Source organism: Halichoerus grypus, chromosome 13 (genome assembly GCF_964656455.1).
Source record: "Halichoerus grypus chromosome 13, mHalGry1.hap1.1, whole genome shotgun sequence".
Taxonomy (NCBI): Eukaryota; Metazoa; Chordata; class Mammalia; order Carnivora; family Phocidae; genus Halichoerus; species Halichoerus grypus.
In genome coordinates this window covers 39,506,555-39,650,733 of record NC_135724.1, presented here as the reverse complement: position 1 = coordinate 39,650,733, position 144,179 = coordinate 39,506,555, and the positions used below count along the sequence as shown (strand labels likewise).

Here is a 144,179-nt window from a genome sequence, read left to right as displayed (position 1 = left end):
CTATCTTTAAAAGAAAAACAGGGACACCTGGGGGGCTCAGTCGGTCAGGCATCCAACTCTTGCTTTCGGCTCAGGTCATGATCTCAGGGTGGTGAGATAGAGCCCTCTGTCAGACTCTGCACTGAGCGAGGAGTTGGCTTGTCCCTATCCCTCCCCTTCTGTTCCCCCATCCGCCCCCACTCAAGCATGCACTCTCCCTCTCTCTCAAAAAAATAAAATCTTTAAAGATAGGGATGGCTATCTTTCCTTCACCTCTATATCCCATTCATTTGCCAGTCCCTTTGGGTCGTTCTCATAAATGTATCCCAAATCTCATAAATGTATCCCAAACCCAGATAACTTCCTGGTTTGAGCCATTACCATCCTCACTTGGGCTAACTCAGTCTCCTCCAATTGGTTTCTCTGCGTCCATTCTTATTTTGTTCTTAGCTTTTTGAAACCACAAAACAGTCATAGGAAATGAAATCATGGTTTTGAAATAAAATCCAAACTCTTGGTCCTGGCCTATGAGATTGAATATGATCAGGCCCTTCTCCTATCTTAAGGGATCCCGTTCTACCCTGCTGGTCCCCTGTGCTCTGTCTCCACATGGCTTCTTTCTGTTCTTTGTTCCTTGCTCACTCACTGGTCCCAGTGCTTGGCAAGCCTTTTCCTACATCTTTGAATGGCTGACTCCTTTTCATTATTCATGAGTACTCAAATGTTGCCTTATCCAAAAGTCTTCTCTGACCTTCTTATCCTCCCCACTCCCATCCTCAGTCCCTGTTTTACCTTCTTCATGGCTCTTATCATCTGAAATGATCTTGTTCATTTATTTATCTGTTGGTTACTTACATCTTCTCATTAAAAGTAAAGTCTGGGGGAAACTGGGTAAAGTTTATGGGATTGTTATGTATTACATGTATTATTGCATGATGTATAGTGTGGATCATATATTACTATGTGTTATGTATAAATGATAAGCATGTGAATCTGTAATTATCTCAAAATAAATGTTTTTGATTTTGTTTATTTAAAGTAAGCTCTGTGAGAACTGGGATTTTTGTCTCCTTGTCAGGAACTGTGTTCCCATCACTGGCATGCAGTTGGCACTAAAGAAATCTTATTAAATGTGTGACTTATTTTTTTTAAAGATTTTATTTATTTATTTATTTATTTATTTATTTATTTATTTGAGAGAGAGAGCGCACAAGCAGAGGGAGAGGGGCAGAGGGAGAAGGAGAAGCCGGCTCCCCGCTGAGCAAGGCGCCTGATGCCCGGCTCGATTCCAGGACCCGGAGAGCATGCCCAAGCAGAAGGCAGACCTTTAACCGACTGAGCCACCCAGGCGCCCCACATGTGTAACTTACAAAACGATATATTTGGTCATGTCTAAAAGAGAATGGGGCAGGGAGTAGGATCAACAGCAGGGGACCCTGAGCCCAGCAAATCCGGGTCTCCAGAACCCTTTCCACCGCCCCATGCTACCTCTCCATTGATGGAGTATTGACTCGATGACTGAAGTCTTGGTTAGCGCTGTCTTAGGACACGCTCAGTCATAGATCGTCTTTGTTGCCTATTATGATTACAACAGTGCAGGGCAGACAGGACCATCACCTTACAAATGGGTTCTGGTTCGCTTAAAGCACGACCAGACCCACACTCTCCCGAACTTGCAAGAATGGGTAAGGACGCTGCCTGCGAGAGCCCGGAAGGCTCACAGCCGGCCCAGGTCCTCGGCTCCGCAGTTGAGGTTTCAGGTTTCAATCCTCCCAGGAGCCCGGGCTGTCGCAGCGCGCACCGTGCGGCGGCCGCCTCCGCCCGCACGTCTCCACGCGAAAGCCAACTCCAGGCGCGGCCGCGCACTCGTTTGCCCTAGACGGAGGTTGGGCGCCGCGGCTGCGCCTGCTGCTAGGCTGCTCAAGCTGGGCGCGCGGGGAGGCGGCGAGCACAGCTGGGCCGGGACTTCCTTCCTCCCTCTACCGCAGGACAACAAAACAACCCGGCAGCAGGCGCTGAGCCCTTGGCAGCTGTCTGGGCGAGAGGCGCAGCGATGGGCTCCGTGCTGAGCAGCGATAGCGGCAAATCCGCCCCCGCCTCGGCCGCCCCGCGGGCCCTGGAGCGCAAGGGGGACCCCGAGCTGCCCGTCACGTCCTTCGACTGCTCCGTGTGCCTCGAGGTGTTGCACCAGCCCGTCCGGACCCGCTGTGGCCACGTGTAAGTGCCAGGGAAGCTCGGCTTGCGCGCCCACTTCTGGGGAGGGCGAGGTTGGGGGAGGCGAGGGCAGGGGGGGTTTCAGAAGCCAGCGCCTGAATGGAGCTACTGCAGGGAGACACCCGGACCCGTCGAGTCCAGGCCACGGGAAAATTGACCGGTCGGAAGGTGACACAGGATTTCAGGAGGCGAAAACAGCAACAAGCGGGCCCTGCAGCGCCCCCCGCACCACCCCGCCATGCCCGTCGCCGCTTGCTCCCGAAGCCCAGGTGTACAGCCCAGGGATGGGGTTCCCAGGGATGGGGTTCCCAGGCGCGCGACCCGCCAGGAGCCAGGGCGCCCCAGCGGGGGAGGGTGCTCTTGGCTGGACAGCCAGCACCCGTTTGGGCACAAGGCAGTGGGCTCCTGCAGAGCAGTTATCCCGCTGAGCTCTGTTAATCCGAAGGTGCTTCCCTCACCGCCCCCCACCCCGCACCCCAGGTCGGTTTTGTTTTGCCGGCTGTCTGCACGTGTTCCAGAACGCCCACTGAGGCTAGCCTCTTGAGCAAACAAAGATCTGTGCAAACTGGCCTTCCACCCCCACCTCCCTTTCCTAATACAAACACTCAGGCCCCTCAAAGATCAACGCAAATTGGAACGTCCAAGTGACTCTGTGGTCGTAGGAGTTTAAGTACCCGCCAGGGTGGGGCTGGGAATTGAACGTTAGCACCGAGCCGTTGAGTGTAGCCCTTTAAAATCCGACCACGAAGTGACAGGAGGTTGCAGACTACCTGTCTTACGCAGCGCTTCCCTAAATCGATGGAAAGTATACATAAAAATGAGTAGTTTCTAAAAAGACTTTAAAAACAAAATCCCTATATAAAATTGGCACGTCCTTAATTTGTGCTTGAGTAACTAGTAATGGGAGTTGGATCTGTGGATTCGTGTTCTCTGTTTACGTAGAAGTTTTCTTTCCGTGGCTGCATGGGTGTGCGACCCAGTGTGTGCGTGTTGGGGTGGGCGGGGGGGGGGGGGGAGTTGCATAGAGAGGAAGCCCACTTAATGTCTTCTTTGGCTGACCGTTTAACTATAGTTTGATGAAGCACCAGGGCAATACCGCAATGGCTGGTAAGTGCTTTTGGCTTACCAGGGAAAAAAGACCGTATTATAAATGCAAGGGCACAAAATGTTTTTCAGAGGACTTAGGTGGTCCTTGACACCTAGAGACTAGTAACCGAGAAGCACCACTGAAAGGCAGGGTATGATCCAGGAAGAAAAATGCAGCCCACACAAGTGTTTAAATAGAGAGTGCCCTGGGCATTATTTTGTGGCTGTATTTCCAAGGCCTGTTGTTTCAGCTTTGTACTTTAAACTCCAGCCTAATTGACCTCCTGACTGATTACTGATGTTGTTTCCCAGCTGTCCAGATGTAGCTCATTGACATAAATCCCAAGGCCAAGATGGAAGCCAAGATACATATTGATTAGTTCAGTGCAGTAAAAACCTCCTGATAACTACGGGTAAATTTAGTCTGCATGAGCATTAAAACTTTAAAGTTGCACCAAAGATGCACAGTGAGCATCAAGTCTTGAAGGTTCCTTTTGTAGAACTGAATTGAGTGACTTTGATATTGGAGATTGTTATCTGATTAGGGATTGTTTTCCCTGGTTTAGATGTTGAAGGCTATAACTTACTGTTTGCAGTGTTTTTGCCTCTGCTAAAGGATGATATAAATGTGTAAAAAGTTAAATCTTTTGTTTAATCTTTTTCTTTGTTAGAGTTTGAATAGGAAACGAGCAACTGGAAAAATAGTCATGAAGTAGCACAACAAGGGCTGGATGAACGGCCTTCCCTCACTTTACTGTTCTTTGTTTTGACAAATCTGTGTCCATTGTTCTGGCTGTGGGCAGAATTTCCATATTCCTCCTTTTGGCAGATTTACTTGGGCCCCTTCCACTTTATAAAATGTTAACTGGAGTTCCTTCTGCAGTGGAGATGGTGAGTGCTGTTAACACCATTTAGACTTCCTAAATGAATTCTTCTCTTCCATTGACCTTAAATTGGAAAATGAAGAAATGCAAATGAAATCTCTCTATGTTACCCCATATTGAAGCTAATTTCCAAACTTGCTGAACTCATTTATTGATGCTGATTTCTGTTTATAAACCTATTTTGAGTCAATCAAGTTATTAATAATGGCAAAAATACATTGAATGAATATGTATGTAACACTCTATAAATTATAGAAACAGTGGGCTTGAGAGAGCAGGATTTGAAATTCAGCCCTGCCACTGACCTGTGCTGTGTGACCACCATGTTGCTTAATCTCTTTGACTGTTTCTTCATTTGTAAAATAGGGTGAAAAATGGAATTTTTATGAGTATTTAGAAAATGTAAAAGTAGCCCATCATAAAGCCTCAATACATAATTTCTATTTCCTTTAAAGTCATTCCACAAATGAAAAACCCAGGAATGGGTATTATTTCTTATCTATATTTCTTTTGGAATAAAACTGGGCCGCAAAAGATAGATCTATGACATTTCTAGCCTTCCTTTTAGCTTGGTTCTTTTTCCTTTGGTGGCCTTTAATTAAGAAGTTCTATTTTAATGTGCTGTCATTTCAAATTGACTTTATTCATATCTCTGTATCAGTTGTTAAAAAAGATTTTGGGGAAAAGGCTTCCTACCTCTGCCTTATCTTCTGTTATCAGTGGGGGGGGGGGGAGGGAGTAGGTAAGTTGACACCGTATAAATGAAACTGAAAGGGAATCTGATTTACATTTAAAATAAGTATTTATAAAGAAATGTGTTGACCAGTTAGGTATGATAAATAAAGGGGGAGAAAGGAGTGGAAGGCAACTCCCTAACAGGTGACAGAGATAAAGGGGGGCAGAGTTCAGCCCCCGAGGTAATGAACTCGTGATGGGGCTTGTCAAGTGTATAGTAGTCTGATAGGGAGATACCCAAATGGAAACATCCCCAAGGTACTGGGACCATTAATGGATTTGGGGAAAGGTCAGAGCTGGAGCTAAGGGAGTTATCTAAAAGCATCAAGAGGTTGAGAATGGGTCTAACAAAGCTAATAGGTACAGACTGGAGCATACTTGAGGGTACGAAGAGCCACATCTTCATTGAACTGAGTTGATGAAAATGAACTGAGTTGATTAAATTGCTCTAAAGTCACAGAATTTGCCTAATTTTGAAAATGAAACTGTGGAGGATCATTCTAATGGGCTTTCAGGTAAGCGGATTAAAGCTTGCCCTTTGTGGTCAAGTTACAACCTGCATCCAATTGGTGGTTCTCTAAGTAGAGTCCAAGAGTGTCCTAAAGAGTTTTCAACTGACCCAGAAATATACATCAGTGCTTTCATTCTTTTTTTAAAATATAGTATGTTTTATTTTTTATTAAAAAAATTTTATCAAGGTATAATTGACATATAATATATTAGTTTCAGGTGTTCAACATAATGATTCTATCTTTGTATATATTGGAAAATGAACACCACAGAAAGTCTAGTTAACATCTGTCTACATACATAATTACACATTTTTTCTTGTGTGTTGAGAACTTTTTAAGATCTATTGTCTTAGCAATCTTCAAAATATACAGCCCAGTATTATTAACTATAGCCACCATGCTGTACATTAGAGCCCCATGACTGATTGATTTATAAGTGGAAGTTTTTGTACCTTTAGGCCCCCTTTCACCCATTTTGCTGCCCCTTTTGTTCTTACAGAAGGGGTGCAATCCCAAAGACTTCTTTTTTCTACATAAGATTAAAGCCATTTGTCTTATTTATTATTACAGATATTTATTACCTACTTGTATATTATCTGTTAGGGCGGGTTCTCTCGAGAAACAACCAATAGTGTATGTATATGTGTGTGTGTGTGTGTGTGTATGTGTGCATGTGTGAGAAAGACTGATTTTAAGGAATTGCTTTACATTATTGAGGATAATAATCTCTTTACTTAAAGTCAGCCAATTATAGATGTTACACCATCTACAAAAGACCAGCACAGCAACACCTAGATAAGTGTTTGATTAAATAACTGAGTCCCATAGCCTACCCAAGTTGACATACAAGACTAACCATCACATCTACCAACTGAGTTTTTAAGGGTTATTAAAATCTGGTTATCAAAAACACAAATTAGATCAATATCAGGCTTTCCTGTAGGCCCTTTAGGATTATACTAAGAAGTCTGGCTGTTAGGTAACCATGCACACACCTACGTGTTGCCTAAGCAGACAGTAGGAATCCGCACAATGTTCTTTAAAATAAAATCATTGTTGGGGCGCCTGGGTGGCTCAGTTGGTTAAGCGACTGCCTTCGGCTCGGGTCATGATCCTGGAGTCCCGGGATCGAGTCCCACATCGGGCCCCCTGCTTGGTGGGGAGTCTGCTTCTCCCTCTGACTCTCCTCCCTCTCATGCTCTCTCTCTCTCAAGTAAATAAATAAAATCTTAAAAAAAAATTTTTAAAAATAAAATAAAATCATTGTTCATTTACTTCATCCTTATCGTTTTGGTTGGTTATAGGTTGTTTGGTTAGATCTGCTCTCGCATGGAGTGCTGTCATTTATCGATGCAGCAAATATGCCCTGTTCTGTGCCGAGCACGTAGACACGTATGCTTATGGAGTTTGCATTCTCATGTGGCAGGTGGCCGATAAGCAAGATTCGAGCATGGAGTATGTCGCTTGTTATATAGTGACGGGTGTTAAGGATAAAAAAAAATAAGCAAGGGAGGGATAGGAAGTATGTGGGGGAGTTGCAATTTGAAGATATTTAGAGCAGTGCTTCTCAAATTGTCGGCTGTGAAGAACCAGTGAGGTTTTGTTCGTTTTGTCGTGTTTTTAGCCCATTGCTGACCGATACTTTTATAAAATAAAAAATGTATTATGGAAAAAATGAAATTTAAAAATACGAAAGATATAGAAAATACAAGCCCTCATTTTTAAAATTATTAATTACATTCAACAGACATGAAGGTATTCTGGAAGATTTCTATACAAGAGAGTTGACCGCTGGATTTAGTAATGTGGAGGCTCTTGGTGACCTTGCGAAGAGCAGTTTTAGTGGGATGGTGGGTCCCCCTGCCCAACTGGAGTGGATTCGTGAGTGATCACAGGAGCCAAGGACAGGGAGCATAGAAGGCCCTTTCACGGAGTTGGGAAGCAAAGTGAAGGAGAGAAATTGGGGCAATAGCTGGAAGGAGAGGAGGGATTAAGAGAGGTGTTTTTTTTTTTTTTTAAAGATTTTATTTATTTATTGACAGAGAGAGAGCACAAGTAGGCAGAGAGGCAGGCAGAGGGAGAGGGAGAAGCAGGCTCTCCGCTGAGCAGGGAGCCCGATGCGGGGCTCGATCCCAGGACCCCGGGATCATGACCTGAGCCTAGGGCAGCTGCTTAACCCACTGAGCCACCCAGGCATCTGAGAGCGTTTTCTTTAAAAAAAATTTTTTTTCTTTTAAGAGAAGAAAAATGGAATATTCTGTATGGTTATGGAAATGAGCCAATAGCGAGGGGGAAACTGATGCACAGAAGAGAGAATTTCAGGAGCAATGGCCTTGAGTAGGAGAGAGGAGCTGGGACTTAAAGCGGGGCATTGGGAGCCAGGAGGAGGCTTGGCCTTAGCAGGAGAATGGACGGCTCATCCATTTCAAGGGATGTAGGGCATTAAATGGGCAAAGATGCAGGGAGTTGAATTGAAGAGGTGGAATATTGTGGAAATTCCCATCTGATTTTCAGTTATCATTGACATATTACTTGACCTGTGACTTGACTTTAAGATGAAACTTTGAAGTTTAAATATGAACATCCAGGCCCCTGATGGCTAAAACCAATGTATATAGAATTCTTCCTCCTCCCAATGTGCTTGGGTAAGCGTCACTTAAAATGGGATGGCTAGGGGCACCTGGGTGGCTCAGTCATTAAGTGTCTGCCTTCAGCTCAGGTCATGATCCCGGGGTCCTGGGATCGAGCCCCACATCGGGCTCCCTGCTCAGAGGGAAGCCTTCTTCTCCCTCTCCCACTCCCCCTGCTTGTGTTCCCTCTCTCGCTGCGTCTCTCTGTCAAATAAATAAATAAAATCTTCAAAAAAAAAGAAAAAGGGATGGTTAGAGTCTTTTGTACCATCAAGGTCCAAAAAGTCTGGAGAGCCTTTGCTCTAGGAAAGGAATGCTACTTTTTACATTGCCAGTCCTTCAAGGTCTGGCGCTTAGTAGGTGTTCAGTATTCGTTGAATTAATGGATGATTCTAAAATGCCATGCAGTTGGAATACTTGAGTGAATGCCTCTCAAGCAGGGACGGCCACTCTAGAGTGCCAGCCAATGGATGCTATGTGGTTGAGTAATAGAGAGGAGTCCCGTGATAGTTTCCGAACTCCTTTCTTTTTATGGGGTTACTCATCTGTCCCTGGATTCCTGAGAATTTCAGAAGGATGTAATTAAGCTGGCCTGAAATTTGCCTCCTCTGGTGGTTGGACTGCTCTGTGTTTACTTAGTAACATTAGTATTGTCGCAGGCAAATTAAATAGTAGTGATCTATTAAATTATGTATTCTCTAACAAACAGAACCTAAATAATGTAGCAGATGGAGTTTTATGCCCAGATTTTCCTTAGACCTTGGCTACCGGCCCCATGGACTGGTAACATTACAGAATCTTGGGCCCCATCTCCCACCTACTAAATCAGAATCTGCATTTTAATAGGATGTTCAGGTGATTTATATTCACTTTAAAGTTTGAAGCACAGCTCTAGCTAACCCTGTTTCATTGACAGTAAAATACAGCAAGTTGAGGACCGCATTTGAAGGTTCTAGAGAGGCACCCCGCTAAGATTTTAAGTTAAAGGAAATAAAATTGTCTTGAGGAGGTTACATTTTAAATCAACACGTAATGCGGTGTAGAGATATGCAGAGTCAGGTTTTGGAGGCTGAATGATTCCCAGGATGAACTTTGATGGAACCTAACTGAATACAGAAATAACATCAAAGGAAATCTCAGGGGCAGTGGGCGGCTGGAGGGCTTTGCTCTAGGAATAGCTGCACTCAGGCCGAACCGTGTAGGTGAAGAGGGAGAGTGTGTGTGTGTGTGTGTGTGTGTGTGTGTGTGTGTGTGTTTATTGCCTTACATTGGAATGTTTTGGCCTGAGACTCTTATCACTTGGCATAACAATAACAACTTCCCTTACTCTGTTTACATTTTCAAGCTCACCAAGCCCCTCAAGATTTTCATTCAGCTTCGTATTGGCCTCCCCACAGTGAGGCAGCCTAGTGTTGAGAACATAAATAAAATGTTAGATCGGCCTCATGTTGCCAGGGGCTCTTGCAGAGTCCTATTTGGGGACCATGTCTGAATACTTCCTTTGCCTGTCTAGCCCTGGACCCCATGGAATCCCTAATGCATCCCTTCCCTCCTTAAATTTATGATACTCAGGGTTCGGTTTTAGCTCTTAAGATTGAGTACCTAATTTTACCCAGTGTCTTCAGCAAGACTTTCCTCATTTTTCTACAGTGCTTTGCTGACCTCTTCATTATAAAGGGTTTTTATTGATAATCACTTAATTTAGGGAAACAGGGGTTAATAAAGTTATCAGAGGGAGCAGGGTATTTAAGTTTCCATCTGGTTTCAAAGTTTTTAGAGTCATTATCCAGTTCCTAACTCATGTCTTCAGGAGCTGCAAACTACAAGTGATGTAAATGAATGTGGAGGGTGAGTCCTCCACAGGATGAGGATGGGTGTGCCAGCCCATGTGACCACATGGGAATTGAGTCCAGAGTTGGAGGAGACTAGCTTTTAAAAGAAGCCAGAAATTTGGGTTTAGTTGTAAAATCTGATTTTTAAAAACAAAAATTTTTTAGGTGGGGAGGGGCAGAGGGAGAGAGAGAATCTTAGGCAGGCTCCACGCCCAGCGGAGAGCCTGACTGAGCCACGCGGGCACCCCGCAAAATCTGATGTTAAAGCAATGGCAACTCACTCAGAATTTTTGAAAACATTGAACTGGTCTAAAAAAAATGTAATTGACTTCTATCTTCAGCTTCTGTCTTTCACCTAATTTCTCCTCATTGTGATTATGTCTTTTATGATTCATCATTCTCAACTACCTTTTGAAGGTGGAGAGGGGGGCAGACAAATAGGAATCCTTTATCTCCTTAGGTTTGTGTTCGTTTCTATCCCTTGGGTTCTTTCAGAAGGACCTAACACTCTTCCTTATTAATGCAAATGTTGGGCCCTGCCAAGAAAATTCTCCTTTGATCCGTTCCTCATAACTGATTGACTTATTTCAATTTACTGAGTAACTACTGTGTGCCTGGGGTGGTGTGGGAGGTAGGCCTGCAAGATTGTGAATGGTTCTGAGCGGTATGTATTTCTGTGATCTACTTCGTACTTGTCGCTTCTGGCCTGTTGTCACTGGGGCATTTTTGTTTTGTTGTGTTGTTTTTTAGCTTTATTGAGGTGATATAGTACAATTCACACAAAATGTACAAGTTGACAAATTTTGGTAATTATGTAACTACCTCCACAAACAAGATCTAGAACAGTTAATTCCATTGCCCTAAAAAGTTCCTTCAAGTCCTTTGTAGACAATCCCCTCCCCAAACCCCTGGCTCCAACAGCCCCATCTGCTTTCTGTCACTAAGTTTTGGAATCATGCAATAAGTAGTCTCTTGTGTTTGACTTCTCTCACTTAGGATAATATATTTGTTGTCACTTGGTATGTTGTAAGTCCCTTTGCCTCACTTCCAAAATAAATCCTAAATCTGTCCACTTACACTGGCTGCTGTTACTTTGTTGGCCTAGGCCATCATCCTCTCTTGAACTGGCTCTTACGATGGCTTAAACCTGAGCTCCTCACTGCTTCGGCTCTTGTACCTCCGTCATCTGTTCTTTACACAAGAACCAGAGTGATCTATGTAATTTAAATCAAATTATGTCACCCTCCTATCTAAAACCCTCCAGTGCCTTCCCATCACCCTTAGTTATGGCTTTATGCTCTGTCTCCTGCCCACTTTACGCCCCCTCCCACGTCTCCACGTGCTCTCCCTGGGGCCCCCTGCCTCTCAAGCATGCTGGCTTTCTATACCTCAGCAGGATGGTCCCTATCTTTTGTACCCTTTTTTTTTTTCAGTTTGGAAAACCGTTCCCAGATCTTCTTTAGCGGGGTGCCTTCAAATGTCATCTCAGGGACCATCCATCTAAATGCTCCCCTTGTCCCATTCACTCTATTTTCATTGTCAGCTGTTTTCTTCTTCTCAAAGCATTTATCATTTTTTAAAAAAAGATTTTATTTATTTATTCGACAGAGAGAGACACAGCGAGAGAGGGAACACAAGCAGGGGGAGTGGGAGAGGGAGAAGCAGGCTTCCCGCTGAGCAGAGAGCCCGATGCGGGGCTCGATCCCAGGACCCTGGGATCATGACCTGAGCCGAAGGCAGACGCTTAACGACTGAGCCACCCAGGCGCCCCAGCATTTATCATTTGTCAGTCTATTTGTTTACCTGCTTATTGCCTCCCTCCCCATTCTAGAACTCTGAGAGCAGGGACCTTAGGCACTGCCACAATTTCATCCCTGGCATGAGCAGCTGGCAAAAGTCAGCTATTGCTAAAAATTTCACCAGTGCATGAATGCTTACATGGGTAGGTCTAGGGAGGTTTGTGCAGTTTTATACATTCTCTCATCGTCTTCTCTATAACCATGGATTAACTGTTGTTGCTAGAAGCTACACATATCCAGTTTTAGACGGTTTGTATTTTCTCTCTTCAGCCTTTTGTTACATTCTAGATTGTTCTGTGCTCTTTACGTTTGTTTAAATAATCATAAATGCAGTGTAATCTTTTCCTCACACTGAATTTGGATGCCCTTAAAAATATATTTTTAAAAATGTTTTTCTGGGGCGCCTGGGTGGTTCAGTTGGTTAAGCATCTGCCTTCGGCTCAGGTCATGATCCCAGGGTCCTGCGATCAAGCCCACATTGGGCTCCCTGCTTGGCGGGGAGCCTGCTTCTCTCTCTCCCTCTGCCTGCCACTCCCCCTGCTTGTGCTCTGTTACTCTCTCTGTCAAATAAATAAATAAAATCTTAAAAAAATAAAATAAAAATAAAAAAGATAAAAAAAATAAAAATGTTTTTCTCTTCATGTTCCATTAAAAATTTCAGGCCTCTCATCCTCCAAACATTTCCCTTCCTAATTTTACAACTCAGTTTTTCTCAAGAGTAAAGAAAATTTAAGTCCTAGTAAGGTGGTTAATTTTTTCTAGCATTTTTTTCCCTAACGTTTTATTATGAGAAATTTTAAACATAGAGCTAAGTTGAAAGAAATGTAAAATGAGCACCTATATATTCACTACCTAGATTCTACAATTATTAATTTTGCCATATTGCTTTTAGTTCTCATTTTATCACATACCTACCCATCATCAGTCTATCTTCTTTTTGGATACATTTCAGAGTAGGTTACAATGATCAGCACACTCTATTTCCTTCTTATATCAAGATGCATAATATTGGGGTGCCTGGATGGCTCAGTTGGTTAAGCGTCTGCCTTTGGCTCAGGTCATGATCCCGGGGTCCTGGGATCGAGCCCTGCATAGGGCTCCCTGCTCTGCAGGAAGCCTGCTTCTCCCTCTTCCTCTGTCCCCTGGCTTGTGTTCTTTCACTTGCTCTCTATCTCAAATAAATGAATAAAATCTTTTTAAAAAAAGATGCATATTATTAACCAGATTTATGTTTTTTTATTTTTTTTATTTTATTTTATTTTATTTTTTTTAAAGATTTTATTTATTTATTTGACAGAGTGAGAGATAGTGAGAGCAGGAACACAAGCAGGGGGAGTGGGAGAGGGAGAAGCAGGCTTCCAGAGGAGCAGGGAGCCCGATGTGGGACTCGATCCCAGGACCCTGGGATCATGACCCGAGCCGAAGGCAGGCGCTTAACGACTGAGCCACCCAGGCGCCCCAGATTTATGTTTTTTTAAGGTAAATTACACATGTAGTGAAATGAATACATCCTTAGTATAACCCCTATTGAGATATAGAATATTTTCATTACCTCCAGAGAGTTTCCTCATGTCCCTTCCCAGCCAATCCCTGTCCATATATCCCCACGGGCAACCATTGTGCTTTTTTTCTCTCCCGTAGATGAGTTTTGCCTGTTCAAGAACTTCATATAAGTGGAATTAACAGGCTGTGCTCTCTCGTGTCTGGCTTCTTTCACGCAGTATGTCTTTGAGGTTCATCCATGTTGCTGCATATGTTAGTAATTTGTTATTTTTTATTGCTGTGTGGTATTCCATTGTAGGAATATGCCCCAGTTTGCTTATTCATTTTCTTATTGATGGACACCAGGGTTATTTCCAGTTTGGGGCTGTTACAAATACATTCCTTATTAATATTCTTGTACAAATAGATAAATGTTTTCATTTCTCTTTATTTAATGAATACATGGGCTTGGTATTGCAGGACCAAAAGATGCCTATATGTTTTGTTTTATAAAAATCTACCAGACCATTTATCCCAATGATTGTAGGTGATTAACTTTTTTAAAGAATCATTTATTGTGTAGGTAATATGGTCATAGGGTTCAAACTGGAAATTTGACAATGACAACACCCACCTCTTCCTTCCCGTTCCCATTTCTCCAAAACACTAGGTAAATGTTCTTTTTTATTTATATCACATACCCACCTCTTCTTTCTAGTTCCCATTTCTCCAAAAGGTAGGTAAAGGTTCTTTTTTTAAATCTTTTTAGATGTTTTTATACATCTATAAACCTATAAATAGCTCATACTATATAGATAGTTCTAACTTTGCTTTCTTTTCATTTGTTTTATTTAAATTCAAGTTAGTTACATATAGTGTATTATTAATTTTGGGGTAGACTTTAGTGATTCATCAGTTGCATATAATACCCAGTGCTCATCCCAACAAGTGCCCTCCTTAATGTCCATCACCCAGTTACCCCATTCCCCACCCACCTCTCCTCCAGCAACCCTGTTTCCTATAGTTAAGAGTCGCTTATGGTTTGTCTCCCTCTCTGTTTTTATCCTATTTTTTTTCCTTCCCTTCCCCTATGTTCATCAGTTTTGTTTCTTAAATTCCACATATGAGTGAAATAATATGGTATTTGTCTTTCTCTGACTGACTTACTTTGCTTACCATAATACACTCTAGTTCTATCCACGTCGTTGCAAATGGCAAGATTTCATTTTTGATGGCTGCATAATATTCCTCTGTGTGTGTGTGTGTGTGTGTGTGTGTGTGTGTGTGTGTGTGTACACCACATCTTCTTTATCCATTCATCTGTCGATGGACATCTGGACTCTTTCCACGGTTTGGCTATTGTGGACATTGCTGCTATAAATATTGGGGTGCAGGTGCCCCTTTGAATCACTATTTTTGTATCCTTTGGGTAAATACCTAGTAGTGCAATTGCTGGCTCATAGGGTAGCTCTATTTTTAACTTTTTGAGGAACCTCCATACTGTTTTCCAGAGTGGCTGCACCAGTTTGCATTCCCAACTACACTTTGCTTTCTAAGAGGTTTTATTTTTGAGTTATCTTGTTTTTGTGCCTTGTTATATGGCATATATGTATATGTATATATATATATCATACACACACACACACACACACACACACACACACACACACACATTACCTAAACCTGAATAGCCCTGTATGGATTCTAATTAGACAATTCATTTAATGTTTGATCACTTACGTACTTTTTATGCTAATGTACTAGAGTAAGGATGTTAAATTCTCCAGTTCACAAGACTTGAATTTGATAATTATACCTTTAAGGGGAGACTTTTAATCTCAGATTTTTTGGACTAAGCCATTCTGCAATCTTATTTCTGCACCCCAAAAAGCGAGGCTTAAGCTGCAGTAGCATCCATTCCTCTCCTTATTGGTAACACTTTAAAAAATCATGGTTTTTATATACTCATAACCCGCAAGTTCGGTCTGTCCCAAAACACCTTAGTCTTGATGTGTTTCCTCCATTTAATAATCACTTTTGTTAAAATGGGTACAGCTAATTGATCTATGGGATTTGCAACTAATATTCTCATTGAATGCAACAATGTCTGTCTCATGCTCATTTGAGAGTTTCATGCCACATGTAACATCATTGTGCAAACATAAGGGAGTTACAGTGAGGGACTTGATTTTTTTTAAACGCCTTAAGTGTGCTACTTTTCATGTATATCTACTAGGCATTTCCATTGTTGTAGTTATCAGTCGTAAGGGCAAAAGCACTACAAAATGACAGTAGAAATGTACTCTGTGCAAAGTTGACTGGTTTATACAGGTACATCCATAGTTTTAGTTTTGCTGCTTCTGTTTGTCACTGGGAGGAATTGAGGTGACTTAAAAAGGACTACAGATCTTTCTTGACTCACAGTGGGGTTATGTCCCAATAAATCCATCCTAAAAAGTAAGTCAAAATGCATTTAGTACACCTAACCTACCAAACATCATAGCTTAGTTAGTCTGCCTTAAATATGCTCAGAACACTTACGTTAGCTCACAGTTAGGCAAAATCATCTAACACAAAGCCTATTTCGTAATAAAAGTGTTGAATATTTTGTGTCATTTATTGAATACTGTACTGAAAGTGGACAACAGAATGGTTGTCTGGGTACAGAATGATCGTAAATGTATCAGTTGTTTATCTGCGTGGCTGACTGGGAGCTGCCCAGCGCGGCAAGAAGAGGATTTCCTGCCTACCGGGAAAAGCTCAAAATTCAGAATTTGAAGTACAGTTTCTCCTGAATGAGTATCGCTTTTACATCACTGTAAAGTCAAAAAATCGTAAGTGGAACCACTGGGGTAATTGGGGACCTTACACGCATACTTTTGAGCTCCTTCCAAAACTGTTTGAGGTTCAAAGTACTACTGTCTTCAGGCTGTGTAAATTCGGCAAGCTGTTACATGTCTCTGAACCTCTGCTTGCCTCCAGTCAAGGAAGGAGAGAGCAGAGCAGCATGTTAGGATTACTCTGAGAGCTAAACAAGAGCATGTCGATCAGTGCCCACCACAGGGCTCAACACCAATATTCGTCTTCCGTTTGTATTGGTATAAAACTCAAGTAAGTTGTGAAGAAAGGGGAAGACTTTTGTTGACCAAGAAAGCAAAGTATCATCTGCTTGCTCCTAAATCATGTAAACGAATAATTCATGTCAGAACCCTAAATGTTGTATGAAGATTACAGCTTGAACATTTGGACCACTTGTAATAAATACCCTTCAAGACTACACTCTGAGAACCACTTCTTAGGGACTCAAAGAAATGCAAGGGCAGATTGGGTCTTGGAACTTGCAGGTAATCTACTTGAGGCACAGAGAAATGAAATACAGCATAGGACTCAGATCTTGTCTTCAGCAGGGGATTGTGGGCACCTTGACTGAGGTCCCACCAGATTGTATCTCATGTAAGAGATGTAGTTCCTCCAGAGTGAAATCAGCGTGCTATTTGCAAGAGGAAGTGGATGCTGGACCGGCATAAACATCAAGCAGATGCCTCAAGAACAATGCAGATGTCAGCATCCTCTGTGTGTGTATAAGAATTTTGTAACAGATGCAGAAGAGAGTTCTTTTAAGCATCAGTCATGGCTAATATGATTGAGAGTTCAGTTTGGGAAATTTCAGTGAACTATATACCTATGATATGTGAACTTTTCTACATGTATATATATTTAATTTTTTAAAAAAGATTTTATTTATTTATTTGAGACAGACAGAGAAAGAGAGCAAGGGGTGGGAAGGGACAGAGGGAGAGGGAAAAGCAGACTCCCTGCTGAGCACGGAGCTCGATGTGGGACTCGATCCCAGGACCCTGAGATCATGACCTGAGCCGAAGGCAGATGCTTAACCGACTAAGCCACCCAGGCACCCCAGTATATTTAAATTTTAAAAAGCTTAACTTTTGCCATAAATTAATATTCCCAAATAGATAGTATATGGTGAGCACTTTAAGAGCTATCAGGCCACGCTAATGTGTATAACTTATCTAAATGTCATTTTTACTTTTGTGTGCACTTAGCTTTCAACAGCTCCTATAAATAGGTCCATATTTTCTGTGAATTCTATTGGTTATGTTAAGATTTTATTATGATCATCTTTAAATAAGCCAGAGAATAAATTTCTTGACCTGGAGGACATTCCTAATAGTGCTCATTTTGATTAGATAATTTTCTATACCTGGGGATGACATTAAAATTATTTTGTAAGGCTGATCACATGCATGGTATTTTGCCTCCTGGATTTCTTGCTATATTCTTATCTCACATACAAAATCCCACAGAGCAAAGACCTATTCCCGCGCCCCTCCCCCCCCCCCACATTTGGGGTAAAATAGGATTAGAGAAAAGAAAGAACACATTAGCTATCCTTTGGGTTCTAGTTTTAACTCGGCTTATAGGAATACTCTTTTCACCACTTTGTGCCCTTCTGTTCAAATGCACGCAGTGCGTGTAGTGAGAACGTGTGACTCCAAAGCAGTCTTACTGGGAAGGTAAGAAGCTCTCTGCCCAGTAGAGGATGCAAATGCACTTCTAACTTGGCAGTACAGCTAGCTCCTAGTGGACAAGGTGTCATTAAGATACACTTTACACAGAGGAACACACAGCGCTGGCTCCCTTATACCTTAAAAGGAAAATAACGTATTCTTGGTTTGTTTGGGGCAGATTCTGCCGTTCCTGTATTGCTACCAGTCTAAAGAACAATAAATGGACCTGTCCTTATTGCCGGGCCTATCTTCCTTCAGAAGGAGTTCCAGCCACCGATGTAGCCAAAAGAATGAAATCCGAGTACCAGAACTGCACCGAGTGTGACACCCCGGTATGTGGCCCTCTCTCTGTGCTCACGGTTACTGGCTTAGACCACCGAGAAAATTGTCACGCGGCCAATCATTTCACCTGTGCCTCTGACTTCATCCTACTGGGTCTTTCTGAAGTTTACTGTCCCCGCCTCTCCCCTGCCTTTTCTCCAATTTCCTATGTGTAGGCTCTGGTGAACTTGGCACCCGACTCCTACCATCTCATTTTTCAAACAAATGCTTTCACCGACCACCTCCCTCTCCTCCCTTCCCATCACTCCCGTGACCACCCCCTCCTGTTATGTGGCCTCCATTCCCTCTACTCTTGCAGCCCACCCATGAATAGCTTTATTTTTAAATCCAGTGGCATAATTCCTCCTGTATTCCGGACTTTGCAGTCTTTCTCCCTGGTGCTCCTGTGTCCCTTGTTGCAGGTCTCCTCCTTTGATGCTTTACTAGCCTGGTTAGATCGTGTGAAGTCTGGCAGGCCGTGCAAAAGAGTCTAGATTTTATCCTAAACGCAATAGTGAGTCATGGAAAGAGTGTACTCTTTTGATCGGGTCTATATATCTATTTTTAAAGATTTTATTTATTTATTTGAGAGAGCGCACAAGCTGGGGGGGGAGGGGCTGAGGGAGAGGGAGAAGCAGACTTCCTTGCTGAGCAGGGAGCACGATGTGGGGCTCGATCCCAGGACCCTGGGATCATGACCTGAGCCAAAGGCAGACGCTTAACCATCTAAGCCACCCAGGCGCCCCAGATCGGGTTTATATTTTTAAGATAACTGCTCTCTCATGTGAGTGGAGAATGGCTTGGAGGGCGCAAGAGCAGGATTGGTGGAGCCAATTCAGTGCCTATTGGGATGGGTCAGGTAAGGAAGCTGGATTAGGGTGAGAGCATTAGACAGGGAATAAGAGTTTGTTTCAAGGGGCACTTAGGAGAGCGAATTGAAGGAAATTGGTACCAGACTGGATGTGGGGCTGAATGAGAGTATAAAGTGTCAAAAATACCTCCTGGGTTTCTGATGTGTGTAGGTGTAGGTGAGGGTGCTACTACGGGGAGCAGATTTGGAGAAGAATCCACAAAGTTTTAAATATGTTAACGTTTGAACTGCTAAGGGGAAGATACTATTATACAGAGTCTAGAGTAATCAAAGGAGAGATTATGTGTTAAGGGTCTGAATTTCTTTAGAGAACCTTTCTTGATTGTTAATCTACATTATAGCCTGTTATGCTTTCTGAGTACCCTGCGCTTTCTCTTTGTACTGTTTATCACCATTTGGAATTATGCTTTTGTGATTTTTAAATGTACATCAGTTATCCCCACCAGAGTTAAGTTCTGTGAGGTTAAGGACTATGTCTGTTTTATTGGCGACTGTGTGTGTACCCAGCACTTTGAAGTGACTGGAACAGAGTTAGTGCTTAATATATTTTTTGAATATTTAAGACTCAATAACCTACTCATGGCTGTCTGACTACAAAATTTATACATGGTCTTTGGAGTCAGACTTCCTGGGGTCACATGGGCATTCTCTCACTCATTATTTGTGATGTGGGGATGTTATTATCTAAGTTTTTGCTCATGTTTTTGTAAAATGAGGAAAAAGATAGCATTCATGTCACAGAATGGTGAATAGCTGTAAGGGAAAATGATAAAATATATATGGCTTCTGGCACTGTCTGGAACATGGCAAATGCTCAGAATAATAGCTTTTTACATTCGTAATAATAGATTATTACTTATTTTTACTTTGATATTTTTTGTCATCATATAAAATTCAACATGCACAAAGTCAAACTCACCCTAGTATTCTGTCATCCAGTTTTTTTTTTTAATCCCACCTCTGGTGTCTGTCAGAAACGAGAACATTCTCTCAATTATCCTGGCTAGAAATCCCCTTCCTTTTTTCACCCTGATCATTCACAAATATTTTGATCTTTCCTTTGAGATATTTCTTATATCTGTCTCTTCCTTTTTATGTTCTTCTTCTTGCCAGGAATATTGCCATTCCTTCTAGAATCATTTTAAGACTCTCCTTATTCTTCAGAGTCCCAGCCAGATCTCCATTCCACGAGGCCTGGCCTTAGTATTGCAGTTTCATATCTACTTGTCCAGGTGTGGTTTTTTCCCCCTCTATTAGATGATAAACAGCTTTAGAGCAAGCACAGTGGCTTATGTTTCTTCTGCCATCTCTCACAATGTCTTACATAATTTTGTGTCTAGACACTCCATGAATTTATCAATTCATTTGTCAGTATACGGTCCCCACATTTCTAATTTGTATCAAGAATGCTTATCTTTGGGGCACCTGGGTGGCTCAGTCATTAAGCGTCTTCCTTCAGCTCAGGTCGTGATCCCAGGGTCCCAGGATCGAGCCCCGCATCGGGCTCCCTGCTCTGCGGGAAGCCTGTTTCTCCCTCTCCCACTCCCCCTGCTCGTGTTCCCTCTCTCGCTGTGTCTCTCTCTGTCAAATAAACAAATAAAATCTTTAGAAAAAAGAAAAAGAATGCTTATCTTTGTTGTTCAAGGAATACAAAGAGGAAGAAAGAAGCTTTTTTTTTTTTATTTTAAAGATTTTATTTATTTATTTGACAGAGAGAGACACAGCGAGAGCAGGAACACAAGCACGGGGAGTGGGAGAGGGAGAAGCAGGCTTCCCACCGAGCAGGGAGCCCGATGCGGGGCTCGATCCCGGGACCCTGGGATCATGACCTGAGCCGAAGGCAGACGCTTAACGACTGAGCCACTCAGGCGCCCCAAGAAAGAAGCTTTTAAGAAAAGTAATAAAGAGATGTGAGAGAATTGATGTGCAAAGTTGGATATGAAAGCTTGGGAAAACAGTGTGTTTTAAGACAGCTACCTCGATGGGTCCTAGGTGGATATTGGTAAAACGGATTTGTTTTCACTTTTCCACTTGCTTTTATTTTTGTCCTTTGTTAAGCAATCGTAACAGTTTCCTTGACGGGGTAGATTTCATGTTTGAGGTTTAACTTCCGTAGCTCCAGCAAAACGAAGCAAGGTCGACCACCTTACCACAGCTATACAAAGCTTCCTTTGGTGCAAGATCTTATCAGAGTTTCTAATGAAACATTTAGTAGCATGTGTGTTGTGGAGCCACAGATCCCTCCTGGTTAGGGTCTCTGAATGTATATCTGGAGGAACAAGGGCTCTTTATTCTGCCTTGGTAAAAATGGACTGTAAGAGCTGTCTTTTATGTTTGCTCTTAATCAGGCCATTAAGTATACTGTGTATTGTGGATTCACTTAATACTGTTGGATATATTATAAAACCGTAGTATTTATATCTTTCCCTGAGGCACAGGCTTTCCTTTTACTTACTATCCATCTTTAAAATTAAAATCCATCTATTGGTTCTTTTTATCTCTCTTGTTTTCCTTTCCCTCTGTCTCTTCTTACGTTTTTTTCCCCCCCTCCATCTTGCTTGCACTCTTTCCTCTCCCCTTTATCTGTCTCACTTCTTACCATCACCAGGTTAGGTAATGGTGTCCAAAAAAAGTAAATTTGAGTTAATATGTCTTTCCACTTTATTTGTTGTTGTTAAAGATTTTATTTCTTTATTTGAAGAGAGCACAAGCAGAGGGGAGGGGCAGAGAGAGAGGGAGAAGCAGGCTCCCCACTGAGCAGGGAGCCCAACGTGGGACTCGATCTCAGCACCCTGGGATCATGACCTGAGCCGAAGGCAGACGCCCACTGACTGAGCCACCCAGGCACCCCGTCTTTCCACGTTAAAAAAACATATGCTTTCCAGGCGTGCCTGGGTGGCTCAGTCGGTTAAGCATCTGACTCGTGATTTTGGCTCAGGTCATGATCTCAGGGTCCTAGGATCGAGCCCTGCATCAGGCGCTGCGCTCAGCATGGAGTCAGCTTGAGGATTCTCTCTCCCTCTCCCTTTGCCCCTACCCTTGCTCACTCGCGTGTGTGTGCTCACTCTCTCAAATAAATAAGTAAATAAATATTTAAAAAATAAAAGTAAAATAAAAAATATATGCTTTCTAGAAGAACAAACTCAAGAACTCAACATTTGGGTCTTCTAAGTATTAGAGACATTTGTAAAGTGTTATTTTTGATAATGCCTTAACTTTGTTGTACTCTTGTCATGAATACATCCTATTAATCAGCTGACCCATTGCTATGACCTTATTTGCAATAATGAAAGTAATAAAGCTGGATCACATAAGACTTCATTGAGCCCCTTTTCAACAGGGACTTTATTTTGAATTTGCTTTTATATAGGTTTGCCTCAGCGAAATGAGGGCACACATAAGATCTTGTGAGAAGTATATAGATAAGTATGGACCACTGCAGGAACTTGGGGAGACGGCAACCAGGTTTGTTTCGACACAATGTAATTGAATGTTAAACTTGATATGCCTGTAAAGAAGTTAATAGGCTGGAAAGGTTAACCTTCTTATTGTGAAAATATGTACGGAGCTGTGTTCAGGCTCTGAATCATAACCCCTATTATTGGTAGTCATTTGTTAATGGCAATAATTATGAAAGAATTTTGCTTTCTCTACTTGAAAAACGTTGCATAAGGGGAACCGAGTATTGGAGAGATTGGGAGAACTTGCCCAGACAAGTTTGTATTAAGGAAGATCGAAAAATAGAATGTGGAACTGTTGAAGTTCCACAAGGCTCTGCTTTCTGACTAATGGCTTGAAGTAGGTCCTGGTTCAGAGCCTCTTCTTTTTCACCGTTCCACTGCCACTGCTCAGTGCCCTAGCTCATTTCCTCTGGTTTTGCTGGTTTGGCTTTAGAAGGTAGGAAGTGACATCTCAGTATATAGTCTGACAAGGAAGAACAGGCCTGGGCCAGACATCCTAAACCCGATACATTTTTGGTGGGTAATGTTTTATGGGGCTGGAGGAAGGGTGGAGGTGGTAGTAGGGGCAATGGAGAATATTGACCATTATTTGTTGTTCCTTAAAAAAAAAAAAAAAAAGAAATGAAATGAATCTGGGCATGACCTATCCTGTAATTACAAAGTTTGGAGTCTCTCTCTCCCAATAAAATAAGGAAATGATTTGTGTTTCCCTGCATAGGCTAATGGCTTGGAAACCATTAGTGGTATTCCGTAAGAGTGTGATATTTTTTCTCTATCCTGAAGGAAAATGTTAGTCTTACTTATTTTAAGAAAATACACTCAAAGCTTAAATTTCCTAACCTGAAAGTCTAAATGATTGCCCTGCTTCCTTTTGTTTTACTAGATATTGCTTTGCAAATGTATCCATTACTGTAGGATTAGTTTTATACCGTGATGTTATAAATTTTAAATGAGGATTTAGCTCAAAGCAGAGAATGAATTCTGTTAGATTGGCTGCAAGGACCAATAAGAAGGAAGGATAATAAATGGGTTAAGAAAAGGTATGGGTTTGACTGCAAGGTTGATAGGCTTTATGAAAATTTAAAAATATATGCGAGCTAATTTAAATTAAATAATTAGAATTAAATAATAAAGAATTAAAATAACAGAAAATGAGGAGGGTTGTTGATTAATCAGTCTTACAGGATAGATTGATACTTGCATTTAAGATAGAAATCTTTGCTTTATAAAAGAACTTATTACTACACAATTGAAATTTTAAAAATTCTTATACAGGGAGCTTATCTGGAGTACAAGTGTCAGGGAACAGGAAGTTGTATCTATGATAGAAAGTGAGCAAAAAATTCCAAGCCTCCATATTGTCCCTATGAGTTTAAGGGCAGCACTGTCCAGTAGAAGACATTGGTAATTTTATATTTTCTCGTAGCCACACTAAAAAAGTAAAAAGAGACAGTGAAATTAATTTTTAGTATATTTTATTTAACCAAAGCTAGCTTAAATATTATTATTTGAACATGTAATCGATATCAACATTATTGAGATATTTCACTTTTTTAAAAATATTAAGCCTTTGAAACCCAGTGTGCATTTTGTACTTCCAGCATAACTCAATTTCGATAGCCACGTTCCAAGCGCCAGTAGACACGTATGGCTCCTAGCTCGGGTAGTGGACAGCACAACCTAAGGGACGAATACTCCTTAGATATACCGGTAGTTACATATGCTGGTGGAGCTGGAGAACAAGTAACACCCAGTTATGGGACCTGAATTAGGAAAGCGGGGAAGAAAAAGAAACAGGACAAAGTAACCCAGGGACAGCTGGGTGATGTGATCCCCCAGTTTCTCAGTTAATGGGTGCTCAGATTGCACTTCTTTTCCAAAGAGAAGAAAGTGCTTCGTGTTCATTATATATAACTGTTTCTCTGCCGTGTCCCTATGAGGATACTTTCTTTTCTCCGCCGTATCCCTATGAGGATACTTACTTTCTCATCTGACCATTATCAGGATGGAAAAATAATGTCAAATCAGGAAGAACGAGGGCTGGGAACTAGACCCGCCTACATTCTATTTTTTAACCTCTAGTTAAATGCCAACAACTTTAGTAACTTTTGTATTCTATGCAATTTCCAGGTGTGTGTGTCCATTTTGTCAGAGGGAATTGGATGAAGACAGCTTGCTGGATCACTGCATTACTCATCACAGATCAGAAAGGAGATCTGTGGTAAGCAATTTCGTTACTATTTCTGCAGTGTCTGCATTTAATATACACTAGAAATCCATTTAATCGGCTTCTATTTATAGATATATTATAAAGGATAGTTTATGTCAAGGTTGTGATAATTCCGTGACTATTAACAATATGTGAAAGTGTTGAATTGAAAGCAGTAAGAATTACTAATGTGCAATCATTCTTTCATTTATGAACTTAGACATTCTCTCTTACACATAATTATGGGCATAATCAACTAAGAAGATCAAAAACACATAGCTAAGGTCCAACTCTAGCATACTAACTGTGGTCACATCCTAAGTGAAAAACATTTTTTAATAATGCAAATAGGGTTATCATGACAATTTACTAGAAATGAAAAGTAGAAAGTTATTCATCTTTTTCAGTCTATTGTTTATTTCATAGTCTGAGTATTTATCCATATGCTTGCACATTAAATATACATATTGCTCATCATTTCCTAGGTTCATTGTGATGCTTCCTTTTTTTTTCTTTTCAGCCTGGCATTTTAGTTCTACTTTGCCGTGTGGCTTTGATAATTTTCATTTTTGTATAGTTGTGAGGGAAAGCAGGGTGGTGCTGGGTACATCCTCATTTACTTAGCCATTTTACTATTTTTTGTACACTTGTTACCAATTTTAGGATTTGAATTCATATCGTACATTTGAACTTTTCCTTCTATTGGATTTTTTCCTAAGAGGAAATTCCTTAGATTTATCTTCTGAGACCAAGAAAGTGCAAACTTTTTAATAGCTCTTGAAATATACTTCTAAATGCATTCCAAAAAGGTTGACTCAATTTATATTTGTGTCTGCAATTTAGGAGTAAACCACTTTCACCTTAACCTGGCTAATATTGGGTGCATTTATTTTAAAATTAAAGTAAGAGGCTTAGGGGCGCCTGGGTGTCTCAGTCGTTAAGCGTCTGCCTTCGGCTCAGGTCATGGTCCCAGGGTCCTGGGATCGAGCCCCACATCGGGCTCCTCGCTCAGCGGGAAGCCTGCTTCTCTCTCTCCCACTCCCCCTGATTGTGTTCCCTCTCTCGCTGTGTCTCTATCAAATAAATAAATAAAATCTTTAAAAAAAAAAAAATAAAGTAAGAGGCTTAGCAGATATAAAATGATACCTCAAAGATTATTCTGAATTTTATTTTAGTTTTATGGTATAAATATGTATATGTATATATTTTTATATATGTATGTATATGTGTGTATATATTTATATACACAAACATATATGTGTATGTGTGTCGTTTACATAGGAGTTTTGGTGTGTTTTTTTGTTTTGTTTTGTTTTGTTTAAAGATTTTATTTATTCATTTGAGACACAGAGATAGAGAGAGAGCATAGGCAGGGGGAGAGGGAGAAGCAGGCTCCTCACTGAGCCAGGAGCCCGATGCGGGGCTTGATCCCAGGACCCTGGGATCATGACCTGAGCTGAAGGCAGACACTTAACCGACGGAGCCACCCAGGTGCCCCAGGAGTTTTGGTTTTTTAAATTTGAGTTTTAAGCGTTTTTTTTTTTTCCTATAAAATCCTCTTGGAAAGTGATGAGATTGAAACATAGTTATATTGGATAGATAGATATAGATGGATAGATATTTACAAACAAGGATAGTTCTCACAACAATCATAGAAGATAGGTGTGATTACTTCCATTTTACAAATAATAAATTGAGGCTGAGAGAGGTTACCTAAGTCTTGTAAGGTCACCAGCTGTTAAGTAGCTGAGCCACAATTCGAACACAATAGTCCAGCTCCAGAGCATGGTGAACCCCTGTGCTCTACTAGCAAGTTCACAAGAGAAGCTGCACAGTAGAGTCAAAGTATTTGTTATTGATCCTAATGGTTTAGGGGTTTTGGTTCTTGGAATGGCTTGATATGTGTTGGGAGAGCGGGGGAGATTATCATGGGCTTTTACTGCTCTAGTTGTTCCTTTTTATGTTAGGTCTCTGGGGAGCTAGAGGAAGTTAGAAGGAAGAGTGAGGATGGCATAATAATAGCGACCATTTACCCAGTTCTAAGTGCTTCTTTGCCTCCTAGCAACCGTCAGAAGGTATTATCCACACAACCTGAGCCCTAACCACTAGTACCCAGTGCTTCTCTGGCTGGAGGAACACCAGGTGCTTTGGAGCATGGTCTTGGGCTGCATCATAGCAGCACTCTGGGGCAGGTCATGTACCGGTCCGTCCATTGGTACTGTGTACCTGCTCCAGCAGAAATCCAGTCCCCATGCTGCTCAGTTTGGCCATCAGATTGAAGGTGGCTCGTGGAAGCTAGGTCTTCCTTGATTTAGAGGTAATAGAAGGAACTGAAGCAAGTGGATCTAAGGGCAGAAATAAACCAGGAATGGTGGGATCAGATTGCCCATAGAATTAATAGTCAAAAACCTAGGCTTTGGAGGAGATAAACTTTGGTACCAATCCCAGCAAATCCCACCAATGTCTTTGCCTCTGTTTCATCATTTGTAAAATGGGGATGATAATGATAATGATCCTATTTTCACAGGGTAGCGGTAAATGAGTCAGGTGATAATGGTGGGCTACTACCACTTTTGCAACTACATAAAACCAAGGCTATTGGAGATTTTGAGGAAGCCATGTACTCTCGCAGTTGGGGAACCCAAGCCAGAAGGGTGGGGGAGTGAAGTGGTGAATTTCCAAAGACCAGGATGCTATCGTGGCCTTGAGGCAGGAGCAGGTTGTTCACAAAATCCGTGGTTCTGTAAGCCATGAGGGCTGTCTAGAGGTGCTCTCTAGAACAGAAGACCTTCAGTTTTCCTGTTAATGTTTCATGCTTGAGTAGAAACTCGAGCCATGTGTCACTCTGAAGGATCTAGAACCACTAGAATTCAGGATACACGCTTTGGTTATGAAACGGCAGGAAGTAGATACTGTGGCATATTTGGGGTTCACATGCTTAGGAATCCCCAATGGGGGCATGCTGGTGAAAATACCCCAGGTGAAGTCCTAAGTCCAAGGCTGATTCTGGGTTCGTGTGGAAATTAGCAAGGAATTATTGCTTTGAGGGGCTGGGTTGTTGGGTTTGCTTACAGATAAGATCAGTGACCTCATCTGACTTAATGTGGTGTAAGAAGTTTCATGGCAGTTAGAGATTTGAGCAAATGATTCTGCCTTCAGATAAAATTAGATAATTTAGAAATCGAACCACGAGCCACTAATCTTTTCTTTCTGAGTTGCTCAAGACTGGGGTAGTAGATTAAGAACATCAAGAAATTGTGACTTTTCTTACATGCAGCTTTAAGAACCGACAGCTCCTTTTTGTCACGTAGTAATTATATTCTGCCATGTTGTATTTTTTAAAAAATATTTATTTATTTTAGAGAGAGAGAGCACTCGTGGGAGCAGGGGGGAGGGGCAGGCAGAGGGAGAGGGAGGAGAGAGAGTCAGACTCCTCCCTGAGCTCCGAGCCTACACAACACATGGGGCTTGATCCCAAGATCCCGAGATCATGACCTGAGCCGAAATTGGGAGTTGGAGGCTTAACCAACTGAGCCACCCAGGCGCCCCTGCCATGTTTTATTTTTTGAAAATTTGCCTCTGTGGAATATTAAACTCAAAGGAGGCCAGTGACATAAGCAGCATGCTTCAGATTGAATTGAGAGACCACTTTTGAGAGAAATTTGGTATTTTGTTTTGGAAAGGGAAGATGTTTCAGCAAGAGCCACACTTTCTGGCTATTCTCTCTGCCCAGAGTGCTTTCTTTCAGTGGTTGGCTCATATTTATCCTTTAGAACTCTGCTTAAATCTTTCTTCCTCAAGGAATCCCTCCCTGACATCCAAATTACTTCCAGCTCTTGCTTTCCTCCCCTCTTTTTTTCTCCTTTATCACAATTTGTAATTGTGTGTTCGTTTCAGGTCTGTCTCTCCCTGTAAGGTATCAGGCTCACGAAGTCATGGAACTTCTTTGTTCAACACTGCCTGCCCATCTCTTGGCAGAGAACCTAGCGCATAGGAGGATATAGTGATTATGAAAAATAAGATATTAAAGGAAAACATAATTCCATTCACCCAGATTCAAAGGTTCCAGTAGTCTCTTATTTTCTGCCTTGCTCCCGAGATTCATTCCTTAAGGGAAGGGACAGGACTTTTATTGGTTTGGAACATAAACTGTGGTGACTAGAGCCTGAGCCACCTGCCCCACGGTGGTTTATTTCTGTCGGTATTTAGAATATCTGTGACTCGACTGGGCAGTGGGAGTGTATGTGCATAAATGTTTTGGAAGGAAGAAAAAAATCTTTATTAAATTTGCTTTCAGACTCTTGCTAAATTAGATGTGCAATCTGGTACCTTAATTTTGGTTACATATTTGCCTGTAATTATTTTCAGTGCATGTCTCTTTTCTCTTTTTTTGGATTCAGGAATTTTAAATTTCTTTCCCAAATGGCACTTGCCATCAGATAGTTGCTGTGGAGGTTAATCTAAACCACAGATAGAACTGGGTGTCCCTTGTAATAGATGTTCTGAAGGATTGAAGTTGGTGGTAACTTCTGATATGGTGGCTGTTTTCACCCGTGGAGTTCACCATCAGATAAAGTCCATACTGAGATGAGGTCAGCATCTTTTGAATACACACTGTGCATTGATTGATTCCTAATATGAGTATCATGGCCTGGGAGCATTGAGTGGAGGTGCATAATAAAGGATGAGCTGATGTTAGCAAATTGGCAACGTTAGTGAGAGTATAGGTGAACACTTAGGTACTTGGCGATGATTAGTCAGCCTCCCACCATTTCTTTCTCCTCCTATTCTTACCCTCTCCTCCCTCAGGTCAGATCCCTCACTTTAGGACACAAAATAAACCCTTAGAGTCGTACAGATGTTCACCTGTTGTTTTCCAGTGTCCTTCTGGAGGAAATCTCTTGAGTTACACAACAATATGTACAGCAGAAGACCGAAGTCTCCACTAGCTCCTATCAACATCAGACTAAAAACAAAAACTACTTTGCTTAAAGTTCCAGGTTTTCTGTATCTTTCTCCTTCACTAGATCTGGAATCTCCCTCATAGTTGGGTCAGGGCTTAGCATCTCTGTACCTCTGACTCTTGACATGGGGCCTACAGAAACCATAGTAGATGCTCAAATATCTATTGAGCAGAACTGGTGGTCCCAACTTATCCTTCCAAACTCATCTCCTACCACTTCCCTCAACATGCCCTACCTTCGGCTTCCTAGAGCTTTTCCCATTCCCTAAGCAGGCCTGTCCTTTGTGCATTGATTTCTCTGCCTGTGATGCTCCTCACTCTGGCACTGCTGGCTCCTTCTTCAAGACTCATTTCAGTTACCGGCAGCTTGGCTGAAGCCTCTCCTGATTTGCTGGGCAAAATTAACGATTCCCTTTTTAGGTCTTGAACTGCCTTTTTGAGTATAACACTTGACTATATGTTGTAACATCTTGGGTATAGCACTTGCTTTGCAGTATTGAAAGTACCTGCTTACGTGATAACAATAGCAACCATTTATCATTTGTGCCAAGGACTGAGCTAATATAATGACTGAGCTTCATAATGTTAAATGACACCTTTTAAATATACAAACAGCTCTGCAAATCAGCTAATTCTCATTTTGCAGGATAAGATTAATTACTTGCCAAGGCTAAGTCAGTGAGAGGCAGAGATGAAACTGGAAACTGTTTTCCAGGTACTGGGCACGCAGGAGCGAATAGGAGACATGGAGTTTCTTCCTCATGGAGCTCCAACTATTCACGAACAAGGATCAAATAGTAGTAAATAGGTGGTGTTTATCAAATGCCTAGTATGTACCTGGCACATGGAGGACATTCTCTCTAAACATCATAGCTACTCTACAAGTTAGGTGGTGGTATTTCCACTTGACCGAAGAGGGAAGTTCATGTGCTGAAGGTCAGTCACACAGCTCGGCAGAGCTGGTGCTGGGATTTGAAGGCTCCCCGACTTCACAGGCCATGCAACACGACTGTATCTTCACTGCTTTCCATATTCCAGGTGCCCAGCACATAGTAGAGGTACCGTAAAGAGTACTGAGTGAACAAATTTCTATAACTAGTGTCCCTTCTTTCACATCACAAAAAAATTAATGTTGCTTTTTTGTTCAGGTCTTTCTTGTCTCAGCTGTGTTCTCATTACTACACAGGTGTCTATCTTGGGATAGCCAGTGTTGCCGAGTAACCAAGAGAGCTAGAGCATCGGAAAATCGTAAATGACTATAAAGCGATAATAACTGAAATGATGTAATTTTATTAAAAATAAGACATATTAATGGACTAGAGCAAAATTCAGAAGTTAAACTATGTATAGATATTGAGCATACTGAAACTGAGACCCCCCCCTAAAACAATAAGAACTACATAAAGACCTCATTTAAATTTAAAGCAAGATGTTACCATCCAAACAGATAAATTAAGCACTGTTATAATATGAAAAGAATATCGAATTGTCTATTAGGAGGCCTAGATCCCAGTTCTGATACTTACAGTGGTATAAATTTAAGCTAATTTTTTTTCCTTTCTGAAATTGAGTTCATGAAAGAAATAGGACAATAATTAATTTACTAGGTTGTTGTGAGGGTCAAGTAAGAATACTACCTAATTTAATGCCTGACATATACCTGGCCCTCAGTAATGATTCTGCATCTCATATTTTAAAAAATGAAAACGTGAAGAAATAGAATTTTAAAAAACCCTAGGATAAATTGTAATAAAGCAGTAAAAAAAAAAAATGTAATAAAGTAGTGTATTTTTTTTAAAAGATTTTATTTGAGAGAGAGAGCACACATGCATTGGGGGTAGGGGCAAAGGGAGAGGGAGAGGGAGAAGCAGACTCCCCACCAAGCAAGGAGCCCGACATGGGGCTCGATCCCAGGACCCTGAGATCATGACCTGAGCCGAAGGCAGACGGTTAACCAACTGAGCCACCCAGGTGCCCTCTTTCTTTATCATATACTACTTTAGGGGTATATGTTACACACAAACCCAAAAAACTGAGTTCGTGCAAAAACTGGTAAAATCTAAGTAAAGCTTGTAGTCTAGTTAATTGCCAATTTCCTGGTTTCGATAATGTACTGCAGTTTATAAGGTATTACCACTGGGGAAGCTGGATGATGGAGTCATGGGACCTCTTGCATTATTTTTGTAATTTCTCATGAGTTTACAAATACTTGAAAATGAAAAAGGTTATTTTTTAAAGCCATTAAGTATTTCAAGAGGGAGGCAACTAATTAAATAAATTATGCTACATCTACTAACTGCAATATTGTTTAAATAATAGGTTGATAAATATGAAATAAATAGCTATACTGTTAAGTACAGGAAATGCATATGAAGAAATAAATGCAATTTTATTTGGTTAATATTTATGCAGTTTTTAAATATTATGCTGAGGAATGGCCAATAGATTCATAAAGTTAAAATTCACTTGTTGAATGGTTATTTAATTTTTTAATTTTGACACTGATTATTTTAAATTCTTTCTTGAACTCCTGATTTTCTTTATTTCCAGTTCTGTCCACTTTGCCGTTTACTACCTAATGAGAATCCAGGAAGCTTTAGTGGCAGTTTAATAAGACATTTGCAAGTCAGTCACACTTTGTTTTATGATGATTTCATAGTAAGTATATTTTTTTACTTTTACATTATGTTTCTATGTGGCGTGTGTTAAGCTTACCTTTTTAAATATAAGTGAATAAAATTATAGCAGAAAAAAATGTGTATGGACCTGAAGTTAAGTATCAGCATTAAGTAGGAAATTATAAAAATATAATGTTTATAAACCTGACTATTGATATTATCTGCCTTAGACAAAATTATTTTCTTTGTGATCTAGATAGTCATTGTATAAGGTACTAGATTTCACTTTCGAATTATTTTAATTTCTACTCTAGTCCCCTCCCTATATATAGTTTTAATTTTTATGAAGCTTAAAACTTATGTAGCTGAAATGAGATGAAATCACATCAGTAATGAAATGGCCCAGAGTTTGTTCTGCATCCCATTGCTATTACAGCACATTGAATGGCTAATAACAGTTACGTAGTAAGACACACAGGCCTCATGTTTTATTTAAACTCCACGAGACACAAAACTCATGTCTATTGCACGTTTTTAAACTGAAAAAATTGTATTATGAAAAATTATAAACATATACAAAAGCAGACAAAACACTACCACGGACCCCCATATTATCAGTAACTACCCATCAATAACTACCAACTAATGGCCAATCTCATTATATTAAGCATTTTTTCTTTCCATTTTATTGAGAAATAATTGACATGTAGCACTGTGTAAGTTTAAGGTATACAGTATAATGACTTGACTTATATAGTGTGACATGATCACCACAATAATTTTAGTTAACATCCATCGTCTCCTATAGATACCAAAAAAAATTTTTTTTGTGATGAGAACTTTTAGGATTTACTCTCTTATCAGCTTTCAAATATACCATACAGTAGTGTTAACTGTAGTCTTCATGTTGTACATTATATCCCCAGTATTTAATTAACTTATAAGGGGAAGTTTGTACCTTTTGACCCCCTTCCTCCCATTCCCCCTCCCACAACCCAATAATTTTTTTTTTGTGGGGGGGGGATGGAAGAAAAGTTAGATGTAGTATGAATAGTTCTAACTTATGACTGTATTTCCCATGATCAGGAATGAGAATAGCAAGCGAAAAGTTAATGTAGCCTTTGTTCTGCTTTGCTCCATGTGTTGCCATGTGAGGGTAATGTGTTATCTCCTGAGTCCCTTTGAGCAAAGGGGTATTGCCTATTATGGAAGGAAAATCCCTCATAGCCATGTTGTGAAGTAGTATATTTTATTGTTACCGCTATCTAAATACATGAAATATTAAGGGCTAAATTTAACTTTGCATATAGTTTTCACATGATTTTTGACTGCTGTCTTTTTGCAATTTCGAGATAGAAATTAATAATTGTTGAAGATCGTCCCTTGAAAATGTTCTCCCTGCTTTCTGATCTGCCCACTATGGTTATCCAGATTCAACACAAGGAGCTTGGGTTCTGACCTGGGTTTGAGTAACAGCTCTGTCTCAGTCACAGCTCTGTTAAATACCACTGAGCCTGTCTGTTCATGTGTTAAGTGAGGAGATTAAAAGCACTTCGTGCCCAAAGCTCTTGTTGAGGATTAAATGCAATAGTGTGTGTAAAGTGATTTGCACAGTTTGGGCAAGGATGTTAGGCCATCTGGAGATGGGGAGAGGATAAATGGAGGTACTAGGACCACTTGAAGAGTTGAGCGGGCTCCAACACTCAAATAATGTCTTTTCTGGCCCTCTAAAGCACACAGGGCCTCAACAGAGGCTGGTTCTGGTCTCTTTGTTCTCAATTTTTTACAACACATAGGGCTTCCTCTTCACCTTAGCTCCATAAGATGTTCTAAAAACCAGGTTGGTTTCATATCTGTCCTGGCTATTCATGTTCAGTCCATTCTTCTCAAGATTTTCCAAAGTATGATCCAGGGCTGGTCAGGAGGAAGCAAGACTGATGAGAGTACTTTCAGCCCACTCAAAACTGTATGCTTGGATGTGGACGTGAGGTAGAAGCCATATTATTTGTTTTGACTTTGGTTTCCCAAGCTGCGAAGTATTATACTGTGCACTTTAAGTATATTATCTCATTTTATTCCTACAGGAACTTGTGTGAAGTGAGTGTTGTGTTATTATCCTCACTTAGCTATGAAACATCTGAAGCTCAAAGGTTAATTGCCAAAGAAAAAGCCAGGATTCGGTCCAGATCTTGTGCTCTTCTGGGCTTTATGGCTTTCCTTTGGATTTTGTTGATTTGCCTTTATGCTTTTATGTTTTAGAATGGATTTCCAAGAGAGACTTTACTTTTTTTTTTTCGATTTATTGCAGAAGAGGAGATGGATTGCAGAGAATAGGGCTCTTAATAGTTTTTGTTTTATTTACAGAATGTGCTGACTTAAAGTTTTGAAAGCCATTTTGACCATAGGGAGGCAGGGAGAAAGAGAGTTTTGTGTTCAATATATTTTTCAGAAATAGATACTCAGTAGTAGTGCTGAGATTGGTGATTTCTAGGGGAATGTCTAGACTTTAATCCATATTACATGTTTATTTGGAACATAGCACCCTCACCACAATTTATAAGGTTGACTAAAATTACTAATTTAAATTCCAAATCAAGACTATTTTACTATGACAATAACTAGTTAATTGTTAGGCAGTAAAATTAAATTGAAAATGCACAGGCCCCAAAACAGAAGTCCTGGGGTTTATGGACAGTTTTTGTGGAAACTTAGGTCACTAAATTCAGGGCTCTACTTTCCTGCAAAATGGGGCACTGCTTTGACCCGTTTCCTCCAGTTGCTGAAAACTATCATCTCTGATTGTATGTTTCTAATTATTTTTCTTTATTGTAGGATTTTAATATAATTGAGGAAGCTCTTATCCGAAGGGTCTTAGACCGGTCACTTCTGGAATATGTGAATCACTCAAACACCACATAATTTAATTAAGAGGAAATGGAAGGAGACCATAGAATTGCACCATTTGTTAAGATGCTGCTTGAACAATTGGAGGGGAATTGTAAATGTTCGATGGGCAAAAATGTACAACACTGTTATACGTTTGTCCATGTTTATTGTTATATTGCGTTTTAAAAGTGGTTTCATTTTGATGGCTTAAATCTGTTTTACATTCTTGAGTTTTTTAGACACTTAACAACAAAAAATAGTCTCCATCAGCCATTAATATATGGAAGAGAACATCAGGCAGGATATGTGGGTGAAGGATCTTTATTTGCAAATTGGATGATACTCTGTGTAATGCTACATATTAATAACTACTATCATGGTTGAGCAAGATAACTAATCTTTGTTCTATCTAAAAAGATGGAGAGTGAAACCAAGTGTGGACATTCAAGGAAATATGAAATCTGTTGTAGTGCTCATCTAATCTCTAATAGAATAATATGAGTAGCCTGGTATTGGAGTAGGAGAGGAAAATTTTGGAAGTCAACAAAGTCCACTTAACCAAATTGTAAAACATAATACTGTAACAAAATAAATTTTGTGTTAGGAATGTATACTTAATTCTTTGACTTTTTATAACTATGCACAATAAGAATTTAATATTATATTTTTCAAATATTTGTAGCTTATTATTTAGAAATATTTCTATAATATAGGCAATTTTCTTAAGAACCTTCAGCTGATATTTATAGTAGAAGTGTTCACATCCATAATTTTTAGTGGAAAACCCTAAGGGCTTTGCTTTTTTTTACTTTTTTCCTTTAGAAAAAATACAAAATATAAATACTGAAAACCAAACAAAATGTAGCTTTTTACATCATTATAAGGAAACACTGTTTTAGAACTCCGCCAGCCATTCTGGTTGTCCTCTGTGTGTCTAGTCACAGTTACCAACCATCTTCCCAAATTCCACAGAGGTAACTAACCACTACAGTGATACCCATTATAATCACTTCCTTGCATTTCTTTATTATTACCCAAGTGTGTATCTGTACACACTGTATTTTAATCTTATCCATTTAAAATTGTTTTATTGGCTACATCTTTTAAATCTATAGGTTCTCCCTTCTTTCTTTTCCTTAGAATTTACTAAAGAACTTGGTCTCGTGGCCTATAGAGTTTCCCACAATCCGTATTTTGCTGATTGTGTACTCATGGTGCAATTCAGCACATTCCTCTTTCCTCTGGATATTGACACATGGATCCAGATGTTTGAATAGGCTCAGGTTCAGTCCTTTTTGGCAAGACTATAGGTCATGGTGTGTTCTTTCATCAGAGGGCACACAATATCTGGTTCTCTGTATTTGTGATGTCAGCTGAAATTGATAATACTAGATCCACTGACTTATTGTGAGGTAGAGGATATTCTAATTCTATCATTTCTCTTTCATTTATTAACTGGAACATTTTTATAAAGAGATGTTTCCCCACATATACTATTTGGTTAACCACTGGTCAAGTTTGTACAGGAAAGGGAAGGTGAATATTTGTATTTTCCTTTCATGTACTAATTTTCAAGATAATAAACTCGTTTCCTATTACCTTCCAGAGATCACTTCCTTTTTTCGGTATTATGAACTCATGCGTTCAAACATATTTGATAGGCTTCAATCCATTTAAAATGTTACCTTATTGAAGTTTAAATTGTCCCACCTTTGGCCTTTGGGAGCCTCACCAAATTGCCTCTGAGTCATTTTGACATTACACTAGCTGTCTTTATTAGCTTCCTTGCTATCTCAGAAGACAAAGATATTCCAGGCCCAACTTGTGTGTTTCCTGCCCCAGACCTGGAATGAGCCATTTCTCTAAGAAGCCTGGCTACTTTTAGTGAGAAATGGTATTTCAAAACCATAATCAAGGCTCTAAGGATGCTCATTGCTATTACATTGGCCATTGTTTCTAGGAGAGAGCTAGAAATCTCTATTTTTTTAATAAGATAAAACACTTTGTGAGTTTATTGTGAAACTTCCAAATCAAATTGAGTACTACAGAGTTTTGACTTAATCCTTTCTATTACAACTATATTTCCATTTTCTATACTGAGAATCCTGGTTTTCAAGGACACAAGGCATGATAGAGTTAGAATATCCCACAATTATTCATTTCCTTTATTTACCGTACACATGCAGCAGCCTCAGAATAACAATGCTAATATGACTACCACCGATACGATTACTGAAACAATTAAATTTTTTTCATTTGCTCTTCCCATTCTCTCTCTATTTTTAAAAGTCATACTATATCAGGATTTCCAGAAAATACTGGTATAACATACTATACTCTCTCCCTTCTATCCCCCATTTAGTCTGAGTTCTTCAAATAACTATATATTCAGTGTTTGCAGCAAGTCGTTATCTGATGGCTCTGTTTCTCATATCTGTCTCTTTAATGACGAATCCAGGATGTAGAATGACGTCTCCAGTGTAAGCAAGCAAAGGAAGCTATGAAGACTAGTGATAACAACTGAGGATAAAATATTTGGTTGTAGTTAGCTTTTTAATTGTCATCATTTATGAACTTTGTTCCTTACACATAAATGTAGTCATAATCACGGTGTCACCAATTCTTTATAATACATTGTCCATTCATTCTTTAAAGACTTGCTTACTATTCTGCCATCCACTGTGAGATTAGAAAAACGCAAAACCAGACGAAATCTTGAGGGCCTTCTTCCCTCCCTTTTAGATACTGGTTTCAAGCTTGCTTTTCACAGCTGCAGACAAGTAAGAACAGATTTTTAGTTTCACAAGCTCTTGTCCTGCAATTTGGATGGGTCATCCAATAAAGCAAAACCCGCTGGACAACAAGTCCAAAAAGAGAGGGATTTTTCAGAGATAATCAGACTGAAAATCTAGTCCCTAAAAAGTAAAACAATATATTTGTGAGCATGAGTACAGAAAGTAAATCTTCGTTAGTTCAGAACCACACAAAAGGCATCTTTAAATCTGTAAAACTTGAAAAAACTTCAAAACTTGAAAACCTGGATTTTAAGTAAAGCTTTAAAAAGTCATCTACCACTATTAACCTCAGTGCAGCAATACTGCAACCTGTCCCTGGATTCCTCTTGGGATAATTTTGCCACCTACAGGACAAATGACTTGCTGGCCACCTGAATTATTTTGCCTTCTGAATTATTTTGAGTTCTAAAAGGGTGAAGTGCAAATATTCATTGTTTCACTGTGCCTTTAACCTTTTATAAAAAGGAATTTATAATTCATTGTTTTAAAAAGTGAAAACCATAAACAAAACCATCATACTGTACACCTTAAACCTTATATACTCATCTATATCAATTATTTCTCAATAAAGCAGGGGACGGAGGGTCAGGATGAAAACCAGAATTTGAAGCTGTTGACTACTAACAAAAAAGTTTCACTCACTTTCTTTATAGCGCCTCAAGATGCCTTTTTTTTCAAGGCCTTATAAAGGGAAAAACTGATTCACTTGTTTTTCTTTAAAAGCTAAAGTCTTCTAAGCCAACAAAAACCTACGGAGATTTTCCTTCATGTACTTTTTCACCCAAGTTTCTAAAATGTAGGTTGAAGATTGGATAGTGAAATCTATGATAAACAGAGCTTCAGATCAGATTTCCTAAGAGATCCTGTCTCCAGTGATGTTGCTTCATTTCTTTTCCTGGTGCTAGGTGTCTTTCATTTTGAAGTGAGCTTCCTCCAGCTATTGAAAGTTTACGGTATCATCATTTGTACCTTTGAACACTGAAGTTATTTTGAAAAAGTCACTAAGAGATTCGTTCTTTTATTATTCAATTGCAACAACAAATCTGTATAATGATCAGAATTTAAAATGTACAATTCTTTTTTCTGTAAATATGTATTATTGTTAGAAATAAAGAATGGCAGGTCCATTGCTCTCATTAAAATATCCACCGTGTCTGTTCTTAAATATGGATCTTGATAATTTTTTACAAGCTTAATTAGCTTTTTAAATTGTCATCATTTGGCAATAGCTATCACAAACATATACCTTCATTTTAGGCCAGTAGTTCTCAAATGGGGGTGATTTTGCAATGTCTAGATACATTTTTGGTTGTCATGACTGGGGTGTGCTATTGGCAGGGATGTGGGTAGAGTCCAGGGATGCTGCTCAACATCTACAATGCATTGGACAACTCTCCACAGCAAAGAATTACCCTGCCCAAAATGTCAATAGTGCTGCGGTTTAGAAACCCGGATTTAGGCCAAGGTAATGCTGAGCTGAGCATCATGGAGTTAGTACTGGTTCTGTTTCCAAGGGGCTTCATTGAAATTTAAAAGGTAAGATGTAAATGGACTCTATAAATCCTACTCCTTACTAAATACATATGAAATTTTGGGTAGCGATAGCTATCATATGTACCCCAGATCAGAATACGTTCAAACATCTGAAAGCTTTTTGGATTTTTCACAAGAAGAGGTACAGGCCAGAACACAGATGTTATTGACATGAGCCCTGATGGCTGTTTACTGAAAGTAAGATAGAGGCAACCCAGAATGGGTTGAGAAGACTATCTTTACTGAAGAGAAGACAGAATACTACAGAGGGACACCTACGTCTGAGATCCTTGAAGTTAAGAAATATTTAAATTTCTACCTTATTACTGGAAAATCATCTGGTTTTTTAATCGTGGTTTCAGAGAAGGCCACACATGGGTCTTGATTAAGTCCAATCATTGCCGCAAAGCAGCCATGTGAGAGCCCAGTGAAGGTGAGAGATTGATCAAGATAGATTAGGTCATGCTGCGATTACAAACAATCCCAAACCCCAGCGTTCACCCAAAGTCTACTGTGGATCTTGGCTATTCTCCAGACAGCTGTTCTCCAGCCTCAGAATCCCAGATTGTTTTGATCTCATGGCATTTGTATATTTACCACATGCTTACCCAGTCACCTCTTAGCACAGTGGGCTGGAGAGTTGGTTATATAGGTCATTTCCACTAACATTTCATTTGCCAAGGCAAGTCATGGCCAGATTTAATTTCAAGGCTTTGGGGGAAATGCAATCATAGGTAGAAGAGGACTGGATATTGGGATATAATAGTAATGCCAATCATGGAAGTAGAAAGCCAGGAAGAACTGGCAGAGACCAGGAGGTCCACAGGGAAAAGGTATTAAAAACACCTGTGGAGGGGCGCCTGGATGGCTCAGTTGGTAGAGCATGATCTCAGGGTCATGAGTTTGAGCCAGGAGAGACAAAAAGCCAAAAAAGACTAGCTTTTTAGAAACATAAACTCATATTCATTTTGCCGTTGTAATTTTTTGCTTAATTTTACTAGAAGTTTAGGATCATTTTACCAAATGAAAGATCTTTTGGTTTCTCAAACATAAAACAATAACTTTGCCTTTTGAGTCACTTACTCCTTTTCATTAAAAGAAATGGCCAAGTGTGTTCTCAGTCCCTTACACATGTATTTTCTCAGTAACTTACTGTGTACTTCATTAGAACCACTTGGGTTACTTGTTACTACGTTTTTCTGGGCCCTCCCCAGATGTACAGAATTAGAATGTCTGAAATTCTGATGAATTCATCAAGTTATCAAAATATATTCAAATCTATCCATTTCTCACCATCTCTGTGATTACAGTTTTAATCAAAACCATCCTCATTGTTTGCTTGGATTCCTGCAGCAGACAGGCCTCCCTGTCTCCACTTACGACATTATGTTCCATTATCCATATAGCAGTCAGAGGGATCTTCAAAAGCATAAATCTGATTATGCCCCTTTCCCTCCTCGCTGCTTAAAATGCTCCCAAGGCTTCCCCTTGTTACTAGAATAAAATCCAAATGCCTTCCCATTCTCTTCAAAAGACTTTCATGATCTGGCCCCTGCCTACCTCTCCAATTTCATATCACCCCACTCTTTCCCTTGATTCTTACATTTCGGCCACACTGGTCTCTAGATTTACTAAACACACCAAGGTTGTGGTGGTCCCTGTACCTTGGTACTTTCTGTTCCTTCTGTTTGAAAGCTCTTCCCCCATAGTTTGTCCTCTAAGTCATTCAACTCTCAAATCATGTCATCTTCTCATAATCTTTCCTCATAATTCGAGCCAAAGACTCTTCCCCATTTTGTTATTAGTCTATTGTAGTTTCTTCTTCTTCTTCTTTTTTTTTTTTAAAGATTTTATTTATTTATTTGACAGAGAGAGACACAGCGAGAGAGGGAACACAAGCAGGGGGAGTGAGAGAGGGAGAAGCAGGCTTCCCGCCGAGCAGGGAGCCTGATACGGGCTCAATCCCAGGACCCTGGGATCATGACCTGAGCCGAAGGCAGACACTTAACAACTGAGCCACCCAGGCGCCCCTATTGTAGTTTCTTCTTAACTGTTATTAGAATTTACAATTAGCCTACATGTTTATTTTCATTTTTATTGAGTGTCTCTCCTCTCTAGAATATAAATTCTTTGAATGCTGGTATACACCACTAAGCTACCCAACATCTTAATGTACATCTTAAAACAACATCTAAAACAATGGCACATGGTAGCTACTTAGTGAATATTTCTGCTATCTTATCAATCATTATAGTTATTGACGATATAAAGATAGGTAAAAACATGTTTTTATTACATAAAGATCATAAGAATGATAAAAAAATTATTAAAACCCTAGTATTCTGCTGAAAGTCTTTATGTAACAAAGCAGAAGTATAAGTTAATTAGTAAGAATACCTCAATAGGTGAGTGTCTTTTAGTTCAGGCTGTTATAACAAAAAACCATAGACTGGGTCACTTACACAACAGACATTTATTTCTCACAGGTTCTGGAGGCTGGGAAGTTCAAGATCAAGGTATCAGAAGGTTCAGTTCTTGATAAGGTCCCGACTCCTGCCCTGTCGATGGCCACCTTTACATAGCAGAGACGAGCAAGCTACGTTCTCTCCCTCCCTCCTTCTCTCCTTCTCTTTTATTTATTTGAGAGAAAGAGCATGAGCTGGGGGTGGGGTGGGATGGCTAGAGGAAGAAGGAGAAGCAGACTCCCTGCTGAGCTCCACAGGCTTCCATCCCAGGACCCTGAGATTATGACGTGAGCCAAAGGCAGACTGAGCCACCCAGGTGCCCCTCCTTCTATTTTTTATTTATTTATTTATTTATTTATTTATCTATCTATCTATCATCTATCTATCTATTTATTTTTATGAGTATTAATCCCATCATGGGGAGATCCACCCTTCTGAAGTCATCTAAACCTATTTTCTTCTCAAAGTAGTTAACTCCAAACACTATCACAGTGGGAGTTAGGACTTTAACATGAATTCTGGGAGATAACATTCAGCTATAACAATAAATATGCAATGAATGTAAATATAACAATGAAGAAACATTGGAAAGTACACATATATAAAACATGCAAATATTACCAGTTATCAGAGATATTAACTTGAACACTTATAATGAAACCATTTTTCACTCTTAATACAATGTCTGGCATAGTGTGATCTCTCAAATATTTTTTGAATCAGTCTGTCAGCAAAATTTCTCAATTGATAGTTCTTCGCCCAAGAAAGATGTGGTGGAGCTGGTGCTCTGTGGTGGTGGTGGTGGTGAGATTTATACATTCCAAAGCAATTTGGTAGTGCTCTCTTACCTCTTGACACAATAATTCTACTTCTAGAAATATTTCCTGGCACTCTAATCCAAAATGGAACCTATATGCAGGATCATATTTATTGCATTGCCATTCACACTAACAAAAAAAGAGAGGGCATAAATTAGAGTCCAGTATTTTTTTAAAGACCTCTTTTTTTGTTATTATTATTATTATTATTTTAAGTAATCTCCATGTCCAACGTGAGGCTCGAACTCACAGCCCAAAGATCAAGAGTCACATGCTCCACTGACTGAGCCAGCCAGGCACCCCAAGTCCAATAGTTTTTAAAATGTGGCCTTTTGATTGACACTGTCACTAAATATGTTAATACATCATTCAGCTTACTGTCAGGTCAGCCTGGGAAGAATTTTATATCTAAATTATCACATTTAGGGGCGCCTGGGTGGCTCAGTTGTTAAGCGTCTGCCCTCGGCTCAGGTCATGATCCCAGAGGTCCTGGGATCGAGCCCCGCACAGGGCTCCCTGCTCCGCGGGAAGCCTGCTTCTCCCTCTCCCATTCCCCCTGCTTTTGTTCCCTCTCTCGCTGTCTCTCTCTCTGTCAAATAAATAAAATCTTTAAAAAAAAAAAAATTATCACATTTAAACTCTGTCAACTATGGTTAGTTTTAATTTAGCTCCCAGAGAGTTAAGTTATTTCCAAGCTCTCTAAGAAATATTTTATTGTTCTAGTCCTCCTACCCCCAACACATGTTTCATGCCAAATGCTCATGAGACTAGAATTTCCTTGAGGGCAGGGGATGGCATTTCTTTTTACCCTCACAGAGCCTCACTATAAACTCAATCAATACATGTGTCTTAGTATCCTAGGGCTGTCATAATAAAATACTTTATACTGGGTGGCTTAAACAACAGAAATGTATTTTGTCAGAGTTCTGGAGGCTGGAAGGTCCAACATCAAGTTGCATCAGGGTTTGGTTTCTAGTGAGAGCTCCCTTCCTGGCTTGCAGATGGCCACCTTCTTGCTGTGCCCTCACATGGCAGAGACAGAGCACGAACACTCTTATAAGGGCACTAATCCCATCATGAGGGATCTGATATATGATATATATATATATATATATGTAATTTAATATACCTTTAAGTGTATTTCACTTTGTCCCTTTGATATTTTTAATAATGTATGCAAAAAGGTCAAAATCTGGGGTGCCTGGTGGCTCAGATATTTAAGCGTCTGCCTTCGACTCAGGTCATGATCCCCAGGTCCTGGGATCGAGCCCCGCACTGGGCTCCCTGCTCAGCAGAGAGTCTGCTTCTCCCTCTCCCTCTGACTTTCTCCCTCTGACCCTCCCCTCTGCTTGTACTCTCACACTCTCGCTCTCTCTCCCTCTCTCTCTCAAATGAATAAAAAAATCTTTTTAAAAAAAGTCAAAATCTTATAAGTAAACTCATACTGTCCTTTGACAGTATTTCAAAAGCGTCTTCTCCAAATATTGTCTTGAGGCATGCTAGCTTGAAAACTAACTTAAAGAGAGAAATAATAACTTTCTAATTAAAAAATTGTAATCATCTAGTCCAACTCTTAGAAATAGAAAATAGAATGGTGGGGCACCTGGGTAGCTCAGTCGGTTAAGTGTCTGTCTTCAGCTCACGTCATGATCCCAAGGTCCTGGGAGCGAGTCCCACATCTGGCTCCTTGCTCAGCGGGGAGCCTGCTTCTCCCTCTGCCTGCCGCTCCCCCTGCTTGTGTTCTCTCTTTCTCTCCGTCAAATAAATAAATAAACTCTTTCAAAAAATTTTTTAAAAATAAAGAAAAAAGAAAATAGAATGGTGGTTGTTAGGGGCAAGAGGGAGGGGGAGTTGTTGGTCAATGGATATAGAGCTTCAGTTTTTATTTTTTAATTAACATATAATGTATTATTTGTTTCAGGGGTACAGGTCTGTGATTCATCTGTCTTACACAATTCATAGCATAGAGCTTCAGTTTTAAAAGATAAAAAAGTTCTAGAGAACCATTGCATAACAAGATGTATATGGTTAACACTAGTAAACTATGCATTTAAAAACGGTTAAAATGGTAAATTTTATATGTTTTTTTTTACCACAACAAACAAACAAACAAATAAACAAAATTGGTGTGTGGGTAAACCAAATACCATGGTGTATATATAATCCTGTGCCACCCAGTTTGGAAAATTATAATTGTCAGTGAAATTTAGGAAAGAAGTATCATCTCACTGGTAAAGTTCTTGAGATTTCAAAAATAAAGTATTTAAATATAGAGACTGAACAACTCTCCTCCCTGTTGCTATTTTTTCCACCCACTGGTCTCTCTCCAGACTTGGGATAAAGGTTAAGACACACAGTAGATATTTATTGTTTTGAGTCACCAATCTGGGTTCGTATCACTTAATTATAGGATTTTTGAAGGAACTCTTAAGACAAGAAGGCAGTTTTTGTTCTTATTGTTGGTGCTGTTGTTATTGTTGTTTTTCACACTACTATCTTAAGCTCAAATAATTTAGCATTTGGGGACCACTATGAGGGAAGTATGCCTGAGGCTAAAGTGAATCCAAGAAAAGCAGAGCCAAGAGGAAGTGAAAAACTAAATCCTGATGATATCTTTTGAGCGTCTGGCTTCAAACACACATCATCTTGGCTTTACCATCTTGGCTTTACCACTGGAATTATGTGAACTAGAGAATTCTATTTATTGCTTAAGCCATTTTAATACTTGGATTTCTATCACTTACAGTGCAAAGAAACTTGACTAATATGGATTCCTCGCAATACTTTTTCTGCATTCTTAAAATGCATTTCCCCCATTACCTAGTTCAAGTTGGATTCTGTAATATACAACCTCAGAGTCCCAAGTAATATAGACATCAATACCAGAAGTGGGATCATTGTTTTAGATCGTCAGAGAAAATGCAGAACTAGCTGAGCCGTGGCTCAGTGGGGGGTTGGGGCAGTACAGACTCCTGCATTGTAGGGTGAGAAAATAAGATTTTGTATGTAGATATAAAGCAATTGCCAACACTATATCCTTAAGTTTCTTGCTTAAGGCATATGGCTATGAAGGGTAAAGCTTTAGAAAACTTAGTAGCAAAAGGTCAATGGGTCAGTCTGCTAGTTATCAGTCTATTAATTCAAAGTTCCAAATTTATTCTTTTTGCTTGCTGTGTGAAAATAGATTTGGGCCCTTAAATGATTTTCCTTTGCCAGCTGGCATAATAATAGGTCTTTCCAACAGAGGGCACTAGAGAGAAATTGCAGGAAGAAAAGGGTTTTGTTTCCCAGTTCTGGTTTGCTTGCTTCCCATAGCACACAGGGCCAACCCCAGCTTCTGCAGTGCGCAATGGCCAGCAGCACCCACAGACTGCATCTTCCTCCAAAGTCCCCCTGGATGGTTTTGTAAGGGGGATGGAATGTCTCCATGAGACATGTCTCTGTGAACAGCTTTCCCTTGCATCCTAGAGGATACATTTCCAGCAAGTTCTACCAGCATGATACCACAGAGACTTCTCTGCCATCTGGTGAACCACAGCTGAGTCCTCTCCAGCAAGGTCTGGATGTCCATCCTACTGGTGGTGGGGCCCTTCTCTGGGTACTCTATTTCAACTCTCTTTTAATTTTTTTTTTTTTTTTAATATGGAATGCTTCATGAATTTGTGTGTCATCCTTGTGCAGGGGCCATGCTAATCTTCTCTGTATGGTTCTAATTTTAGGACATGTACTGCTAAAGCAAGGATTCAAGCCTATAGTCTTCACTGTCCTCTTTACTTCTTATACCAATCCCCTATTAGAGTGAAAAAAATTTTATATTAAAGTTTCTCTCGTCAAATTACTGTGTGATCTCTCTCCTCATTGTACCCAGACTGATAAATCAGATTATGCTGATTTTTCCTGAGGACCTTCAATAAGGTACAACAAAAAATTTGCATGCACCCATCAAGATTTTCCTGAATGTGAGCAGAAAAAAAGGGGAGTTGGGAACTAATAATGTTGAGGTCCAAATCAAGACAGACCGAAGTGCAGAGAGGTCGAGTTCTCTGACTCGCTTCACCTTCTCCGCATAAGACTGAAATGCTGACTGAGGAAGTGGGAGATCCTGTCAACTACAACGGGGAGGGATTAATGGAGAATGGGGGGTACCCTGATACATGGGGCCACACCCCAGTGCCTCATACTGGGTCCCCTCCTGACAAACAGTATGACACTGCCATTGCAAACTACACTGGCCTGGAATTCAGTTTGGGGGCAGGGTGCTATTCTAGAAGAGAAAGAAGAGTTCTTTGCCATTCTAGACAGTTTCTTCACCCACACTGTCCTGAATAAAGTTTGTCAAACAAAGTGCACTGTGTATGTGTGGAGCCCAGAGTTGCTGCTAATGGACAGAAAATCTATGAGTATAGCCCAGCCTTGGCTCTTCCACTGAGCCGCCATGCTGACCTGATAAAGTTTTTGGTGTTTAATTTTAGTAAGTTGCCGTAAAATGAAACTGATAGGTGACTATGGTTTTATTCTAACCGTAGCACCAGCAAAAACCACACTATGTAACAGGCCTGTGATGCACTAAACTCAATGGCACAGAATGTCCTAATTCCTTAGATGGCCTCAGGCCATTTTTGCACCCCATACTGTTAACAAGTCAATTGCAAATGAAATACACCCTTCTCTTTCTCCAAACAGGTTGTCTATTCTCATGTCCTTTTAGGTGTACCCTTGGTGATAGGAATGATTCCAGCAGGCAATATCAGAGAGCCACATTAGTTGACAATAGAATTCTCACCACTGTCAAGTCAACCAAATGATACCAACAAGTGGTTCTCTGCTTTGCTTCATTAACTCCGTCCAGCAGCAAATATCCTGTGATTTCTTCCCCTCTCTCCATGTTCTAAATGGAAGTTTTCATAGTAGCTGTAGTTACTCTGCATTGTGGTACGTAAGAGGTGGTGGATAGGGATTACATTTATGAAATAGTCTAAGGCTGTAGGATCATGAGATATTACAACTGGATCAGATTAAGACTCAACTAAAGAAATAAATAAATTACTTGGAGACACTGGACTGGAAAAATAGTGGTCTCATGACATCGCCTCTAGGAACATAGCTGGAAGCTACTTTGGATTGTGTCCTTCTGAAGAAGTAGTATATGTGTATGTATTAAGGAGGAATGGCTGGAATAATTGAACTTTATGTATAGAAAGAAAGGTGTATATTTCTGCTGGAGGGTTCTTCTATTTCTCTAAGAATTAGGCTTTGTTTGCTTTTTAAAACTGGTGTCAGGCTTTTGCCTCCACTGTTATGCTGGAACTAATCTTGTTATAGTTGCCTTTATCCAAGCTACGAGCCCAGAGGATGTCGATAAATGTGTGAAGTAAAGGAGGTGGGGGGGGGGGAAGGAAAAAGAAAAAAGGCCGGGGTGGGAGTGGGGGGGAGAAAAGAAAGAGAGAGGTTTTAACCTTAAATTTACATATTTCTCTCAAAGATGAAAAAAACCCAGCAACATCAAAGAAAAGTTGAAATGTGAGTTAATTTGTTGGACTCTATTGCCATTTCTGGTCTAATCTATGGCTCTGCTTCCTAGGACAGCATAGTTTAGTCCATGAAACAATTTTAGCTGCATTCAAAATATGTTTCATTTTTGGTTTGGCTTCTCTACCGACTGGCTTTCTCCACTTGGGCAAAGGAATGGGGTGCTGTCCATCATGTTAATATACCTTCTAATGTAAGGCACTAATAGAGACTGACTAGAAGAGAGGGATCTCAATTTTACCAATTTAACAAATTTAAATTTAACAAATTTATTCAATTTACTCAATTTAACCAAAATGTAAAATAATTACCCTGGAGAGAGTATAACTGGCACAGGTTGGTACTATATCCCCTCCATTGTAATCAACTATAGCATGGAAGCTGGATTCTACAGGATAAATAGGGCCACTAGGGCTGCGAATAGGAATATTAGTACCAATGACAGCTGTCCGTAGTATGTAAAATACTGCTGATAGGAAATTCAGTGTTATGAAATAGCATGAAAAATGCATATTCATAATGACATTTATGAAAGAGTTGAAATATAACTGTCCCAAACTGGGGTGGACTAAAAAAGGGTCAATTCCCTTATTTTTCCATACTTGATATTATTAATCTCACTTTGGAGTTTCTGTTTGTGTTAATTTGCAGAGTTACTAGGAGAGGATTTAAACTCACAATGACAAGTAACTCGGTCCCGTCCCCTCTCTCTGGGGAAGACGAACCACTTCCGCAGTGTTTCATCCTCCTTTGCCTTCCTATCTTCTCCTACAGTGTTGATTCTGTTCGGAAAATCCATCGGGGGCCCATCAGGAAAGAGAGCTCTCAGTAAGTAGTTCAAAAGAGGATGTTTAATATGGAAAACAATTACAAAGATCTCAGGAGGATGGAAAGACCATGTGTGAGAGCAAGGCAAACACAGAAGCCACTGAGAAAAGGCAGGGACTGCCCAGCAGGCTCCGGGACCCGAGAGGGAAGGGTGGTCTTCCAGAAGTTGAAAACCTGGAAGAAATGAAGCCACAGCCAGAAACAGAGAGAGAGGGAGAAATGCCTTGGCTGCTTCCTTCTAGTGTCTCACCAGTGTCTGCCATTGGCTGAGTACAGACAGAAGTCAGTTGGCAATGGAAAACGGGAAACCGTCTGTAAGGGTCAGCTTCAGCAATACACCTACCAGAGCACGTGACAGGTAGGGAAACAGATCTGATGGTCAACCAGCAAATGTTTGGCTCAGATTCTTTGAGCTACAAGTAACAAAAGAGCCAACTGAGAACGGTTTCAAGTAGAAAGGCTTAACAGGAGGTAGGACAGGTTCAAGGTTAACTAGATGATTAGTATGGCTCAACTACACTAAGGACCTGCCTTCCTTCCATCTTTCTGCTCCGCCATGGTCAGCATATTGGCTTATTCTTTGGTGTGTTCTTTTCACAGTTTCATGATGGTTGCAGAGTCCCAGGCAGCACACCTGGACAAGGAAATATTCAGATCTAGCATGGAAGTGTTTATTCCTATTTTTTGTTTTTTAAATCAGCGAAGAAAGGCACTTGCTGAAGCCCCTCAGAAGAATTCCCCTCATACATCCTTGGTCATAACTGAATCACATGCCCAGGCTTAAACTACTGACAAGAAGAAATGACCCATTCAAGTTGGTTCATCTCCATCATGGTATTTCCCCTTGAGCTGGGGATGTCCTCCTGAAGGACACAGCCAGGAAAAAAAGAGAAGATACCTGAACAAAAATCATGATTTGTGAGAGTGGGGGATGGGAACAGGGTTTATAAGTGTTTGTTGATGGGAACATTGTGCCCTGTATGGTTTCCCTTTCATATTTTTATTCACTTGACCTCCCTCCTACTCAGCCTGAGGCATCCCTCTGCCTGTGTGTGTGTTGGGGTGAGGTGGGGAAAAGAAGAAATTAGGATTAACTCATCAGGAATGTAAAGAATGTTGCTCATTTTTTTTTTTTTTTAAAGAACATTTCCAAAACAGACTTAAACAACTAAATTGTATGCCTTCAGCAAATAGGTTATTTATGTACATGGTCAGGACTAATGTTAAAAATATTTAACAACTGGAACCAAATGGGCACTGGCCACTCAGGCAGACTACTGCCCAATCAGAATGGGCAAGCTGAAAAGGACTAGCAGAGCTGCACTGGTGCAAACCAGCTGAATGTTGACACTGCACATGGTACCAATTAAAAAAGATCCCAAAGGGTAGACAGGGAAACGCGAGCCTCCCTCCCATTCCATCCCCCAGCTTCCCAGTTCGCTTCTTCAAAGGCAAGCAACTACTTTTACCAGCAAAACAGACTTTTGACGTTCTGTAGTAAGACAAAGCCAGGCTTTGTGAAGAAAGAAATTAATTTTCTAAATTCATTTATCTCCTCTTTTAGTATGTTAATTACCTGGCCACGCGGACTTGGCTGAAGAGTTTTGCATAGTGTGGGGGGGGCGGCAATCAGCAGTAAGCAGCAAGGTAGAAAGGTCCATTCTTTCCAGTCCAAGGGTTTGTGGTTGGAAAAGAAAGGTGGAATAGGGGAAAGGTGTATTAGATAGGTTGAGGGGAGTGGTGAGGGTTGGGGAGCTGAGAGCACACTGCCTTATTGGTTGTGCAGAACCAAGCTAGGGGTCACCACTTTATGCAAATTCAGTGACACGGGATGTTTAGAAGGAATGACTCTCCCTCCCAGAGTAAGAGAGGAGAGGGCCCCAAGGGATGCCATGGACAGTAGCTGTGTTGAGAGCAGAGCAAGAGGGGCCTTCCATGTTGAGGATCAAGAAACTGAAAGAGCAGTAGAGATTCAGAGGGTTCTACAGTGTTGGTGAGGCTGAATCAACCAGGAAATGCCACAGGGCCTTGACCCAGCTGAGACAGGCAGGAGTAGTCTTTACCAGCAAGTACCAGCAGCAGAATGCCCAGCACACATTGCATCTCAGAGACGAGTCAAAATCAGCCTCCCTGCAGAACAGTCCAGCAAGAATTCAAAGAAGACCTTACAGATGTCAGGACTGAGATTCTCCAACAGTGTCTCAAGTTCATGTCAGCTACCCATTGTCCTCCCTCTTATCATTCCAGATGCCATTTTGAGGGGGGCAGACTGAGAGAGATGGAATATTAAAAGCTTAAGTGTTTTAACCAAAATATAAAATAATTAAATTATTGCAACAGAATAAATTTATCAAGTTGGTGTAATATGTAGTTTTCCCCCTATTATCCAAAGGCTGAGGATATTTTATTTACACAGTTGAAGGTATTTTGAGTAAATCTGTGACATTGCCATAAAAATATCACATAATTTTTCATATGAAATGCTGCCAAGACAGCAGATTGTGTCTTTTGGCCATTATGGTTTATTTGTCTAAGCTTAACACTCAGAGGGTAACCACATTTTCCTTATACCCACATTTTTGATGGGTTTCCACATACTAATAACTGTATGCTTACATGTACCCCCAAAATGACTTCTTAGAATATATGAGGAAGTAACGCAAACATGTTTGGATTAGGGCATGAGTAAAGCTGCCAGAGAAAGAGTGAAGCAAATAAAATTAAAGTCACAAAATTAATGTTCTGGTTAAGGATTGCCACTGTGTAAAGGGAAACACTCTATTCAACAGAAAATACACTTTACTTCCTAAAGTGGTCAAAATGAGTGAGATATGATTAGAAATCTACCATCAAAAAGGTGAAGTTTGAAATCCAAGAACCATTTTATAAATAAATTTGAAAAGTACCTGGACTACTGCTTTTTGGTGTGCCTCCTGTCAAGTGCTCTTTCTCCTCCCAGGAAAACCGGAGCTAAAATTAGCTTTCCTGCTCTGCCTCCACTAGTCTTTCTAGGAAGGAAAGGGAACAAAAGTACAAAATGTTGTAGTTTGGTAAACAAAATTAGCTGTTCATTGGACAAACAATTCAGTGAGTATTTTTCTAGGAATTGTCATTTTAAGATGCACTTTAAGACCCATTTCCTTCATCAGGTTTTCTCTAAACCCATACCAATCTAGTCATCCCACTTCCCATCCTCATTATAGTCACTGTTTATGAAAAACAATACTTTGGCAAATACCATTTTTTTGTCTTTTTATATTGTTAGACACCCAAGAATGTAAACTAGTTGAGAGCGAAGTTCATGACACCAGCATAACATCTAACAGTTCCCAAGACAACGTAGACAATGAATGACAGATTTGAACTAACTATTCAGTGGCTTCTGTTTATGATTCACTGACACTGCGGTGGAGAGCTTCAACGAAGCCTGGTAATGAAATCTTTTTTCTTGTCTGAAGCGAATTGAGGATGCTTTATGATGTTCCAGATTTTCCTTAGCTCCTTTCATGTGGTTGTGACCCCATCTTACAGATTTATCAATTGTGTGGATATATCTGGGAACCAAGGACCCATTTAAAAAAATATAAACATTTAAATTAGTGAATAACGTTGGTGAAATGCTTAGATCCATGCTTCTACCTCACTTTTCTTCAAAGCTATCAAAAGCCAAACGTGTTGGTGGTAGAAGACTGCATCTGCGACTGTAACTCGTCAGACTGTGTTAAGGGCGAAAGTTCAAACCCTCTCAAGGGAGCTTATTTTTAATTTTTCCTCTCCAAAGGATCAAAATCCCATAACGGAAATTACTTGCTTCGTAACACATCTTGACATACATTCTGTCAAGGGCAAATAGTAAGGACCATACCTTTAACATTAGACAACGATATTTTTTGAGGAAAAATTCCTGAAAAACCCAATATATTTGATTGAAGCGGTGAGAAATGGAGTCCCGCCGGACGGAGACTGAGGGGGATGGGTACAGGTGGGCACCCAGCCGTTGATGTCACAACCTGCTGCGGGAGACACGCGCCGGTTGCTATGCAGGCCGCCCTCCCCACCCCGCCCTCTCCTCACTCTCTGTCCCCCTGTTCGTCGCCCTCTTGTGTTCGGTGACCCCCCGGGCTGCCTGCAGGCACCGCAATGCCACGGGAGAGCTGCTGAAGGGGGCGGTGGGATCCCGGTGCACCGTGAGCCTCGGGCCCGGCCCCCTTTCGGGCCGATGAACACTGAGCACTCCGCTCACCATTCCCCTCCCGGCCTCCGCTACGAAGGCGGCAGCGGCCGGACAAGAAGCCCGGGGACAGCGCAGGGCCACTTCTCCACCAACCGCGCCTGGAAAGCAGCTCTCTCAGCGGCGCGGCTCCGGGACTCCTAAGTGAGCCGCTACGCAAGCGGAGTGGAGGGGCGGGGCGGGGCGGTGTGGGGCGGGGCAGGGAGCCGCCAAACTGGGTGGGTAGAGGCCGGCAGCGGGACGGCTGTGCGGCCGGGGGTGGGGGTGGGGGTGGGGGCAAAGGAGTCGGAGGCGGAGAAGACGGCCGGGGGCGGAACCGCGGCCGCCTCGTGGAGCCAGGTAAGGGAGCGGCCTCGCGCGGGAGGCCGCCGGCTGGGGACGGCTGGGCGGTCGCCTTCCTTCCCGGGCGGAGGGGCGGCCTCCCGCCTGCTCCGAGCCGGCGTGGAAGTGAAGGTGAAGCCACTGGCTGCTCTCTCCACCGCCGCTTCCCGCCTGGCACTGCCTTCCCGGCCTGCCCCAGCGGGAGGAGCAGCCCCAGGGGGCCGGCCCTAGCCCGGCGCGTGCGGCCCTAGCGACTCCGCGTTCGGCCCCGCCCCGCCCCGCCCCGCCCCCTTCCTGGCGCGAGCGGCTTCCTGACGCGATTCCCCTCCCCCTCCGGGTTCGCGAAGGGAGTCGGGCCCCGGGCTGCCACCGCCAGCTTGGCCGCTGTCGCCGCCACCGCTGCCGCCATCTCCTTGATTCCCCCCATCCCCCGCCATGGCCGAAGAGCTCTCCGCGGCCACGTCCTACACCGAAGATGATTTCTACTGCCCTGTCTGTCAGGAGGTGCTCAAAACGCCCGTGAGGACCGCGGCCTGTCAGCACGTGTGAGTAGACGCCTCCTCCCCCGCGCGGAGCCGGGTGGTCGTTTAGGCCCCGCATCCAGCCCCGGACCCTCAGCTGCGGCCTGGCGGGAGCAGAGCCCACCGCGACCTGCCCGAGCGCCCCTCGGCGCGGAGGGCGCGTTCCGGCCCGCCCTCCTCCCGAGCTCGGGGCCAGCTTCCTGGGCCGGCCCCTCTGCCCGAGCCCCCCGGCCCCCCGGCCCCCGGGTATCCCTCCCTTGCTTTCGCGCCCCCGGGGCAGTGGCCGGGCTCGTCCCGGTCGTGTCTTCAGGCCCGGGAGGAATTGCAGGGAACGTGGAGCCTTTTTGTTTCCTAGCAACCTGAGTGAAGGCTGGGGTGTCGAGTGTCAAAACCGGCCGAAGGTGCGGGCACCAGCCTGCTCCCCGCAACTACCTCCTCTCTCTGACCTGCCCTGCTTTAAAGTTTTCCCTTCTTTGAGAACCCTGGGCCCATTCTTTCCAGGTCCAAGGAGTCTTACCTAACTTACCTTTCAACCCTGCTTCACAAATCACCCTTGAATCTCTTTCCTTTAAAATTCGGTACATGTTGGAATGATCTAGAATGGGTTTTCTTCTCTCATGTTAGAACTGACAGGATTTCCGGGTATTGAAGTGATAGTTTCCCTTTGTTTTACCCTTCTTATTTCTTGGTTACTACGAAGGTGGGGATAGGAAAGGAAGATTGCTGTTTCATGGAATGAACTGAAGATAAGGCAGTAACTCCAGGGGTGAGGGAGAACACAAAGGGATTAGGTGAGGTGGCATGGTGCTGTTTGATTTGGCATATTTATAGGAAGAACTTCGATAATTTTACAGACGGCTAGAGTGTCAGTAGGGGTTGGCAGGAGCCCTTCTTGTAAAGATACATAGCACATCTGACAAACCTGGCTGCTGATCAGAGTCCTTGGGGAACTTTTTAAGTAAACATCCCAATACCCAGGCTCCATTCCAGATTTACAAAAGAATTTCTGGCAGGTGAAGCTTGGAAATCTTTATTTGAAAAAATACACTCAGATTTGAAAGTTTTGTGTGCTTGCAAATAGCTGAAAAGAGTAGAACAAGTTTATAAATATATTTCTTCGACTTTTTTTTTTTGGAGAGATAGGTTCTGTAATTTTGTAAAGAATGGATTGAATTTGGGGTTCTTCAGATATTTTATTATTGTTTGATACTCATTTTTCTCACTCTTATCCTCAATCTTTTTTTTTTTTAAGATTTTATTTATTTATTTGAGAGAGAGAGAATGAGAGACAGCATGAGAGGGAGGAGAGTCAGAGGGAGAAGCAGACTTCCCGCCGAGCAGGGAGCCTGATGTGGGACTCGATCCCTGGACTCCAGGATCATGACCTGAGCCAAAGGCAGTCGCTTAACCAACTGAGCCACCCAGGCGCCCCTCTTATCCTCAATCTTGACTGCACTATTTACCTTACTCCTATTCTGCAGTTGTTGTGTGAGCTAGGAGTATGTGACTTCATTATAGGAGTTGTGCCAGTTATGTTTTGCTATGTTATGGGAGGTGAATGACAGTCTGAAATTGCTTTGTTATTTGATTCAACAAATGCAAGTTATTAAGAGAAGTATTTTGAGATGTTCAGTGCACAGTATATAACTTTTTGGCCTTTAATCTGTCAGTATTCATTATTGTAACTTGATGCCTTTCCTGTGCTTGTGCTGGCAGTGGGTGGACAAAAAGGAGGGTAGGAGGTCAGAGTGAGAGGAAGTAGGTGTTTCTGGACAGAATCGTTTCAGTTACTCTTTGGGTCATTGACCTCATAGAACTCATTGTAATCTTCAGCTCTCCTTAAAATTCCATGCAGTTTGCTCTAGTTTACTTCCCTTGTGGGACATTTTAAATCAGACTAATGTGGCTTGACATCAACGGTATGGAAAAGAGAGTGGACATGATTGTTGAGGACCTTTTTCTAATCATCTCTTTGGACTTGGATGTGGTTAGACTAGATATGGAAATGTAGAGTAGATTTTGTTGATACTGCTTTATCACCCTCCTCCATCCCCTCCTTTATCAACCCATCTCCGACCCCCCTCCCCCGCCAAACACACATAGTCGCTCTGAGGTTCAATGAATTAAAGAAGGCAGAGGGGAGAAAAGTTTTATTTGGAAGGGATGGTAATGGTAGAACAGTGTCTTGATTGACTGGAAGGAGTTTGGTGGGGAAATACAATTATTTAAAGTAATAAAATTTACTATGTCATTTGCTCTTCCTTTTTCACAGAGGACCAACCTGTGCCTTTAAAAATATTTATGTTTAGCTACAAAAGCAGTTTTTGATTCACAGATAGTAAGAAATGAGGTGATAAGGGCTTTGGGTCACTATGGATCTGTTAGAAAATGAAAATTTTTCATTGCCATTTCAACGACAGCAGAGGATTTGCCCACTGACTATTCTAATGATAAGGAACAAGTTCATTATCATTAGAATAAGTTCACCATTTTATAAATTTCTGTATAATCCCCATTTATTCCTTCAAACAGCAATTGTTGAATGTTTTCTGTATGTTAGGTACAAAGCATACGAAGTGCTGTTTCCCTGGGGACTGTTAATAGTCTAATGGAGAAGACCTAAGCATGAATGTGACTGATAATGGAAGTGATTTAGGAGGAAAATTTTTTGTGAGCATTGAGAGCAGCTGTCTAAATCAGCCTATGACTAAAGGGGAGATTTCCTGGATGTAGTAATACTTTAGGTCAGAATTGGTTATTCAGGGTTTGTTGGGGAATACCCTGATTGGGTTTACAGCATATGCAGACACAAGGAGGGGTTACAGAGGATGACTGTTTCCAGGCTGAAGCCGAAGGATGAGTGTAGTAGAGATAGAGTTTAGAGTATTGGCAGGAACTTTCCGTGTAAGCCAATTTGAGCTTTTTCCTGAAAGCCATAGAGACCTATTCAATAATTTTTGGCAGAGGAGCAGCATGATCACGTTTCAATTTTAGAAAGTTTACTTTAGTAGCAGGACCCAGCTTGGTGTAGTGGTGAGACTAGTGAAGAGATGATTCATTGCTGTGTCAAAGAGAGAATGGTTAGAACCTGAATTAAGGTAATGATAGTGGGAATGGAGAGGAGAGATTCCTGACATTTTGAGGAAATCAATGTAAGATTTGATGATGCCCAGTAGATAAGTGTATGTATGTGGATCTGGAATACATGGAACTAAAGCTGTGAATATGGATGTAGCCACTGAGGGAGGTCTGTAAGTTGCAAGATAGCAGAGGGCCTAGATAGGACAAGTGCTGGAGAATGCATATTTAAATCTGGAGTGGAGAAAAGTGCAGTCTCAGAAGGAATGGACAGGATAGGAAGAAATCTAGCATAGAGTGTGATGGTATGGAAACTGAGAAGAATTTTAAGGAAGGAGTGTTAGTTACCTTAGAATGATCAGATGTAGTATTTTAAAAAGCAAGTAAAGATGAATTAAGAATATTAAAGTTGAGGGGTGCCTGGATGGCTCAGTGGGTTAAGCGTCTGCCTTCAGCTCTGGTCATGATTCCAGGGTCCTGGGATTGAGCCCCATGTCTGGCTCCCTGCTCAGCGGGGAGCCTGCTTCTCCCTCACCCTTTGCCCCTCTCCCCTGCTCATGTTCTCTCTCTCTTTCTATTAAGTAAATAAAATCTTCTAAAAAAAGGAATATTAAAGTGGAGCAGGTATTCAAAGTAAGGTTTCAGAAGAAGGTACAAACTGGCATAGTCGTAAGGTATTTCTTTCGGTGTTTTCATTGGTAATCTTCAAAGGCTCTTTGAACCAAACCTCTCCTCTTTCCTGTTTTGAGTGGTTAAGGGAATAACTTTTGTACATGGTTAAAAGTAAGCTCCATCACAATGAAAATTACATGTAATAAGTTGATGCCTTGCCAAACTCTTAAAGATGGAATCTTTTTTTTTTTTTTTAAGAATTTATTTACTTGAGAGAGAGTGAGAGAGTGAAGAGAGCAAGGGGCAGGAGGAAGGGCAGAGGGAGAGGGACAAGCAGGCTTCCCGCTGGGCAGGGAGCTCAATTCTAAGACCCTGGGATCATGACCTCAGCTGAAGGCAGATGCTTAAACAGCTAAGCCACCCACGTGCCCCTTAAGGATGGAATCTAATCTGTTTTGGGGCATCTCTGTAAGGAGGCATCTTTAAAAATGAGCTAATATAAATCAGCTTTCACTTCTTATTAGGCATGTGCTTGTATGATTATCGACTTGCTTTGGGTTGTCCAGTTCTTACATTTTCAGTTTATATTTCTTATCATTTTATTTTATTTATTTTAAAGATTTTATTTATTTGAGAGAGAGAGAGAGAGCATGCGCACTCGCGTGAACTAGGGAGTGTGGGGGTGGGGAGGGGCAGAGGCAGAGGGAGAGGGAGAAGCAGGCTCCCTGCTGAGCAGGGACCCTGGTTGGGGGGCTTGGTCCCAGCCAGGACCCTGGGATCATGACCTGAGCCAAAGGCAACTGAGCCACCAGGCACCCCACATTTCTTACCTTTTTAACAACTTTATTGATACCTTGTTGTTTGAGCAGTCGTGCTCTAAATAAATAATTTTAAAATTTCTTCCTTCCTACAGACTTGTTATATTCTTAAAGCCAGACATATAGGTTCTTGCTGATTTAATAAATGCTGCTCCAGGGCGCCTGGGTGGCTCAGTTGGTTAAGCGACTGCCTTCGGCTCAGGTCATGATCCTGGAGTCCCAGGATCGAGTCCCGCATCGGGCTCCCTGCTCAGCAGGGAGTCTGCTTCGCCCTCTGACCCTCCCCCCTCTCATGTGCTCTCTCTCTCTCTCTCATTCTCTCTCTCAAATAAATAAATAAAATCTTTAAAAAAAAAATAAATAAATAAATGCTGCTCCAGACTGTCTTTTTTCTTAAGGGTTTTAAGACTTTATCCAGATTCTCTTGACACATATTTATAAAATGACATAATTAGAAAACAATTATGCTATTTACTTACATAACAGAAGGATGACTTAGTTTTAAGTCTAACTTAAAATCTCTGATTTTTTTTTCTCTTAAGTTTGTTGTTTTGGGGAATGATTTTGACTATAGACTAGAAAGGTAAAAGGTGCTAGATTTTTAGGTGAGAAGTGTATATATATATACATGTATATGTAGGCGTGTGTGACACACATGGAATATTATTCAGCCATAAAAAAGGATGAGGTCTTGCCATTTGTGACAACATGGATGGACCTAGAGGTATTATGCTAAGTGAAATAAGTCAGACAGCGAAAGACAAATACCATATGACTTCATTTACATGTGGAATCTAAAAAACGAAACAAATGAACATATAAACAGAAATAGACCCATAAATACAGAGAACAAATTCATGGTTGCCATTGGGGGATGGCCTATATAAGTGTAGGGGGGATTAAGAGGTACAACTTTTAGTTACAAAATAAGTCCTGGGGATGAAAAGTACAACATAGGGAATATAGTCAATAATATTGTAATAATATTGTGTGGGGACAGATGGTGACTACATTTATTGTGGTAGGCATTGAGTAATGAATCTAATCACTATGTTGTACACCTAAAACTAATATAACATTTTATGTCAACTATTCTTTAGTAGTATAAGAAACCAAAAAACCCATTTTCAAGAATACCAAAAACTTACTTTGATAATTGCAACTTTCTTTCTTTCCAAAATTAAAATAGTTTTATTTTTCTATTTATAAAAGTGACATAATGCAGGGTGCAAAAAGATGTAAGGAATGAAGTGAAACAGTCACAGCACCCTAATTCTTTCTAAAGGTTGGCTGGCTGATTGATGGATTTGACTGATTTATGTGTCTTTATCTTTCTGTCATCTATCTATTAATATTTGATTGACTAGGTGGGATGATATTACATGTGCTGTAAGAGAGAACCCCAAGCAGGCTCCGTGCTTAGTGTGAGCCCAGTGGGGCTCAGTCTCACAACCCTGAGATCATGACCTGAGCGGAAATCAGGAGTTGGACACTTAACTGACTGAGCCACCTAGGCTCCTATAACCTTTTTCTTTTGATAGTCTCTTTGGGACATTTGTCCTTATAAATTTTAACTATTAAAAAAATGCTGGATTTTTAATTAATACTAAAATCAGGAGCATTTTGGATGGGAAAGTTTTTCTCTTCCAATGTCTGTTGATCAGCCTTTTGTTAGGAGAATGGGTAAGAACAGAAATTCATCTGGCATCTGCTAGTTTAAAATTGAAGGAAACTCGGGGCGCCTGGGTGGCTCAGTGTTAAGCGTCTGCCTTCAGCTCAGGTCATGATCCCAGGGTCCTGGGATCGAGCCCCGCATCGGGCTCCCTGCTTGGCGGGAAGCCTGCTTCTCCCTCTCCCACTCCCCCTGCTTGTGCTCTCTCTCTCGCTGTGTCTCTCTCTGTCAAATAAATAAATAAAATCTTAAAAAAAAAAATAAAATTGAAGGAAACTTAAAAATAACCTTTTAAGTTGTTTCTGGGTAATGTACTATCCGAAAGATGCAAGCTCCTTTGATACATCAAAATAGTTTTAGTAATTTTGATTTGCATCTTTTTCCCTCCCCTTCTACTTTGTTTTGAAATAGATTCTATTTAGCAAATTCAAGTAGTCTAGCCAAAGGGAGATGAGAAATACGCAAGTTTTATATCTGGGGAAATTTGGTGCTTGGTGGTACAGAGGAAGGAATTGTAGAATTGGAGATAAAAGACCTGAATAATTTTCCTTTGCACTTTTCACATTTTATAATCATAACATTTATGGAATCAGATGATTTGACTAATGTCCTTCTCACTGCAAGCTCTATAAAGGCAGCAACCTACGTCTCTTTTTTACCTACTGGAGTCTACTATACACGTTTAGTATTGAGTAAAGGAACGAATGAGTTTGTCTTGGGAGGCCATAGCTTATTAGCTGTATTACTTTCTCAAGTCATTTAACTTCTTTTCAGCCTGTTTTCTTGTCCAAAAGATGGGTAGAAACAACATACTTCACAGGATTGTTGCAAGGACCAAATTAGGTAATGTTGGTGAATAATAATCATCTTGTTTTGTTTTACAGTTTTCAAAAGCTATACAAGTGTAAAATTACTATAAGTTTGATAACTATAGCATCTAACACAAAAAGCTAGATTATAATCATAAATGGAAAGGAATCTATTTCAAGTTTTTTGGTCCAGATATTTAATACCAAAGGAATTATTATGAATGGAGAATATTGTAATTCACAACTTTAAAGGTACAACAGGAAATAATGTCTCCCATAATCACTGTTACCTTACATATCCTTCCAGAGATGTATATATAAACAAGGTTATAAATATTTTTTGTTTTTCTCAGAAAGAACAGCATTCTATAAGCATTCTTTTGTACCATGCTATTTTCATGTTATTTTGGAGATCATTCTGTATCAGTACAGATATACATATTTTGGTTGTAGTTTTCTTCATTTATTCAACCAACATTGAGTGGCCATTATGAGCTAGTAGTATTGTAGATGCTAGGGCTGTTAATATTCAACAAACCAGATAAAAATCCCTGACTTTATGGAACATATTTAGTGTTCTAGTATTACATTGATGTATCTTTTTTTTTGAAGATTTTATTTATTTATTTGTCGAGAGAGGGAGAGAGGGTATAAGCAAGGGGAGCGGCAGGTAAAGGGAGAAGCAGGCTCCCTGCTGAGCAAGAAGCCCAATGTGGGACTTGATCCCAGGACCCTGGGATCATGACCTGAGCCGAAGGCAGACACGCTTAACCGACTGAGCCACACAGGTGTCCCAATGTATCGTGTTTTTTTTTTTTTAATATTTTATTTATTTATTTGTCAGAGAGAGAGAACACGAGAAGGGAGGGGCACAGGGAGAAGCAGGCTCCGCACTGAGCAAAGAGCCTGATGTGGGACTTGATCCCAGGACCCTGGGATCATGGCCTGAGCCGAAGGCACATGCTTAACCGACTGAGCCACCCAGGTATCCCTGTTTGATGTGTCATTATTTATTTATCCAATTTCATATTGATGAACATTTAGGTTGTTTCTAATCTTTTGCTGTTACAAATAATGCTGCAGTGATTAAACTTGTATAAATACCATTTCACATGTGAGAGTTTTTCCTGTAAGATAAATTCTCACAAGTGAAATTGCTGGGTCAAAGGGTAAATACAAGGGAATTTGTCAGCTCTGTCACACAAGGATGATTGCAGCTCTAGGGGAGTGTTTAGTACATGGGAGTTGCCTATGGTTTTGATTTGAAAACTGGATTCTGTCATTGAGTTAAGTGATTTAACAGTTTTGGGATTAAGGTAAGTTGACATTCATTGCTTTAACAAATATTAATGAATGCCTCCTAAGTGCTCAGCTGGCTTATAGTGCTGGGCATACAGTGGTGTGAACAGATAGATATGATACCTGCCTTTGAAGCTGTCGTTGGTAAGATGTATTTTAATTCAAATAAACACTTGGATAAACTTGTAATTACAAACTCACAGGTTCTGGGAGGAAGAGAGAGAGAGAGAGAGAATAAGAAGGAGACCAGATCTAGGGTGGTTGATGGGTGGATGGGGAGGTAATCAAAGACCCTTTCTGAGATCTAAGTGATGTGTAGGTGTTAATTTGTGGAGGGCTATGTTTGTGTGTAGAATATTCTGGGGAGAGGGAACATTCTAGGCAAAGACCCTGAAGTAGAGGGAACACACAGGGCCTTGTATTTTAATGAAGAAATATCTTTTAGCCTTCAGCCTCTTACAGGTTTCTAAACTTTTCTTTTTTTAAGCCTTAGTTTCCTCAATGTAAAAAAAAAAAAAAAGACCACTTAAAATATTTACAGTTTATTTTTAAAGAACTCAAGATAATGAATATAAAGTATCTGGAACTCTGCCTATCACATTTTAAGTACTCAATAAATAGTTACTGTTATTTGTATAAATGTTAGAATCTTTGCCACAAAATTGGGGTAACTTGCAAAATGCCATTAGTACTATAAAAGTATATCTGTATTCCAACATCTTTGCCAACTTTTTTTTTTTTTTTTTAGCATTTTATGCTAATTTAATAAGGTTTAAAATGGGGGCGCTTGGGTAGCTCAGTCGGTTAAGCGTCTGCCTTCAGCTCAGGTCATGAACTCAGGCTCCTGGGATTGAACCGCTTGTGGGGCTCCCTGCTCAGTGGGGAATCAGCTTTTCCCTCTCCCTTTGCCCCTTCCCCCCGCTCCTGGGAGCTCTCTCTCCCAAATAAATAAAATCTTAAAAAAAAAAAGTTCAAAATGGTGTCTATTTTTTTAAAAGATTTTATTGAGAGAGAGGGAGAGGGCATGCACAAGCAGGGGGAAGAGGGAGGGGGAGAAGCAGACTCCCCGCTGAGCAGGGAGCCTGATGGGGGACTCTATCCCAGGACCCTGGGATCATGACCTGAGCTGATGGCAGATACTTAACCGAATGAGCTACCCAGGCGCCCCTCAAAATGGTTTCTAGAGGTCACTTTAAAATCTAGTTTTTTAGTTGCTAGCAAGGCTGTATGCATTTTTCCATATTAAATTTATATTTTTACTATTAACAGAGTGCTCTAAGTATATTGTGATCATTTCTATGGCTATATTTTAGTGATTATTGTATATTTATTAAACTTTAAATTGTTTTTCTATTTAGTGCTTTCCTTTTGTGTATTATTACATCTTATACATTCAGATTTAAGATATTTGATTCTCTTTATCTAAGGTTATGATGATATTCAATTTTATTTGTTGAATCTCTTAAAAATTTTTTCCAACTTTTGGACCCACTTGGAATCTACTGAAATATTTAGTGTGTGCTTTTGAATCTTAATTTGCCATTCTTATTCATTTCACTTCAGTATTTCTTCAAGGGCATTCTTTTTCCATTGTTTTAAAAACCTTTTTAGTATATTTGAATTCTTTTTTAAACTTTTTGTTTATTAAGCTTTTATTTAAATTCCAGTTAGGCAACAAACAGTGTAATATTAGTTTCAGGTGTACGCTATAGTGATTCAACACTTCCATACAACATCCGTTGCTCATCACAAGTGCACGCCTTAATACTCATCACCTGTTTAACCCATCCCTCCTCTAACCTCCCCTTTAGTAACCATTAGTTGTTCTCTATAGTTAAGAGTCTACTTCTTGGTTTTCCCCTCTCTCTTCTTTTCCCCATGCTCATTTGTTTCTTAAATTCCACATATGAGTGAAATCATGTGGTATTTGTTTTTAGTATATAAAGGCTAATGGTGTTGAACATCTTTTTGTGTGCTTATTTATCATCTGTAGAGTCTTAATGTAAAATCTTGTCTCTTCATGTCTTTTGCCTGTGGTTTAATTAGATTGCCTTTTTATTTTTTTTAAGATTTTATTTATTTATATATATATATATATAGAGAGAGAGAGCATGTGCACAAGCAGGGGGAGCAGCAGGCAGAGGGAGAAGCAGACTCCCCACTGAGCAGGGAGCCGGACGTGGGACTGGATCCCAGGACCCAAGCCGAAGGCAGATGCTTAACCGACTGAGCCACCTAGGCGTCCCATAGATTGCTTTAAAAAAAAAAAAAAAAGATTTATTTATTTATTTATTTATTTATTTGAGAGAACGAGTGAGAGTGAGTGGGAGGAGGGGCAAAAGGAGAGGGAGAGAGATAATCTCTAGCAGACTCACTGCTGAGCATGGAACCCATCGCATGGGGGTTGATCTCAGGACCTGGAGATCACAACCTGAGCCAAAATCAAGAGTGGGAAGCTCAACCACCTGAGCCACTCAGGCACCCCTAGGTTGTTTGCTTTTTCACTGTTGAGCTTTGAGACTTCTTTATGTATTCTAGATACTATACTTTTGTTAGATAAGTGATTTACAAATGTTTCCTTCCAGTCTATAGTTTGTCTTTTTATCTTTTTAGTAGAGTCTTTTGCTTAGCAAATGTTCTTAATTTTTATGAAGTCCACTTTATCAATTTTTTCTATTTAGGATGTGCTTCTAACATTAAATCTAACTCTGTGTGGCTCTGGTTTGTGAATATTTTCTATTTTTTTCCTAAAAGTTTTGTAGTTTAATGTTTTACATTTAACTCTGTGTGTTAGTTTCCTAGGGCTGCTGTAACAAATTACCACATCCTTGGTGGCTTCTAAAACAGAAATTTCTTTTCTTTTTCTTTTTTTTTTAAGTTTTTATTTATTTATTTATTTGCCAGAGAGGGAGAGTACAAGCAGGGGGATTGGCAGGCAGAGGGAGAAGCAGGCTCCCCGCTGAGTGAGGAACCTGATGTGGGACTTGATCGCAGGTCCCTGGGATCATGACCTGAGCCGAAGGCAGCAGCTTAACCGACTGAGCCACCCAGGCGTCCCCAGAAATTTATTTTCTCATAGTTCTGGAGGGTAGAAGTCTGAAACTAATTTCATTGAGCCCAAGTCAGGGTGTGGCAAAGGTGTCCTGAGGTTCTGGAGGCCACACCATTCTAATCTCTCCTTTCATCTGAACATGGCCTTCTCCCGTATGTCTGTGTCAAACCTCCCTTTGCCTCTCTTACAAAGACACTTGTGATGGCATTTAGGACCCATCTGGATAATCCCAGCTAGTTTCCCCATCCCCAAATCCTTAACTTTAATCAGAGCTGTTGTAATATAAGGTAATATTCACTTGTTCTGGGCATTAGAAAGTGAATATATCTTTGTATGGCAATTTCCCAGTTTACTACAGTCTGACCTGTTGCAAGTTAATTTTTGTATAAGGTGGCCGACTTAGATTGAGGTTCATTTTTGTGCCTCTGGACGTCCAATTGCTCTCGCATCATTTATTGAAGTCTATCTTTTCTTCCATTAAATCACTTTTTGCACATTTGTTAATCGTTTTTGCTTTAAATTTTTCTTTTAAATTTTAAGCAAATTCTGTGCCATACATGAGGCTTGAACTCACAACCCGAGTTCGAGTCATGGGCTCTACCGATTGCTCCAGCAGGCACCCCAATCATTTTTGCTTTTTAAGATATATTTTTGCCAGTCTTTAAGACATTTCAGTATCTATTTAATAAAGTCCTATTTTGCCTTTATTTATTACGTGTATTTCCACTAGAAATTTTTGTTTCTTCATTTATTGTCTACATTTTGAATACAAAGTCCAAAGCTCATTTTAAACCTGATTACTTTTTTTAGTTTTTTATATGAATATTTTTCATTTTTTGACGCTATCAATAGTCTTTAGTAATGTAATTATTATTTGGAGAGTTTGTATTGTACAGTTGTTATGTGTTGTAATTTTGGGGGCTATTTGAGTATTTTCTAACAAAACAGTTTTGTCTTCTAAAGTGATTTTTATTTCTTGCTTTTCTATATTTTATGCCTTTAAGTCTTGTTTTTATAGCCATTGCCAATATTTTTGAAAGTGGTAAATAGAAATTACTGTATCTGTTTCTACTTTTTAGTAAAAATTCATTCAACATTTAAGCATGTTTTGTACTTTATAAAAAGAGAATCATATAGTTGTGCTCTTTTAAATCTGGCTTCTTTAGCTCAACATTATATTCATCCATATTTATTCTCACTATAGTATCTTATAGTTTTCATTTTATGAATATGCTACAATTTATTCATTCTTCTGTTGATGGACATTTGTATAATTTTCAGCTTTTGGCTATTACCGTAGTGTGGCTGTGAACTTTTTAGAAATTTCTTCTGATCATATATGCAGTTCTATTGGGTATAAACTTTAGAATGGAATTACTGGGTTATAGTGGATACTGTCAGTTTTCCAAATGGTTGTATCAGTTTGCATTCTAATAGATCAAATGGGAGTTTAGGTTGGCTCACATCCTCCTCAACACTTTGTATTTTCCACCTTTTTCATTTTAGTCATTCTGGTTGGTATGTGGTGTTACCACATTTTTACTATTTTAGTTACTAAATCAATGAGTGGGCTTTGAAATTTTGCTTTATTTTATCCCCTCTCTGTAAATACAGTGTTCATTTGTGCATCTTGGTTGTTCAAGATCTTTTAATATTCTATGTTTATGTTTTATTTATAATTAATTGTTAAATTAGCCAGCATATTGACTGATTTGCCTTCTAATAGTGTTCTACTTCATTTCTTTCAAGTATCATTTTTATGCATGATTATGTCTTTGTAATGAATTTTGCTGGTATGAACTTTTGTTGACAGTTTTGATTCCTTATTTAAAGAAAAAAGTTTAGCTTAATAATTTGGTGACAGTTTTACCTTCATCTTTTTATTATTTCTCTTTGATAGCTTATTAGACTTGGCTTCTCTAATGTTACTTAGTCTTTTTCTTTGGCTCTTCCTCTCAACACTCCTTTAAATGTTTATACTTCTCTAGATTGTTTCTTTAGTACTCTTTGCACTTCAACTGCTCTCCATATTTTTCTCCCTAATTTCCAGATCTGTATTTCCAGTTGTTTACTGGATATCATGCATTGAGATTTTTGTAGGTACTTTGAACTTGCACCCATCTTTCCTCTGTCAAACCAACTCTTCCAATATTTCTTAACTTGGTTAATCCAGTTGCCTTTTACTCAGTGTTCTAGGTTAGAAATTCTTATCTTTCTTATCCTCCCACAAGTAATTTGTCATAACATTCTGTTGATTTTGTTAACATAAGAAGCTCCCTATATACACAGTCAGGAACTGAGAACTGTGTCTCTGAAATAGAGATCCTCTGTTTCTCCTACCCCTGCCCTAGTGCAGACCCTTTCATGGTCTAGACTATTGCCCCAGTTGGTCTTGCCTTTTTTTTTTTTTCTGACTCATCTTCTTTTTTTTCTCTTTTACAGTCCCTTTGATTACAGAATGCAAACACTGACTAAAACAAAGAATTTAAGTTAAAAATTTATTATTCAAAATTTACGAAATATATAGACAATTAAATTTCAGTTTTTAACAATTGAACTTACAAATGATGGTTTTGTAACTTTGTAGTTTTTATACTTTCTGAAATTATTAAAGCTCTAAGTGGCACTCAGACTTTTGGGATGCCCTCCCTTTAAGGATTTTGATAATACTGACAAATTGTTACCCAGAAGTGTAGAGTACTCATTTCTTTATATCTTTTCTAATACTGGTTATTATTTTTAAGGCTAGTTTTTAGTTTGACAGCTGAAAGATGGTATCTCAGCCGTGTTTACTTTGCATTTTCTTGATGAATTTTTTTTTTTACTAGGATGAATATTTTTAATATTTTAATTTGTGGTCTTAATTGGTAATCATATCAAATGTATGTTAGTGAAATTAGCTACTATTTATGGTGCACTTTGTAACTGTCAAAAATACTGTGATAAGCATTTTACTGTATTACCCATTTTAATCCTTTGAACAGTTGTTGCAACTGTAGGTACTTTATGGATGAGGAAACTGATTGTAGAGGGGAAAAGTGTCTTGTTCAGTGCTAGTTAGGAAACTCATTTTCTGGGATCTGTTATTACACTATTTGCTCTCAACTTTTGTTAGAGGAAGAAGATTGAATATTTGCATTTATAGGGGATTGGATTAAATTTATATGTACTCTGGACCCCAGATGCAGATGGCTATGATTTATCTAGTTTTGTTTTTTTTTTAAAGAAAAATGATCAAGTTTAGTATTTGATAGCGTTAGGAGAGAAGAAATAGATTTTAGTGAGTTTGGTTCTAATTAGAATGTTTAGAGATAAGTTTAGAGCTGGAAGGGTCCTTAAATATTTCTCAAATTCTGTTCCGTTGCACACTGTTGTGGGAAATTTTCATATTTCCGCACAACATAAGTTTGGGTAATACTTAACGTTTTTCTTAGCAGAGAAACTTTGTTTATCCTAGAACTTCCCAAATCAGTTTGTGCACAATTTTGTGGAAATAGGTGGTGGTCCTATTCATAGATTGTGGAATATCTCAAAGTACATCAGTTTGAGACAAAAGCTGATGTGGTCTATTCTTTCATTTTATAAGGGGAGGAAATGGAGATCCAGTGTCGCTCGATGTGTTGCCTAAGATCACACTGCTACTAAATGACACAGGATAAGCCAGTCATTCCTCTGTACCACGCTTCCTCTGATAATGTTATGTAGTGTTAATACTTATTTTTCATATATTATGTTAAAAAGTTTAAAGCATAATTGAGTGTAGTTTCCTTTATATTCCCATTTAGTCCAATTATTAGCCTTAGACTTGGAGAAATACATGTATAGTTTTTAAAATTCTGCAAGTTATGTACATATGAATAGCTTAACTCATTTAGCCTGAATATAAATCTATAACCACTTGAGTGTGTTTAATCATAGAAATGAAAAGAGTCTTTTTTCTGTAGTTAACATGTCGCAAATGTTTGGTTTAGTTTCTGTAGAAAATGTTTCCTGACTGCAATGAGAGAAAGCGGAATACATTGTCCCCTCTGTCGTGGAAATGTGACTAGAAGAGAGAGAGCATGTCCTGAACGGGCCTTAGACCTTGAAAATATCATGAGGAAGTTTTCTGGTAGCTGCAGATGCTGTGCAAAACAGGTAGAGTAAATGTGACATAGCTTGTCTTTGAAAATGAAGGTTCTACTCTACTTTGAAAATCAAATTCCTGTTTGAGTTTTCTTGGTAGGTGCTGGTTTGAAGTGAAAGAAGTTACTTAAATCGGGTAGAAAGGCCAAAAAATCTGATTATAGATCTTAATAGATCATAATCTTATTGAGAACAGAGACTGAAAGATACAATCTGTGAATTTGTCATAATTTTTATCATGGCATTTTTCTTAAAATAATTGCTCATTGATTACCTACTAAATGAACTAAATGAATAAACTGGCATTTAACTCACTTAAACCCCATTCTGGTACAAATTGTGATAGTAGCAGCATCCTTATTGCAATTTTGTACATAGAAATGGGCCAAATGGGTTTATAGTCAAGGAACTCTCTAGCTGCCCACTTTACTTGTGTATTTATGTGTTTAAGAAATCACAGAATATTTTGCAGAAAACTAAGTTTTAAGGAACAGGTGAGAAAATCAGGTGTTGGCAAATAACTGGCATTAATTCTCCAGTCTGGATTTTATTTCTATTCATTTGAAGAGGGAGTGAAATAGTGAGGGGTGGTTAGGCTTTGAGTATATCCATGTGTTCATGGATTTATTGCAGCCACTTTTTCAAACAGCTAATAAAGTCAGTGAGCAAAACCAGTTCTATTTCATGCATTCACACAAGTCAGATCTGCTTTTCCATCTCTTTGAGGGAGTTGTTAACTGACAGGGCAATGAAGTGAAGCTGGAAAATACACTTGAGAGATTCAGGCTCTACTCCTCAGTGTGAAACTGAAAAATGTTCCAGGTGTTAACCTGGGAACCTAATTTTTTTTAAAGCACTTTCTAACTCTGCCAGGTTGCAATAAAGAATAAAGAAATGCCCAATACCATAAGGCAAACTTATTACTGCTTTTGATTTACTTTTTTTGGTCTGTTTTTAGTAGCATAGTTTCAAGTGTAAAATTATTTGTTAGTATTTTTTGCAGTGAGTTCACATCTGCATCTAATGGATAGAAACTTATTTCTTATTTTCAGCTTCTACTTAAGAAATCATTTACTTAAAAAAAAAATCTTGTTTAAATGGAATATTTAGTTGGTTATATTTATCTTGCTTTTCTCCTATTGACAATATCTCAGATCTTATGACTTCTATTTGAAATTGAAAGTCACATTACATTTTGATCAATAATTTACAGATTAAATTCTATCGCATGAGACATCATTACAAATCTTGTAAGAAGTATCAAGATGAATATGGTGTTTCCTCTATCATTCCAAACTTTCAGATCTCTCAAGATTCAGTAGGGAACAGGTAAGCCATATTTATTCTTTTTTTTTTTTTTTTTTAAGATTTTATTTATTTATTTGACAGAGAGACACACAGCGAGAAAGGGAACACAAGCAGGGGGAGTGGGAGAGGGAGAAGCAGGCTTCCCGCGGAGCAGGGAACCCGATGCGGGGCTCGGTCCCAGGACCCTGGGATCATGACCTGAGCAGAAGGCAGATGCTTAATGACTGAGCCACCCAGGCGCCCCAGCAATATTTATTCTTTTTTTTTTTTTTTTTTTTAAAGATTTTATTTATTTATTTGAGACAGAGAGAATGAGAGAGAGAGAGAGCGCACATGAGAGGGGGGAGGGTCAGAGGGAGAAGCAGGCTCCCTGCCGAGCAGGGAGCCCGATGCGGGACTCGATCCAGGGACTCCAGGATCATGACCTGAGCCGAAGGCAGTCGCTTAACCAACTGAGCCACCCAGGCGCCCCAGCAATATTTATTCTTAAAAAGAGAATTTTTATATTTGAAATGGAATTGTTTGGGGAACTATATGATAAGGTGTTTTTTGTTTTGGGGTATGTATGTGTGTTTAAAGTATTTTGCCAAGTAACAGATCTATAACATTTGTCTTCAAGCTTGTTTAACTCCTGTAAGATTTCATCTGGGAGAGCATCTTTATGATATACTTAAGTTTATGTTATTTAAAAATAATTCTAAAAAAAAAATCTACATTTCTTTGAATAAAAAACAGAGTTGAAGGCTGTTTTCTTTTGCAACTGAAATTACTTGAAAACTAAAAATCCCTTTCAACTAAAATCTTTTTTTGTTTTGCTATCTGAGAAATAGAGTTGTTCAAAATTTTAATTCTCATAATAAAATGTCATGTAAAAGTGAGATGTAGTATATTAAATTCTTAGTTCTATTTTAGTCCCCCCCTTTTTTAAACTAGATTTTGGTTTGCTTTATCTTATTGTCTCCGATGTATATATATTAAATATTTTTATGAAATGTACTTTACACAGAGTAATGACCAAAATGTACATGTATGATTTTTAAAATAGAGATAAAACAAATATCCAGTTACCCACTATAATCCAGATTAAGAAATAGAACATTCTTTAGGGTCTTAGAATCTTCTTGTGAGCCCATATCCTTTTGAACCACATACTCCCAGAGGTAACCATTCTCCTCTTTTTAGGTTATTCATTCCCTTGCTTTTCTTTGTAATTTTACCACCTATGCATGTATCCCTAGATGACAAGTGCTTAGTTTTTAAACACTCAGTAATAGCAAGTACACACATAGTTGTGTAAGGAAAGGCAGGATTGGCAATAGTGTAGAAAGGCTCCCAGGAGACTGTGTTAAGCAGTCTCTTAAGATTTCATTTGAGTAGCATTTCATTTCATGTGTTGCTAATTTTCAGTAATTAACCACTCTTAAGCACTCATACAGTATGCTTCTCTATTCCTCGTATGAAACTGTTCTAGTCTTTAGTAATTTTCTGATTGCCTAGTCTGCAATTCTCATTTTACTTGGCTTAGTGTCATTGGATGAAATGGGTCACTCCTGTTTTGTAATTTAAAAAAAACACCTCAGGTTCCTTCATCCCTGTGCTTCCTTTATTATTGTACTTTTTTTTAAAAAAAACCTTGGTACATGAAAATTAGTAAATTTTTTTTTTTTAAAGATTTTATTTATTTATTTGACAGACACAGCGAGAGAGGGAACACAAGCAGGGGGAGTGGGAGAGGGAGAAGCAGGCTTCCCACTGAGCAGGGAGCCTGATGTGGGACTCGATCCCGGGACTCCAGGATCATGACCTGAGCCGAAGGCAGTCGCTTAACCAACTGAGCCACCCAGGCGCCCCAGCCCAATAGATTATTCTTAAGTGTGAGGTAGTGTTTGTCTTGTTTAACATTGTATCTCCAGTTCTTAGCAAAGTTCCTGGTATGTATGATTTGTGTAATCAATGCTTGTTAAAAGACTTCTTCTCAGAAGTCTTGCTGCCTTCTCCCTTACTTCTCAGATCCAAATTGATTCCTGATAGCAGTATTCCTCATCTGTGCTTTTCTTCTAACACTATTGTCACTTCCCTAGCTCGAGCGTTCATCATCTCTCACTTGAACTATTACAATAGTCTTTTTGTTGGTGGTCCTCCTCTAACCTCTTCTACATACTATTGCCAAAGTGATATTTCACAAATGCAATTCTGATCTCTTTCTCCCTTTCCTTATACCTTCCTCCTTGTACCTTGTCCATGACTTAACATGACCCCTAGCGGTGTTTCTTGTCCTGAATTGAATGGGCCAGTAAGGACTGTGAACTACCTAAACTGCCAGATGTTTTGTGTATGTGTGTTTTTCTGGAGAAAGAATGTTGAGATTCTCAAGAGGTTCCATGATCTAAAATCCAACAACTGTTTTATCAGACAGAATTCTTTATTCTAAAGCCCTTTCTGACCTGGCACTTGCCTTGCCTAAGCCTTTCTTTCTTGGCTAACCATCATTGCATCATATGTCTTAGCTATGTTTAATTATTTGTACCATTTCCTTGCCATCCTTGATAAGCAGTATAAGTTAGCAATTTTAAAAAAATGAACTCTTGGCATCAGACTGCCTGGGTCCCAGGCTCTTTCACTTACTAATTGTATGATTTTGGCAAGAAACTGCACCTCAGTTTTCTCATCTGTTTTAAAAAGGGGGATGGTAATAATACTATTGGTACCTCATTGGGTTGGGAGCCAATAAATAGATTAATAAAGGCAAAGCATATTGCCAGTCACTGGACTTTTTTTTCTCTTTGAGAATTTAGACCAAGCGTTAGTCACTCTGTAAAATCTTCTCTGACCTCTGGAATTTCTTCCTTTTGGTACAACTGTTCTTTATTTTCCAACTAGGCCCTCTGACACTTTATTATATTTATTTGTTTACTGTCTTTTTAAAATCTAGAGTGGGCTTCTTGGTCTTACTCCTTTTTATATCCTGTGCAAAATTCTAATTGTAACAGAAAAATTGGGTTTGTGTATGAATTATTAGTACAGAAATTGGTGAAGGAAGGAAAATAAGTTTTTTTTTTTCCTCTTTTTGTTTTTTAATGGCAGGAAATAGAAGATATGAAGCCAATATAGTCAAGGTCTTGGGAGGAGACAGATAGTATGCTCAGATTAGGTATTTTGAGGAAAATTTAGTCCAGGGACTATTTTCAAAGAATAAGGTGTTGGGTGCACAATGTGAGCAGCTGGAAATCACAAGTAGTGAGTGATGTACTCTGGGTCTGCAAAGCAGGGGAGGGGAGGAAGTAGATACCAGAACTTGGAGAAAGTAAGCTGTATAGAGAGAGCAGTTAGGAGGAATGCAGCCAGCTGAGGCAGTTTTGCTAGGAAGGAGTCTGGGAAATAAATATCCTAACTCTCCTCTTGTTTTACCCTCCCAATTGCCTGCTGGGCTGGGAAGCAGGGGAGCCTGTTGATGCAGGTTAGTCTCTCAGTACACAAAGCGTGGTCAAAAATGGAGGAGAGAAGATCTGGAGAGGCAGAAGATACCCAGCATATAAAGATTTCAGTTAGTAGCCAAATATATTGTAATACCCTATCAACTATGTTTCGTAGCTTCCAAGTAGCTAGTTCAAAGAAGAAAGTATCCATTATGTTACTAACTTAGTCTATGATACTGTAAACAAAATAGTTTCTAATGAAAACCACAGCTATTCCTGACACTAAAAGAAATAATACTGAATTGATTTTGCTCATAGCATCCTCAAAAGAAGAAACCATGCAGTTAAACGTCATCTTTCCTGTGATAAATAGAAAATAAGTTATATAGGGCTGTAATTTAAAGGCCTCCTTCAATGTAACATATGATAATTCCTTATTGTTGTTAAAACTTTCCTTCCAGGGGCTTTTCTCTGATATTCTGGCTTAATCTAGGTGTGGTGGTAGAATGGAGAGGATCTGTATATTCATGCAGTTCCCCATGAAGATTATTGCTAGCAGCTAAGCTTTTGATGAACAACTTAGTTTGGAGAATTTAAGGTCTTACTCTTTGTCAAGTAACTGGAGAACAGATAACATTTTATATTGCTGATTAAGAACAGAGCTATATAATAAATAGCTGAGCAGGATTTGGTGGCATTTTATGAAAAGTCATTAGACCGCTCTGGAAAAGTCAGAGGACTGCCTAAGAGTAGAGCATGCGTTTTCTCAGAATACAGTTCACAGTATTCCCTCATAAGTACAAATGGATGATTTAAACTCTGAACTCCATGGCTGTGGACATTCTTAAAGTGGTGTTTGCATGTACCTATCTCAGCAGTAAAAAAAAATTTCAAAATAAATCCATAGATCATTTTATTAATTCAACATAGATTTACTGTACTTTTAAACTACTGGACGCGTACTCTACATGTTCTAGAATATACAGGGATGAGTAAAACAGACACCCTTTTCTGTATATATAAACAGTTTAACTTCCAGTTGAATAAGCCAGGGTAAACTAAACCAAGATAAACTAGCCCACTAGTTTCAGTCAAATCATTGAGGGTAGAACTATTTACTATTAAGTAATAAGTGTTAGAGGATGTTTAACAAAATTATTGCGTTAGTATGGGGTAGTTTGTCATGATAATTATATAGCAGTGCTAGTTTAAGGCCATTTCTAGTTGATAACAATAAAATTGTTTTAACAGAGTGTATGCTGTTTTCTTTAGCCTCTAGAAATGAGTAAGAGGAGGAGAGGGAGGGAAGATGCAGATAATCGTTAAGATACCAGACACATTTTATCTTCCTTGGAAATTGTTTGGTCTGGTTGTAGGCTTTTCTTACTAATTTTGACTGTTTGTAAATATTAATCAGTAGTAGATATCCATAGGTGCGTACAGTTTAGTCCAACTACAGCTCTTCACAAAGACTGAAAGAATGAAAGTTACAAGCAGTCTTATGTTATTCCTAACAGATTTCTCTCCAAGATGTTGAACATTTTAAGTGGCTAAATAACTTTTTTTTTTTTTTTTTTTTTTTTGAGAGAGAGTGTGTGTGTGTATGGGGCTTGGAGGTGGGAGGGCAGAGTGAGAGGGAAAGAGAGAAAGAATCTTAAGCAGGCTCCATGTCCAGTGAGGAGCCCAGTGCGGGGCTCAATCTCATGACCCTGAGATCATGACCTGAGCCGAAATCAAGAGTCGGACCCTTAACCAACTGAGCCACCCAGACGCCCTGCTAAATAACTCTTTATTAAGGAATCTGGTACAAGTCATTTCCTTATTTATAAGCATTCATTATATATTGTAGATGCCAATCCTTTATTCCATGCATTACATATATATATATTTTTTTTTTTTTTTCACTCAGAATTAAATGTGGGGTTTTTTTGCCGTTTTGTAAAACACATAAACATAGACTTTAAGTAATCTCTACTCCCAACATGGAGCTCACAACCCCAAGATCAAGAGTTGCACATTCTTCCAACTGAGCCAGCTAAGGTCCCCTTTCCTTTTTTTTAAATTTTGGAAAGGATACTAAACATGAGCTAGCTAGCTATCCTCTTAACAGATGTTTAAGTGTGTAATATAGTATTCTCATCTATTGTTGCAATGTTGTACAACAGATCTGTGGAACCTATCTTGCATAACTAACATTTTATACGTGTTGATTGGTAACTCTCCATTTCAGTCTCTCCTAGCCTCTGACAACCACCATTCTGTTCTTGGCTTCTATGAGTGTGACTATTTTGCATAGTTCATATAAGTGAAATCATGCAGTATTTGTGTTGTGACTGGCTTATTTAACTTAGAACATTCTCAAGGTTCATTCATATTGTCATTTGCAGGATTCATTCATTTGCAGGATTTCCTTTTAAGGCTGAATAATCAATTGTATGTGTATACCGCATTTTCTTTATCCATTCATATCTTTGTGTCTTTACACATTCACAAGATTGTTTCTGCCTCTTGGCGTTTATGAATAGCACCACAATGAACATGGGAATGCTAATATTTCTTCATGATCCTGATTTCAGTTGTTTTGGATAAATACCCACAAGACTGCTGAATCATATGGTAGTTTTGTTTGTTTTTGTGGGGGAACCTCCCTACTGTTTTCCAAAGTCGTTGTACCATATTTGCAATCCCACCTACAGTGTACAAAGGTTCCAATTTTACCACACCCTCACTAATACTTATGTTCTTTCGATATTAGCTGTCATAACAGGTATGAGATGATAGCTCATTGTGGTTTTGATTTGCATTTCCCTGATGACTAGTGACCTTGAACATCTTTCCGTATACCTGTTGGCCATTTGTATATCATCTTTGGAGAATTATTCAAGTTTTTAGCCCATTCAGTAATTGGGTTGGTAGTTTCTTTGCTATTAAGTTGTAGGTGTTCCTTATATATTTCCATATATATATATATATATAATCAGATACATGGTTTACAAATATTTTTTTCCATTCCATAGGTCGTCTTTTCATTTTTTTGGTTGTTTCCTTTGCTGTGCAGAAGATTTTTAATTTAGATAGTCCTGCTTGTCTATTTTTGCTTTTGTTTCCTGATTGCAAATGTCTTTGCTCAGTTTTTGGCTAGTCTTGTTACAGTATCTTTTGACATACAAAAATATAATATTTTTATTTGTGCATATATATGTTTTCTTTATGATTTTTGCTTTTTGTGTCCTGCTTGAGAAATCTTTTCCTACCTCAATGTTATATTTTCTTCTTTAATCCTTTAAAGCTTTGCTTGTCACATTTATTTTGGATGTATAATGGGAGGTAGGAAAAATTTTCCCTATGTGATTAGCCATTTGTCCCAGTACCATTCGTTGGGTCAATTTTTTTCTCATTGATTAACAGTGCCATTTCAGTCCTACACATCTCTGTTTTCTGTTCTGTTGGTTCATTTGTTTATTTCTCTAATATCAGGCTATCTTAATTACTATGGCTTTAACAGTAAGTCTTAATGTCAGGTAAGGAAAATTTCCTTTCTTGGTTTACTTATAAAATTTCTCTGCTGTTCTTGTCCCTTTGATATTCCATATAAATTTTAAGATCAAACTTTTGAGTCTCCTGAAAATCTCTGTAGGGATTTTGATCAGAAGCATTATAGAGTTTGAATTTATTGAAATCATAGATTTGGAGGGAATGGGCATCATGTGATCCTGATTTCTTCCGCCTAGAAATAGAGCCTGTCTTCCCATTTTTTTGTGTGATTTTTTAAAGATTTTTATTTATTTATTTGACAGAGATAGCAAGAGCGGGAACACAAGCACGGCGGAGCTGGAGAGGGAGAAGCAGGTTCCCCACTGAGCAGGGAGCCCGATGTGGGCACAGTCCCAGGATGCTGGCATCATGGCCTGAGCCAAAGGCAGACGCTTAACAACTGAGCCACCAGGCGCCCCTCTCCCATTTTTTAAAAAAATAATTTTTTTATTCATTTGATAGGGCATGAGTCGGGGGGGTGCGGCACAGAGGGAGAGGGAGAAGCAGGGAGCCTGCCTTGGGGCTCCATCCCAGGACCCTGAGATCATGACCTGAACCAAAGGCAGACCCTTAACCAACTGAGCCATCCAGGTGCCCATCTCTTTTTTTAAAAGAGCAGTTTTTAAAAAAAGTCCTAAAAGAATTCCATTTAGAGCATGTGTAAATATGTTTTATTATATCTTTTCCTAGTAAAACTTTTGTTGTTATACAGATGGATGTTTTTTCCTGTTTTGTAATCTAAGTGATTACTACTAGTGAGTAGGAATAGTACAGATTTTTACATTAAGGTTGTATTTAGCAACTGTTAACTTATTAGTTCTGATAGTTCCAAATAATTTATCTGTAGATTCTTTTAGACTTATTATGTGGGAAATTATTTTGTTTTTTTAATGTAGTTTTATTTCTTCTTTAGTGCACCATGTCATAATTTATTGCATTAACTAGGATCTCTATCCAGTATTAAATAGCAGGCACCTTTTTCTTGTTCTTGATTTTAAGTAGGAATGCATCTAAAATTTTACTATTAAGTATTATGTTTACTGTAGTTTTTTAACATAGGTATTTTTTATCTGTGTCATAATGATACCACTCTGAATTTAAGATTTCCCCATTAAATGGTTCTGTTCAAATCGGAATCTTTTATGGAATTAAAAATTATATACATTTGACACCATTCCCAGATATTCTGATACTTAAAGTATAGGCACATTTGTATTTTTAAAAGCATTGTGGGGGCGCCTGGGTGGCTCAGTCGTTAAGCGTCTGCCTTCTGCTCAGGTCATGATCCCGGGATCCTGGGATTGAGCCCCGCATTTGGCTCCCTGCTCCGCGGGGAGCCTGTTTCTCCCTCTCCCACTCCCCCTGCTTGTGTTCCCTCTCTCGCTGTGTCTCTCTTTGTCAAATAAATAAATAAAATCTTAATAAATAAATAAATAAATAAATAAAAGCATTGTGAATGATCAGGACTTTTTTTGTATTTGTTTCCATTATGGAGGTTGAATTTTATTGGATGGCTTTTCTGCATCAAATGAAATGATCTTTTAAAAATTTTAATTGATAGGGGCGCCTGGGTGGCTCAGTTGTTAAGCGTCTGCCTTCGGCTCAGGTCATGATCCCAGGGTCCTGGGATCGAGCCCCGCATCGGGCTCCCTGCTCCGCGGGAAGCCTGCTTCTCCCTCTCCCACTCCCCCTGCTTGTGTTCCCTCTCTCGCTGTCTCTCTCTCTCTCTCTCTGTCAAATAAATAAATAAAAATCTTAAAAATATATATATAAAAATTTTTTCTTAATTGATAAAATATGGTGCCCAGTAATAGATTTTCTGTTGTTGAACCCATTCATGCATTTCTGGAGTAAATGAGTAGGCTACCAGTAGTAGTAGCCCAGACATGATATAGGATAATTAGGAAGGGCTGGATTGATGATAATGACAGTTATAATGGAAAATAGAGAACTGTAATGGGAGAGGGAAGGGAGAAACCATTTGAAAAGGGCATTAAATTTGATACTAAAATGTTTTAAATCACTTTTGTGATTGTATACCCCATCAGTGAAAAAAATCAAGCATGCATTCCTAGTGTATGTATGTTTATTTAGAAACTATGCATGTGGGGCACCTGGGTGGCTCAGTTGGTTAAGTGTCTCACTCTTGGTTTTGGCTCAGGTCATGGTCTCAGGGTTGTGAGATCCAGCTCTGCATTGGGCTCCCTGCTCAGCAGGGAGTCTGCTGCTTTCCCTCTTCCCCTCCCTCTCCCTCTTTCTCTCTAAAATAAATAAATAAATCTTAAAACAAAATAATAAAAACTATGCATATATTTTACAGTACTAATACTTTATGTACATTTAAAGCATGCAAAATTTAAGTGAGATAAAGATGAAATCGTTACTTTAAAAATAAGTTTTGCTTTACTTAATGGTATATTTTTATTAAAGTTTTAGTAATACTTTTACTAAAACCAATGTTGACTATACTTTCTAGAATTTTTTTTTAAAGATTTACTTATTTTAGAGAGAGCACGCACACACGTACATGAGTTGGGGGGTAGAGGGAGCGGGAAAGGGAGAGAATCTCAAGCAGACTCCCTGCTGAGCTCAGAGCCTGTCACAGGGCTCAGTCTCACGACCCTAAGGTCATGACCTGAGCCAAAAACAAGAGTTGGATGCTTAACTGACTGAGCCACCCTAAAATTTTTTTAAATCTTAGTTTAACACTGTGACATAATCAAATATTTGGAACTAAGTTCTCTTTACTTTGATACTTGATTTTGCTGACTGTCATGGTCGAAAAAGATAACCTACCATACAAAGCTGTAGATTCAAATGGAAGAAGTATGTCATAGGTTGAGCTTACTAAAATTTTCAGTTCCATTCACTAAATGTCAAAAGGGCTTTTGTTGAAATTTTCATCTTCCCTAATGATGTTATAGTTGTTATTATAAACCAATCAGAAGTTGTTACAGTGTTTTTAAAGGGCACATTCAAAACCCAGTGTTATTTGGAAGATTTTATTTGTTTTTTATTTTTATTTTTTTTAAGTAAGCTCAACGCCTAGTGTGGGGCTTGAACTCACGACCCTGAGATTAAGAGTCGCATGCTGTACTGACTGAGCCAGGTGCCCCTATTTGGAAGATTTTAAAACCAATTAGAAAAATCTGTTACCAAGTTTAAAAATATAGATATGAGATTTTTTTTTTTTTTTAAAGATTTTATTTATTTGACAGAAAGACATAGCGAGAGAGGGAACACAAGCAGGGGGAGTGGGAGAGGGAGAAGCAGGCTTCCCGCGGAGCGGGGAGCCCAATGCGGGGCTCGATCCCAGGACCCTGGGACCATGACCTGAGCCGAAGGCAGACGCTTAACGACTGAGCCACCCAGGTGCCCCTAGATATGAGATTTTTAAAAAATAGGTGACAGATACTGTTTTTGGTGCAAATTCATAACATCTCTTTAATAAATGCAGTCTCCATAGTTTGAGTTTGTTTTAAAAAGGTGTTTAGTCTTCACATTGTTAAAATGCCACCTTTACCTGAAGAGACAGATTAGTATCTGCAGAAAATAGTGGTTTATTAGTCTCCACTTTGGGTGTGAAAACTGGGAAGCTTGCCTGCTGGCTAAGCATAGGATAGGTGTGTGTGGAGAGATAACATGGTTATCTTCATAGAAAGGACTGTCATTGGGAGGGTGTCTACACCACATACAACCTTGTTGTATGTAGCTTTATTATGAAAAACAGATTAAAAAAAAAATTCAAAAGGAAAAGAACATCTGTTAGGCAGCTGGTATAGTAATGCTTGTTTTTTTTATAAAAGAAAAATGAATAAGCAGTTTTCTAGGTTTAACAACTCTTAAAAATTCTGGTATTGAGATACAAGAGCAGACCTCTGTATGGTACAGTTTTTTGCCCACTACCTGTCTTATTTCTGTTAATGTCTGCTATTGAAAGGCCTTTTTTCTATAAAATTGACCACTTTGATGAAATTCTGTAATGCATAAGTGGCAGTCCCCATTTGGAATATACCCACTCTTCCCTCTGGATTTCTCTAATACTGCATATGACATATGGCTCCAGCACAGGGTCCCATTGAGGATGTCAAATTGTTCTGTATATTAAATGTTGGAAAGCCTTGTTCCTTTTTGGAAAATATGAACATGATGAACATTTAAATATTTTCTTAAACCTACTCTACTTTGGAGGCCACAACTTTAAACCACATTCTAGTTGCAAGTCAGAAAGTTCACAGACTCTTGCTGCTACCCCAGCTTTCAAAAACTAGGTAGTCTAGGTAGAAGAGTCTCTTTGAAAGTCTGAAGAACCTGGGGAAATATTATCATGCTAGGGATTTAAGATAATTCTGCAAAATTCTGTATTCTCTATATATTTATAACTGCATAAATTAATTTTAAAGGATATAAATATTTAATCAGTTTTCTTACCAGAATTTATTTAAAAAATAATGCTATAATTATTTCATAGTTCAGAACTATTTGAAGTTCAGGCTTATTTATTTATTTTTTTTAGAGAGAGGGCGTGCATGTGCGAGTGGGGAAGGGGCGGAGGGGGAGAGAATCTCAAGCAGGGTCCATGCCCAGCGCAGAACCTACATGGGGCTCGATCTCACAACCGTGAGATCATGACCTGAGCCAAAATCAAGAGTTGGATGCTTAACCTACTGAGCCACCCAGGCATCCTAAAGTTCAGGCTTTTAAAACAAATTCAGACTAGTCATTTTATTAGCAATTCTAATACTTGAGGTATTAACTTTTCCCCCTCTATGCTTCTTAAGTAATAGGAGTGAAACGTCTACATCTGATAACACAGAAACTTATCAAGAGAATACAAGGTAAGCTTTTGAAAATTTTGCTACTTTAGTACATAATATCTGTCACTTTGTAATGGATTTTTTAATTAAAATTTTTTTATTCAATGAAATCATCAGACATAATGCTAGATTAGCAATTAAGAAATAAATGCTACAGATGCTTTTACAGATCACATTAAATTAGTTTAGATCTCCTTTTTCACTGTGGTCATGTTTCTTCCATGCATAATTTAGGTAGAGATGTCAATATTAACTGTCCCTTGCTGAAATTCTGAGGTATTAAACTTCAGTAATGCGATTCAAAATGTTTTGAAATGTCGATCATTCTGATGATTGATGCTTTTGTTTTTCACTTTTCCTATGAATTTTGTATGTTAGATTCCTAGAGACTGGGATAGACTAAAGATCTGACCTTGATGGGAATCTTTTTAACCAACTGAGCCACCCAGGCGCCCCTTGATGGGAATCTTTTTAAAAAAGTTTTGAGTTCTAGATAGAACTATGGTGGGACACCACAGGGTATTTACAACTTTCAAGGGAGTTACAGTGACATCTATTGGCCTTACACGAATGACTACATTTAAGTTGTTTGGACGTAACTGCTTAATACATGGAACAGCTAGGTTTGTTTTTGTTTAGGCCAAAGGCACCATGAAAAAATGTACTGAAACATTTTAAGGGTACTGTAAACTGAGATTGTTTGGGAACATCTGTTTTAGATCATTTACTGAGAATAGTTTTTTCAAAATGAAGGAATCTTTGAATAATAAATATACTTTTTAAAAAAGAAACTTACAATAATTGGTCAAAGAATAAGAAAGTGTCATTTTTATGTTATGATTTCACCTTAAGTACATTTCATTTAAAATTATTTTATAGTTCTTCTGGGCATCCTACCTTTAAGTGTCCCTTGTGTCAAGAATCAAATTTTACCAGACAGCGTTTACTGGATCACTGTAACAGTAATCACCTATTTCAGATAGTTCCTGTGGTAAGTACCTATGTTTAAGACAGTCTTCTACTTAAATACGCTGTTCCATTTATTTCACTTCATGTGTATAAGGGAAAGTAGTTGATTTAAATTTGGACAGGGCATTATCATTAAGGTAGACTTTTGTCAACAAAAAATTGATGACCATGAAGCAAAATGAGAATTTAAAATTCCAGTAACTCACTTACAGAAAGGGAGATGCTTATTGTAAGGGTCATGTAGGAGGATAGCCTGGAGGAGAGTGAAATCATGAAAGGTGAACTGGGGATTTTCATGGGCCTCTCAGTTTCTTAGTCTATAGCATGCAGGCAACTGGATCTGGTCTGATGGATCTGCTGCAGGTGAAAGCACTTATAAATAAGAATAAAGTCAGGTATTTTTAATTGTATCCTTGCAGAATCTAGTATATGAATGCATAAAGCACGGAATGAAAAGAATCATACTTTCTTTTTGATGCGTGCATATCTTTTTGATGCCATTTTGAGGCTGTGTAAGAAAGGGGTGAGACCTTTTTGATGAATGAGGGAGACAGAGTGGAGTGCGGGATTCCAGCATTGTGTTAATGGTCCTACAAGTCCTCTTTTGGAACATGAGTTACACAGGTAAGTGATTTCAACTGTGGATAGTACAGGAGAAACTGAGCTGGAAGAGATACTTCCTTTTCAGCTGTACGTTTTGATATATAAATATTTTATTCAGAAATAAGAGTAGAAGGAAAATTTTATAAATAAGGATTATAGGTATTTCTAAGCAGTTTTAGTTGGTTGTGCTAGAAAAAGTTGTGAAAGAATGTGCCTCAGTAACTACTGAAGCTACCCTTAAACTCTTACATAGCACTAAGGGAGACACACCACCTACTCTGCTCATTAGGGGAGGGTCAGTTACTACGAAGCAAATACAATTGCCAAAGATCTCTCCAGGAAAAATCTCACATTTAAGGTATTTCATTTGTTTTATATTGCATTGGCAAATTTTTGTTTCTGCATTATTTTCAACACAGCACGAACTTTGGCTAGAGTCCAGTTACCAAAAGTTTCTTCTTTGTTTTGAGAGTATCATCCATTCACTTTTTAGCATGTCCTTCACTTAAAACCTTAAGGATACGATTTAAAGTTTACTTCACTTTCATTTTACTTATAAATAAAACTAAGCTAATAATAATTATAGTTAATTGTGGCTCAAATGAGATCACGTACTTGTTAATGATAGCAACTATGGTATTATTAAAGGTTGAGTGTGATGTTTTTGTTCAAACAGTTGTGTGGTCGGAGATATAAATAACAGAATGTATATCTCTTTTTATTGTGTTGTGTTAGATTAGTATAATTTATCTGAGGTAATTTGGTCAGGAAATGATCTTGTCTTGAAATTTGGACCTTTGAAATGGTTTTCATGTAGACATTTTCAGTAACATAAGCTTATGTTGTTTTAATACTTTCAATAATTAGTATGTTTGTTTATTTTCATTATTTTATATTTAAAACATTCTGTTTCTCATAGACATGTCCTATTTGTGTGTCTCTTCCTTGGGGAGATCCTAGCCAGATTACTAGAAATTTCGTTAGTCATCTAAATCAAAGACATCAGTTTGATTATGGAGAATTTGTGGTAAGTGAAATTCCTTAAGCTTAAGAAAATACCCTGTAAATATTCAAGTTAAATTAATTTTTCAATCTAGACTTGAGTTTTGAGACAAGCTATTGTATCATACTGGATGGTTATAGAGCAAGTTCGGTTGTTTTTATAATAATATAGGTGAACTTTGGTTTGTGGAAGTGGTAAAAGTTAAATTTACTGTTCACCTCCTGTTCTAGAGAGATAATTAATATAAGAGCAAACCCCCAGGTTGACAAAATGATGATTTATATGAAAACTGCCTAGATTTAAAGGATAATTGTACCTGCTTAGAGAAGTAAAACTGGTACAACAGATGAAGGAGAATGTATTTCTCATGTAGTATAAATTGCTTATTCTAATAGATTTCTCATATCTATATATGAGACCTTTTCTTTTTATTTTTTTTTAAAGGTTTTATTTATTTGAGAGAGAGAGTGAATGAGAGAGCGAGAGAGATCACGAGGTGGGGAAGGGACAGAGGGAGAGGGAGAAGCAGGCTTCCCGCTGAACAGGGAGCCCTATGTGGGGCTCGATCCCACGACTGCAGGATCATGACCGGAGCCGAAGGCAGATGCCCAACCGATTGAGCCACCCAGGCACCCTGAGACACATTCTTTTTAAAAATGAGGGAGCATAATTATTAAAGCCAGGTTGAGTAGATTCTGGTGTTAGATGATGGCTTTAACAGGACATGAGGGAAGTTACATAAAAACAGATCCCTAAAGCAAAACATGGGGTTACTTTCTACCTCCCAAATGTGTCATGATAATTTTTTAAAGAAATTAGATGACTTTTTATTGTGAAATTACATTTTATTCAACTGCAGTGAATTAAAACCATATCTAATTCAATATTAATCCTGATAAAGAATGGCTGATACTTATTTTCCAGTTTAGGTAAGCACAGGCATGTGCAATTCTGACAATGGCATGAACAGAATTTACATCTTTTCTCTGCTCTCCAGTGTTGAAATTATATCATTATTGATAAATTTTTTTTTATTTTGTGGAATTTGCATTTTTAGTCATGCTGTTTTAAAATAACTCAAACATATGTAAAATTTAGGTGTACTTTATGATTTTAGCATTTTTATGAAATGTAGATTCTCAAATTCTCATTTTAAGAAAGTTTATTATGGAGAGCTATGATTTGGAAAAACAAAAATATATTTTATGAACCACTTTTGATCTAATTGTCCAGTTTTATTTTGCCACAGAAGAGTATGTAATTTTAATTATTTGAGATTGTCAAGTGGAAGCCTATTTTAAAGCAAATCCATAGGACATAACTTACAGCAAGTAGAATTAAATGAAGGAGAGTGGTGTAACTAAGATTGAGTGAGCTATAGTTTTTAGCTTCATGTTAGGATTAAGAAGCTGCTGTTCAGTTCTCTTAATTCAATAAATGCTTATTTTCTTTAAAATGAATTTATTTTTAGACATTTGACATTTCTTTTCTAGAGATGACAGAATTTATTATCAATTAAAATTGTGGGTAACCTTTTAACTGTACTTTTAATTAATGACCTCCTCATAAAGCACTATAACTCAAATTTCGTTCTCTGCTGATCCCATTTGTTGTTTATCACTTATACTTAAATAATTACAACTGAACTTAATTACTAAGGTTCAGGTATTTAAATCTTATATTTTAAAGGATAGCATATATTGTAACGTAAACCGTTTCAAGAGTGTGTAGTGAATTGGGCAAAGTATTGAGTAGTGGAATATGTCTTTCCTATTGACATGTTAATGTCATTGTTTTTAGAATCTTCAGCTAGATGAGGAAACCCAGTATCAAACTGCTGTTGAAGAATCTTTTCAAGTAAACATCTGAAGGCTATAGAAATCTCTGCATCTTTGTGCCTGCAAGTGCCATCTTTAAGGGGAAAACTACATGAAGTCACCGTTTCAGTAACTTGATGTGTATATTAATAAAAGTAATTCAGTCTATTGATTTAGTTTTTTAATTAAAAAATAAAGGTGGGCCATCTAAAAACTTCATCTTCTTGATAAGTTAAAAAATGAAAGTTAGGACATTATCTTTAAAAATATTGAAAGGATTATATTCATTAATGTAATGAACAAAAGGGATTCCATGTTGTACTTATCTTTTTTTATATTTCACAGTCTTGAATTTTTCCTTATGTTGCTTTTGGAATTTGTTGCAGTTCCTCCCATTGACCTTCTTGTACACAGGTAACACACAGTAGCACATTCTGAAAGATGTGATTGATAGAAACCTACCAAATCTGAGCCAGTTACCAGAGTTGCAGAATGGAGACTTGAAGTGCTAAATGAAACAATCCAAAGGAAACTTTTTTAATACAGATTCTAGCTGAAGAAATTCAACTATAAGAAAATTGTATTTATATAATGTTTAGTATTTTTGAAGACTAGTGAGATTTCTTTAATAATTATAACTCTTTAAAAAGTTAAAGTTCATTGTAAAGATATTTCCTTTTTGCCTTAGAAGGAAATACTAAGAGAAAAAATTATTTCTTAGGTGGGCGGTTGGTAATTTCAAATCCTGTTTGTTTGGCTGACAAATTTGTAAGCCCAAAGTATATTAAGCTGAATTACAGCTCTTTGGCGTCAAAATTTTCAATAGCCAGTATTTCTCTTTAACTAAGATAAAACTTTTATTAGAAACTTCCAGTTGGTGATACCATATTCTACATGTATATTTAAATGAGAGGTTTGGCTTCATCTCAGTTTAGAAGTTCATTCAAAGCTAAAGATGTATATGTATATATGCATACACTTTTGTATGGGTATATATACACACGTATGCATGCAATTTGTCAGGTTATGTACAGAATTTCTATTAAGATTTTAAAAATGGACAAGCAATATGGGATTGAGTATCTGATTTGATTAAAATTTTATGTATCACCAAATTTTTTAAAAAGTAACAGCCAAATGCTAAGTGGTCTAGTTGGCTACTGTCATACCTTAAAAGTTAAATTTACACACACACACACATAATTACCTTGTCTATACGGTGCTCATTTGTTATTCTCAAAGATAATGCATGACTATGAAGTCATGAGGTGGATGCTACCAACCACTCGGTTTCACTACTTCTTAGTCAAAACTGGGTTTGTTCTTCGTATTTATTAATAAGAATCATAAAATAATTTGTACTAGAAGGCCTAAATCAGAATAAAAGAGGAAGAGTGTATTAGCTGACATTCCATACTAATATGCATTGTTTATGCTTTCTTTAACTAAAAGAACATAAAAGAAAATCTCAGAAGTAGTTTGCTGCTAATATATACATATATTGTATGAAAGGGTATATTTTGGTTTTGTTAAAACCCTTGTTGACTTTTCTACAGTGAACATTTTTTTTAACTTGATTTAATAAAAATGTTAATTTTGCAAGTGGAGTTTTGTAAAAACCTTTTTCAGTCAAACAAAATGACTATGGTAGTAATAACAATCACCAAAAAAGCCATACATCTTGATGAACATATGCCTTTGTTCTGTCATTCGAAAGAGTGATGTTTACTATGTGCTTGAACATTTTCTCTGCAGTTACATGAGTGTAACTGTAAGAATAGCTGTTTAATGAACTCTTTTTAAAAAAAAATTTTTGACCATAGATTTTTCCAGTTTAAAGCAATAACTTTACTACTTTCTTTCAGAGTTAATACTTCCAGTATATCAAGTTTTAAACCATCCTGAGATTTGGGAACTTCTTTAAAGGAAAATTGTAGTAGAGATCATCTTGATGAAATTGTGTTTTGAAGTTTGTGGATTAGTTAAATATCAGTAATAGTCTTGTGTGTCTTTCCTATAAACTTTTCATAAGGAAAATATTGACTATTTGCTATTACCTGGGAACTCCTCAGTATGGAAATGTTTGTTTAAAATCTCACCTTTTGTCAGTGGATTAGGAATAGGGACAGGCTTTACAGATTTACAGTTTAAATTCATGAGAAAGTCATTATTTTTAATATGCTTATAGCTGAGTCAGAATAAAGGAGGGAAACTATTGATTGCTGATACCTGAATTTCACAATACCACTTCTAGGAAAGCTATTTCCCTCAGCAAGTTACAGTTTATGTTGTTAAACAGAGTCTTATTTGAAATGTATTGCTTTATTTTTCAATTAAAAGTGGTTTTCTCCTACTTGTGTGTCTAATTAAAATTTTGTCTAGAGGGAAACATGATAGCATTTAGTTCTTGTAACTCACCTTGGAAGACATGGAGGAGATAATCCATTATTTTGCACTTGAAAAAGTGGATAGGAGAAAGCTACCACATGCTGATGCTGTATGTTGGATTTAACTTTATAAACCTATTTTATCTTTATTTCATATGTTAATTTATAAGGCTATTTCGTCAAGTGTTTATGCAGCAATATTTTCAAGTCCTGTTAGCAACCAGGCAGAAAGCTAGTTAACTGGTTAATAAACACTTTTATATGGAGAAGTTACCCTTTTTTTTTTTTTTTTTTTTTTTTTTAAAGATTTTATTTATTTATTCGACAGAGAGAGAGAGAGACAGCGAGTGAGGGAACACAAGCAGGGGGAATGGGAGAGGGAGAAGCAGGCTTCCCGCTGAGCAAGGAGCCCGATGCGGGGCTCGATCCCAGGACCCCGGGATCATGACCTGAGCTGAAGGCAGACGCTTAACGACTGAGCCACCCAGGTGCCCCTGGAGAAGTTACCCTTAAGTAAAATACCAGGGTCGTAAGAACATAATGCCAAATACAATGTCATATACCTTTTGGGTTGCTTAATAAGTATTAATTATGACCTTTATTGAATCAACTTTTATAGAAATCCATTAGGGCTGCTACTCAAAAGAATCAACCTTTTGAGGAGGTGATGACATTTTATTTTAGCCTTTGTGACCCAGAAAACATGTAAATACATGCAGTATAAAACTCATGATAGAAATATGAATAAAGTACTCATCCCATGGTACCACTTAGTGTCAATATAATTTTCTGATTATGCAATACAATTTTGTAAAAAAACGTGGAATGGAAAGGAGTTATGTTAAGAAATTAAAAGAATACAGGAGCCTCAAAAAAATGGGTATTACCACCTGCATTCCCCGCCCCCCCCCAATCTGACAGCAATTGTCCAATCCTGGGGCTGAGAGAGGTGACGGTTGCCACACTCCCACCCCTGAAATGAGAAAGATAGATGTGTGTATTCCATTATGTACTTAACTGGCAAACTTGTATTAAACTCTACCACACAGTTTCCTATGTTAATAGGAATTCCTGAGAGTATAATGGTGAAGGAATACCATTACAGAATTTTAGCTGAGCAGGGCACGGGAGTGAATGTCGATTAGACCTAATCAGATGAATTATAGCCATTCTGTGGAGAGGAAGAAGGAACACATGAAATGTGAATGAAAGGAATTTCCTACCTGTCAGTGTGGCAAAATAATGTTACGATAATGTGCACAAAGTGAACAATAGCCTGAGTAATCAGGGCTTCGATCAAGAAAACATTATTAGAATCCCATAAATCCCTTTATTTCTACTTGCAGTCATAACTCGTCACCACCACAAACTTTTAATACCACAGGTTGTTTTGCCTGCTTTTTATACTTTATAGAAAACGAAGCACACAGTAAAAATTCTATCTGGCTATTTTTGTTCAACATTGTTTTGAGGTTTTTATATGTAGGTTTTAATTTAGTCAACAGCTACCCTACAGTAACTTGTCTTTTGTCCAGAACAGAAAAACTAAACAGTAGCTTTTGTGAATTTGTGAATGTTAGATACATTGCAAGTGGTTCTTTTCATGTACGTTGGCACTCGCAGGTGCCGATCTATGTAAAAACTGAAAACTGTCTGGCTCCGCCCCCCCCCCCCCCCCGCAAATAACTGGGGAAAGACAGGTGAAGAAAGGAGCCAGTGGCTTTCACAGCTCTTACCTGACCTTTTTCCTAAGCTGCATTGTTTATGCTTTTAAGATTCACCCTTTCAGCAACTTTCATATATGCAGTACAGTATTATTAATTATAATCACCATTCTGTACATTACATCCCCATGACTTACTCCTTTTATAACTGGGAGTTTGTACCATTTGATCACCTTCACCCATTTTTGCCCATCTCCATCCTCTGGCAACCACCAGTCTGTTCTCAATTTATGAGTTTGGTTTTTGTTTTTTAGATTCCACATACAAGTGAGGTCATACAGTATTTGTCTTTCTCTGACCTTATTTCACTTAGCATAATGCCCTCGACTTCTAACCATGTTGTTGCAAATGGCATGATTTCCTTCTTTTTTGTGGCTGAATAGTTTGTGTGTGTGTGTGTGTGTGTAGACACTTAGGTTGTTCCATGTCTTGGCTATTATAAATGCTGCAATGAACATGGGAGTGCGGATATATCTTTGAGATCCTGATTTTATTTCCTTTGGATATATACCAGAAATGGAATTGCTGGATCGTATGACGGTTCTATTTTTAATTTTTTGAGAAAACTCCGTAATGTTTTTCATAGTGGCTGTACCAATTTACATTCCCACTAACAGTGCACAAGGGCTCCCTTTTCTCCACATCCTCGCCAACACTTACTTGTCTTCTTTAATTTTTTAAAAAGATTTTATTTATTTGAGAGAAAGAGAGAGCAGGGGAGGGGGGACGGTCAGAGGGAGAAGCAGACTCCCCGCTGAGCAGGGAGCCCGACGTGGGGCTGGATCCCAGGACTCCGGGATCATGACCTGAGCTGAAGGCAGACGCTTAATGGACTGAGCCACCCAGGCACCCCTATTATGTGCATTGTATTAGAAACCATATTTTCATCAAAATTGTTCAAGAGTATATGAGCATTGATAGCAATTTATATTAGTTATAACCTCTAAAATGTTTTTCATAATTTAGGACCTTCTGTATGACTAGTGAATTTTCTTTTTTAGGTTTGGCTCATTGTCGCTACATACATATTTTGAATTTGAATTTTGGCATTCAACATATTAGCTATCCCTCCAAGCTGGATAAACAAGGCCTTCACCTTACTGCACATGACCAAACCAGCCCAGGAGCAAATCATTAAAGACTGCTTTAGTCAGATTTCATCTATTAATATTGAGTACGGTTATCAAACCACTTATGAATATGCTTAAATATTCTAGTCTCCAGCTCTTGCATATAGTTCATAAGACTAACAACTCTTCATCTACCGGTCCATTAAATGTGTTAAAATATGAAATGTATTTAGTTCAATTTGACTTAGTGAATATACAGTGGGTCATTTAATTACTATTTTCTTTTCTAATTGTTTACAAGCCAGCTACTCTAGAATTTTGTCAAGCAACTTAATTCTCACTGGTAATTTCTCTCTCTCTGGAAAACAGTTCTATCAGGAATGCTTAAAGGGGACTACATGTGGGATGTTCTATGGTCTTCAGTCGTGATAGGTGTATTATTTCAATAGAGCTGGAAGTTTTTGTTTCTTCCGTTTGTTATTTAGGTCTTGAATATTAGGAAGGACATTCTGATTCTGAAGAAGTATTTCTTGTACAAAATTTGGGAGCAGTTTGATCGAGATAGGGTTTCTTAGGTACTGAGTGGTGCTTATTGAGGGCCTACAATATCATGAATATAACACTTTTCAGTGCAAACATGTCTAAATAGAAGATTCTATCTGCAGGCTTATTCCTTTTATATTCCTGATAAATGGCCCTGCTGCTGCTTATGTGATGTGGCCAAATACGATGTTAAGGAGGCAAGTTGATCTGAGGTTTGTGAAAGCTATAATACAGCAAAAGTTATATTTATTTTAAAGCAGTTTGAATTGGGTTTAAGACATCACATCATTTAATCCAGGGGTGGAAATACATGAAATCAATGGAGCTGCATCTTTGTTATTCTAAACCTAGGACTTACTGGGGGCACTTGACTGGCTCAGTCAGTGGCGCGTGTGACTCTTGATCTGGGGGTGGAAGTTTGAGCCCTGCGCTGGGCATAGAGATTACTTTTAAAAAGAAAATAAAATAAACCTGGGAATATTGGTTTACTTGTCTCTTGCCTTTATCGTTGCTCAAGGATTATTTGCGGTAGTTCTATTATAACATCACAAATTTAAAAGTGACTAGTGTCATAACCACCATAGATTGATACTCACCCCACCTTGAGAATATGACAGGGCTGCCCCCATGGGCTGTATGTCTTAGGTTATCTGTGGAGCCAGGTCCAAAAATGAAAATCTTGAGGTGAAGCCAGAGGTCCACTCATGGATGACTAGGTCAAAAGCACTGAGCCAAGAGGGAAGACACAAACTACAATGAACTGGTTGGGGCATGGAGATGCTTCTAGTCAAAGAAGCAGACCCAGAGCAAGAAAAGAAGGAATGAAGCATGAGTATGCTGTGGTGTGAGTTAGGTTCAGGTAAACCTTAGCAGAAGGAGATCCTCTGAGCATAGGCACTCCTTTCATTCTTGTCATGCTACCTAGAGATTGGACATGAAGCTTTCATGTGGGAGGCTCTCAGCCATTATCATGGGATTGTCATTTTTACACTGAGATGCAGTTTATCTGGAACTAGAGAGATGAATTCACACAAAGTAGCTATTTATTTGTACTCAGGTATCTTGAGCTTCCATTCTCCAGTAGTCATGTTTATGGTCAATATTTTCCTGAGTAGAAAAGATGGAAGTCAGATTTGTATCCCGAGAACCTTAATGTTGAAATGTCCCTTCTTTCCTGGATGGCAGAGAGTACCTGTTTATTCGATAAAGGCTCAGTCCGGTCACTTCTCTTTTCTCACTGCAGACTTAATCCCTAATCAAGCATCTCATGCTTGTACGTCGGTGATCCTATTTGTACAGGTTTCAGGTACCATCTTTGTTAATCAATCTCAAATTTTCATCCACACCTCTCCTCTGAGCTCCGGACCGGTGTATCTGATATCTGTTCAGCGTCTCTGGTTTTGGGGTGCATAGGAATCGCCTCGAGTCCTTGTTAAAACACAGATTGCTGACCCCAACTTCGAAGTTACTGTATCAGAGGTCTGGATTAAGAATTAATTTGTGATTAATTTGTTTATACCCCTAACAGAACATTACAATTAATTTGTGTTAAGTCTCTTTCCCAACTAGACCAGTTATTTTCAACACTGCCTGCACTATAGGATCACCTGGAAAACTTTGGAAAAGCAACCATACCAGGTTCCATCTCCAGAGATTTGGATTTATTTGGTTTGGGTGAAGGCCTACATGATTGTAATATACTGCCAGTGATTCTCAGAATCACTGCACTGGGGATGCCTGGCTGGCGCAGTCGGTTAAGCATATTGACTCTTGGTTTTGGCTCAGGCCCTGATCTCAGGGTCGTAACATTGAGCCCTCTGTCAGGCTCCATGTGGAGTCTGCTTAAAACTTGCTGCCCGTCCCCCCAACTCATACGCATGTGTGTTCTCTCTCTCTCTCTCAAATAAATAGATCGTAAAAAAAAAAATCACTGCAGCAGACCAGACTATGAAATTTTTGAGGGTGTGATTATGGTGCTCACTTGGTATTGCCCAACTCTTAACACACAGTGGGCAATCAGTCCATGTGTGTTGAACTGTTTTGTGGCAGTAAGGAGAAATAGCATGGGCTCTCCCTTTGCTGAGGGACTAAGATGTTGAGATGGATGGAGACTTTAAGAAACTGGATTCATTTTAGATACTTATTAAGATGCATGATCAATAAAAATTAACAGACAAAATCCAGCTCTTCCCGTAAGTGGCCTGAGGTGGTCTCTGAAAATGGCTTGCTATTCACTTGACCCAGAAAACCCTATGAAATCATGCAAGCAAGAGGTTCAAATCTTCATGTCACTTTAAGAACACATGAGAGGCTGCCCAAGCCATCAAGGGCATGCATATCTGAAAGGCCACCAAGTATCTGAAGGGTGTCACTTTGCAGAAACGATGTGTGCCACCACGCCATCGCTATAGCAGTGGAACTGGTAGGTGTGCCCAGGCCAAACAGTGGGGCTGGACACAGGATCAGTGGTCCAAAAAGAGCGCTGAATTGTTACTGCACGTGCTTGAAAGCGCAGAGAGTTCATGCTGAACTGAAGAGTTTAGATGTAGATTCTCTGGTCATTGAGCACATCCAGGTAAACAAAGCCCCCAAGATGCGGTGTTGAGTTTACAGGGCTTGTGGCCAAATTAACCTACACATGCGCTCTCCCTGCCGCACTGAGATGCTCCTGACTGAAGAGAGCAGATTGTTCCTAAACCAGACGAGGAGGTTGCACAGAAGAAAAAGGTATCCCAGAAGAAACCGAAGAAACACAAACCTACAGCCTGGGAGTAAATTTTGCATAAAATAAATGCAAATAAAAATTTTAGGGAAGACTGGGTGGCTCAGTTAAGTGTCTGCCTTCTGCTCAGGTCATGATCCCAGGGTCCTGGGATCGAGTCTTGCCTTGGGGGGAGGTGGTCCTTGCTCAGTGGGGAGCCTGCTTCTCCTTCTGCCTGCTGTTCCCCCTCCTTGTACGTGCTCTCTCTGTCAAATAAATAAATAAAACCTCCAGACAATATCCAGAAAAACTATAGAAACCATTTCATTAAGAGATTTGAGAAAGACCCTGAAGGTTTAAAAAAGGAAAGATAAGGAATAAACAATGTATTCGGAGATGCTGAAGAAGAGAATCATGAAAGAAAAATAGTTTAAAAATACCACCCTTATGTTTATTAAATACTTATAATTTTAATGTACTTTGGGGCCCATTGTTTTGCTTGAGATTCACAGTGAGGGCAAATATCATTTCCATTTTACAGATGAGGAATCTGAGTCATGGTAGATGAGGTTGGGTGACGGTCCAGGTGACAGTAGGCAGAGCTAGGACTAGAACCTAGTCCTTAGTTCTTAATCCAATGCTCTTTCCAACACACTGGCTGTCTAGAAAGGATGAATCACCCGAGTTTGATTGTCTAGCAGAAGACACTTATTCCACTTCCATTTGTTCCATTTAGTCCATATTCCCTTTCTTCTACATGTCTGGGTCTCCCCTCCTAGGAGACCTTCTTCTGGATCCGGGTCTCTGGAGTTATCTATCAGCCACCAAGGCCCTAAGTGATATATTTTTACATGCCTTCTCTGTAATTACCTCCCAGGACCGAGACTCGGGACTTTATTGTACTTATTTGTTCAGTGAACGATTTATATTTATGAGTGATTCATGTATGCCAGGATCTGTCCTGCATGCTGGCAGACAGTCGGGAGCAGACAGACACAGTCCTGCCCCTATGACGTTTTAGAACAGCAGGTGAGAGACAAACTTTAAATATTGACACACACAAGTCCCACATTGCAACTGTGATAAGTTCTACCGGGAAGAGGCTCAACCTCGCAGGGTCTGATTATGTCCCAGAGGTCCTAGAAAAGATCCCAGTTCAAACCAGTTCTGAAGAAATAGGTATTAACTAGATAAAAACAGGGGTAAAGAGCTACACGAGTTCTTCCAGTCTTTTCCAGCATTGCAAACTCCTTTCAAACTTCAGAAAGTTTCTCAGACCTCCCCACATGATGAGTGGCAGATTTTTATGACTGATGAAATATCCAGTGCGATTAATCCAGCAACGACACTAAATGGATTTATAATGCATGAATCACTCAACACTTACACACATTTGAACCGTATTTCTTATTTTCGTGGGATATTAATTACTGACTATATTATATAGACAACACTTGCTACCGTGTACGGCCTCCTTATATTCTCCAAAGCTTTCAGGGTTGGTGCCCGTGGGTTGTCCTTCCCTGAGCTAATCTGTGGGCATCTACTACTGGACAAAGAGAGAGCAAGTCCTTTCTCTTCTCTCTCCTACCCTCCCCCACTAGGTACCAGAAATGTATTTTCCAGTAACTTCTTGCAGACATCAGTCGCAGCCAGCTTCCAGTCCAGTTTCAGGGCGTGGGTGGTTGTTGCTTGAGACCCAGTAATTTTGAAATGGGAAAATTATATTAAAGACAGACAAAACAAGCATTGGGTAGTGCGGTGTTTGGTCAAACTGTACAGATCTCGGGAATCCGCTATGGTTCAGCGTAAGATTTCGTTAGAAAAAAGGGAAGAGGGGCAGTTCTCCTAAGAATGTTTAAACCAGCCTGTTCAAAGCAAGATTCTGGGGTGCTACTCGGGCTGTCAGAACTCTGGGAAGGAAGTCCCAGGGTGGTGCTGTGGGAGCTGTCCCTGCCAACACTGCTGCCCTTCCTTCCCTCGGCCGGGACTGTCTAACCTCTCCCCACCTTCTTGACCTCCTGGCTTACCCTCAGCCGTTCTTCTGGGAAGGCATCCCTGACCCCTTTAGGTGTCCAGTGCTCCTTCCCAGCCCCCAGTGTAGGGGATTGCATTCCAGCGACTGCCCTTAACCCCGAGAGTGTCTCTTCACAAGGCTGGGAGCTCAAGGAGCGGCTCCGAGGTGTCCCGCAAACACCTGCGAAAGGAATTTGTCGTTGCTTGTGGGACGCCGCCAATTTAAAATAAAGATTACGCGGCAAGTGGGGATAGGAGAAAACGATACTTATGTGTAGACTCCAAAGTCGTGTGCAACCCTGCCGGGAGTTTAAGCTCTTGGGACAGTTGTTATCCTGGAGGATATAAAGTATTATGATGCATGTTCATGATTCTGTGACAGGAAAACTGGCAGCTCTGGGGGAAGGAAGCACATATTTCTGCTTTTTAATCTGTCACATAAGTAACACATTGCTCCTAAATGCCAGATGGAGTTCGCTGTAGTGATGAAAACCAGAAGGGATGATGCTCGGCATGCGATTAGGAGTGCGGGCGAAGGCCGGTGGACGCACGTTCATGGAACAGCCGCAAGGTGGCAGCTTCGAACCGGGACATTCCGGATCGAAGGCTCGCCCACCGAGCACCTTGCAACACTCTCCCCAGGGGAGAACGGAGGGCAGGTATCGTGGAGCAATTCAGAAGGGGAAGAGAGAAAGAGATTGTAGTACTTACTGCGTCTGTAATTTTGTTTTATAGTTTTGTTTTTTAATATATAATTTTGTTCATAATTTTATTTTATTTTTTTAAAGATTTTATTTACTTGACAGAGACACAGCGAGAGAGGGAACACAAGCAGGGGGAGTGGGAGAGGGAGAAGCAGGCTTGCTGCGGAGCAGGGAGCCCAATGCGGGGCTCGATCCCAGGACCCTGAGATCATGACCTGAGCCGAAGGCAGACGCTTAACGACTGAGCCACCCAGGCGCCCCAATTTTGTTTATAATTTTATAAAATTTTGTTTCCCCTAGAATCAAAGCCCGGCCCACACGTACACACCCAGACACAGAAAGTCTCACAAATGCACACTGAACCCGCCTCATTCTCGGGAAGCCCCACAGTGAGTCTGAGATGTTCCATGCCTGACTTGGCTGTCCTCAGGCGGCCCTCACTTCCTTTGACCATGTACGCATGCTTTCGTAGACCATTTAAAGACTTCCTGAGGGTAATTGTGCTTTTATTTGATTTTCACCTAATGTATTCACTTTTTTCTTTTTTTACTTTTACAAACTGTTTATTTTCCGTCAACCTTTTCCATTTCTATTTCCATTTTGTTTGCCTTTGTGGAAGAGCAGCTTAAGACCGCTCAGTGGTTGTTCCTACCCATTCAGTGGCCTGAGCAGTGGGAGCTGCAGACCAGTCTTCAGTGGCCGGCTGGGCACTCCAGTCTTCAGGAGAGATCTGCTGAATAGGCACCGAGGGCACCTGCACGCCTTCAGACCAGTCTGCGACTTCAGGCTGAGTAGCAGTGAACTCAGGAGCTGGAGCCGTCCATTCACCCTCAAATTCCTCCTTGGTCACAGCCTTCTCAGCAGCGGCCTGCTCTTCCTTTTCAATCTCTTCAGGATCTCTGTAGAAGTACAGATCAGGCATGACCTCCCATGGGTGTTCACGGGAAATGGTGCCACCCATGCGCAGACCTCCTTGGGCCAGCATCCACCACATCAGACCCAGTGAGTGAGCTCCCTTGTTGTTGCAAGGGATGGCCATGTCCACATAGTGCAGAGGAGAGTCTGTGTTACACAGAGCGATGGTAGGCAGGTTAACATAGGACGCCTCTGTAAGAGGCTGGTGGTCAGCCCTGGGATCAGTAAGTCCAGAAGTCTCGGCTCCCGGAAGGCTGCCTGGATCTGGTTAGTGAAGGTTCCAGGAGTGAAGCGGCCGGCAATAGGAGTGGCTCCGGTAGCAGCAGCTACCGGGAACGCAAAACAACGCCGTATGGACCCTTCCCTGGGTAGCTCGGAAGGTAATGTATTCACTTTTGAACTTAACCCTCTTACAATAAGTTACTCTACTCTGCTTATGAAAATATGCTTTTATAAATGTGTATATAGATTATATATAACTATATCTTGTGAGTTATAAAAATGTATGACATACACTGATGAATCAGGGAACCAGTGTTTTCCATCCTTCCTTGCATGCAGTAGGTGCTCAGTGTATGTTTACTGAACTGAAGAGAAACAGAGATAAAGCGTCCAGGAAAAGGAAGGTGCAGACTTAGCAGTTGAGCAAAAATTCAACACCGTGTAGAGGTCATAGAGGGTCATAGTGTAGAGCATCATACACTATTCAACATAGTGTAGACGGGTAAAGAGCAACAAGAGAAAAAGAGAATGCTCACTTCTCTGCCTCTTCTCAGAGCAAACCTACCACATCCAGGGGTCCAGGAGACTCAGGATCTCCTCCTCAGTGTTGATCCAAACTGACACCATGTCCACATGTCCTTCTAGTGATTTGAACACTAGTTCTTCTAAGATGACTATGAAACTTTTATGAAAATAATCCCATGAAGCTGATTACTAGAAGGCAAAGTTTTGAGGGCAAACATGTAGTTTGAACTCCTATTTCCAGTACTGTGCATAGAGTAGGTACTTAATAAAGACTGATTACAAACCCAACCTGCCCAAAAGGAAGTTGAAAAAATAAGCACTGAACCACATGAATATAGGGAATTCCTGGAGTAATTAAAAGGAAATGTTATTTATAGTAAACCATTTGTATACTACTTAAAACATAGCTTTTGTTAAGTATCTAACAAATCAAAATTACGTTTTAGCAAAATCACCTTTCCTCAGACACACGCGCTAGGCTAAAAACAATGCCTATAGATAGGGCAAAGGTTACTATATTATCCTGCCTTCAAGGAACTTGTAACTTAGTGGGAAAAGATTACATGTCCATAAAAACATGTTGAATGAAGAATGGCAAAAATAAATGCTGTAGAATCCCAGAGGAGGGGGGGATCACTTTTTTGATGTTGAAACATTCACAGAGGAGACTGCCGTTGACATGGACTTTGGAACATAAATCACACCTAGATAATACGGGGCAGGGGTGGAGGGCATTCTTGGAGCAGAGGGCCAGGAACAGGCTCCGGAAGGTGTTCAGAGTGGACAGAAGTTCATGGAGGGTGTGGCAGGAGATAAGGCAGAGAGGCAGAAGGGACAGAGCTGAGGACTCCCAAGGGGCCAAGCCAACCGTCTGTTCTTTACCCCAGAGGCACTAAAGGTCTTTGAAGAGGGTAGTGACTTGGTGGAGGCTCAACTTCTGAGATTATACAGTGTACGTTGGTTTGGGTATGATGAGAGATTTAGATGGTGTTTTATTTTGATTTTTGTCTGTCTTTTAAAGATTTATTTATTATTTGAGAGAGAGAAAAAGCACACAAGAGGCAGGAGCAGGGGGAGAGGGAGAGAGAATCTCAAGCAGGCTCTGCCTGGGGCTGGATCCCAGGGGCTGGATCCCAGGACCTTGAGATCATGACCGGGGACAAAACCAAGAGTCAAATGCTTAACTGACTGGGCTGTCCGGGCACCCCTTATTTTATTTTTAAAAATCATCCAAACAATCTGTAGCTACTGTGTGTATATAAATGTTCAAACGTATTACAGCCAGTAGATTTATCACACAAATATAACTGGATCACAAAATAAATACGAGAATCACATGCTATTTTAAACACAGTATTTTTAAATTCAGATGTTACTGGGGAATGGATGATAAATGAAGAGGAACAATGGCCATGGCTTTATTTGGAAGTCCCAATCCAAACCCTACCTAGAGCACTGAGAGCAGAATCTTAGTGTTGAAAGGGGCTCTCTGTGGCCTGCAATAGGCGCACTGCAGGTGGGAATGCAAACTGGGTGGAGCCACTGAGGAAGACAGTTTGGAGGTTCCTCAAAAAATTAAAAATAGAACTACCCTAGGATCCAGTAATTCCACTGCTGGATATTTACCCAAAGAATAAAAAAACGTTGATTTGAAAAGATATATGCACCCCTATGTTTACTGCAGCATTATTTACAATAGTCAAGATATGGAAGCAGCCCAAGTGTCCATCAATAGATGAATGGATAAAGAACACTACTCAGCCATAAAAAGGAATGAGTTCTTGCCAGTTGCAACAACATGGATGGATCTAGAGAGTATAAAGCTAAGTGAAATAAATCAGTCAGAGAAAGAAAATACCATATGAATTTACTCATATATGATATTTAAGAAACAAACAAAGAAGAGACAAACCAAGAAACAGACTCTTAACTATAGAGAACTCACTGATGGTTACCAGAGGGGAGGTGGGTGGGGGATGGGTGAAATAGATGAAGGGGATTAAGAGTACACTTACAGTGATGATCACTGAGTAATATATAGAATTGTTGAATCACTATATTGTACACCTGAAATGAATATAACACTTATGTTAATTATACTGGAATTAAAAAAAAAAAGAATGACCAAATGGGGCGCCTGGGTGGCTCAGTTGGTTAAGCGTCCCACTCTTGGTTTCAGCTCAGGTCATGATCTCAGGGTCATGAGATCAAGCCCCACATTGGGTTCTGTGCTCAACGTGGAGTCTGCTTGAGATTCTTTTCCCCTTCCTCTCCCTCACCCTCTGCTCCTCCCCTGGCTCATGTGTGCTCTCTCTCTCTCTCAAATAAATAAATACAATCTTTTTTTTTTTTTTAAAGAATGACCAAAAGAAAAATACCTGCTGCAGTGTCATAGTATGGGAAAGGATTTCAAGATATCATCTAATGTAGTTTAATCAATTAGATGTAGTTCATCTAATATAATGTCAACCAATTCGTTGGGCACATATAATATAATGGGTGTTTGGATTTGATATTGTGAAAGTCCTGAGGAATGGCCCTTGGCTTAAGCTGGATCAGAGAGAATTCCCTGGAGGTGATGAGGCCAAAGCTGAGAGTTGAAGGGTAATCAGACATCAGCATGGTGGTACTCAACAGTTTGGGGTGTAGTTTTGGGGAGCATTATGCAGGAACACCATAAATGCTGGTATAATTGGGATATAAAGTACCAGGTTGGAAGGGGCAGGAGATGTAGCTGAAGATGTAAACATAGCACAGAAGGCCTTGAGTGCCGTGCTGTATAGATTGGACCACAGAAAAGTTTATTCCAGAAAGTGACATAGTAGTTGCCTTTTGGACAGATCACTCTGTACATGTGGAAGAGAGATTCATAGGGGGCCATGTTGACAGAAAGGATCAGTTAGGAGGCCAAAGTCCAGAAGAAAGAGATGCCTGAGGGAGTGAAAGGGTACAGTAGGAAGGATGATAGAGGACAGAAGGGAGGAAAGAAAGGGTTTCCAAAATGTTGAGGAGGGCGTATGAGGAAGAGGAAGAAATTCAGACAACCAGTATTCTGGTTGATGTGCCCAGGTGGAAGGAGCCCTTAACTGTGACAAGCTTGCAGAAGATGGAGTTGCCCAGAGAAGACCAAAGTGAGTTGAGTTCTAGACCTGTTGGTTTTGAAAGCTGTCTAGCAAGAGTTGGATCTTGAATCTGAAGCTTACGGAGAGGAGGTCAGTGAAACTGTGGCAACAGATTAGATCAGCAAGGCTGACGTGTAATGATATTTAATAGCTGTTACAGTCATTACCCACTTTCTGGGAGTTCGTATGTATTAACTTATTTAATTCTCCCAACAATCCATTCAATTGATACTTTTACCCCGTTTATGTAGAAATGAGAAATTAGGCATAATAAAGAGGACTTCTATAACCTCCCCATGAATCTACCTACCTGCCTCATGTACTTGGTCTGCTGGCCTCAAGTATTTGGTCTACCGTGGACGAAAGTCACTCTTCTCAGAGCACAATCCCTCCACTTAAGTACTAGATCTCATCCCTGTGTCCCACTGTGGACACTGTTTCAACAATTTTCCCCTCTCTCCATTCATCACAAAAATTCCCCTCTCCACTAGAGCATTCTTGCCAGCCTACAAACATACAATGATTTCTCCCAGTTCAAAGAAAGACCAAAACTCTCTCTTGATGCCCATCCTGCTTTCTTGTTCATGTTCCATTCTTATTCTTCCTTTTACACCTCAGAAGAGTTGCTTCTATGCATTGTCTCTAACTTCTCTATTTCATCCTTATTTGAACTCACTCCATGTAGCTTTATTGCTTCCATTCTGCCAAAATTGTTCTTAGCAAGTGGCCAAAGATCTCCATTTGGCTAAATCCAAGGATCAGCTCTCAGCTCTCATCTTTCGTGACCTATCTGCTGTGTCTGACTCAACTGACCACTCCCTCTTTCTTCTTGTTACTTGCTTTGGAGGCTACCTCAGTCTCTTCGATCTTCTCTTACCTCTCTGGTCACTCCTTCTTAGCATCTTTTGCTCATTCCTCATCTCCCTGAGTGCTTAGCAGGTAGGGTCTCAGCACACAGTCCTTGCAGCTCTTCTCTCTTCTACTTTACACCTTGGTGGTTTCATCCAGTCTCATGGTTTTAAACACCCTCTGTATGTTGCTAATCCCAGATTTATACCTTTAGCCTATACCTGTTCCCTAAATTTTATATTCATAGATCCAACTGTCATCTTCAATTTGATGTCTAAAGGAAAACTCAAACTCAACTTGTCCAAACTGAACTCTTGATCTCCCTCTTCCCACCCAAGCTTGGTTGTCTTTCAGTTTTTGCAATTTTAGTTAATAGCATCTCTAATGTTCTGGTTGCTCAGCCCAAGAACCTTGACTCATCCTTGATTCTTCCTTTTCTCCCATATCCCATATCCACTCCAAATTCTGTTGACTCTACCTTCAAAAGATGACCAGGATCCCACCTCTTTGTTCCATCCCCACTGGTACTTCCCTGGTCTAAGCTGTCATCTACTCCCTGTCGATTTTTGCAATAACCTTTTAATAATCCGCCTTTGCTGATCTTTCAGGCTATTCCCGATATAGCAGCCAGAATGATCCTGCTAAGGCTGATTTGATCTTGTTACTCCCTTGCTCAAAATCATCCAGTAGATGCTTATACCACACAGAGTAGTCTTGGCAAAGTCTTACAAGCCCTGTCCTTGCCACACACACACACACACACACACACACACACAACTACCTTCTTGACCTCTCCTCTTTCTACTCTCTCCCCCACTCATGCCCATCACACTGTCATCCCTGCTGTTTTTTGACCATATCAGCTGTGACTTCAACTCAGGGTCTTCCATTTGCTATCCCCTCTGCCTGGAACTTTTTTCCCATAACAATCTCCAAAGCTTGCTCCCTCACTTCTTTCAGATTACTATGTAAATATCACCTTCTTAGTAGGTCCTTCCATGAAAATCCTATTGAAAATTGCCACTAACAGTCTTTATTCTCTTTCCTAAGCATGGTGTGTTTGTATTGTCAATTGGGCTGGGCTTCCCAGAGCGTCTTCCCTACGGAGTTCTCAGGCTGCTGGGCCACAGAAACATTTTGCATGACATTTGGAAGACAGAAGTGAAGGAGTGGCCGTACTGATTCTGCACTTAGAGGACTGGTACGGTGTGCAATGCAGCCAGCTACAGTGTGCCTTACCTGCTGGCTCACCTGGTTGGCTCCCGGCTGTGGCTGGACCCACAACTCTTATAGTGCTCCCTGGAGCCTCCTACAGTGTCTCAGACGCCTGGGTCAAGGATGTGTTTAGCTTCATGATGAAGGCTGCTGGCTTCTCCAGTAGGACTTCCCCACATCCCTGAAAACAGAGGCTTGGAGATGAAGAGAGATCGAGGAGAATTCTAGTCCATGCTCCTGGTTTCATCTTGCTTCCCTCACTGCACATTCGTCTTCCGTTGCTGGCTGCCTGCCGTGCTGACCTCAGGCACCAGAGCCAGGCGTGGAAGCAACGCAAGTTCCCACAATCGCATCAAGTCAAATTCCTATAATAAATCCATGTGCGTGCATGCATGCGTGCGTGCGTGTGTGTGTGTGTGCATGTTTTATGCTGGGAAATGTTGAACAACTAGCTTTCCAGAAAAAAAAAGAAAACCCAATCAGTAGCATTTGCCAATTTCCTTGGTATAAATATTCCACTCTGACCATTTTATGCTACTGATGTGATATCGCTAAACGGGGACTGGGGAAGAGCTGCTAGCAATGAGCTGTCTCAGGCCAGCGCTCAGCAGCTCCTGCGCACCACTGGGAGTATGTCTTAGTGGTTTTGCTTCTCTGCATCTTGTCTAATAGACCTATTTAAATTTTTTCTGTAGCCCTCAGCACCTTCTACCCTGCTACATATTTTAGTCTTCTGCCTCCTACCTCGGAATGTAAGCTCTTTCAGGGCAGGGAGTTTTGCCTGTTTTGTTCACTGCTGTCTCTTTGGCTCTCAGAACAGGTGCTGCACTCGATAGCTGTCCGTGTGTATTTATTGGAGGGGGAGGGAATGAATGAAGAAATGTAGTGTGGGAGGACTTACGGGGCAATAATAGAACCGGATGTGTGGCAGACCAAGAACCTGAGTGAGATCATTGTCAAGGTGTCACCTGGTTTGATTCAGCTCAACAAATATTTGTGGATGCGTACCATCTGCCAGATATTTTGCTGTTGGGGCACATACAGAGAGTAAGGCCTGGTTGCTAATCTGGCGGAATTTAGAGGGGCTGGAGAAGAAGGGAGAGAACTCACTGTCAGGGGAACCAGGGACATTGATGAGGAAATAGGGGCGCCTGGGTGGCTCAGTTGTTAAGCGTCTGCCTTCAGTTCAGATCATGATCCCAGGGTCCTGGGATCAAGCCCCACATCGGGCTCCTTGCTCCGCGGGAAGCCTGATTCTCCCTCTCTCACTCCCCCTGCTTGTGGTCCTGCTCTTGCTTTCTCTCCCTGTCAAGTAAATAAATAAAATCTTAAAAAAAAATGAGGAAATAGTCAACGGTGCCCAAGGCAGCACAATGGACCAGGAAGACAGTGATCGAAAACTATCCTCTGAATGGGGCAATTAGGAAAGGCACAAGGGCTTTCCTTTGAGAAGCACCCCCAGTATCTCCTTTCTCTGGAGGTTATACTCCCAAAGCTCTTTGGCCATGTTCCTCTGCAGCCACGTGATAGAATTAGGGTTTCCAGCCAGCCAGCCCTTCTGGCGTGGACTCTTCGAAGACAGGACTGCACCCCGGGGCTCAGGCCAGTGCTTAGCATGTGTAGGGACACAGCACGCATTTGATGAAAAATGAAATTACAAGGAGATTTAAAAAAATTTTAGACATCCCAGCTATTTATCTCAGGCTTTTCTTTTTTTTTTTTTTTTTTTTTTTTTAAAGATTTTTTATTTATTTATTTGAGAGAGAGAGAATGAGAGAGAGAGAGCACATGAGAGGGGGGAGGGTCAGAGGGAGCAGCAGACTCCCCGCAGAGCAGGGAGCCCGATGCGGGACTCGATCCCGGGACTCCAGGATCATGACCTGAGCCGAAGGCAGTCGCTTAACCAACTGAGCCACCCAGGCGCCCCCTATCTCAGGCTTTTCTTAGAGTTATTTCCTCTTAGCATTTTCTGTGGAAACTTAACCGAAACTGGACTGTTAATAATCCTAATTTTGTCCTTCAGTTCTCTAAAATGGAAACCCGCTTTTGGGATCAGAAAGAAATATTAAGTGGTATTTTATAATGAGACAAGTCACATTTGGGATTCATAGTAAGTGGATTTGCAGCCCGATTTTTGAGTCGGGAAGTACCGCTATCAATGTGACTGATCACTGGACCAGGCTACTGTCCTCTGTTCATGTTCCTAAACGGTGTTGTTTTATAGGATCTCGAAGTTTGAAACTTCGGCTTCCTATCCATCACTCACTAAATTCTTCCCGCTGGTTTCAGAAACATGTTGTCTGGCCAGAGATTCCGCCCTTGACCACCCCTCATATGAATGGTACCCCTTGGTTGCTCCAGGCCTCCTTCCTTTCAGTTATATGCTTCCTGAGGGCGCATACCACTTCCTCACGTGGCGTTCTAGAACATGTCTGACACTTGTCTTGTCTCCCATGAGAACGTGAGGACCATGAGGGCAAGACTTCATCTGTTTAGTTCACTGCTTGACCCCCAGCACTGAGAATAACACTGGTGTAAAATAGGGACGGGAAAGCTGTGGACTGGGTAGTTATGAGCCTTCTGGAGCAGCAAGCAGATTTGTCCTTTTTATGGGCATTTTTTTTTTTTTTTTTAGAAAGAATTTCCAGAAATGGATAAAGTCGAGAACATAAGGGCTGATACTAAGACTGTGTGGTACATGACTTAACAGCCTCATCCTTCTCTACATAGATGGACAGATGGCTCTCCCACGGCTCCCCTGACCCTTCCCTTCCAGCTCTTTCCAGTTTGCCCCTCTTCCCACCATTACTCCAGCCTTGCTGCCAACGTGCCCTCGTCTTTCTCTCTCCTTAAGACCTTTGTTAGAACCTCCTGCTCCCTTAAGTCACTCCCTAACCTTTCTCCCTTTTCTCACATTCCACATTCTCAAACATGAGGATTCTGCTGACGACTTCCCTCTTTTTTCCATCCATTCCTTCCTCAAACATTTATGATCTGGCTCCCATTCCTAAATATTTCTGGAAACTTCTCCTTATGCAACTATATCCAAAATGGTTTTTCTTAACCTTTTTGAATCTATCCTCTACATAGAGAGCAGAGTAGTCTATCTAAAATGAAAACCTGAGGGGCACCTGGGTGGCTCAGTCGTTAAGCGTCTGCCTTCGGCTCAGGTCATGATCCCAGGGTCCTGGGATCGAGCCCCGCATCAAGTTCCCTGCTCAGCGGGGAGTCTGCTTCTCCGTCTCCCGCTCCCCCTGCTTGTGTTCCCTCTCTCGCTGTCTCTCTCTCTGTCAAATAAATAAATAAAATCTTAAAAAAAAAAAATGAAAACCTGATCATGACAATTTCCTGCTTAAAAGCTGCCCAGGCTTTCCATCCACTTGAAGACCAAGTTCAAGCCTGTTTTTCATGAGACCTCCACTCGGACGGCTGGTTCCTACTGCTCTGCTCTGCTCAGCTCACCACTCTCTGTTGGGCATTAAGCTTTCTGTCTGGACCCACTGTTTTATCCTTGCTTGCACTGTAATTCCCCTGCTCTGGCTGCCTTCCATCTAAATATCAGAGCTCTCTCCCCCCTAACCCCAACGAGCTAATTCCAGCTGATGCTTTAATAATTAAAAAAAAATTTTTTTTCAGTCAGTAGAGAGTGGGACTCTTGATCTTGGAGTTGTGGGTTCGAGCACCATATCGAGTGTAGGGATTACTTAAAAATACAATCTTAAAAAAATAAGAATAAATTTTTTGAGCAACTGTATCAAATTGTCTCAATACCATTTGCTGATATCCATCATTCGTCCACTGATTTTAAATGTCACATTCAGCATATTCTTAAACTTGGATCTCGTTTGGGGATTTAATTTTTTTGCTACTCTATTCCTGTTTTTATTATTATAAATTTCAAATGACTTTTAATATCTAACATTAGGGAAAGCACGCCTTTCTACTTTCTTCCTGCATCGCCCCTGACACCGATCCCCTTCTCCCAATTCATTTTAAAAATTTCTTGGGGCGCCTGGGTAGCTCAGTTGGTTAAGTGTCTGCCTTCGGCTCAAGTCATGATCCCAAGGTCCTGGGATCGAGTCCCCGCGTCGGGCTCCCTGCTCAACGGGGAGTCTGCTTGTCCCTCTGCCCCTACCCCCTGCTTATGCTCTCTCTCTCTCTCAAATAATAAATAAAATCTTTAAAACAATCTTTTTTCTTGACTATTTTCAGATACTTATTTTCCCAGTTGAGCTTAAGAATATTTTTTTTTCAGTTTCTCCATCTTCAGAAAACGGGATTTAGATTGAAATTGTACTGCAACTATCAATCATTTTAGAAAGTATTTTTTGGGTGTTATTATAAAGTCAGGAAGAGGAAATAGAAGAGGAGCCAGCAACTGTTCAGCTGTAATTCTCATAGTCCCTGCCCATCACTAATTTGTTCTATACTTTGGTTTTTGATATGGGGCAATTGTTGATAAAATGGTCTCTTGTCAGGAAAAATTATCTAAGACTTGGGACTTGGCTAAAGAAACTATGGGGTTATCTTGCGGTGGAGTCCTGGGCACTGCCAACAGAACACTAACTGACTTTTGTAGGGTGTGTATACCTTTGATTGTCTCCTATTAACTGAGGCAAAATTCAAGGGGCAGGAAACTGGTAGTCATGCAAATGATCCTTGTCAATAGATATGCAAATGCTTCTGTCCAGTAGAGTCATAATTGACTTCTGCCTTGTAGAAAGAGAACCCCAGGGGCGCCTGGGTGGCTCAGTCGGTTAAGCATCGCCCTTCGGCTCGGGTCATGATCCCAGGGTCCTGGGATCGAGCCCCGCATTAGGCTCCTTGCTCAGCGGGGAGCCTGCTTCTCCCTCTGCCTGCCCCTCCCCCTGCTTGTGCTCTCTCTTTCTCATTCTGACAAATAAATAAATAAAATCTTAAAAAAAAAGATAGCCCCGGGGCGCCTGGGTGGCTCAGTCGTTAAGCGTCTGCCTTCGGCTCAGGTCATGATGCCAGGGTCCTGGGATCGAGCCCCGCATCGGGCTCCCTGCTCAGCGGGAAGCCTGCTTCTCCCTCTCCCGCTCCCCCTGCTTGTGTTCCCTCTCTTGCTGTGTCTCTCTCTGTCAAATAAATAAATAAAATCTTTAAAAAAAAAAAAAAAGATAGCCCCAGTAGTATACATCATTTTCTTATGTAAGGTTAATCAGTTTCCCAACTATTAGCAATATTTCTTTCAGCATTCCTGATTGCCTCTATAAATGACTGTCCCTCAAATTCTTCTTGAAACTGGTTCTTAGTAATTAAGTGTATTGATACTTTAGTAATTAATTGAATAAAATCTCAAACATGTGTGCATTTGTATTTGTGTGTCAGTCATAATTTTACTTTCTTGAAACTTATACTTCAGCAGTATTGTGCCTTAACAGACAATGTGGGAAATGTAATTAAAGCAGAATTCTTTTGCCTACAATCTTTAAAGGAATTAATCTATATAGGTCATATATGACTATAAAGCAATTCCACTCTGCAGAAGCCAGCAATCTTAAATATCTTAAACCCAGGAAAGATCATACTGCCCAACCCCTTACCTTAAAATAAAAACAATACTGTTAAAGACAAATTTTCAGACAATTTAGTCATGAGCAGATATCAAAGTTTTTGGCATTCTTTCAGGCATTTAGGAGGCTAATTCAAAGATTTATTCTTGGTGGGGGTATTTTATAGAAAAAGAGAACATTTTTATCATCCTCATAAGATCAGATACATCAGTTAAAAATTTTTGGTAAAAAGGCACCTGATATTCCAATGGATGGATGAAAAACTCTAGATTCCCCAGACAAATCTTAGTCCTACTAATCTTCATCAGCAAATGGCCTGTGCATTTTATTAAGAGTGCTAACTTCTTCCGAGGAGGAAGTTTTTCCCAAGTCTAGGTTTGGGACAATTTTTTGTTTACACTCTTCTTACAGTGAAGCATAAGAAAGTACACTAAAGTTCTGAATTTTCCTTGACTTCTTTAGTGCTTTCAAATAAACATAGCAAATTTTCAGTCCTTTTTTGAATGTTTTTCTTCTTTTTTATGGCCCTGAGCAAATACTTAGTCCAGCTGACTACAAGGTCCACAGTTAAACACAAAAGCCCTTTTATTGCACCCAGGTTTCGATTCCTTTCTTCAGAGTTGAATCTTACTGGCATCTTCTTGTGTATTTCTTACAGATGTCCTGGGCACAAACAAGCAGACCTGTCTACAACCGTGATTATCTTTCTCCTTTTCATCTCTAGAGATGGCCCCTCCAAGCTGACCACCTATCACAGATGAATGTGCAATGATATCCAGATGGAGGAAGAAGAGCTAGGACAATTTCTCCTCCGAGTGACTTGTCACTATTCAGGGTGACAAAGGGCTTGTCCGGTGCCTTTTCAGGAAGCCAGACAGAGCATTTCTGATGGAAAGAGGAAAAGCCAAGAGACACGACCCAGAGGAATTCCAACTTGTGGAGGGCCAGGCTGTCTCTGTTAGAGGATCAGAGAGCTGGACAGAGGAGAGCCCAGCTGAGGTCCCAGTGAACCTGAAATGGCTGTTTGCAAAACCCTGAAGGAGTTCATGAGTGCTGGGACTTATTTGCATGAGGCCCTGCGTTCGATTCCCAGGCATCTCCACCAAAACAAATACAAATGGAGGGAACTCTCTTACCTTTCTGAGAAGGTGAAGTGCCAGGGCAGGGGAATGAGGCCAACAGTGAGGGGTGAGGAAGAGTGGAGGGATGATTGGGAAGCCTTGCGGGTATGTGTCTGGGGGATGGCAAGGGTAGGAGTCCTCCAGAGGCCCAGATTCTGAGGCTGTGCTCCTCTTGAGGGCCAAGAGGACGAGTTTACCATTTCAAGCCAGCGCAGTTTTGAGACCTCTGAAGGCCTGGGTTCGTTCTCTTCTTTGAAGCCTCACCACACATCCTTCCAAACAAACTAAAATGTACTGAATGTACCGACATTCCACATTTCCTAAGTATAGTTTTTTCCCCTATAAAATAGTGGGTGTATTTATATAATTCTACTTTTGAAAATATTTGGCTCTAACTTTAATTTTTTATTGCTTTTCTTCCTAATCATGTTTACTTGCAATTTCTTACAAAGTGAGAAAATCTGATCTGTAAATTTTTTCAAATGCAAAAACATTTATGCATATTAAATGCACTGACAGATGAATTCACATATGAGATTTGGTACATTTAATTAGCCATTTATTAATTTCACATCTGTAGCCTTATTTTTAGTTTAGAGCAAAAAATGTTCCCCCTCGGTCTGTCTTAAGCGTTTTTTGTAGGCAGCATTGTTCAAGCTCATTGGCCCTAGGCCCTGTTTCTATGGTGCCTAATGGATAAAACAGCTTGCTTACAGTCTTCGGGCTTGATGGTTTGAGCTGCTTCCTGGAAATGTCATGAAAAACCTGCCTATCCCTTCGTGAGAATTCAGTGTGATGTCCATCCAGGGAAGATGAGGTACAATGGAAAAAGGCAGCTCTCACCTTAGCTTTTTTTTTTTTTTTTCGCATTTTTTATATTTTTCTAATTTTAACTCCAATATAATTAACATACAGTGTTATATTTGTTTAAGGTATGCAATATAGTGATTCAAAATTCCATGCATCACCCAGTGCTCATCGCAACAAGTGCCCTCCTTAATCCCCATCACCTGTTCCCGCCCCACCTCCCCATAACCAGCATTCTATAAAATTAAGAGTCTGCTTCTTGGTTTGTCTTTCTCTCTTTTTTCTCCTTTGTTCATTTGTTTTGTTTCTTAAATTCCACATAAGAGTGAAACCATATGGTATTTGTCTTTCTCTCACTGATTTATTTCACTTAGCATTATCCTGTCTAGAGCCATCCATGTTGTTGTCACCCTGACATTTTTGGGCCATGGATGCCTTTGTTAGTCTGATGAAGCTCAGGGACCCCTTCTCAGAATAATGTTTTAAATGCATAAAATAAAACACGTAAGATTACAAGAAAGCCCACAATTATATTGAAATATAGTTACCAAAAAGAATGTTTGTGATATAATAATACATGAGTTTATTAATGTGGGAAATGACAAGACCTAGCTGTGGGCAGAATAACTACCATCATTCAAAGCAGCAACGAGTATACACAACATTTTGAGATATCAACACTTATTATGATCTGATATGAAAATATTTGTTAATTTTATTGGTGACAATCATAGGTACTGATACTACTACTTGGGTTTATTGCTTATTTTGCAATGAAGGGAAATGTTACATTTTAATTAAAGGTTAATTAAATTGAGATGCAATTGGTTTATGTCATTATTTTTCACATCAGATTCACAGAACTCCTGAATTCTACCCATGACTGTGGACATCAAGTTAGGATCAATGGAAGGTAAGGGGTTCTCCACCATCATGAATTATTATGTGGGAAGATTATAGATACCAAATGACTCTCAAGCCTGACAGATTCTGGGGCTGAGTCTCTAACTCTCCTGATGTAGTATCAGTTAGACAAAAAGTAAGTGCCTTTGAGTATTTGAGATGTTCAAAGAGATTTCCAATCTCTAGTTCAAGGCCAGAGCTAGGACTGTGAATTGTACTCTCTATTCTTTAGGTAGATGATCCCCAGACAGCTCTCCTTAGGTATCCTACCTTAGAAGTTCTTAATTTCTTCCTAAAATTTATTTCATCTGTAGCTCTAAAGTTCACATTTCACACCAAACCACCACTAACCCACCTTCCCATCCAACCATCCATCCTTCCTTCCATCCATCCATCCATCCATCATCCATCCATCCATCCATCCTTCCTTCCATCCATCCATCATCCATCCATCCATCCATCCATTTAACCATACATTTTTTAACCATACATTTAATAATGATATTATGATGGAAAGATATGAATGTGTAAGTTATCTCCCTTGCTCATAACTTCATACAGGGAAATATCTACATTAGTACAAAGGATTATCTATGATAGAAACATCCTCTAGGATTATTAAAGCAAATCAAGTCACTTCACTATGCAGGACTAGTTTTAGGGCTAATTTGTGAAATATGCAGGCTATTTTTGGCTGGTCCTCAGTCCTGAAATCTCTAATGCTTGGCAGTAAACCCCCCCAGCCCACATGTAAGATGATACTCGTTTCCATGATTGCTCATTATCTTTTTCCTCTCTCCTCTCTCAGATGAAGACGAAAGAGCAGCCTGTACTTCCTGTTTGCGTTGTCAGAAAACAGCAATGACTTAATCTGCTGTGTCTGTGAGGCTTTGTTCTTTCATGTTCTAGGCTGAGGCTTAACCCTTCAGAACTCTCATCTAGAGAGCCAGCTCCATGGAAACACTGACAAGTGGCTTCAATTATGACACTTGAATTATGGCTCTTGAAGCAATGTTTTTCTTTCCCTTTTATTCTTACCCAAACAGCAATGAATCATGTATCACCTACTTCATTAGCACCTACTTCATTAGCACCTTGCCCTTCTGGCCACACAGAGCAAAGTGAACAGCCTGAGGGCCCAGAACCCACAGCAGCACCTGTCAAAGCACGAGTCCCTGGTCACAGAACAGCTGAGCACTATTTATCTATCTCTAAAGGTTCCCACGATGTATGTGTGAGGAATCCCACCACCATGGCCGGGATCTGAAAATCCAGTGCTCGTGACATTATTGTTATGACTCTCTTCCCCGACCAAGAGCATAGTCTGTGGTTCAGAATGATGGGGCTCCCCCTTTCCCTGTTAGCTTATCAGGTGGGTTGGTGACCAGTAACCCTGCCAAAAACCAGGCTGTCTGTCATCTTCTCCACATGGACTGGCCCTAGTGTCCATTTTCCCATTTCAGTTGGCTTCCTGTATCCATATATAGACTATGAGCAAGTACTTCACTACTTGACTTGGGTACTTGGCACATACCTTTCTTTATAACACTGAGCAGGTTGAGTCCTTACAGTTGATGTAATGCCAAGTTGATTTAAATGCCCCTATAAACTATTCAAGAGCAGGGATCATGCCACTCGTTTTATGTCTCCACTGAGCACGGGTGCCTGGTTGTGGCTCTCTATAAATATTTTGGAATGTATATGTTAATTAAGGTATACTTTAGTTTTCTCCAATAATTTCCTTTGTTCATGAACTCCCTTACCTGCACATCTCTGGTCCATATTCTAGTTTGGTCTATATTCGAGGCACTAACTTTACGTATATAATTTTTAATGCACTGATCATGCCTGTTTAAAAAAAAAAAGATCTGTTACACATAAGAAAGTTGAGACCCAGAGAGTTTAACTTTCCCATGTTCAGGTAGCTGTTAAATTGCTGAACTTTTTTTCCTTAAGTTTATTTATTTTTTTTAGTAATCTCTACACCCAACCTGGGGCTCAAACTCATGACCCCAAGGTCAAGAGTCACATGCTCTTCTAACTGAGCCAGCCAGGTGCCCCTCAAGCGCTGACCTTCTTATCTAAGGGCTCAAACCCCAGTCTTTCTGAGTCTTGTTCTACCTTCCCCTCAGTATAAGGCAACAGTTCTCCAAGTGTGCTTCACAGGCTCCTGAAATGTCCCTGAGATTCTTGTCGGGATCCACAGGCCGGAACTATTTTCATAATAATACCGACCTTTTGGGCCTTTTTTTTTTTTTTACTGTGTTGACAATTGCACCTTGACGCAGAAGCAGGGGCGGGAGTGGCCATTGCATTGTTCAGTGCCGTGCCTTTGCAGGAAAACCAGCCACGGGCTCACTTTAAAATGTCCTGATGAAGCTATACAAATTAATTTTATTAAACCTAGGCCCTTGAGTGCACATCTTTTTAATATTCTGTATGACAAAATGGGAAGTACACACAGAGCGCTTGTGCAGAATTCCAAAATATGATCTATGTCTTAAGGAGAGCATTTGTGTGATTGCTTGAGATGTGCCCTGTAGCTGCTGCTTCTTCATAGAGCACCATATTCGCCTGAAGAACAACTGATAGACAACTATGGTTATTCGGTATTTCACAGAAGTTTTCTTGAAAATGAATGGAGCGAGCTTAAACTATCAAGGAAACCAACTGACAGTATTTATCACTGATGACAAAAATTGAGCTCTCAAGAGAAAGAATTTTGGAAACCCGTGTCTGTCACTGTGACTTTGATAGTTTCCCAAACACTTATAACCTTAACTTTTCTGATGAGATTCGTGGTGAAATTAACCAGAAGATTTATCCGATAAGAGATATGAAACGTGTTAACATTTGGAAGATCTAGATTTTCTAAAAGACAAACACTGTTACAGATCATGCATAGATAAAGTATCCACTCAAAAAACAAGACTAGACCAATGGATTTTAATATAACAGAGTACGAACAGTTCATCAATGTGATTTTTAAAAAAGATTTATTTATTTATTTGACAGAATGAGAGAGAGAAAGTGCACAAGCAGGGGGAGAGGCAGAGGGAGAGGAAGAAGCAGGCTCTCTGCTGAGTAGGGAGCCCGATGCAGGGCTTGATTCCAGGACACTGAGATCATGACCTGAGCCAAAGGCAGATGCTTAACCCACTGAGCCACCTGGGCACCCCCATAAATGTGATCTTTTTAAAAAAGATTTTATTTATTTATTTATTTAGAGAACACAAGCGGGGGGAGGGGAGGGCAGAGAGAGAGAGAGACTCTTCAGCCGACTCCGTGCTGAGCACAGAGCCTGACATGGGGCTCGATCTCATGACCCAAGATCATGACCTGAGCTGAAATCAAGAGTTGGACACCCAACCAACTGAACCAGCCAGGCACCCCCATTGATGCCATTTAAGAAACTACAGCTTGTAGAATTTGGGTGTAGAATTTAAGAGCAGCCACAATTATCTAAAAAGGCTATTAAAATACTCCTCTTTTCAACTTCGTTTCTGTTTGAAGCTGAATTTTCTTCATATGCTTTAATCGTGACAACATATCGGAATGGGTTGAATGCAGCACATCTGAGAGTCCAACTGTCTCCTAGTAAGCCAGACATTAAGAGATTTGCCAAAATGTAAAGCAGCGCCACCCTTCCCACTATTTTTTTGAATATGTACTTACTTCTCATTAAAATATATTATTGTGTTAACATATAATAGGGTTAAAATTATTTTAATGAATTAATAAATATTTCAAAATTTTTTCCAGTGTTAATTTCTAATAAGGTCCGTATTGATAGATAAAATAATAAAATTTCTTTGTGGGTCCTCAATCGTTTTTCATAATGAAAAGGGATTTCAAGGCAAACGGTTTGGGGATGCTGTGGAGGAATGCACGCATGACAGGAAGGGACAGGAACCAAACACATAAGGCAGAATGCTTGGAGGTCTTTCCCATTCATAGGAGACTGCGGTGAAATCGGTCATACATTCCATCTTTTTTCTCAATAAGTTTTGTGATTAAAGTGGCCAAGGCTAATTGTTACGGCAGGTTAAAAGCTTAGACCCCAAAACACAGAAGGAAGAAAGAAGACTATCTTTCTCTCAATTTCTTTTTTTGCTTCTGTCCAGCAAATCTCGTCCCACCACACGCAGCGAACGCTTACCTGCTGACCCCCATGCGCAGTAGGAACCCGTGCGTTCATCCCCCGAGGCCCCAGCGTGTGCTCTGTGCGGGACCCCGCGTACCCTTCGCTTTTCCACCTTGCCCTGCAGGTAGCGCCATGCATTCCTCGGAAAGGAGCTGTCATTTTAGCACATGTCTGCGTGGCTTGTCTCAGCTGACACACACAGTAAAACAAACTAAACAAAACACAAAGTCATTGCAGTGGAAAACAAGCTGGATGGTACGTAATTCTAGGCACGTAGAAGGTACCATCGGCTAGTTGTTAAAGCAGATGGATTGAATTTTGGTGATTTTATGTAAGAGGCCTATCACAGTGTCACCTTAGCTGACCCAAAATATCCACTGCTATGCCCACTTTACATGTTTTTGAGGAAGAGCACTGGGATTACGATAACTGAACTAGCTGCTTTTTCCATGGAACACCATATTTTACTTATAGAACAACTGACAAACTATGGTTATTCAGTATTTGGCAGACATTTTCTTGAAAAGAAATGGAGCAAGCCTACACTGACTACATTCTTACTGAGGAATGACTTTTTAAACCATGTGACTTTTGGTCACACATAATCCCACCCACTGGAAGTACTCCTTTGTCACTTTGTATATCAGTATGATTTGGCCCAACCAACTCATGAAGCAGTGATGTGTACATGGGAAACTCATAATGATGTATCACAACAAAGCCTCGCATTACTTCCTGGAGGAAATACAGGTGTCCCCACTATCTGAACAGAGAGCATTCGTATGAAATCTCTCATAAACCAAAACGGTGTAAAGTGAAGAAGTGATTATCGTACATTTAGATGGAAAAGGTTTTGAGCATTCCAGGACCCAAAAAATAACCTCTCTTAGGCTTTTCTTTTCTTTCTTTCTTTCTTTTTTATCAAAGATTTTACTTATTTATTTATCAGAGAGAGAACGTGCGCACAAGCAGGGGGAAAGGCAGAGGCAGAGGGAGAAGCTGACTCCCGGCTGAGCAAGGGGCGCCATGTAGGACTAGATCCCAGAACCCCGGGATCATGACCTGAGCCAAAGGCAGACACTTAACCGACTGAGCCACCCAGGCGTCCCTCTCTTTGGCTTTTCTGATACTTAGGACATATCTTGCTAAGGGATGCACAAGATAAATGGAGATAAAGCGCAGATCCTGGCAGACACCACTCAAAGCTCAGGCAGCTGGATGCAGAGAAGTGGAGAGCAGGTCCCAGGAAGGAGCTTGGCGGGGCCACTCGCGCTGCTCTGGGGCAGCTGCCTCTGTAACCTTGCGGCGAGACAAACACTGGATGTGCTAAATGCTATTTTTGCTTTTCACCTCTTTTCATAAAAGCAAAGATCCTCTTCAGATTTCTTTCGGTTAGCGAAAACAGGTACTCATGTCGGTCTTCTGTGTAAATGAAGTGGTGTAAAGTGAACTTTCAGAAAGTGAGGGATACCTGTATTCTAGTTGGACAAAAATATGCAGGATGAAAACATGGGGTGATTTCATTGGCCTCTCTGCCAATAAAAAATTTTATGTGCCTAGCGGTGATGAGGTAGGCTATAAAAACAATTCATAGATAGACTGATTTTCAATAGTCCTGTCCATTTCTTTCCACGAACGTGTACCAAACGCCCATTAAGTGTGAGTACTAGAGTTACACAGTTCAATGAGACTGCTTCTAGGTAGTTACTTAGAGGAGACGCAGATTTATAAGTAAAGAACTATAATCCTGGGCAATGAGTGTCATACTTAAGTGCAACCAAAGCACAGAAAAAATGAGGTATCCCTTCTTCCAAGTGTTTGCAGTCCTAAGCTATGGGTAGAAAACTAGACTTGAGTTTGAGGGAGTTAAAATTCTTGAGCAGTCCAATGAAGTAGACATACAGGTATGAATTTAGGAGCAACCTCACATGTCACTGCATCACAGAGCCAATGGATGCCCATTCTAGACCTTGTTCTAGCTTGGGGTGAATTTTTAATGACACTAAGCCAGCTGAGCTAGAGGTTGCCAAACTTTCCAGGCCACCTGCTGATCCTTTAGTAGTGGTGGGAGGAAGCTGTTAGCTCATCATCCTGCTGCAATTCCCACCCCCACCCCCCTAACCACTGTTTGTAGGCTAGCTCCCAGCCTAAGAGCTCCCTGGATAAAGCCAGTCCAGAGCAGTGCCTGGCTGGCTCAGTCAGTAGAGCATGTAACTCTTGATCTTAGGGTTGTAAGTTCAAGCCCCACGATGGGTATAAAAATTACTTAAAACAAACAAAAACCCCCCACCCAGTCCAGAGATTTAAAGTAGGATCATGTTGTGTAGGAATAGAATTGTTCCTCACTGCCTCAGTCAACTGGCTTTGTGAAATCTGAAGAGTCGGTCATTCCTGGTCCTTTGATAATTTCCTAGTATTACAGACGTGACTGTATTGTTATTCATGCTCACCATGAACTATAATACATAGCATCTTTGTCTTCAGCAAAGGGTGTGGCTTCGAGTTGAGCCAATTGTATTAAGTGGCAATAATGGCCACTTTTAGTGTAACCAATAGCTATCCCATAACCAGGTGATGGTGAAGAGTCTGGTAAATAAAAGAGAAGCAAAAAGGTAACTGATGGTTCCTTTTTCTGTGTCAACTTGGCGAGGCCACAGGATCCAGAGATTTGGTCAAATGCTAGTCTAAATGTCACTGTGAAGCTATTTTCTAGATGATACTAACATTTAACTCAGCAGACTTTGAGTAAAGCAGATTTGCTTTATTTATGTGGGTGGGCCTCATCTAATAAGTTGAAGGCCTTAAGAGACAAAAGACCAAGGTTTCCAGAAGAAGACAAAATTCTGCCAGCAGACTGCCTTTGGACTCAAGCTGCAACATCACCTTTGCTCTGGGTCTCCAGCCCACCAGCCTGCCCTGCAGGTTCCGGACTTGCCAGCTTCCAAAATTACGTGAGCCAATTCCTTAAATGAATTTCTCTATCTATATACAGATCCTATTGGTTCTGCTTCTCTGGAGAACCCTGACTAATGCAGTAACACACCACAATTTGGAAAAAGTGGGGTAAGAGATGGTAGTTGGGGAGGGGCTTAGAAGAATGTGACTTATTCTGCTCAATCGCAGGGGCTGCAGATGTCTTATGAGTTCTTCTGCTCTTTAATTGGCTGGGCCCCTAATGAATTTGTCTTCTCCCAGCTGCCTGGGGACTCCTTTGGTCACCACACTCCCCATTCTCTTCCTTTTTCCTATATCCACTTAATTTCATTTAAATTCAAATATATGCACCTCCTGAATATGTTGTAGATGTGTTGATAAGATTTCATAAAGAGCTACCATTGGGGAATGCATGAAATAACTTACAAAAACCTTTCCTTGTTGTTTTTGGATGAAGAACTGGGTGAAGGAAACAGGTGTTATGAGAGAGAGGAAGTCTTCTGGATCTTGTGTTGCAATCTCTGTACTTTTCCTGTTAGAAAGCTTTTTACGTTCAGGATCTGCTACCCTCAGGTCTAGAATTTTCTTGTATTCCATGGGGATTTTGAGAATCACATTCTTGAGAGAAGTGTACTTTCCTGACAGTTCCAGAGCCATCCGTAAAGCCAGAATCTCAAGCACCGTTCGTGATACTCCCTGCGAGAAATGAAGACCAGAAGAGGACCGACAACGAGAGGCAGACACCGTTTCCTGGGATACAAGTGAGGGGAGCTGGGGGTACGTTAGACCAACCCCAGGTAGCTTCTGCATTAAAGAGCTTTATTGACAATTCCAGAAAGAATGAAATGTAAAAGATATCCATTAATTGTTGTCAAAACACATTTTTGGAGTTGGATTTCAGCCATGCCCCTATGCCTGTCCATGAGATTCCTAGCGAGCCTGTCCATGTGCTGTATTAGGGAGAATTCGAGACAGACTACAGCAGTCCTAGGAACGACTGCTTCCTACTTCCCTGCTTTCAGTTTCCTAACTTCAAATGTGAGCTGTCTGTTCCAACACATAGCTTGCAGTCAGGAGTCTCAGTTACACATAACTCACCAAAAGCAGATGTGCATAATAAATCTTTATTTTTCTGTAACTGTAATTTTTAGTTTGGGTCCCCATCCACATAAGTGGGAGAAATTTAATTGCAGCCAGTTGAGGATTCCCATCTTTTACCCTTAAGCTTGTGCCTAAGCTTAATAGCCCAAGGCCCCCATCTGGTCCCAATGGTATCTGTCCTCACCGACGTCCTCTGAAACATCCATCCCTCTGTCCGATCCTTGGTTGTCCTTCTATGCAGCCCACTATGGAGACGTTCTTATTCTTATCCACATGGCCCTTTAAGCCTGGTGGCTTTCTCTGATACTTCCGTGCCACTCTTGTCTCAAAGGAGTTATTCTCTTCCTCTGAAGACATGCTTTCCTTTGTAGAGTGTTCTTGTTTCCTTGTCGGTCTAGTCAGGAAACAGGCCCATTTGATTTTGGATTCCACAGACTATCTGCAGGATCCCAGGGAGCAAGTGAGGAATTGATCCTACCTACCATTTTTACCTTTCCCTCTGAACACTTATCCTACCCTCAGAGGGTGGGAATGACTTGTTGAATTCACAAAAAGCATCCTCCCAAGTCCTTTGTCTATACCACTTGTCTTTCCGACCCTTTCTATTAGCGCAGAGTGGGGCAAAGACCAATCCTGAGTGGGCAAGGAAATGCTGAGGGGAAAACTGGTGTCTGAAAAACATAATACTGCATCATCCTTCAGTTGAGAGGGAGATTGTGGGAACACAGAGTGTAAGTTGTCTTTAAAGAGAAATTATCCCAAAGAAAGAAGGAAAAAGAGAAAGAATCGAGAGATGGGTTGGCAACATTAGTTTATTAGGAAACAGGTGACCATTCTTAGCCTTTTACCCTACCCCTTGAGTTTGCTTGATGGGAATTTTCAGGAGTGAGATATGTTGCTATTTTGCTACTTTATATCTAATTATCAAATATGTCAGATTTCTAGCACATAAGTGGATTTTGTAACTCAATGAATTTTTTTATTAAATGAATGAACGATAAAAAGCCATGGTCATAACTGGATATATGAAATCAGCACAGGGTTAGATGAGCAGGAAGAGCTTCACAAACGTTACTGTTTGAGGGATGTCTGGGTGGCTCAGTCGTTAAGCGTCTGCCTTCAGCTCAGGTCATGATCCCGGGTTCCTGGGATCGAGCCCCATGTCAGGTTCCTGCTCTGCGGGAGGCCTGCTTCTCCCTCTGCCTCTGCTCCTCCCCGCTCGTGCTCGTGCTCTCTGTTTCTCTCGCTCAAATAAATAATAAAATCTTTTAAAAAATGTTACTGTTTGAAAAATTGAGATGAAAAATTAATTTGATATTTTCTTTTTCTCGAGTGGTCGTTAATAATCCCGGGGGCAAGTATGTATATATTAGAGAACTTATTTCATTAACAGGATTCAGCCAGGCACTTGGATACTGAATGTTGACATGGAAAAAAAAAAAAAAAAAGCCAACCAACTACTCTGCAGAGCTGTGTTCGGGATACTGGACTTTAACTCTTTGATTATAGGTACTACCACCACGGTGAGCTGACCTGCAAGATGGATCATTGAGATCAAAGGCTAGAAGTTATGATGTTTACCTTTTAAAGAGTAAATGCTATTCTGACTTTCATAGTTTGCGGTTCCAACTGGAAGTGATAACATGGATTCATGGTATCTGCCTTGGTTTCTGTTCTCTGCCATTCTCCTCGTGGTTCCTGGCTTGGTAAGGAAACAATGTTTGGAAAATGATTAGAAAAATTGGGGGCCGATTGCCTGTTTGTCCATTTCTTGTTTTTTAGGAATTTCAAAACATTAATGAAAGGAGTGTTTCTTTGGGGGCCAGCAAGGGACAGGCAGGGTCATAGGGAGTGAGAAAAAGCCCCCCAGGGGGAAAGAGTCGGGGACATTGACATAAAGTTATATATTTCTCTCAGTTTCATTTTTGTGTAGCAAGTTTTCTTTTGATAACATGGAAAATGCGAAATGTGACAGCCATTCCATTTTTACTGCTGAGTGAAATGCATTTTGCTGTTATCGTGACATGAGACACGAGTGGAGTGAATGATGAATGTCACTGGCAAAGCAAACGCTTACAGTTTTGTAGCATGGGGTTTCTCTTCTGCTTCTTTGTCCATTTCGACCAATCTTGCTACAGTGACAGGTAGTTTGTACCACAGACCAGCTCAGGGTTTTAAATGAAGTTTCAAATGCCTTGGGGAGAGGGGGCGGACTTTAGTTGGGATTTAAAAATAAGTGATTATATTGAGTTGATATTCTGTAAATGGGATCTACAGCATTGAGAACAAGAGACACCATTTAAGACACATTAAAATTGCAGTTATGCACCAATGCTTTTCCATTGGGTGCCTTGGTATTCCTCTGTGTGAGACAAATAGGGCACTTGTTAACGTCAAAAAGAAGGGTAAACTATCCAATCAGTTCATTCCCACTGCTGCCAAACAGTCCATAGGCTTCTGGTATTTGTCTATGTAAGCCATATTAACCAGTTTTACAGACAGTCTGAGTTTCAGGAGGGTGAGCTGACTTACTCTGAGTTGGTGGAACCAGGAATATGACCCACACCTACTGTCTGCCAGGCCCATGAGCTTTTTCACTAGACTCCACTAAGACATTTCTCAGGTTTACTTACGTTTTTCTATTGTGCGGGTATTCTGGGTTTTTCATGTGATCACTTGTAGAACCTATTTTCAGAAGGTTGCTATATTTTTTAAAGTTTTTTTTTTTAATTGCAAAGTATACCCATTGAATTTTTTTTACCTTAAACATTTGGTATTGTCTTTGAAAGCAGAGTGTTGAGAAAAATGTGAAAAAAAACATGATTAATGAGGTCTTCGATAAAATTTCCTTAGAAGGGATTGTAATAAATTACAATAATGTTTCAACGATGAGGATAAATTATTAGGTTTTTCAAACATTGCTCCCTGAATCCTTTAGAGAATCATGTTTAAGGTGAATGTTTATCTGAGGGCTGGAGTCTTATGTTCTGCCTTCTTTTCAATCTGTGAAATTGGTTTCTTGTTTCTTTCACCTTCAAATTCATATAACAGCCAGTTTCATTTTTTTTATATGAAATAAGAAGACCCTTTGGTCAGAAAGTTATTATAGACTCCAAATTAGCTGTCTTGGATATAAGCCAGAAAGTAATACATAATATTAATAAAAAAAACACACAATTTTGGGCGCCTGGGTGGCTCAGTCGGTTAAGCAGCTGCCTTCGGCTCAGGTCATGATCCCAGGGTCCTGGGATCGAGCCCCGCATCCAGCTCCCTGCTCATCTGAGAGCCTGCTTCTCCCTCTCTCTCCACCTGCCACTCTGCCTACTAGGGCTCTCTATCTCTCTGTCAAATAAATAAATAAAATCTAAAAAACAAACAAACAAACCCACAAATTACTAGATATAAATTGGAACCAAGAAGATCATTATGTCATGGGCGTCATAATAATGCCTTTTTTTTTATGTGTTTGTTTTTCAGCCAACTCAAGAAAACTTTGGTGAGTCTATTTTGAGTTTTTGCTCCAAGTTATAGTAAAAGAAAGTTATGTGGATAATAGAACAACAAAACAGAAGAACTAAGGACACATTTAATGTGAAGCGCAATGCATAATTGCATAAGCATAATTTTATAATGCTTTGAACTTTAATCAAACACTGCCTTCTTTTGATTTATTGAGGAATGTTTTATTGTTCCTGTTCCAGGGTTCCACATACCAAGCAAAAAAATAAATGGTGATATAGGAAAGTCTAAACACAGTGACTAACACAAGACATCCCATCAATGCTTGCTATTATTACTTTTGCTATTTTGTATAAACTCAGATAGACCTGATGTCCATCCTATTCTGTTGTACACTTAGAGATTTGGCTATATAATCCACTCCTTTGTAACTTAAAAGAGTAATTCAAATTTAAATTAGGAATTTTGCTTCAGAGTTCCAAGGTATGTTACTAGCAAGGGATATATTGGGCAGATTGGACTGGTTTGACCAAATTTAAACATTTACTTCCTATTTAATCTAATCATCTAGTCTAGTCTTTAAAATTAAGTTTAATATTATATAGAGTGACCAATTTCTTATTCCTGAAGTCATCTGGCATTCAAGGTACATGGTTAAGATAAGAGCATATATGCAAAAGCCCCATAGCCCCAAGCCTGGCTCATGAGAGGTTCTCAGTCAATCAACCAATCAATCAATCAATCAATGTATATTGAATCAGAACCTGTTCTCCATCAGTCAATCAGTCAATCAGTGTACATTGAATCAGAACCGAGTAGTCACTTACTGAGGCAAAAGAACCTTACTTACTTTTAATTTAGTAATTGATGAAGATTGTCTTCTTTCATAAACATAATGTTCAATGTGGTTTTCTTTGTTCCTTTAGTTAAAGATGTAGATGGTGGACTCGATCAAGATATATTTGATATCAATGAAGGTTTGTGGATTTTTTTTTACATTTTTTATTAAGTGGAGAGTTCGAATCCAGTTTGCTAACATGAATTTTTATCTTCCCTCTTAGATTTGGGACTGGATCTTTTTGAGGGGGACATCAGACTTGATGGGGTGAGTTGAAACAAAGCAAGGAAGAATCTTCTGTTAATTACTGCAAACCAAAATACAGAATATCTGAGTATGATTGGGCAACATGGGCTTTGTTAAGCCCAACTATCTCTAAGGGTACCGAGTCCTGGTGACAGATTTATTCAATGAATACATTATACTCTGAGAGACTCCCATAATAGTGCCTTCATCAGCCATTCCTCAGATTTCTGTGTGGTCAATGCCACCATCACCCACCATGTATGCCTTGGTCTTATTGATCTGATGGATTTTCATTATTGGAACAATATGATGTTTTCATTTTTAAATAGAAACCTCACTGATTTAATCTAGTTGAAGCAAAATTAAAATGAATTTGTAAACGTCAATGAATCGGGCTTTTTACCATAAAAGATAGATTTTGTGACTTCTATCCTGACAGCTAAAGATAGTGTCGCCAAGTAAAGATCCTCCCAAATCTATGCATGAAGAGTACATGGCGCACAGATGAACATAGGTACCTTACAGATAGTTTAAGTCAAACCTCCACTGGGAATTTCAACTCAAGAAGCAGAGCTGCAGTATCCAATGGTTGGTCTTGGGCTCTTCTATCTGTACTCTCCTTCTTGATCTCACCTTGTGACAGGGTTTGACATGTCATCTCTATGCTGATGACTCCAAATGTGTGGCTCTCATTCATTCCTTCTGCTGCACTCCAGACTGGTCTATCCAGGTGCCAATTTGTCAGTTCCGTTTTTGTGTCTATGAGGAACCTCAAATGTAAGGTGTCCTAAACTGAACTCAGATTTTTCATGCAAACTGCTCCTCCCAGATCTTCCCTCTTAGCAAAGTCATCCCCCTACTCCCCTGAATGAGTAAAAACTCCAGGAGTCACCTTTGCTTCTGCCCTTTCTCTCACCCCAGCATCTGATCCATTAGCAAGTTCTGCCATTCCTGTCTGCAACGCATGCCCCAAATAACCCACTTTTCTCCTACTTTGTCTTTCTATTTCAAATATTGCTCCCCTATAATCTTTTCCACCCTGTCCCCACCTCCCATCCCCCCCCCCCACAGCAAAGTGGTCTTTTAAACAGGCAATGGCACCATTTCACTTCCCGGCTTGAAACTCTTCAGCAGGGTGGCTCAGTCGGTTAAGCATCTGCCTTTGGCTCAGGTCATGATCCCGGGGTCCTGGGATCGAGTCCTGCATCGGGCTCCCTACTCAGCGGGGAGACTGCTTCTTCCTCTCCCTCTGCTCCCCTGCTCCTGCTCTCTCTCTCTATCTCAAATAAAGAGATAAAATCTTTAAAAAAAAAACAACAACAACAAAACTCTTCAACAACTTCCTACTGCATGTAGAATAATATCCAAATTTACCCACAGCCTTCAAGACCTGCATAATTTAACTCCTGCCTATCTGTCCTTCCATCTCCCCCACTTCTCTCTTATCATCTCTTTTTTCTCCTAATTCATGAGGCTACTGGCCTCAAAACAGATTAGAACATACCAAGTGTTATTCCCACCTCAGAACCAGAGCAACCCTCCACTACCATTAAATGTATCCTGCATAAACTTACTTATTTTCTTGCATTTTAAATTTCATTTATTTCTTGATTAACTATTCATTGTTTCCCAAGTTTTTGCCTGATTCATCAAATTAACCCTTCACATTTATTTTTGACAGGCACAAGATAGAAATTCTATCGTTGGAGAATACAGATGGCCTCATACCATTCCATATGTTCTAGAAGATAGCTTGGGTTAGTATATACCTTGGAGTATGTGTAACTGATGTATGTTCCTGACAGAATATAATCACAGTATTTTCTTTCTTTGTTTCTTTGTTTCTTTCTTCTCCTTCCTTCCTTCCTCCCTCCCTCCCTCTCCCTCTCTCTCTCTCTCTCTTTCTTTCTTTCTTTCTTTCAAGATTTTATCCATTCATTTGACAGAGAGAGAGAGAGCACAAGCAGGGGGAATGGCAGGCTGAGGGAGAGAGAGAAGCAGGCTCCCCACTGAGCAGGGAGCCCGATGTGGGGCTTGATCCCAAGACCCTGGGATCATGACCTGAGCTGAAAACAGATGCCCAACTGACTGAGCCACCCAGGTGCCCTATAATCACAATATTTTCAAGGGTGAGCTCGCATGGTCTTTAAGGGTTTGTTGCTTTATGGGCCCATGAACATTTACTTATAAAAATAAGCAAAATGAATAATGAAAAGAACCTAAATGATTTTGTCTGAAATAGTTGCTGAATTCTGACCAAGAAAGGGATTAATGCAACCAACATTTATGGAGAGCCTACTCTGTATTGGGTGCTGGGGACATAAAAGTCAGGGAATTAGTCTTTATTTGAAAGTAGTGGTTTCTTATATGTTCAGATTTTACATACAAGGTAAAAACATGAAACAAAAAAAATATTTTAGGACCTGGCCTAAATCCATTAGCAATTCTGCCATTTCTGTCTGCAATGCGTGCCCCAAATAACCCATTTTTCTCCTTATTTGTCTTTCTATTTCAAATATTGCTCCCCTATAATCTTTTCCACCCTGTCCCCACCTCCCATCCCCCCCACAGCCAAGTGATCTTTTAAACAGGCAATGACACCATTTCACTTCCCGGCTTGAAACTCCTCAGCAGGGTGGCTCAGTCGGTTAAGCATCTGCCTTTGGCTCAGGTCATGATCCCGGGGTCCTGGGATCGAGTCCCGCATTGGGTTCCCTACTCAGCGGGGAGACTGAGTTTACCAAATAAAATGTTTACCAACATTTTATTTTACCAAGTCAGGAACTTACCCAACTACAAGAACCCACTATCTTTATCATCATCTTTTCATAAAATAAAGAAAATTTCAATAGTAAAAAGTCAGAAGAATCCAATCCAAAATTAAGGACAGCTTTTCTATAGAAGAAATTTAATTGTAATGGAAAACTGTAAACATGGTCCTCATTTTATTTATGGTGCCAGTTACCAGAATCACTTTGGGAACCGTCTTTTGGGAAACTTTTCTTAAAGTTCATACATTTCAGTGGAGATTCAGATATGCCAAGAGTTAATTATAATAGAATGGAATAAACATTTTGCTTAGTGATAAGTTCAAAAGCTATGGGGGCACGTTGGAGGGGCATTGAACTCAACCTAGATATAAAGGCATATGCAACAGGAAGCAGCTGACACTGCAGCAGGGCGGCCATGAAAATTATGCAAGTTATACACAATACATCAGTGCCTGGGTCGGGGGTAAAGGGGGACTGAAATCAAGTTTGCATTTTGTTCATCAAGACGCATTTGTTACTTTGCATGAAGTGCTATTTATCTACCTGCCAAATCAACACTTGCTGCATCTGCCCAGACGAGGTGCTTCTTTGTAATCTGCAGAAAGGCATTGTGTGGGCAGTACCCCCTCTGATGGCAAGGGAAGGGTGCTCTAGGCAGATGAGTTACTATGTGCAGAGGCATGAGGAAAGGAGAAAACCCTTAACTGGAATTTAGATTGGAGGTGGGGAGTTAATGAGGTTGAACAGGTAGGCAGGATCTGGATTGGAAAGGCTTGAGTGTTTCCCACGTTAAAGAACTTGGTGTGCCTACTGATGGTGATGTGGGACCTCCGACGGTTTTAACGTGGATGTGAGATTGTGATCCTGCTAGTTGCAGTGTAGAAGATGTATCATTAGTGAGGCAAAAAGAAAGTAAGGAGATTAATGAGGAGATGATAGAAGAAATTCTGTCAGACGCTTAACCAACTGAGCCAGCCAGGCGCCCCTGAAGCAATGGTTCTTAAGCCTAATTTGGGCCCTGAACTCACTTGAGAAGCTCACGAACAGTCTCCCCAGGAAACACACTTTGCGGATATAGATATAGACGGACACAGATATAGATGATAGATGATATAGATACAGAACAGATATAGATGATATAAATACAGATGTAGATACTTCACATACAAACATATTCAGGGTGGTGCCTGGGTGGCTCAGTTGGTTAAGCGACTGCCTTCGGCTCAGGTCATGATCCTGGAGTCCCGGGATCGAGTCCCACATCGGGCTCCCTGCTCAGCAGGGAGTCTGCTTCTCCCTCTGACCCTCCTCCCTCTCATGCTCTCTGTCTCTCATTGTCTCTCTCGCAAATAAATAAAATCTTAAAAAAAAAAAAAAAAACAAACATATTCAGGGACTCTCCCATCTCAAGGTCCTCAAATTAAAAGCTCTGCTGTGGGGCTTTAAATACATACTATACCTTCTCAGATGAAGCCTGTGACAGTGAGTGTTCACTTTGGCTGCCTGTGATCCAAGGTGTATGTTCTCTGAGGTAAGGAAATGTCTTTTTTGTTGTTCTGTAATGTACTCTTTAAAGGTTCCAGAGAAATAAAAATGGGGCAAAATCAGGGATTTGAAGAATAATCAAATCTTGTATACGATACATACTTAATTTGTACAGAATACTAAATTTGGTAAAGATAAAACGCTACACATTCACGAAGGGACTGACTCATAAATAATATATTGCATAGCCTGTTTCCATGGTGAATCGTTCAATGGTGATCATTTTAATAAGTGTATTTTTTGTTGGTTTTCTTCCATCAGAAATGAACGCAAAGGGAGTTATCCTTAATGCATTTGAACGTTATCGCCTAAAATCATGCATTGACTTCAAGCCTTGGGCTGGAGAAGCTAACTATATATCAGTGTTTAAGGGCAGCGGGTAAGGTGGAGAATTTGTCTTCTAGGGGTTCAAATGAGAACGTTGCAGCTGTGACCTGTTCCAGCAATTGTCCTAGGCCCTGACCTTGAGGTGGGTGGGGGGCTTCCTCAGCCATTTGCTGGAGAGTAAAAGACAAACAGCATTTAGTGTCTCTAGCTATAAATATAATATATATTTTTTAAAGATTTTATTTATTTATTTGACAGAGAGAGAGAGAGACAGCGAGAGAGGGAACACAAGCAGGGGCAGAGGGAGAGGGAGAAGCAGGCTCCCCGCGGAGCAGGGAGCCCGATGAGGGGCTTTATCCCAGGACCCTGGGATCATGACCTGAGCCGAAGGCAGACACTTAATGACTGAGCCACCCAGGCGCCCCTAAAAATAATATTTTCATGCATGCAACCATATTAAGACCAGGAGGGTGGGATTGCGTGCCATCCATCCCACAACTCAGGGAACTTCAGTCGTTTGTAGCTGACATCCTCCTTCTTTCCCTCTTCCGGTAAAACACGTGTGTAGGTGCGTGCGTGTATGTGTGCACGTATGTGTATCTCAATTTATTTTAACCTAACTACACTTACTACTTGAGTTAAACTGACAGTGTTATTTGCCCAGAGCTCAGCAATTCTGCGTGCTTGCTATACCTATAAAAACCTTATTAGCAGTCATCCACATACCAAAGACAATGTGAAAAACTTAGAAATTTCCAGGAAAAAATCAGGACTAGGTTGATTGGGGGATGACTTGCTCCTATGTAATAGTTGATGCCAGGGCCAGATCTCCAAATATCATCTGGTCTGTAAGGTTTCTCATAGCTTGTCAGGGTTAAGAGAGAAATGCGATGTCCTGATTATAAGAGTGAAGGATCTAGGTGGGTAACTGAGTGGACTGGGCCCTGGGGATTTTACTCTGAGCCATCATCAGAACACCCTCTCCCCCTGTCCTGTGAACTCTCCTGTAAGTTGCTGGTCTTCAGTGGGAAACAGGCACGTGGGGAAGCAACAACTCTCCATCGGGCAAAACTGCGACAGAATAGCAACGGTCCAACACGAGTTCCTCCACGCACTGGGATTCTGGCATGAGCAGTCACGTTCTGACCGGGATGATTATGTCAGCATAATGTGGGACAGAGTTATGTCAGGTACATTTCTTTTGTTTTCTTACAGTCTTTTTTCTGTTAAAAACTGAATTTCTAAGCATGTGCCATCTCTTGCCAACTCTTAATAATGGAAAAACTGATGTCTTGATGTTTTACTTCTGTAAGCTTTAGAGACCAGATCCACCTCACTATTTCCACAAAATCATCCCATTTCAAGTGGCCATCCATTGCCCGTTAGTGTGATCCTAAGCAACTAGGTATCCTCTCTAAAGGTATTTGCGTACCGTATAACTTACACACATATTCCAGTAACCATGAAATCCCCGGCTACGTCTTTTCCTTCTGATGACTCCTGTCTGTGCTATCATTCCCAGGTGCTTCCCCACCACGCCTCTCAAAGGCCTCTTACCTCCATCTCCATCTATTGTGGGTGCCCCCACCCTCCCGTCAGCACCTGCCAGTGATCCTGACTGTCCCGACACCACCTTTGAGACACAGACATCTACCTTTCTATTAGCTGTTCTTAGAGCCTTACACTAAATGTTAATGTCCAACCTTGGGCAGTAATGGAAACTTAGAAGAAGGTAAGCTAAGTGTTGTGAGCATCAAGTAATTAAAGATCTTTTCAAATTTATCATTTAGGCAGAGAGCACAATTTTAACACCTACAATGACCAAGAATCAGACTCCTTGAATGTTCCCTATGATTACACCTCTGTAATGCACTACAGTAAGACTGCTTTCCAGAATGGAACAGAGCCAACAATTGTCACAAGAATCTCAGACTTCATGGATGTGATCGGCCAACGAATGGATTTCAGTGACTCAGATCTCTTAAAGTTGAATCGACTATATAACTGCAGTATGTGGCAGGTTCTTTGAAATGCCTTCTGTGTCTCTCTGCCGTGTAGGAAAAATTACGTGCTGTACCATTTTGCTGAGCATTGCTGGCTTTTCTGAAATGATGGTTTGATAGTTGTTTGATAATTATGATTTTATAGTAGAAGTTTGATATTAAGCAAAACAACAACAACATAAGAGCACCCAAATCCCAATCCACAGCTTAGAAGCCACATTTTTCTTCTCAGAAGATCTGGCCTTCAGATCTAAACACAAATTGGGGCCTATAGTAACATGCCCCATGTCAATGTTTTGAATGAAGAGCCGTCATACAAATGGGATCAAATAATCTGTGTTGCAGTTTAATAATCTGGGTAACTAGAGGAGTGTAGACTCAGGTTCCTATACATTAGATGATTAAAGAAAAATGTTTTGGGGCAGACAGCTTATTCAGATACACAGAGTTGATCAATCCCTTGGTTTTGCAGATATCGAGAAGTCTTCAACCCCCAGAATCAGCAAGGTGTCCCCTTTAATGCCATCCTGGTATTCCTAGTACTTCCGTGACGAACTCGGTTTTTATTACTTGGATTATCATGTCGGAGGAGTGGCAATAATTGTCATTTTACTTTTGTAGCCACTTCCCTGAGCTTTATGGACTCATGCAGTTTTGAACTGGAAAATGTGTGTGGTATGATTCAAAGTTCAGATGATAATGCTGACTGGCAATGGGTGTCCCAGGTTCCCAGAGGGCCCGAGAGCGATCATTCCAGCATGGGCCAGTGCAAAGGTAACAGGAGTGAGATACTTCTGGATTTTACACTTGGTGACCCCAGCATTTTCCTTTGCTATGAAAGACTGGGATTTTATCCCTAATTTCTATCTGAATTATTAATGATAACCCATTCGGTTGCTACTAAGGATACAGTTCTATGCCTTATAAGGACATGGCTCATTTCTTTGCTTTTCCTCTTTACTTTTCTCTTCTTTCTATAAGTCAGAGCTGGGCTCTGTGAAGCCTCTCCCTGTCTGTGCCCACAGCAGGAGGGGACTGTACCTCCTGGAAGGGCTCTTATGTCCAGGGTAGCGGGGTGGTTTTCTCAAAGCTCACGAGATACAAGGGACTTTCCAGTGAACAGCACAAGCCTGTAAATTAATCCGTTTCAGAATTTCAGTTGGTTGTGATTACACCTCCCTGTTATAAAAGTCCTGAAAATGAAGAGACAAAGTACAATTTATTTAATTTTATTCAGATGAGTATCCTTTTCCATCATAATTTTGTTTTAAATTAAACAATCATTTATTTGGCTACAAGTACTCCATTTTTATTTATTTGCTCATTCCTGGCAGCAAAGATGTACGACTAGACTTCAGAACTCAGGGTCATTGCATGACAGCTCAGCCAGTCCAGGCAGTGGTTGGGGTCCCTAACAGTGAAGAGTGCTTTTCCTTTTCTTTTTCTTTCTTGGAGGGCTGGGGGCAGGAAGGCAGATGTTAAGGGTACGGACTTGCAACGAGTAGTAAAGAAGCCCTGGAGATCTAATGCACCGTGCAGGGAATATAGACAGCAATATTATATTCTAATCACTAAACTTACTGAGAGACTAGAACTTAATTATTCCGACCACAAAAAAAGAAATGATAATTATGTGACATGTTAGAGGTTGCTGATTACTGCTACAGTGGCAATCATATTACAGTATATAAATGTATCGAATTAACATGTCGTACACCTTAAATTTACACAATGCTCTATGTCAAATATATGTCAATAAAAATACCCTTTTCTTTTAAAATGCAGATTTGGATAGTGGATAGTGGTCCTCCATAGGCCAGAAGGAAGGAGGAAGGAAAGGAGGGAGGGAGAAGATGAGAGAGAGAGAGAGAGAGGGAGAGAGACACGAGGCCAAGAAGGTGATACTTTTTTCTGAGTTTGAAAGCTATAGTAAGGAAAAGGTGGCCCAAGATCTCTTTTATCAACCGCCTGCTCGTGGAACTGTACTTAAATACCCAGCACAGTGCTCTGCCCGCAGTGGGTACTAAGTAGATGCATGCCTATATCTCGTATCTGCTTTGTCAATTCTGCTTTTGTTTTCTGAACAGGTTCTGGTTTCTTCATGCATTTCAACAGTAGCTCTGTAAGCGTGGGGGCCACGGCCCTGCTGGAAAGTCGAACATTATACCCTAAAAGAGGATTTCAGTGCTTGCAATTTTATTTATATAACACTGGAAGTGAAAACGACCAACTGAACATCTACACCAGGGAGTATCCTGCAGACAATGTGGTTGGTACTTTAACGCTTGTGGAGGAAATAAAAGGTACAGTATCAACATTCTTATTGTCTCAGTTCAGAGTGAAGCAATCTTAACTCTAAGTCTGTGGCACTGAGGAGGTCAGTTCTTGGCAGGTAATAAAAATACATAGGAGGAGGGGCACCTGGATGGCTCGCCTGGGTGGCTCAGTCGTTAAGCGTCTGCCTTCGGCTCAGGTCATGATCCCAGGGTCCTGGGATCAAGTCCCACATTGGGCTCCCTGCTCGGCAGGAAGCCCGCTTCTCCCTCTCCCTCTCCCACTCCCCCTGCTTGTGTTCCTGCTCTCACTATCTCTCTGTCAAACAAATAAATAAAATCTTTAAAAAAAAAAAAAAAGAAGAAACGTGCTTAGGAGTCCAGAATTTAAACGGATGGTGCTGATCTGATCTTAATGTAGTGGAAGTGCTCATGAAAGATTTTTGTTCAGTCCAGAGTCTACCCGTAGATAATAGTATTTTCTGTAATTTGGATATTTCTAAGTTATTTTCACATAATTGTGTTTCACAGTAAGTGCCAATATATTCAAGTTTTAAGTCATTGTATTAACTACTAGTTCGACATGAATTCCTGAGCTGGTCTCTACCTGGGGGATTCTGAAATTTTTAAAATGTATTGCTGCTTCTTATTTGGGTGTGTGATATAAGAAAATAAGACAAGATAGCATAGTCTGTGCTGCTAGTTAGGGGTAGGAGGTGATAGTGAAAGGGGAAGTGTGGAATGGGGAGGAAGATGATGGTATCAAATATTAACATATTTATAACATTGAGTCACTAGTAAATGATCTAAGGAGTAAATGGTAAATGTGGGCTTTCTGGGGTTCGGCAGATTCTTGTTTAATACTACCAAAACGTTGATGGAAAATTTTGCATGTGAAGGAAGTATTTCAATCAAACTATAAATGAGGCTTTGGCTGAACCTCACAGGAATCCGGGGTACAAGTGTAGATGTTGGGTTTAGCTAACATAGAATGGGAGGTAACTCATATATAGGGCATGGAGTACTCCTAAGTTAGGTGTGGTTGTTTGGTCAGCCTTCGCTGGGAAAGGGTGACCTATCTGAGAAACAAGTAGATAAGCATCCAGATATTCCAGAGAGCAGTTTGACACCACAGAACTCCCTTGAAGGGAATGGGCCTGTGCTGGAGAGGTAAGAAGATCCTACTGCAGACCTGTGGGCATCAATAGCTCTAGGATGATCATTTGGCCTATGAAGGTTAAAAACTCTAATGTTGATTTGCACATGATTCTCAGTCCTTTGCTTTGGAATAATAATGTCTCTTTTGCAGAGATACCCATTGGAAGCTGGCAACTTTACCATGTAACATTGAAAATGACCAAGAAATTCAGAGTGGTGTTTGGAGGGGTCAGAGGCGCTGGTGCATCATTGGGTGGCCTGTCTATTGATGACATCAATCTTTCAGAAACACAGTGCCCTCATCATATCTGGCATATAACGAATTTCACACAGTTAATTGGCAGCCCAAGTGGAACTCTCTATAGCCCTCCATTTTATTCTCCTAAAGGTTATGCCTTTCAGATTCACTTGAGTCTAAGCCATTCGACTAATGCAGGAATATATTTCCACTTGATCTCTGGAGCCAATGATGATCAATTGCAATGGCCATGTCCTTGGCAACAAGCCACGATGACACTCTTGGATCAAAATCCTGACATTCGACAACGTATGTCCAACCAGCGGAGTGTAACTACAGACCCACTTATGACCACTGGTTTGTGACTCATTTTCTTTATTGTTAATACATGATCATTGCTCTAGGAGGGATGGATGATTTGGGAATGAGAGACTGCATGGTCAGGTACCTAGGGAGTATTGAGCCCCAAATTTTAGGAACAGAAGATATTGAGGGGAAGGGCTTCAGCAGTTGTGGGTAGAGTCCCCCAGGCAGGACACTGTCAGGATGTGAGTTGGGAATGTCTCTGAAAAATAGAGAAGATACTGATGTTATTCTTGGCAACTGACCATACCTGAATTCCCAGTTGTTCAAGGAGTGTTGGTTTTAGAGTCTGGCATGCCTGGGTTCTAATCCAAAGTTTGCTTCTCATTAGCTATGTGATACTGAGCAAATAGTCTTTTGGAGCCCCAGTGTCCTCAGCCATAAGACTGAGGCAGTAATAATAAGCACCCCCTTGCCACCAGGGCTGTCAAGCACAATTCAGCTCTTGTAGAAGGGGATGGTTCCTGATGAGAAGGAAGACGTTGAGCGGGTGCTCTGGAGTGTTGGGAAGGCTCTGAGAAGGGACTATAACTTCTTATTAAAGAGTTCTGGAGGACTTGCCAATGGTGACATCATTCCCCATCTTCCCAGTCTCAAAAAGGAACAGCTCCTCCTCCCCCCAAAATGATCACATTTCTAATTTTAATAATCCTTTGCCCTCTGGGAACCTAATAAAAAGTGAAATTGTGGCAAGGTGAATATTATTGCCAAATTTGAATTCTATATTTGAAAAAAATGGACCTCAGTGACATAGGAAAAAAGAAACCACTAATCTGATAGGAAAAAAGAAATATTCACAAACAGGATTATAGGGACTTGATGTTCAGAATTTCTTCACTTTTTCCCCAAAACATATTTCCCTGAATGAGCCATTGAAAATGGCTCAAAGTTGGGTGGGTCATCACCTTCTCCCAGAAGCAGTACTTCTCACTGTCTTCTTTTCCTGAAGGATTTTGCTCTGGTAGGTGAGTAATTCAACTAATGAGATGAATTGTTCTATGTTAATATCAAAAACTCTCTCAGGGCGCCTGGCTGGCTCAGTCGGGAGAGCACGTGACTCTTGATCTCGGAGTCATGAGTTTGATTCCCCATGTTGTAGAGATTACTTAAAAAATAAAACTTAAAAAAAGTCTCAGAAACGTATTGATTTAACTTGGTTAAAAGGACTCTCTATGACTCAGGGCAGCTAAGGAATGATTTTAATGCGCAGGGGAGTTTCTATACTGGCCGGTCAGTATGGGTGTTATACCCCACCCGGGAAACTTTTGGTATGTGTCCACACCAATCCCAGAATGTGGTCTTCCTTGCTAGGCAATCTCATTTTCTTTAGAACAGTATAAATGAACAAGCTTCAGTGACTTGCCAGGGAACACATCACAGGTCAATGGCATCATTTAATTATTTTGAGCTCTATCCTAATTGTGTTTCACATTGCCTGTTCTTTCCTACCACCAAAAGCTATGATGATGCTAAACACAATCCATTTATATAAATTGCTTTTTCAGATAATGGAAGCTATTTTTGGGACAGACCTTCCAAAGTGGGAGAAGTGGCTTTTTTCCCTAATGGAACTCAGTTTAGAAGAGGTCAGGGCTCTGGAACCAGCGTCTTTATAACCCACAAGAGGCTGAAAAGCAGAGATTTTATAAAAGGAGATGATGTTTATATCCTACTGACAGTGGAAGGTATGTCAGTAAAAATAATTTTATATAAGCTATTTTTGTTGTTGTCGTGGCCATTGATTATTTACTGTGTTCTTCTGGGTTCCATTTTTAGGTATAGGAGCAAAGGGGCATGAGAGTGGGATTTTTTTTTTTTTTCGTATGAATCATTAACAATATGAAAATAACTTAAATAAAAACAATGACCATTCCTGGATAAAAAACTTAATTACCACCACATGGAGCCACGGAAAATTTAGGCCAGAAATCTTTAGAAACAAGAGAAAGTATAGCTATCATACCCTAGAATTACACTCTGGGGTTCCAGAAATAGAAATATTACACAGCACATGAAATTAAACTGGAAATGAACTGTCTTTATTGTGTTTTTCAAATATATATACATATATACATATACATATGAGCATACAAGGATGCATATATATTTTTTCTGTATCCTATGTAAGCGCACACACATATGTTTTGTCAGTGGTAGCATTAATCTATTGCCTTTTAAAATTTCTTACCCATGGCACCTAATAAATACATTTTCCAGGAATACTGCTGGTTTCCATGTTTTATGTGGCACCATTTTAACTCATTTACTATTAAAGACCCACTTGCATCTCAGTAAATCAGCATCTTGTTTGTGATGAAAGGTGGTGCAATTAAAAACCATGAAATTTTTATGTCAGTGTCAATTAGAGTAAATCTAGATGATACTTCTTGGAAAAAATTATTCAAGAATAACTGTGTCGAGGGAAAAATCATCTTCTGTAGCAGAGAAAAAGTCACAGGTTCATCAATTCAGTTCAACCCCGTTTGGAGGACAAGCAACAGAAAGCACTGCAAAGAATAGAGCCCTGGTTGTTCAGGGGACCTGGTGGCTTGTGTCAGATATCCCCCAGTTTGCTCCCCTCTAGCAAGAGACCTGTGACCTTGGGCAAACCCCTCAACTGCCTTGCATTGCTGTGCTTTGGTCTCCGCGTCTGTCCCTCGAGAGTGGGTTATAAGGGCTTGGGCCCCTTGTAGCTCAGGCAAGCCCAGGCTCAGGCTCAGGTAAGCATGTGGTTCAGCTGACAGCCCCACAGCTTCAGTTTGCATCTAGATTTCGATTTTAATTATTTCACTGCCTGTGAAACCTAAGCATCTATTTTGAAACTTAAAGATCAAATGCTGTTAAAGTCAAACTGATTTCCATCCATACTCTCCCTCTGCCCTCCTTAGACATATCCCACCTTAATTCTACACCAGTTCAGCCAACCCCAACCTCTACCATGAAGGACCTTTGCACGAACTTTACATGTGAGAACGATGGCATCTGCATTGTCCAAAATGGGAAAGCCGAGTGCAGGTAAGGGGTCACTTGGATGAGATCTCCCCATTCTCTTGTTAGAAAGTTTATCCTTTCCACATTGTAGGGTTAAACACTGACATCTTACATGAATGGTCAGTTGGTTCTCATCTCATAGCCATTCATGGGGTATTTACTTTTTGCTCTCCATTTAGGACTTTGGATAGCTACAAGAACAGTAAAATTATTTATGAAGAAATAGTACATTATATTGTAATTGCCTGAAAAAGTCCTTATGAGTTATATGTCTTATGAAGTCCTCACAACAGTCTGGTGTGGTGAAGTGGAACTGTCCCCATTTTCTAGATAGACATAGTTCTCAGACATTCTGGGATGAGCTTGGCCAAGGGGTACAGGGGGGAGGTGGAGGGACAGAGACATGAGAACTAAATTTTCTCCATTATCTGCACCACCTTCCTTTCCCACCTTGGGGCCACTGTTTTGAGTACCAGATGAATAGTAATTCCATTTCTTTTCCATTGGCCTTGCCTGGCCTCCTCTGGTTGAGTTCCATATGTCAATGACCAGAACGTTGACCCACACCTTCAATGGTGAAGATTTTCAGACCGAAATATCAACTTGTAACTCTGGGTCACATTCTGATGTGCAGGTGTCAGTCAGGGGAAGACTGGTGGTACATGGGGGAGAGGTGTGAGAAGAGAGGCTCTACCCGGGACACCATTGTCATCGCTGCATCTTCCACCGTTGCCATGTTTGCCCTGATGCTGATAGTCACCCTCATCAGTGTCTATTGTACCAGGAAGAAATATCGTAGAAGGATAAGTTCAAATACGGCAGCTATGACTCTGGAAAATGTAAGTTGAGTCTCATATTTGGTAATTCAAAACTTATTGATGAAATCATATGAAGAAGAATTAGGACTTTCTTATATACTTAAAAAAGAATCTCTTTATTTTCTATGCTGGATAACAGGTTTGAAACCATGAGTTCCTGTTACCTTCACAATAGGTCAACAGTTCTTAAATTGGAGCCCATGAGGGCTTTTGGGAAGGAGTTCATATCCTTCTGGAATTGTATGCAAAACTGTGTATGGTTGTATCTTTTTTCTAGGGTGAGGGTCTGTGACCCTTCTGAAAGACAAAACTGATTTTGCCTCTAAGTCCCAACCTTCCTGGTAGAGGGGACAGGTGAACTGTAAGCATTTTTGCTCTGAAGGTCTTTTGGGTGGGGGTTGAGCTCAGGCTTGTAGGAAGGGGGTGCCGGCCTGTTTGAGGCTTTTCCATTTCCAATCCATCTGGCTCCATGTGCAGTAACTAACACTCAGGCAAGACTTTCAAGTAGAGGGTTTAAAGTCTTGCCTCAGAGGGTCTCTGAAATGGCAATAGACTCTTGAAACTACCCTGTTTCAGATTGGCTTCCCCGGAGAGAGTGTTCCTGGGAGCATGGAGAACGGAGTAAGGGAAGCTGGACAGGGCAGAGGGTGAAGGTACACGGAACATGGGGATGGGGTTGAGCAGAGGCCTAGGCCCTGCTACGGAGCTGGGGTAGTGTCCTGAATTTAGGCAAGGGGCCAAGCCAATGTACTCCCCACATCAATAGCCATTGGATTGGGGTTGCCCCCTGGGAGGAAGTGGACAATTGGGGGAGGCAGGGCCCCTTGTGGCAAGGGCATGTCCTGCACGAAAGCCTTCCTTTTGAAGGGCAGGACTAAGCAGTAGCCCCAGCACCCACTACATATGCAGTAGTAGAGTACACAGACTCCTAGTCTCACACACAAGAGAGTGCAAGGAAAATGGCGTCAAGTCTGAACATTGTTTGAAAGTGAAGCTATAAAATTCTTCCAGTTCTATTTCATTCAAAATAGAGTCTCTGAAAATTACTGGCAAAACTAAAGAAAAAAATGTGCCCAATGAGGGTATCTCTGAAACTAGTAATACCGCAATTAGCTAAATCAAGAGCATATTTTCTGAAGAAAAATGGCTATTCAAGACATACTATATTTTACAGTTATGATTTTTTGAAGTGGACAAACTGGTACTGAGACACTAAATTTGTTCGTGAAGTTAGTCAAAAGATGGACAATGATAATGAACAGAAAGCAAATAGTTTTATTCCCATACACTGCTGTCACATTTCCTCAACAACAGGAAGTGTTTACAGCTAATCATAAAGCAATGGCTCAGTTACTTCCCAAGCTTATTAGAAAAGTACTTAAAACGTATACAGGTGTTTTGTTGTGGTTTAAAAAACAAACAAGTATTTCCGGCTTACTTTATGACTCAAAATAAAAGGGACAGATCGGCCAGTGACCTTGTAGGCCAACCTGATGAAAGCTGTACCTGCAGGCATGGTGCCCTGGGCCAGGAGGGATGCACTTGAGGTTTGGAGTAGTGGTTAGGGAAGAGAGGACACATTAACTAGTAGAAAGGACTGCCAGTTATTCTTCTGGAAATTGGAAAATATAGGCGTTATTAAAAGGGCTGACTTATGAAGCAAATATTGGAAGGAGTTAAAGAAAATGATAAAGAGAAGAGAGAGAAAGAAGGAAGTTAAATCAAGAAAGGGGAGAATTATCAAAGTATCAGGGACACGGTAGGGCCGTTAAGTAAACACACACACACACACACACACACATACACACCCCTAAGCACCATATTCCCAAGAGCAAGAAATCAACTTACATTTTCCCCAATCTAGACATTTCTACAGTTAATTCACTGATAACGGAACCTCCAGATCTAGTTTAGGTCTTCAATCAGAATGCTCTTCTTTCTGAGGCTACAGTGTGTGTTCGTCCTAGTGGTTTAGCATCTGAAATCCGCTAGCCGGACGGGCCAGTGCATCTTCCCGGAGACCCGGCTGGGGGAGTCCACCAGCTGGGAGGGATGCCAGGAGCCTGGTGATGGCACTTCATTTAAAAATGAGACTGCTTCACTGTGATTCATTGAAATGACAGTTTTTAAATTTAGAAATTAAATCATCAATTGTTCTTTCCCCTTTTAGCAGCATGCATTTTGAAGATTAACTCAACAATATGGCCAGCAAATGAAATGAAAAAGGATTCTTCATCATGGATTTCACCTAGAATCCATTCCAACTGCCTTGTTCTTCTATAAATGGATCTTCTCTGTAAATAGCTGGATATACTACAAATCATTATTTTTGGTGAACATCTAATTGGTGAAATGTTTGTGTTTTTGTTTTTAAAGGAGGGGAAGCAATTCTGAATCCCAGAGAATTGTAATATTGTCTCTATGAAGGAGCACAGTAACTAGAGATAGCTTTCCAAATTACTGATCCTTCCCTTGGGGGGCCAACGACAGCGGCCTCACAAGTGATTGCCGGGGCACCCACTGGAAACACCCAGTGGGAATGATCTACATGCCATCTCAGCATTTGTGTGTGGTCCCGTCCCAGTGTAGGGAGGGGTGGTAGGACAGCTCCCTCTCTCTCTGGGAACAAGTGCTTCTCAGGCCAAAGCTGGCCACTCTCTTGTTTTCTTCCACAGACTCTTCAGAAAGTGAGCTGGGTTTAGAATTTGTTTGAACGTGTACCTGCGATTGACCAGAAAACTTTTAACTCCCAGAACAGTGGTTCTCCAACTTCTCAGTCTCAGGAGTGATCGAGGGCCCCAAAGAGCTTTTGCTTATGAATATCACATTTATCAGTACTTAACGTTATTAGAAATTCAAGCCAGGAAAATGTAAAACTATGTATTTCTTAATCATTAATAAATAATAAACCCAATGTTTACATGTTAGTGTAAATAATACTTTTATGAAAAAATAACTCTTTTTCCAAACAAGAAAATTTAGCAAAAGGAGGGGTAGTGTTTTACACTTTTTTGCAAATCTCTAATGTCTGGCTTAATAGAGAACCATTGAATTCTCACATATGTGTCCACGTTCGGTCTGTTGTGATATGTTATTTTCATTGAAGGACACAAAGCAAATCTAGCCTCACACAGATATGTAATTGTGGATATTCTTTTTGAATAGTTTGTTGAAAGTTGACAAATGGTAATTTCTTAAATGTTAGCAACAACTAGAACCTGAGACAGTAGAGACAAGGATCTCTTGTGCTCCGGCTAGTATTAGCCACTGGCCTGGCTTGTATTTTGAATGGATCATCTATGCACGATTTTGTAATATTGTGTATTGTACTCCGTCTAGTATTATCCACTGGCCTGGCTTGTATTTTGAATGGATCATCTATGCACGATTTTGTAATATTGTGTATTGTACTCCGTCTAGTATTATCCACTGGCCTGGCTTGTATTTTGAATGGATCATCTATGCATGATTTTGTAATACTGTGTATTGATCATGCAGAAAATACTTTACTGGTTCATTGAGTTATGAAGTGCTTACAGTTTGTGGCACATTTCATTATACAGTATCAAAACATGACATTAGTTAATATCACTACTGATCTTATAAAAAAAAAGTCTTTAAGTCT

General features: G+C 40.2%; 4 protein-coding genes, 1 long non-coding RNA gene and 1 other non-coding gene across 8 annotated transcripts; 3 read left to right on the top strand and 3 right to left on the bottom strand.

Moving 5' to 3' along the window:
• The first annotated feature begins 1,845 nt into the window (after positions 1 to 1,845).
• Positions 1,846 to 36,609, top strand: RNF125 (ring finger protein 125). The gene is made up of 6 exons (XM_078060466.1): positions 1,846 to 2,196; positions 17,861 to 18,014; positions 22,245 to 22,339; positions 24,466 to 24,556; positions 32,058 to 32,165; positions 34,958 to 36,609. Exons 1-6 carry the CDS (start codon positions 2,033 to 2,035, stop codon positions 35,042 to 35,044), a joined length of 699 nt encoding a protein of 232 aa, XP_077916592.1. The 5' UTR covers positions 1,846 to 2,032; the 3' UTR covers positions 35,045 to 36,609.
• Positions 36,610 to 46,258: 9,649 nt separating this feature from the next.
• Positions 46,259 to 46,361, bottom strand: LOC118534898 (U6 spliceosomal RNA). Its single transcript, XR_004916945.1, has one exon. It is a non-coding gene; the product is annotated as a U6 spliceosomal RNA (small nuclear RNA).
• A 5,524-nt stretch (positions 46,362 to 51,885) lies between these two features.
• Positions 51,886 to 53,342, bottom strand: LOC118534892 (uncharacterized). The gene is made up of 3 exons (XR_004916942.2): positions 53,223 to 53,342; positions 52,845 to 52,992; positions 51,886 to 51,987 (listed from the first exon to the last, which is right to left on the bottom strand). It is a non-coding gene; the product is annotated as an uncharacterized LOC118534892 (long non-coding RNA).
• A 95-nt stretch (positions 53,343 to 53,437) lies between these two features.
• Positions 53,438 to 89,337, top strand: RNF138 (ring finger protein 138). 3 transcript variants are annotated; one of them, XM_036090966.2, is made up of 8 exons: positions 53,438 to 53,549; positions 53,879 to 54,076; positions 69,364 to 69,529; positions 70,731 to 70,846; positions 82,557 to 82,613; positions 83,472 to 83,583; positions 85,084 to 85,191; positions 86,968 to 89,337. In XM_036090966.2, the coding sequence occupies exons 2-8, from the start codon at positions 53,967 to 53,969 to the stop codon at positions 87,034 to 87,036; spliced, it is 738 nt and encodes a 245-aa protein (XP_035946859.1). In that variant the 5' UTR covers positions 53,438 to 53,549; positions 53,879 to 53,966; the 3' UTR covers positions 87,037 to 89,337. The 3 variants fall into 3 exon arrangements, with proteins under 3 accessions (XP_035946859.1, XP_077916591.1, XP_035946860.1); XM_078060465.1 differs by lacking the exons at positions 53,438 to 53,549; positions 82,557 to 82,613 and having other exon boundaries at positions 53,808 to 54,076; XM_036090967.2 differs by lacking the exons at positions 53,438 to 53,549; positions 69,364 to 69,529; positions 70,731 to 70,846 and having other exon boundaries at positions 53,812 to 54,076.
• A 9,326-nt stretch (positions 89,338 to 98,663) lies between these two features.
• LOC118534894 (small ribosomal subunit protein uS2-like) lies at positions 98,664 to 121,881 on the bottom strand. Its single transcript, XM_036090969.2, is given in 5 exon segments — positions 98,664 to 99,275; positions 99,278 to 99,370; positions 99,559 to 99,631; positions 120,850 to 121,119; positions 121,771 to 121,881. Coding segments are annotated over 5 exon segments (1,068 nt in total). The 3' UTR covers positions 98,664 to 98,754.
• A 1,286-nt stretch (positions 121,882 to 123,167) lies between these two features.
• Positions 123,168 to 142,739, top strand: MEP1B (meprin A subunit beta). The gene is made up of 15 exons (XM_036090970.2): positions 123,168 to 123,230; positions 125,002 to 125,020; positions 125,916 to 125,960; positions 126,045 to 126,088; positions 127,749 to 127,824; positions 130,645 to 130,762; positions 131,722 to 131,900; positions 132,501 to 132,719; positions 133,335 to 133,487; positions 134,801 to 135,016; positions 136,296 to 136,739; positions 138,251 to 138,430; positions 139,634 to 139,760; positions 140,371 to 140,575; positions 142,725 to 142,739. The coding sequence occupies exons 1-15, from the start codon at positions 123,168 to 123,170 to the stop codon at positions 142,737 to 142,739; spliced, it is 2,103 nt and encodes a 700-aa protein (XP_035946863.1).
• The last annotated feature ends 1,440 nt before the right edge of the window (positions 142,740 to 144,179 follow it).

Coding starts and splice junctions, on each gene's coding strand:
- RNF138 (XM_036090966.2), top strand. CDS start 53,967: ATGGCCGAAGAGCTCTCCGCGGCCACGTCCTACACCGAAGATGATTTC. Junction 54,077..69,363: donor ACCGCGGCCTGTCAGCACGT/GTGAGTAGACGC, acceptor TGTTTGGTTTAG/TTTCTGTAGAAAATGTTTCC. Junction 82,614..83,471: donor ACTTATCAAGAGAATACAAG/GTAAGCTTTTGA, acceptor ATTATTTTATAG/TTCTTCTGGGCATCCTACCT.
- RNF125 (XM_078060466.1), top strand. CDS start 2,033: ATGGGCTCCGTGCTGAGCAGCGATAGCGGCAAATCCGCCCCCGCCTCG. Junction 22,340..24,465: donor CTTGGGGAGACGGCAACCAG/GTTTGTTTCGAC, acceptor TGCAATTTCCAG/GTGTGTGTGTCCATTTTGTC. Junction 24,557..32,057: donor GATCAGAAAGGAGATCTGTG/GTAAGCAATTTC, acceptor CTTTATTTCCAG/TTCTGTCCACTTTGCCGTTT.
- MEP1B (XM_036090970.2), top strand. CDS start 123,168: ATGGATTCATGGTATCTGCCTTGGTTTCTGTTCTCTGCCATTCTCCTC. Junction 127,825..130,644: donor TGTTCTAGAAGATAGCTTGG/GTTAGTATATAC, acceptor TTCTTCCATCAG/AAATGAACGCAAAGGGAGTT. Junction 136,740..138,250: donor AGACCCACTTATGACCACTG/GTTTGTGACTCA, acceptor TTGCTTTTTCAG/ATAATGGAAGCTATTTTTGG.